At 40.7% G+C, this 117,172-nt stretch overlaps 1 protein-coding gene across 1 annotated transcript; it reads left to right on the top strand.

Moving 5' to 3' along the window:
- Positions 1 to 1,442: 1,442 nt before the first annotated feature.
- frem3 (Fras1 related extracellular matrix 3) lies at positions 1,443 to 112,241 on the top strand. Its single transcript, XM_052040816.1, has 24 exons — positions 1,443 to 6,490; positions 15,334 to 15,423; positions 51,060 to 51,206; positions 52,562 to 52,792; positions 54,427 to 54,552; positions 54,717 to 54,968; positions 81,775 to 81,924; positions 84,138 to 84,347; positions 84,463 to 84,660; positions 86,657 to 86,821; positions 86,901 to 87,083; positions 88,560 to 88,690; positions 90,359 to 90,517; positions 92,804 to 93,107; positions 94,547 to 94,678; positions 95,886 to 96,217; positions 97,102 to 97,294; positions 100,989 to 101,093; positions 101,583 to 101,710; positions 102,832 to 102,966; positions 103,160 to 103,286; positions 106,777 to 106,964; positions 107,062 to 107,208; positions 111,705 to 112,241. The coding sequence occupies exons 1-24, from the start codon at positions 1,468 to 1,470 to the stop codon at positions 112,239 to 112,241; spliced, it is 9,393 nt and encodes a 3,130-aa protein (XP_051896776.1). The 5' UTR covers positions 1,443 to 1,467.
- The last annotated feature ends 4,931 nt before the right edge of the window (positions 112,242 to 117,172 follow it).

Raw genomic sequence — 117,172 nt, 5'->3', positions numbered from 1 at the left:
AACAATGTCCAGTGATAAGGGAAGATAATAGTTATAGAGTCTCGTACTCCAAAATGACAGTCCAGTGTCACATGCTGTGAGCTAACTGATATCTCTGCCTCTCTTCCCTGCATACTTAGCTGTCTCAGTGCTCTCACCAGTGTTCAGTATGGCACATTGCAAATCTACGTAGTTGTTGCAAGCAAAATGACACCTGTAATTCTCCAAACAATGCACTATACAATCAAGTCTTGTATCTCCAATAATTATTGCTACCTGTCCAGGATTGACACTTTTGCCACATGAGTTAATTTAATAAGCATGTTTAAAACATAAAGACTTCAAAATGGATATAATGTCAACCACCAACTTCTTCATAATACTGCAGTTTTTTTTACCTCTGGTCACCTGGCTCAGGTCATTTTGTTGGCATTTTTCTGCTGCATTTGTTTTTTTTGTTCGTCACTTATTGTCACATTGATTACACATAGGGTTTTCCATTCACCGCTGCCAATTCTAATTTTCTCATTCCTTCGTCGTTCTGCCCCAATGATCATCTGAAGCTCAAATTCGATCTTTCCATACTTTCTTTCTTTTTGTCCTGGCTGTGAATTCCTTCCCTGCCCAGTCTAGGGCGCTGTTGGAATCAATGCTTCACCGAATCCACTACGTCCCTTTCCCTCTCTCTGAAGACCTTAAAGATGCACTACCTCTCGGACTAAAAACGACAGCTCGGCCAATTTAGTATATCTTACAACCGGAAACGGTAGACCACTTGGTTTGATACAGTTGTTGTGAATTGACATGATACAAGGTGACTACAATCACGGGAAATGCACGAAAATGGGACTCTGAGATGCAAACAATATACAATGAAGAATGATGCAGGGATGTTTGCGGAAGTCTGACAGGGATGTCCACTATTGTGAAATTGAAATGTAAATATGAACTCCACACACGTTAAGAATGACGCAGCAACGGAAACACGCGTGCTCTGGTTAGCACGAAATCCTCATTTTCCACTAGTTATTTCAATTTGAATGAACAACAGCAAGCATCGACCGCACTCGCCGCCAGTCAGCTCTGCATCAGGTGCATAGGCTGGTGCCTGCCGTCCAATTGCATTTCTCCTACAATCTGATTGGTTGCATGGACATCTCCGACGAACCAATCACTTGTAAAATCTGGAGGCGGCGCCTTTACCTGGACATGAGGACGGGACGGGTCAGGGGGCTGAGGGAGAGGGTTCGGAGTTCCCGAGGGCGGGGTCAGTGTTTCCCGGGTGCTCCCCGGGGGCGGGGTCAGTGTTTCTCCCGGGGGGCGGGGTCTCTGTTTCCCGGAGGCGGGCCGGGGGTGGGCTCCGTCTGGGCTGCATTACCTGGAGCGGGCGCTGCGAGAAGGAGCAGTTCTGCCCATGTGTTCCTGACAGCTGCAGCCACATCCGCACCGCAGAGGCAGCAGCTCTCCCAGGCTCGGAACAAACTGCAGATGGCCGGCTCCCGGTACACAGCAGACCCACGGGCAGTTGCGGGCAGCCGCGGGCTGAGCCCCCGCTCAGTACTGTGCGCTCTCTACCTGTGCTTCCTGGCTCCTCCGAGCGCCGAGGAGCAGTTGGAGCCCGCTCCGATCGGTGCCCCTGACGCGGTGCTGATCGCCAACAACTTGGTGAGAGTGCCCTTCGGCAGATCCGTGCACATCAACCCGGTCAGCGACCTGGTGATCCAAGTGCGCCCGGGAGACAGGTGCCTGGTCACGGTGCTGGAGAACGACCCCTTGTCCCAGAGACCCGGCATGTTGTCCCCTAAGAAGTTCCCCTGCGAATTCGGGCCGGAGGACGTCAAGTACACCCACTTCGGCTCCAGAAGCCCGAGCAGAGACCGGGTGAGGCTGCAGCTCCGCTACGACACCCAGACGGACACCATCATCCTCCCCTTCCTGATGGAGGTACAAGTGGTCTTCCAGCAGCTGCAGGTCCTCACCCGCAACATCCCCCTGGTCGTGGAGAGGCTGAACGGCGCAAGCAACCCCATCGACAGCAAGGTGCTGGGTTTCACCTTCGACAGCGGCTTGGAGACCTGTCAGGTCACTGCGCTGCTGGGCACTGGCGGGCTGCCCCGCTACGGCAGGCTGTTGAACTTCACCGGCGGCGGACAACTGGTGGACTGCGCCGCCTTCGTGAACGCGGGCGTCCGCTACCAGCACACGGCGAGCACCAGCTCCCCCAACAGGGATTACATCCCCATGCTGGTGGAGCTGCTGGACGGCCACGGGACCCCGATGAGACAGGAGCATTTCCAGGTGATGGTGAGGATCCGCCAGGGCACCGAGAACACGCCGCCCAGACCCAGCTTCGTGGCCATGATGATGATGGAGGTGGACCAGTTCGTGATGACGGCCGTCACCAGCGACATGCTGGCTGCCGAGGACCTGGAGACCGACCCCGACCTGCTGATTTTCAACGTCACCTCGCCCCTCGGCCCGCGGGAAGGCCACCTGATCAGCACCGACGACCAGAACCTGCCCATCACCTCCTTCTATCAGAGGGACGTCGGCGAGCTGAAAATCGCCTACAAGCCGCCGGCGGCGGACTCGGACACGGAGCGGATCTTCCAGCTGGAGTTGCAGGTGGTGGACGCCGAAGGCGCCGCCTCCGAGCCCTTCGCCTTCATGATCGTGGTGAAGCCCATGAACACGCTGGCGCCGGTGGCCACCAGGAACAGCGGGCAGCTGCTGTTCGAGGGTCAGTCGCGGCCGCTGTCCAGTGCCCACAACCTGCGCATCAGCGACGAGGATGACCTGCAGCGAGTGCGGATCAGCGTGCTGCACGGCCTCAGACACGGCCAGCTGAGCGTGCTGGGGGCCCCCAGGACTTGGTTCACCCCGGCCGAGCTCGACGCCGGCCTCGTCGTCTACCAGCACGACGGCAGCGACACCCACAGCGACAACATCGTCTTCCGCATGAGCGACGGCCGCCACCACGTGGAGTTCCTCTTCCCCATCACCATCGCGCCCACCGACGACCAGCCGCCCGTGCTCAACGCCAACACCGGCCTGGTGCTACTGGAGCACCACATGCACCAGATCTCGCCCTTCGTTCTGAGCGCCAGCGACGTCGACTCCGACGACTCGACCATCGGCTTCGTGCTAGAGCCGCCGTATTCCCCGGTCGGCATCCTGCTTCTGAGGCAAGGCGAGCCGCCCGACCAGCCCTCCGGCTGGCGGTACGTGGAGGACCAGCAGGTGTACGAGAAGGTGGTGACCCAGTGGACCCAGCAGGACGTCCTGGACGGCAAGCTGTACTACCGGCACGTCGGTCCCCACAGCACCGGCACGGTGATGGACTCCCTGGCCTTCCGGGTGCAGGATGACAACGACCCTCCCAACCAGTCCGGGGAGCACACCCTGGTCGTCAAGGTGCAGCCGCTCGATGATCTGCCCCCCGAGCTCTTCCCCGGCACCAGCCTCCAGATGGTGGTCAGGGAGTACGAGCTCAGCCACCTCCGCAAGAAGTTCCTGCGCTACACCGACCTGGACTCGGATGACCAGCTCCTCAGGTACACCGTCCTGTCCCCACCCATCGACACGGACGAGAACAACCCAGTGAGGGCGGGAGACCTGGTGCTGACCGACAAGCCCGAGGCGGTCATCAGCGAGTTCACCCAGGCTCAAGTGAACCACCACAAGGTCTCGTACTGGCCTCCGGATCAGGAGCTGGGCATCACCCCTAGGGTGGTGCAGTTCACCTACTCGGTGCGGGACCCGGCGGGAAATGGCGCCACGGGCACCTTCACCATCTTCCTGCAGCCGGTGGACAACAAACCCCCTCAGATCACCAACACCGGCTTCACCGTCACCGAGGGCGGGGAGTTTGTGTTGACCAACGCCCAGCTGGACGCCAGCGACCCGGACACCGATAAGGACAGACTTACCTTCACCCTGACCCAGACACCGGAGCACGGCCGCCTTCAGTACGTGGGAGTCGCCATTTCCGCAGGCGAATCGTTTATCTTGGACGATATTACAAACGGGCGGGTTGTGTACTGGCACAGCGGCGACGAATCCACCACAGACTTCTTCAAACTCGACGTCGCCGACGGGGTGCACGAAGTGCCGCTGACCGTCAGAGTTACAGTGCGCCCCGTGGATGACGAGACGCCAACCATTACCCTTCCCGAAGGCCAACTTGGATCGCACATCGACGTCCTCGAAAACGGGGCGACTGAAATCACCACCAATGTCATTCAGGGCACCGACGAAGATACTGACGACTTAATGCTAACGTTCATTGTGGAAAATCCCCCCAAACTGGGGGAGATATTAGTAAATGGGTTGCCTGTCGAGAGATTTACTCAGGAGGACATAATCAGCGGGTCAGTGGTCTACGCTCATACCAATGGCGAAATTGGCACTCAGAGGAAACAGGATTCCTTCAACTTGACTATATCTGATATGTCAAATGAATGGGTTGTTGGTGGAAATAAAGTACAAGGCGTCAGAGTTCAAGTCACCATCTTGCCTGTAGACAGTGTGGCACCTGAAGTCATTGTTGGTGAGCAGTATACAGTGGCGGAGGGGGAAAAGAATGTCATTACAATGGCAAACATAAATGCTGAAGATATGGACACTCCTAATGATGATATCCTGTGCACAATAATTGTTCAATCAACATCTGGTTATGTTGAAAACATTTCCCCGGCTCCAGGGTCTGAGAAGTCAAGGAGTGGCACACCCATTAGTGCTTTTACAGTTAAAGACATTCGCGATGGCCACATTTACTATGTGCAAAGTATTCACAAGGGCATTGAAAAGGTTGAGGACAGGTTCACCTTCCACTGCTCCGATGGCATTAACTTCTCTCAGCGCCAATTCTTCCCAATTGTCATCCTTCCAACCAATGACGAAAAGCCAGAGATTTTTGTCCGCGAGTTTGTTGTGATGGAAGGGATGAGTCTTGTTGTTGACACCCCAATTTTGAATGCAGCTGATGCAGATATCCCTCCTGACAAACTTCATTTTATCATAACAAAACCACCAAAGCACGGTCAGTTTGTGCAGCAGTTCGCACATGGTACTGTGCCAATTAAAAATTTTACTCTGGAGGATATTTCAATTGGTTCTTCTGTTGTCTATGAACACGATGATTCTGAAACCAAAGAAGACAGCTTTGATATCAGACTTACAGATGGCAAATATACTATAGATAAGACAGTCCCCATCATGATAATTCTTGTTGATGATGAAACACCGCGTATGACCATAAATGATGGTCTGGAAGTTGAAATAGGTGAATCAAAGATAATAACCAACAAAGTCCTAAAAGCAACGGACTTGGATTCTGATGACAAAACATTGACTTATATAATTCGTCACAGCCAAAGCCAAGGCTTATTGCAACATTTGATGAAAGATGGTGATGTGGTTCAGAACCTCACAGTTGGCATGAATTTTACTCAGGATGAAATTGACAAAGGATTGATTCAGTATGTGCACACAGGCCAAGAAGGTGTGCGTGATCTCATTAAGTTTGATGTAACAGATGGCATCAACCCACTGATTGATCGTTATTTTTACATTAGCATTGGCAGCATTGATACAGTGTTCCCAGAAGTAATTAACAAAGGTGTCACACTGAAGGAAGGTGGGAAGGTTACACTGACTACTGATTTACTGAGCACCAGTGACATTAACAGCCCTGATGAAAACTTAAGGTTCAGTATCACTCGTGCCCCAAGACGTGGGCATCTAGAAAAAACTGATAGCCCTGGTCTCCCAATCACTTCCTTCACTCAACTCGAGTTAGCAGGAAACAAAATCTATTACATCCATACATCAGATGATGAAGTGAAAATGGACAGCTTTGAGTTTGAAGTTACTGATGGTTACAATCCAGTCTTTCGTACATTTCGAGTTTCAATAACAGATGTAGATAATAAGAAACCAATACTCACAGTCCATGATTTGGTAGTGAGTGAAGGGGAAATGAAGCTGATCACTCCATTTGAACTCACAGTAGAGGACCATGACACTCCAGACTACTTACTGTGTTTTACTATTACTCAGGTTCCTGTTCATGGTCAGCTGTTACTTAACAGAAGCCAACCAGTCACCAGCTTCACCAAGCAGGACCTCAATGATAATCTTATAAGTTACAAACATGATGGCACAGAGACAAATGAAGATAGCTTCTCTTTCACAGTAACTGATGGCACACATACTGAATATTTTGTTTTCCCAGACACTGTGTTTGAAACCCGCAAGCCTCAGACAATGAAGATCCAAATAGCAGCTGTTGACAATGGTGTCCCACAAATTGTTGTCAACAAAGGGGCTCCAACGCTTCGAAAAATGCACACTGGTCACCTTGGATTTATGATCACCAGCAAGGCACTGAAGGCTGAGGATCGTGACAGTCCACACAAACTCCTAAAGTACAAGATCTTTGAGGGTCCAGCGCATGGCTACATTATTAACACTGAACTGGGAAATGACAGTATTGCTACATTCAGTCAAGGTTGGTGGGAATTTTTAGAGCCAAGTTTTCATTATAAAAGCTTTTTTCACCTGATTTTCCAGTATTTAATCTCTATATCAAATGATAGCAATTAGTGGCACAAAAAATTAAAATTAATCTGTGACTTACTTTTCACAATGCCTTCAAATATGTTAGGCTTATAGATAAGACAGCAGCCTGAACAAGTAATGTCTGTCCCAAGAACAATGACATCTTTCACATGTGCTCTATTATAGATGCATTTTTGCCCATATGCCTGAATTCAATCATTTGCTCTTCTTGTGTGATTGGTGTTGAACAACATGACATTTCCTTTGGCTTAAGTTCCTTAAGCATAGGTTGTACTGAAGTGGTATCAAATATGCAATGATATATATTTGACTATTTTTATCTATGCAGTATAGTTTTTTGTCCTTGCATGATTGTGTTTGTTATAAGTAGTTGATCAAAGATCAACCCGCTCTAATCAGTGAAGTTTGGTCAGAAGTTACTCAGTGCATAAAAGAAGTTTCAAAAATTAAGTAAAAAGTGAGTTTCAAAATGATTTGATGGCATTACCAGTCCAAAGACATCATTTGATTTTGAAAACTATTTTAATTTAAGAATGCTTTGAAGTTAGAAACAATTAAACAATGTGGTTCCTTTGTAATACTTTCCCTCCCAGACCACTGTATATAGAAAAAGTGAATGAATTGGTGTCTAGTGTGAAAAGCGGATCATAGCATAATTCAGTACAGTTTTCAATAGAGACAGTCCACATGGCAGTATTAGTTAACCTCATTTAAAAAGCTAGTCAACTCTTTGAGGCATTACCGCAGTGCACAATATACATCAATTAGCTGAACAATTACTGATCTTGTATTGAAAATTATTCCTTTGAGCTTTTAAACAAAAGCATCTGAGAGCAACCAGAAGAATGGATGATCGTAAACTGACTTTAATTATGCAATCTTTGGTGTAATGATTTATGATCACCATGCCAAAAGTTAAAGCATGGTGAAACAGAAGCATGATTAATATGTATTGTGCCATAAAAATAATTAACATACGGGTTTTTAGTCTAATGGTGTTAATACTTTTAGCACATGACATTATTGTGAAGGAATGTGAGTATTGGATGTTAAAAAAAATTAGCAACTACAGTTTTATTTTATCTAAAATAACATGCTACCAACCTGACTCATACTTGTTGAAATAGAAAATATTTCATTTTTTTAATCATAAAACTATTCCTGAGACATAACTAAATATTACAGCAGAATACTTATTTGGATATTGTTACTCTTCATATCTTATATCCAATCTATAACTGCCATCTCTTTCTGGTATAACTATCGTTATCACTTTGTTATCTATTGTGAAGAATCTGTTGGATTTTGAATATATGACCCTGGTGATGTGAAATTAACACAGAGACTGGTAATTTCCACATATTACTGGATAGATCTTCAGTATTTCAGTGGCATGGCAGTCAGCCACAAGTGTGGCATGACCATGGGCCACAATGATGAAGTAAATTCCACATTCAATCCTCCGTTTGCTTTGAGTTTTAGTTCCTATTGTTTTCAAGCCTAATGGTTAGAACTTGAAAACGGGGAGCACAAAACTGGATTTTGATGAAAGTAATAAGATTTGGACCGGCATGTCAGCAGGGAAGGCAGAATACAAGGTTAATGGCAGGACTCTTAGCAGTGTGGAGGAACAGAGGGATCTTGGGGGTCCACGTCTATAGATCCCTCAAGGTTGCCACGCAGGTCGATAGGGTTGTTAAGTCGGATGGAGTGTTGGCCTTCATTAGTCGGGGTATTGAGTTCTAGAGCTGTGAGGTGATGTCGCAGCTCTATAGAACTCTGGTCAGACCACACTTGGAGTATTGTGTTCAGTTCTGGTCACCTCATTATAGGAAGGATGTGGAAGCTTTAGAGAGGGTACAAAGGAGATTTATGAGGATGTTGCCTAAATTGGAGAGCATGTCTTATGAGGATAGGTTGAGCAAGCTAGGGCTTTTCTCCTTGGAGAGAAGGAGGATGTGAGGTGACTCGATAGAGGTGTAAAAGATGATAAGAGGCATAGATCGAGTGGACAGTCAGAGACGTTTTCCTAGTGCGACAATGGCTAACACGAGGGGGTATAATTTTAAGGTGATTGGAGGAAGGTATAAGGGGCATGTCAGGGGCAAGTTTTTTTACACAGAGTGGTGGGTGTGTGGAACGCACTGCCTGCAGAGGTTTTGGGGGCAGATACATGAGCGACATTTAAGAGACTCTTAGACACGTGAATGACTGAAAAATAGGGGGCTATGTGGGAGGGTTAGATAGATCTTAGAGCAAGATAAAATGTCGGCATGACATTGTGGGCCAAAGGGCCTGTACTGTGCTGTAGTGTTCTATGTTATATCAGAAAGTAAAAATGTGAAGGCCTTCAGCCAAAAACCTAGACAAATTGGGGAGGTGGCCACTGCAATTTATTTTTAGTGAACGATTGTGAGAGGAATAGTAATGAGTGCAACAATATATGGGAGAAATGAAATTTAATTGATTGAAGGATATTTAGAAAGAAAACCTCAAACCAAATACTCAAATTCACCCATTTTCCACTGGTCCTTCTTTCTGAGGTCAGGTTTGGGGTGGTAGGATAGAGAGAATGATGGTTATTTGCCACAGGCCCAATTGGTTGTCGGGTGGGGAAATCAGACCAATGATTCATTTGAAGAGGTTGGGGACAGGAATTGGGTCAGACTGACAATTTGGAGAAGTGCTTGAGCATTAGGCAGAAAATGACAAAAAAACTGTAGAAGCTGGACAACTGAAGTGAAAACAGAAAATGCTGGAAACTCTCAGCATGTCAGGCACCACCTGTGGAAAGAGAAACAGTTAACATTTTAGGTCAAAGACCTTCATCAAAACTGGAAACCCAATGGGAGAATGTTGGAAATATCAACACATCAGGAAATGTCTGAGGAGAGACAAAAAAAGACACTATTACTGATGGATAACTTTACAGAATTGTCCAGCTTGATGGAAACAGAGAAAGCAAGTTACCTGAGATTATCGAATTCAGTATTGAGTCCTGAAGGCTGCAACATGTCCAGACAGAAGATCAGGTGCTGTTCAGGAGAAAATGAGTGGACTTGAAGTAGAATTTGTTCAGTGGGAGCACAGGTGCAGCCAGAAAATGAATGTGTTGACGGATGGAAACTAGTTGGGCCATTGTTCAACAAAGGAATGGAGGACCCTCAGACCATCCTGCTGAGGGTGGAGATGTAGAAGGATAGTATGTCCAAGGCAAGCTGGTTGGGACCAGGACATTCAAAACTTTTAAATTGTCAGAAGGCAGCAGAGGTATCACGGATAAAATTGGGCCAGTGGAGAAATCCATTTTCAATTGTATAGCTCTGAAGATAGATGCAATGGAATCTCTACATAGATAGGACAGTAGACCAACCACTTGAACCTGGTAAGCATATTTGTATAGGAAAATATACCAAGGTGCTTCTTAGGGGGAAATCACGTATTTGATACCAAGCCAGTGAGAAGAAATCAGAATTGATTATTATACTTTATTTTAATCACTGTCTTAAAGCAGAAAATGGAGGAGTTGAGAAATTTGGCACATGGGAGAGAATTACAAAACATAGGGTTCAGTCAGATATAGGAACAACCATCAAAGACAGAGGGAAAAGAATAGGGATGTACCACTTAGAGAACACAGCTAAAGGAATGAATACAATTCTGGCCACCGTGTAATAAATATATGTACCGTATGTCTCTAAGCAGAGTTTCAAGGGAAAGCAATTGTAAAATTATTTGGAAAGAAATTTCAGGCTATAGTATATAAAGAGGTGACTTAAAGATGCACTGTATTGAGGTGCATCATCAAAAGGGGGTTGATATACATGTACAAAAGAATAAGTTGCAGAACTACAAGGAAATAAGGAGAGGGAGGACGGGACTGACAGAATTGCTCTGCTTGAAGCCAGCATGATGCCAGTGAGCTAAATGGTCTCATTATTTGTTGTTGTAAGTAAGAAAGATGGAATCGTGAGTAAGGAGGATGGAAAGGGGCTTCAAAGGCACATAGAACAAGCTGAATGAGTGGGCAAGAACATGACAGATGCAATATAATGTGGAAAGATATACTGGCTTTGAACCTCTGGAATTCTCTGCTGTCGTTGAGTTTATTCAAAAATAGACTGAGGCTCAGTTATTGAGTTTATTCAAAATAGAAATCGATAGATTTCTGGCTATTAAGGGGTATGTCAATGAGTAGCAGGTCAGCCATGATCTTAATGAACGACAGACCAGGATTGAAGGACCAAGTGGCCTCTTCTTCTTCCTAGTTCTTAATGCAAAATCTTTTAATTGTAATTTAAGTATGATAAACATGAATGTACTGAATATTAAATTCAAAGCCATTACAAGTTCTGAATCCAACCTGGATCTTCTCATGCCGTTCAGCATTTAACACACATAGAAAATATTTAAACGTTCTCTTGACTGGGAATTCTGCCATTTCAATGATTGATTGTGTCTTTGTTTTTTCTATAATTGTGGTCTCCTGAAAGTTTATATTAAGTGATCCTATAATCTGAGGTTTTGTTAATAAGGTGAATGGTAGTTTTTAACCTGAAGCATTGTCCCACAGTTGCATCAGGAAAGCTTTCAGATGCCTGAATTTCTGACACACTTGATCATGGAAGCTTTTAGACTTTATTAATAACTCTTCAGCCTTCAATGAAGTTTATTTTGTTTTGAATCATGCCACTGAAATTTGACTGATGCGACTTCAAGTAAAATTTGCTAGTATATTTATATAGCTAGATACTCCTCACCTGTTTGTTTAATAGGTTATGACAGTTAGCCCAGAGAGGAGATATTCATCTTATAGGTAAAATAATGTAGATGGAGATAATCTACAGCCTTTTATGCAAGTAATTCTTAAATGTAGAGCTATAGACTCATAGAATTAGAGTCATACATAATGGAAACAAGTCGCTTGGCCCACTGGGTCCATACTGGTGATAAGCACCCATTTATATTAATCCTCCATTAATTCCATTTTTATTCTCCACTCATTCCCATTAGCTCCTTCCAGATTCTACCATTCAGCTACACAGTCTGGGCAATTTACAATGGCCAATTAACACACTGGCTCATATATCTTTGGGATGTGGATGGTAACTGAACACTTGGAGGATACTTGCGTGGTCACAGGAGAAAAAGTGCAAACTGCATATAGACAGCACTAAAAATCAGGATTAAACCTGCGTCAGTGGGGCTGTGAGGCAGCAGCTCTACCAGCTGCAGCAGTGGTCTTAGAAATTTCATGTTCTGTTCTGTATGGTGGCCATCAGAACTCACCTGTAATCTGACACCAAGCTCTATCTTTTCTAGCTCTTCCCGAAAAAAAAGTAACTCAAAAGACGAGGTTTTATACATTGGACAGATCCATTGACTTTGCGTTGGTAGACTGGTGATCTGGTCCAGAGTGAGCCACGTTTTCCATCAAGGGAAGACTGAAGCCACTAATTCTATCTTTCTGCTCATTGAAACCTTCACGCTGAACCACTCTGTAACCTCAACATCCTATTTTGTTAGGAGCTCAACTTCCGATTGCAAGACCTATTTATCGCAAAGAACATCTTCTTTTACTTCCATAACATCACTGATTTTTACCCCTGCTTTAGTTTATCTTCTGCTGAAATTCTGATGAGTATTTTTGTCATATTCAGATTCAGCTCTTCCTGTAGGCTCTTGATATCACTTTGCAATCACTGTCCAAAAACCTGAGCTTATCCAAAACCGTGCTCTTCTTCAATAAATCTTGCTCCCAAATATCCCTCTCCATGTCAGGCTGACATTGGTTCTCAATCACCCAAATTTAGACACAAGAGAATGCAGGTGCTGGGATCTGGAGCAAAAAAACGAGCTGCGAGAGGAATTCAGTAGTTCAAGCAGCATCTGTGGAGGAAAGGCATGGTCCTGATGCAGGGTTTTGTGTCGAGTCCACCATCCACAGATGCTGCTTGACTCACTGAGTTCCTTTAGCAGTTTGAGTTTTGCTTTAAATTTAAGATTCTCACCAACATGTTTAAATATTTTCATAGCCTTGCCCCTTTAGCCTCAAAATAGCTTTCCTCCCTCCTCAACCACACTCACTGTTTCTCTTGTGAATTCCTGCAGTCTTTGTCCAAGCATTGGTGGTTATGTTTTCAGCTGCCTAGGTCTTACGATGTCGGGCTCCTTCCCTAAATTTATCTTCCTCTATTTCTCTCTGCCCGGCATTAAGAGTACCCCCAGCCCCATTTCCCAACACCTCTATTTTGAAAGGCTAATCATTGTCTAAGCTTTTATTTGGTCCTGTTAACATCACTCTTTTTTTGGTTTAGCACAATTTAATTCTTCTTGATTATGAGTTTTACTTTGGATATTTTACTACATTACAGAGTTGTTTAAGTACACAGTTATTGTACTGTTCCTGAAAAGCTTTCAGAAAATATTTCATACAATGCATCACATTCCAATCAACAAATGTTGGTCAGTGCCTGTTTACCTAGGCTATCAAAGAGGTGAATGTCCATATGTATTTTGCCACATGCAAGATCCTTCAGTGGGAGGGTTATAGAAATTCCAGAAAAAAAAAACAAGTTTTAAGTGATTTTTTTTCCAGAGTTTCCTTGGTTCTTCCATTGAGGTTCCAAATAAATGCATCACAATTGTCTGGATGTTGTACAAACTTGAACTGTATAGCATTCTTTAGTCTTCATTTCTATCAACACCAATTTCACTTCTTGAAGTGCACTTGTGACAGGAAGCGTTATCAAGTTTGTTTAACTAGGTGTACTTTCAAAAAAAAAGAAAGTAATGCTTGCCGGTTTGAACTAGCATTGTTTGGAAGGTTTTAGAGTTTGGTTATAAGACTTGATGTTATTACTGAAAATAATGCACTGATTAAATGAAAGAGAAGAAAGGCTGTTTAAATAAAATGTTTGCTGCCACAGATAGATTGCAGAATGCAATGTGCAGAGTACTTATTAAATGGTTGAATTTTCTTTCCAATTTTCTGTCTTATTCTGCCTCCAGTATTCCAAGATTACACCTGATTCCACTCACTGGTGGAATGAGTATATGACATACTCATAGGATGGTCCTGTGATGCTGTGATAGTTCATTGTCCCCTTAACTCTCCTATCTTGCAAAGGTGTCACCAGTCACTTAGTTCCTCCTTGCATCATCAATGGGGATTTACTCTTGGAGACAACCTTGGGATCAAGCTTTCCTACTCCATGACACTACACATCCTTTTTTGTGCTTAGGTTGCCAACGAAGTAAAAGTTCTCTTTTTAAAAGGAATGCTTAAATTTCACAAGACAAGGGAGCAGAAGCAGGCCATTCAGCCCATCGAGTCTGCTCCAAGGAAAGGGAAATAGAAATGAGAAATGGGGAATGGGGGAAGAAGAAGAAGAAAAAAAAACTATTCTAATCCCAATTACCGGCCTTATCCCCATATCCCTTGATATCCTGACTATTTAGATATCTATCTATCTCCTCCTTGAACGCCCCCACTGATCTGGCCTCCACTGCTGTACGTGGCAAGGAGCTCCACAAATTCACCACCCTCTGGCTAAAGAAATTTTTCCTCGTCTCTGTTTTGAAACTGTACCCTCTAATTCTAAGATTGTGCCCTCTGGTCCTGGACTCACGCACCACGGGAAACAGCCTAGCCATATTTACTCTGTCCTTTCCTATCAATATTTTAAATGTCGCTATGAGGTCTCCTCTCATTCTTCTGTACTCCAGCGAGTACAGTCCAAGAGCTGACAAACGCTCCTCATACGTAAGCCCTTTCATTCCTGGAATCATCCTCGTAAATCTCCTCTGAACCCTCTCCAACGTCAACACATCCTTCCTAAGATGTGGGGCCCAAAACTGCGCACAATATTCCAAATGAGGCCTCACTAGTGCCCCGTAGAGCCTCATCAACACTTCCTTACTTTTATACACTATACCTCTCGAAATGAATGCCAACATAGCATTCGCTTTCTTTACCACCGATCCGACCTGGTGGTTAACCTTTAAGGTATCCTGCATGAGTACCCCCAAGTCCCTTTGTACTTCCGTGCTTTGGATTTTCTCTCCTCCTAGATAATAATCTGCCCGCTTATTTCTGCTTCCAAAGTGTACAACTGCACATTTCCCTACATTGAATCTCATCTGCCATTTCCTTGCCCATTCTCCTAAACTGTCTAGGTCCCTCTGCAACCTTCCTATCTGTTAAAGATTGCTTAGAAAAATATTACTGTTGAATTTTTTCCCAGTTCTGATGGAATTGCAGTTGACGTTTTTCTACATCAAAATATCTTGCTACAGACAGGGTACAGAAACAGGAATTATTAATTGGCACAGTCCCCCATTGTTATTTGATGTTGCTCTTCATCATACAAAAGCAAAATATGGATGTCAGATATCTGAAGTAAGAAGAGAAACTGCTGGAATACACATCTGTGATGAGAGAAAAGGGATCATTAGAAATGAATGAAAAGACGTAAAACCAAAACATTAATTCTGTTACTTCCCTCACAGATGCTTCCTGACTTGTTACATTTTGCACTTTCTGTCTTTATTTCCTATCCACCACAGTTATGCAAAGAACAGTAATTTGCATTTTTTCCTTAGCACTGGTTTTAAGCACGTATTAACTAGCTAACTTCATTACTAGAACTTCAACTTTCTTCACTTAGCTATAATTCATAAGCTTGATGTGCATTTAGAAGAATAAGAAGAGGATTTGCTTGATAATGTATCAAACCACTTATTCATTGCCTGCAAATTTTATTTTAACAGCTGACATCGATGACATGAAAATCTCCTATGTTCTACATGAAGGTGACAATGCCACAAGTGATATCTTCTATTTCTCAATTGAAGATGCTGGTAAGACTTCACTTGTTATGTGGGCTAATATACTGGCTGTATTATCCAAGAGTTTTAATTCAGGCATTGCTACTGATGAATTGAGGAAGCTGCATCTTTATTACTACATGTACCAATGTGTTTCCTGTCACCTGTTGTTGCTGTGTGAAAATGTTTAAGAATGGTTGGGTACACTGAAGTTCATTGTATGACGATGGTTAATTACATGTGAAGTTTGCTAATCTTGCTTGATATACTTTTTGCATTTACATACATGCATTGTAAACTTAAATAAGACCTGTTTGTACACTCCCTTAATCTAGTTCTGCCTGAAAACTTCCTATTTTTTGCTCTGATATTAATTTATGCCCCTAGTCTTTTTCCTCTTTTTTTCCCTTTTTAAGGCAACGTTCCTGAGCCCAAATCCTTGTTAGAGTTTTTCTGCTCAATCTCCTCGTCCCTTCAGTCAGCCTTACGAAAATGTAAAATGTTGATTCATAACTCAGCCTTCTCTGAATGTAATCAGGTTATAGTTACAATTAGAAAGCTAGTTCTTGTTGTTTAATTCTGGGTCATCAGCCATTATCAGATTTTGCTCTCTGGTTGGCCTGCTTCCATTTTGTTCCTTTCACACTTCAAAGGCCCTTCAGCTGCTTCTAATGGGTGCTCTGTTGTTTCCTTACTCTGTAGAAGCCATAGAACTGTACAGCACAGAAGCAGGCTCTGTGGCCTGCTGAGTCCACGCCAACTATCATTTACACTAATCCCACACCAATCTCATTTTTATTCTGCCCCCCAGATTCTACCGCGCACCTGCAATCTCACTCTACTCACTTACCTGGGTAACTTACAGTGGCTAAGTAATCTACCAACTCGGCAGTATGGTTAGTAAATTTTCAGATGACACTAAAGTTGTTGACAGTGAAGATGGTTATCAGGATGTACAAAAGGATCTTGATCAGTTGGGTAAGTGGGCCAAGGAATGGCAAATGGAGTTTCATTCAGATAAGTGTGAGGTGTTGCATTTTGGGAAGGCAAATGAGGGTAGGACTTTCACAGTGAATGGTCAGGCCCTGGGGAGTGTTGTAGAACAGAGAGACCTAGGAGTAGAAGTATGTGGTTCCCTGATAGTGGCTTTGCAGGTAGACAGGGCAGTGAAGAAGGCTTTTGGTATGCTGGCCTTCATCAGTCAGGGCATTGAGTATAGAAGTTGGAATGTTATGTTGCAGTTGTACAAGACATTAGTGAGGCTGCATTTGGAATATTGTGTTCAGTTTTGGTCACCCTGCTATATGAAAGCTATCATTAAGTTGAAAAAAGTGCAGAGGAGATTTCTGAGGATGTTGCCAGGACTCAAGGAATTGAGTTATGGAGAGAGGTTGAGCAGGTTGGCACTTTTTTCTTCGGTGCATTGGAGAATGAGGGGTGATCTTATAGAGGTGTATAAAATCATAAAGAGCATAGATAGGGTGAATGTGCACAGTCTTTTTCCCAGGGTTAGGTAATCAAGAACTACAGGACATACTTTTAAGGTGAGGGGGGAGAGATTTAGTAGGAACTTGAGGGGAAACTTTTGCACCCAGAGAATGGTCAGTATGTGGAATGATGTGCCAGAGGAAGTGGATGAGGCAAGTACACTAACATTTAAAAGGTATTTGGACAGGTACATGGATAGGAAAGGTTCAGGGGAATATGGGCCAAACGTGGTAAAATGGGACTAGCTTAGATCGGATCCTTGGTCAGTATGGATCAATTGTGCCAAAGGGCCTGTTTCTGTGCTGTATGACTACAATTGTATAACTTGACAAGGCAATTGTATTTAAATATAGCATTCCACTCAATACAGCTCTCTATTAAGTAATGCAATCCAAACAACAGGGAGTGTTGGAGTCATCCCTGTCCCTTGAGCTGTAGTTTTTTACTGATTGTTACAGAAAGTCACTAATCCAGATCAGACTGGTATTGTAGATTATAGTGACATTGTGTGAACTTGTAGGTTCTTCCTTACATCATTTGTGATTGAGCCATAAACACATTTATTATTTGGCAATGAGATTTGATTATTTTTTAGATTGAATCACTAACAAGAAAACATGTTTAGTTTTTTGAGTATCAGTGTTATAAATACTCTTAATAGCTTTGATCTGTATTTCCCCTGGTAACTAACCCACTAAATAGAAGCAAGAAACAAACAACAAAGATTTTTTTTAAAAGAAGTGAGAGACAATTTCATTTTTAAAAATGTTAAGGAGTTTGGTTCCATCTGTTAACAAATCCAGCATCACCATTATAACTTGTTCAATCAATTGATTTACGTACTTCAGAAATAAGTTAACGATTATGTTGCAGAGGAGACTTTTCCACTATAAGGAACATAAATCCCATTTTCGCCCTGTTGATTGTACTCTTGGCTCCTAGTTAGGAGGTTATTGATTTAATCTTAAATCCAAGGCTTTAGCACCAAGGACTGGAATTTACAGATTTCTGCAAACAAATGGTACCACTTGAACTTGCCCATTCACCGGATTTTAGTATGGAAGTTTCTGTCAGGTAGACCTTATATACGGCATCTTTCACCTGGATTATATTTGTGGGACCCTTTTATGGGCAAAAATTTGCTGAATTTACTATGTACTGTTATTATTACATTTCATAATAGTTCATTATACCAGGGTGTTTCATTGAGGTTTGATAACACTGTAGGAAAATTAGCTGGTGATGTTGAAAGGTAAAATGCAAAACTTAATATGGTGAAAGTCAGGGTGATCAATTACTTACTGGCTGGGAGAAGATGTTGCTGTCACTATATAGTGTTTCAACCATTCACGATTCAGTGTAGAACCAAGCAGTGCTTATTTTAAGTCAAATATAATTTTAGTGATATGCTATTTAAGCTTTTGTGCTAGGATTTCTCTACTAGCAAAAGCAATGCTAGAAGCAAAGAAAAATGCTTTATGATTGTTCCATGCTACTGTTTAGTTATCTGTACGGTAAGTCATCTACTGCAAACAGAAGACCAACATTTAGGAAATTCCTGTAGTTCATTTCATAGACACTTGCTGACTAGAATAATTATAAAAATGTAGAACTATTTCAGCAGTCTTTGAGATGGTAACATTGTTGGATTATTGTTGCTAATTCAGTCTGCTGTTTAACTGTTTCTGATAACAACCATTCGACAGATTGCATTGTAAAATGGATCAGCTGCTGTATGCCGTGCAGTAACCTAACATTGCTTTGCTTGGAATTAGAATCTTTCAGACAGAATCTATTGTTGGCAAATGTTAATCTATTCTAATGACATTCTTCCTTTCTATTTTCATGGAAGCTTAATTTATAGATATTGGAACTTTATATGTACAGTATCCATTAAGCTTTTGCTGATTCATAACTCTGTCTTTTGAAATGCCCCAACACCACTGCAGGTCAGCATTAGCTAAACTTAGCTCCTGAAACAACCTGCTTCAAAGTCCACATTGTCACATTGCCATATTTGCCTGCTGGGGCAAGTTTATAAACTCCTCAGGATAGACTTTGTGAATTCTCTGCAGTTGCTAACATCCTCTGGTGCTTCATATTCTTCTAACTTCTGGGGAATATGGGTCTGGTCTACAAAAGTACTAATAATGTAACATAAAATGCTACATTAAGTGATTGCAATGACACTATACTGGAGTTGTATGGTCTGCTACCATTCCATTAAATTTGTAAATCATACATCTCAAACCCAGTCAGACCACTGAAGGACTTCAAATACTAATTCAATGGCTGCTGTTCGGCAGAGTTCACAGTAAGGTGTCTGCAGCTTTCACTGTGTATGGCATCTTGTCAGCTCTCTGCCAGGTTGCCCTGACGACTCAGCCTGTTAACACTTGCAGCCAACGTTGACACGTTGACCTCTTGGCCAGTGTACCAGAGGATAAGTGCTGCCCTTGGAACCACATCTCAGCATGTGTTGTGCCTTCAGGAAAAGAGGGGAGCAAATTAGAAGGAGTGAAAAAGGCTAACAAAAACAGAGCAGCTGTGCCTCTGCCATTCTGTGTCTGCAAAAGGCTAAAATTTCAAAGGATTAAGCAATTACGGTGAAAGCAATCATGTCCCACTGTTGATTGGCTTCCAGTTGTGGTTGGCTGTTGACATGCAAAAGTAAAGCAGTAGAAAGTGACAGGCTGATATGTCTGAAGGGGAATACCAATGGGGGAAACGAGAAGTCGAGGATAAAAGCAAAACTCTGAGAAACCAAGAGGGAAAAGTTTTGTTAGCTTTTTTAACCTTTTTAAGGGGTCGGATAAAAAGAAAACATTTGTTGTTGGGGTGTAGGGATGGAGCTGCTGTCAGGACAAATAAAATGTAGCTAATTGAGTGGATGAAATATCACTGACCAAGTGGATGAATACAATTTGTTTGAGAGTTCTTAATTTCTCCTCAGAGCGAGTTCCTCCAGGAAGCATTGTCTCTTGCCGTGTGATTGACATCTGTCCATCAATTCAGCTCCACATTAAAGTATAGCTTTTGTCCTAAAGAAACCTGATCAAGTTTCACTTTTTAAGGACCTTACTGACTCTTTAGGTTATTTTTCATTGAACGTTCACTAAGCTGATTGAAGTTGTTTTAGGCACCAGAGTAACACAAGGACAGATGCCAACCCAGTCTTTTAAGAGCATGAAAGATTTTCAAAGCCAATTTTGTCCTTTTTTTTTTGCATGGTACTTAGCTGCTGTTATTGGAAATTTGACATCTAATCTTCATTTCCTCTCTTGATTAACATTCATTGAATCACGAAGAGGGCAATATCATTGCCTGAATTCTCTCACCATTCATATGCTTAAATGATACAAACAGTTAACTTTTTCCAGATATATCTCACAAGATCACAAGACAAAGGAGCAGAAGTAGGCCATTCGGCCCATCGAGTCTGCTCCATGAGCTAATCTAAAACTATTCCTATCTAGCCCCGATTTCCAGCCTTATCCCCATACCCCTTGATGCCTTGACTAATTAGATACCTATCAAATAAAAATGAGAAATTGGAACAAATCAACATTAGAAAAACCTCTTGGAGGATTTTGGAATGGAATGATATGTGATAGCTGAAGATCCTCCTGGAAGGTGTTAGTATTAACCACATACTTGGGTTTCTCTTTCATGCGCTACTGTCCAGTGGGTGAAAATGCCAACAAGCTTTATTTTTTCCATGCCCACACAAATTAAAAATTTTATTTCAATGGAGTTTTCAAAAACAAAACAAATCTAAATTGGTAGCCCTGGATATTTTTCAAAAGCAACATATTTTTGCCTGTTGAGTGAATGCATGGGTAATTGTTGCATGATGTGTACTGAAATGAAAAATGAAAATCATTCTTGTGGGGAAAATGCTGTAGATATAATTCTTGCAGAAGAATGAGAGGGGACCTCATAGAAACATTTCAGATGTTGAAAGGACTGGACAGAGTAGATGTAGCTAAGCTGTTTCCCTTGGTGGGTGAGTCCAGGACTAGAGGGCACAGTCTTAGAATTAGAGGGTACCAGTTTAAAACAGAAATGAGGAGAAATTTCTTTTGCTGGAGGGTAGTGAATTTATGGAATTCTTTGCCACATACAGCTGTGGAGGCCCAATCATTGGTGGCGTTTAAGGAGGTAGGTTGCTCATTAGGGATTTAGTGCCAACCAAAGATTTGAGAAAGCTGCTGCAACATTTTTCAACATGTACATGTAAAAGAGAAAAAGAGGAACAGTTGAGACACAAGCAAGTAATGGTGTTGCAAACACATAGACTGAAATTTTCAAAGTAATATGACAATGCAGCACCAAGAAAATGAGAAATTGTGGATTGAAAAAAAGCCTTTGGACACTCAGCACATTCCAAGCACAGAAAATTACATTCAGCTTCATAATAAACTTTGCTGCTTCATGTTGAATCTCCTTAAGGAAATTTGTGATTTAAAAACACCACAATGCAAGCAACAGTGACAAATTGAAAAATTTTGAAGACTAATCAGTCTTCATTTGAAATTTCATTATTTAACTATGACCTACATCCTTGGCACTGGTATCAATAGGTTTGTACAGAGGGATTACGTGAGTATATGCCGCATGAATATAATTAGGTCGTGCTTTTACTTCATTTTCTGTCAAAATCCTGACATAAAAATTAGTCAGTGATCAAAGAAAACCAGCTTTGTCTGAAGTAGCTAAGGGTCAGAAGGAATTCATCATTGTTAAACTGGCCGAATTTTATGGTAGGGGTGTGCATAATAAAACTGTCGTTTTAAAGGAAAACCAGGTAAGAATATATCTACATACCAGAGTGCCAGCAGCAGGTAACCTTGGCAACCCTAGAATTGGAAGAGGCTTGCACTTAACTCATTAGTGAGGCAGTCACCTATAGATTTTTGGTGAAAGCAAATCAAATCCCATTGTTGATTAGCTTCTAGTTACAGAATCGTAGAGTCATAGAGCCACACAGCACAGAAACCGGCCCTTCAGCCTAACTGGTCCATGCCAACCAAGATTCCCACCTAAACTAGTCTCATTTGCCCGTGCTTGGCCCATATCCCTGTAAACTTTTCCTATCCATGTACCTATCCAAGTACCTTTTAAATGTTGTTAATGTACCTGCCTTCCCCTGGCAGCTCATTCTATATACCCATCACCCTCTGAGTGAAAAAGTTGCCCCTCAGGTTCCTATTAAATCTTTCCCCCTCACCTTAAAGCTATGCCCTCTAGTTCTTGATTCCCCAACCTTAGAAAAAAGACTGTGCACGTTCACCCTATGCCCCAAAGAGTTCCTCCAGTGTTTTGTGTGTTGCTCTAGATTTCCAGCATCTGCAGTCTAAATGATCCGCATGGATGGCATGCAAAACAGAAGTTTTTCACTGTACCTTGGTACATGTGACAATAATAAACCAATTACAATTGGACGAGAGAGGTATTGGGAAGGAAAGGGGGAATGCAGTTATGAGCAGCAGTTCTCCACCCGGAGGATTGAAGGTGATGGATGGACTGCGGGGCAAATGATGCAGAGAATGGCGGCAGTGCAGGGCAGAAGTGGGGGGGGGAGAGTGCGGAGTGGGGGCTGAAGTGGGGACGGGGAAGCGGAAGTGCGCACCGTGGATAGTGGAGCAGCAGCTCAGGGCAGGGAGAAGATGGCGCTGTGGCTGCTGGTGGAGATGAACTGGGTCAGTTGTGAAACAATATTGAGCTTATGCCCGTGTTAGTCCTGTTTGACAACTTGACAGGAAGAGAGCAAGAAAGATTAATTGGAGCAATTTGTCTGCTCAAGCAGCTTTTTATGGTAGTTGCCAAGAGCTAGCATATTATGAAACTATATAGACTTGTCAGAGAGAAAGGTATAAATTATGATGAAAATATGCCCAAGGAATTTGAGTCAATCTAAGTTTCAAAGGTTGTATGGGTATAAATATATTAAATGTTATAAAGTTTGGTATGTAAAAGCCTAATTGTTGAAATTGTAGAATCTTTGACCTTCATTAAAGTACTAAATTATTCTGCTGCAAGTAAAACCTTGCCTAATCTGATTTGTCTGGATGTAACGCTTGGTTTCCCTCAAAGTTTCTTCACAAGGTTTTTAGTGATATGACCTGGTAACTGATGCTGAAATCTATATTCATTCTTTGCTAGTCGGAGCACTTGGAATAATTGGTTCAGGAAGCAATGTTAAGATAAAGTATGTTTAGGATCTCCCTCGTGATGTCTCATTCTTTCATTAGTCTGTAAGAGAACCATGATTCCTAAGCTCCGCATGTGTAAGCAAACTATGTTAAACTTTCACGTAAGCAAAATGACAGCAATAATGCAATGTCCAGGGAGACAAGCTACATATACTATGACTGATAAATTGTCAACTATTATGTGCTCAAGAGCAGACTTATTATTGATATAATTCAAAGTGGTCAGTTATCTTTATTTTCCTGCATTGAAATTACTGTTTCTTTTATTTCCTTATTGTAAAGAATAATCACATTCCTTGGTTTCCAGCCATGTGGAAGGGCATTTAGCCCCTAATTCATTGCAAATATTTTTGATAAATGAGGTAAAATTAACACAGATTAACCACTCAGTACCACTGCCAGTTGCCACTTTACTTGAAGGAGTTATATCAACAAGAAATATTCAGAGTGTACTTATTTGAATTCAGAGTTGTTTCCAACAATCTGAGCTCATTTAGAAATAGATTATTTGTGATATAAGAAGATGATTGGCAATGCTCATTCTGTAGCTACAGGTAGTTTATGGCTCTCAGTTTTGGATTTGTTCCAAGTGACTATCAATCCTTTGGTTAAGTATCGGAACTGAACTATACTGTGAATAGATCATAATTTCATTAATATTAGTTGCCAAGAAATTCACCTCCGGTCAATAGCAATAAATGCGCTATATGTTTGTGATAGCACATTGAAGGAGTCAAAGAATAAATTGCTGCTGCCAGCAGATAGTGTCTTTAGCACTACTGACGAGGTATGAATTTACAGCAACCTGATTAGATCATTTCTTACCTGTTATTTGCATATAAAACTCATCGAATATGCCCTTGGTAACCCAAATTCATAATCGACACTGGAGAATAAGGAAAACTGATGCACTGAATCTGACCAGTGGGCATTCCTTTCATTGTACCAGTCAACATTTAAATAGCATGAATACGCCAGCTAACACCATCCCTTCATACCACACCAATTTCAGTGAAATAAATGATTTGGGAGCGATGGGTAGAGAGGGGAGGTGTGGGGGGAATTGTGCGCAATGGCAGATGGCAGTTAAAATATGCGCGCCACTGATCCTAAAGAAATTCTGGCCAGTTTTTTGCATCTACCATTGGGATCAGTGCAGTATTATAAACAATGCTCTAAACAGCCAAAACCCAATAGATACATCTTTAAAGAAGATTTTTGCTTCAAGTTGTTTTTAACCCTCTTGAAGGTGGTGCCTCAAACTGCAGTCAGGGTCCCCGGACACAGTTTTTATCAGTAATTTATTCAAATGTCCAGTAATTATTGTGATTTTAAGTTTGATCTGCTAAATTTTCTCATTTTGAATTTTTTTATGCTGTAATAAGCTATCTGGATAGTCCAAGAGACAAAATCTACCATGCAGAGATGATATACATTACAAGTTTCTAAACGCGTGTCTAGTTTTTTGAATGGTTTGCTTTATGGATTGGGATTTTCTGGTCAGAGGTTAAGAAGCCACTACTCAATCTGTCTGCAGGACACATATATCACATCAGTGGATTAGTGAGCCAGTGTGTACCAGACAGCAACATATTTGTAAATAGAGTGAAGTGGTAACAGACCACTTCACACCACCGAGAAACTGAGTATGGGAAGCAGATCTGTTTCATACAGTTACTAATGTATTATTAAACACAACAGCTGGCAGCCCAACTCAGTTTCTTCTCAGACAGACAAAGGATTCCACAGGCATGTTAATGGACTGGCACAGCTGTTTATGTAAGGGTTACAGTCCTGCTTTATTTATATATGCTTGCCTCCTTCCATAATTCATACAGTGATTTATAATCTAGTCATGAAGCTATAATGCTTCTGACTCAGCTGCTGGAATGTAAATAAAAAATGTTGATTCGATCAATGCACAAAATTGAAATAAGTTAAACACTTAATCTTCCGTGTTGCTCTGCTTAATCTGAGGAATAGAGCATTTTACATAGTTTTATACACCCACCAACAATCTGTCACTTCAGAGATTAGTTATCTCAGAGATTTTATTATCAAAGTACACAAACCATATGGAGCTCTCTTGAAGACTTTAAAATTAGGATATAAAATCTAGGAGACCGTTTGGCCAATAAAGCTTCCAGTATCCATGTATGATTATTATAACATGGACTTGCCCCATGCACCAATCACTGAACACCTGCATAAGAGAATAACTAGTTACTTATCCAACAAGACAGACAAGAATAACCGTTGATAATAATTAGACTTAGAGGTATTTAACAACACTTAATTTTTTAGGGGATGTTGGGGGAGATTTTCATAATGATGATCATGCAGTACTTATGTTTTTGAGATCAATGCTGAAGTATTGACAATTGAGACACAGAAGTCTGTTGAGTAATTATTGGTGGATTTTGTTCAGTACATACATTTTAAAGAAAATCATTATCTAAATGAAAGGATTTTATAAAAATGAAAACTGCAGAAAAATGCATCATAACTGTTGATGCTGAAAAGACAATATCACCTTGTTATGTGCCAAGAATAATATTAAAATACTGAGAAAAATTATTTGCCATTGACATAGCATGAACTTTTTGTACGGTTAAAAAGTGACCATTCAGTGTCTGCAAACCAGTGTTCTCATGTTGTCCAGTGCATAAACTATATTCCAACTGAATAACAAAGACAAATCTTCAACCATATCTAAACTCAAAATTATTTTGAAATTGCCTTAGAGCCACCAGAAAAAAAACAGCAAGAGAAGATCCTGTAGATGCTGGAAATCTGAAATAAATGTAAGAAATGTTTAACAGATCAGGCAACGCCTGTGGAGAAGAAATTTGAGGAACTTTTCAGATCATTGACTTCATCAGGACTGTATTAAATCTTGCAGCAGAATAATAAAACAGGAAAGAGTTAGCCAGTTTATTAGCTAAAAGAAACAGCCACAATGTTCTCTGAAATATCTTTGCTTGTGTACATAAACTATTGTCTTGTAAAGACAATAATTATGGTACCCTAGAAATTTAAATTACAAATTATTGATGTGGGAATGATGATAGACGTTGGTGTAATTTGTCATTGAAGGCATTGAAGAGTGTGAGGCTGCTTTACCATGTGGCTAATGAACATCTACTGGAAAACAAGTATTCAGAGTTCCCACTAATTCCAGGCTACTGCAGGCTCAGGGCAAGGAAATGGGATAAAAAGTGGCACAGGGTTGGTGTGTGTATATTAGGCTGCAGCATCATGTCCATCTGTAACCAAGATGGATTTTATGGAGCTTGGAAGATCTTCCTGTTGCTGCAAAAATATATTAAAACTTGCCTTTCAAATTTCCAGCTGGACAATCAAATGAGGACACAAACAGGAACCTAAATTTGAGGACTTTTGGAAGGACGGCAAACACATCCTCATTATTATGGAATAAATGTACATGCATGCATCCATAAAATTATGTTATACATTTTTTGCCTATGATTATTGCAGGAGGGCTTGTGTCCTTGTTTGCAGTCCCTTCCACTCCTGCCAACTGAAACTGTTGAGGAGCACGCATAGTTCATAGTCTATTCAGCTGAATCCTAAAATAGGTATTTGGAATCCTTTGTACAACATAAAGCCCAATTTTCAGGCCTGATAGGTGAGTATACTAGTTTTAGGCCCTCAGAAACATAACATTAATCATGTCACCAAAAACAGGGTGGCAGGCCCCACTGACTTATGCTTTTCCTCCATGTGGGAGCCCTCAAAATTGCCTCTCATCACACCCCCCCCCCCCCCCACCTTCTCTGCATTTGTTCTGAAACATTCAAGGTGCATGGTAGTATTGTACATTGGATATGCATCATTTCACTGTTGGAACCATACCTGTATGCCGTGTGATGTTAACTTATTTCTCTGATGAGGTTCATGGGGAGGAGGTAATATAAATAGAATATTTTATAACATAAAATAACATCAGGTTCTCAGATTTATGATGACTAAGTCAGTTGAGGATGACTAAATAGGGGTCACCCTGCCCATTGTGGACAGACACAGCAAAGTTACTGACAGGAAGTGATCAATTGATTTACTATTAGCAGTATTATATGTTGGTTCATACTTACATCATGGGTGTCTGATTTTTATTAAATAATTGAGGAGGATAGAATAATTGGTGGTGAAGAAGGGTCAAATGTAAAGGACTATCTTTATTACAATGGTTACATAGAAGGATTGATTACATTAAGCAAGGCTGACTGTTTAAAAATATGTATTTTGTTCCTGGTGCCTAAGTAACTGGACACACCAAAATGCTGCTGGTCTCCCAGCCATTTCTTTCATCTTCAACTCTGCAAATGCCACAATGTATGCATGCCCAGAAGATCCACCAGAGACTGCACTCACTACAAAATGCAGCTCACCACAAACCTTCCATAGTTTGGTGCAACATTACTTAATCAGGAAATGCAGTTCTGGACCAGATAAAATGTTAGAAAAACACTGGGACCTTTGAGTAGAAATATTAATGCTGAAGGTACAAAATGCAACCCTGTTGTTAAAGTTAACCACGTTCTTGTGAAATATGAAAATTCACAATGTTATTTTAACATCCAACAATATGTTAGATGTCAAACATTTCACTTACTGAGGGGAAAAAAAAACTGTCTGGAAAAAAAACCCCTTCCAAAATGGTTGAGGTGGTACAAAGCTTTGGGGAAGTCTGCAGTGAGGAAGATACAGAGCCTGCAAAGGGTTACAGATAGGTTTATCAAGTGGGCAAGAAGATGGGCAATAGAGTATAAGTAAGATTGACAAATTGGATGCCAATGCACTGTTTCCTCTGGCTGGAGGGTGCAGAACTTGGGGAATAGTCTCAGGAAAAATCATCAGTGATTTAGGGCTGAGATGAGCAGAAATTTCTTTAGGCAGATACTTGTTTGTCTTTGGATGAGTGTAATTGCTCTGTTATTAAGTGAATACAAGGCTGAGCAATGGATTTATAGACACTAAGGGAATACCTAACAGAAAGGGAAGAGCGACAGAGCACTCCAGAGGGGCCATTTAGTTTACTCCTGCTTCTGTTTCTTATGTTCTTAATTCAATTGACTCAGCTGCTTCTTTCTTATATCAACATGATTAAACATTATTTTATTTTCACATTTTCTGCACTTTTGAATTGATAGTTGTATTTTTCTCATTTAAAACTGTGTTTTTCCTACTATACCGATTCTGATTTGCTGCTGCCTTACTTTGAGCTAATTAAATTCCATGGTTAACTGTGGCAAACGACAAGTATGTATTGGATCAAAAACATCCGCATAATGTTAATGAACTGTGAATGCAGAGAGTATGCGCAAATCCCACCGAGATAAATACATCTAGAGTAAATTGTTGGTGTCAGTTTAGGTGTAGGTGCCTGTGAAGCTGTCAGGTCTTTGAAATCCCAATATGTTCTCTCATCTGCTTACCTGGTGTGGTCCAAACATTAGTCCAGTTCCACAGCTGCTTCTTAATTGCCCTCTAAAGTGGCAGTGTGAGTGGAATTGGCAATGACCATTCAACTCATTAGGGCTCCAGAGTGCAATGCTCTACTGCTGGTACTTGACTTATCTGTGTTAGCTCATGGAATGGGGTGAAAAAAATCCTTTCCATAATGTTTTGAGATGGTACAAAGCTTTGAGGAAGTCTGCAGAGGGTGGTGGTGGGGGGTGGGGTTGGTGTTTGTTCAAGTGAATGCTGATTGTGAACAAAATTGCTCTTGGCTTCTGAGAATTGGTAGTCATCAACTGACTCAAAAGAGAAAAGGCCACCAAAGATGACAGGGTTCATAAAACATTTTACAAGTCAGTGCACCTGAGGGTCTGCTTTATAGTGCCATAAATCAAACTGATGGAAAGAGGCAGTTATCTCACTGAAAGAACTAATAGCAAGCAGAGACTGTAAGTACGTTCTTAAGTGGCATTTACTGGGTCCAGTGTTCAGTTTAAAATAATAAAGAGAATGCTGTATAACTTTTGAAACTTTTTGAAACATTTCTTGGTTTAATCTGATTTGCAGACCAACATTCATTTTCACAGCACAGAAAAAAGTTAATTTTTCTGCCAACAGAGGTGACAGATGGAATCATAGGCCTTCATATTTGCTGAACTATACACAGTAATTTAGCTTCCTTTTTAATCTGATTCAAAGCAAGATTTGTTGATTCCTAAGCAACAGACGACCTGCTAGAGGAACTCAGTGGGTCAAGCAGCATCTGTAGGAGGAAAGGAATTGTCGACATTTTGGGTCAAAATCCTGCATCAGGACTGTTGATTCCTAATACAGAGGGAATAGTCAACCAGCAGGCTGGTGGAGATGAAAACAATGTGTGATTAGTGGAGTCAGTGTGATTTGTAGGACATCTGAATCAGCCTGGGCAGGATGGAATAAATGGACTTCTGGATTTTTATAATTCTAAAATCTTGTAATCCAATACAAAGACCTGAAAACCTTGCCCAATCAGTTCTCTGCCTAATTACAGTGCCCGATCAAGTCTCTGCCCAACCCCAATGCTTGATAAGCTCTCCGACAACCCCAACACCACCTTAACTCTTTGCTCAACATCAACGTGATGGGTTCTCCACTCGATTCCTAATCACCTGTTTGATAAATCACCATAATCCCCAACCCCCATTCTCTTTATCCCATCCTTCTACTGAACCACAGCCCTTCCTCTAACTGACCCAGACTTCTGTCTGATCCTCTCTATCTCATAATCCAGAGTCTGCAGTCTAATTCATATCCAATGCACATTGTACATTGCCAGTGGATGACAGGTCATTGGGCACTCCAAGCTACGCAAACCTTATTCCTAGTGCACAATCCCACGGACCATGTATGCAATGAAATTTCATGGCCAGGTGGCTCACTCAAGGCTGGGCCCCTGTGCAGAGCCTCTTCACAGTGCCTTTTCAGGCATGATATAATTTCTTGCCCATCAGTGTAAAGATGTATTATAGCTAGCTCATAAACACTGATTGATGCATTGTGTTGATTGTGCTATGGTTTTTGTGTAAATTGGTGTGTAAATAATGGATGCAATCAGTCATATCAGCAAAGCTTGTCCCCAACCAATACTGTATTTTGCATGGTTAGTGCCCTTCCCTTAATTTTCCCTGGTTGTGTTCAACAGTCTTTGATGGAAGTTCCAGCCAACGTGCAGTTGTTTCAATGTTTGCCTAGTTTTATATTATATTTCCTGATGATATAAGAGACCATTCAGCTCATCAAGTCTATTGCAGGTCTCAGAGCAAACCCATTCTCCCATTCCCTGTAACTTATTCACTCGTAATTGGAAAAAACGCCGATACTTCCACCAGTCAGATACTTCTACACAGATAGCACCAGAGGTCGGGGTCAAGGCTGAGTCACCGGAGCTGTGATGCAGCTGCAATACATGCCCACTGTACCGCCCACAGGATCAGGCTATACTGGGGTGCAATGCAGTCCAGTAGGTTGTTGATGTTCACTGTCAGGGATCACACAGGTAGAAAATTGTGGGGGTAAAGTATCTGATGTATCTTTCATCGAGCTTGAATTCCTAGCTTGACAAATGTGCACAGGCTGTTTTCTTGGCTGTTTCTGAGCTGGTACCACAGAATTTTGAAATTTCCATCTGAACAGAAGCAGGCTGATAGGATCATAATTTAGCATTTCTTTTGAAGTATGCAGCTCTAATGATGCAGCATTGTTTCAGAACTGACTTGAGTATCAGCCTGCATATTCGGCTTAAACTTTAAATGGGGCTCCAACTACTTAATGACCCAGAGGTAAGAGTGTTACCAGTTTGAAGCTCACATAGCTTTTCTAATCCTCCTTTTACACTAGAGGGGTTTTTCCTTTTTGAGACTTGGGATAAATCTTCATTCTCTTTTCTGTACCGTTTCTGATACAAGTATCTTTTTAGCTTGGTGACTAAAGCTGAATTCCAAGTTCTAAGTGTAATCCATCCAATGCATTGTGGTCTAACTTTCATAGACATATATTTTACTGGTCTTGCTTTACATTCTAGCAAACTTTAAGTGATTGATCATATTTCAAGTTAAGAGTGTTGTACTTTGCTGCTATGGCCAGGTCTCTTTTTAAGCTTCACTACATCTGCTGTGTGCTATGAAAATACTTGTATCAGAAATGGTACGGAAAAGTGAATGAAGGTTTATCCCAAATCTCAAAAAAAAGACCAGCACAAAATGGGCCCTTCAGACCACCATGTCCATGCTGACTATTAAATATCTATCTATAGTAATCCCAGTTGTCAGCACTTTGTGTGTAGCCTACTACACCTTGGTAATTCAAGTGCTTATCCCAAATGCTTCTTAACTGTGGTGAGAGCACCTGCCTCCATCACCTTCTCAGGCTCTGTGTTCCAGAGTGCAACTACGTTCTGAGTGGGGAAGAAAGTTCTCCTCAGCTCCCCTCTAAACCTTTTATTCCTCATTTTAAACCTATGTCCTCTGATCTTAGACACCTTTGCCATGGGAAACATTTTCTTATTATCTATCCTTTCTAGGCCTCTCATAATTTTGTATACCTCTGTCAGATACCCCCTCAACCTCCTCTGCTCCAAGGAAAACAAATCCAGCCTGTGCAGTCTCTCCTCATAACTAATCAGCTGGGGTAATATCTTGGTGAATCTCCAGGAAGTGGATCAGGACTAATTTTCATTCCATGCTTAGTATCCCTGATAACATCTGCTAATACTGTATATCATACACTAATGACTGAAACTGTATCCACAAACGGTTCTATAACAGTAAAATATCAGTTGATGCATTTATATGCCATTGCAAATAAATGAAAAATGGAGTTTGAAAGTTCTATATTCTACTGAAAACTATTGTTTTTCAAAGCCTGGCCACTGCTTCAAGAGTGTAGAGGGTAAATTGTTTTAGCTAGATTACCAAGGAAATGTGAAACTAGAAATAGTTTCTCCAGCATTGCTGGTTATCCTTCCATACATCAATATAAGATATCTGTCTGGTTTTGCTAGATTATTAAAGATGCTGTAGAAAGGCTTATCAATTACAGCATTAACTCAAACCATCATATTATCTCTCTATTTTCTTCTGGGGAGTTTTCATTCCAGAGTTTGACAATGCAGTGTTTAATCCTGCAGATTTCCCCTCCTCAGCGCAGTTAAGAAAGGGGCATTTTGAGAATGTTAGGACAGAAAGTTAATGAAGTGTGGACAATTTTGAAATTTGCTTACTACCTCATCTTTCATGATCTGCCTGCATTTAATTGTATCTTTTTGTTAGGATTTGCTGAGTAAATCTTGAAGAAGCAAACCTTCCAACTGGAACTAGACCATCGGATTACAGAGAGTGTTTCTCTCAGGATTGGATCCTGATGGGATCATATTTTAAAGAGGCATAATTGGCTCAGTGAAACATTTTCAGGTACATTCAGTTCATGGAACAAAGTAAAGGTAGCTGCATGATGCTGTGTTAGATACTGACAGAAGCTAATACTGAGACTCTATGATTAGGGTCATTCTGTAGCAACAGTTTTGTTGTGGAACAGGACTTCTGACATCCTCTTGTTTTCTTGATTTGGGTTTTATCCGATACAGCTCAATTCCTATGAAAGTGATTAAGTGCTGGTAGTGCTACAGCAGTGCAGCCATTGGAACATTTCAATAAGTGAGTGATTAGTCACTGATAGGAAAATTAGCCAATTTGGAGGCCTTTGTGGAAAGAAAGAGAGCCCTTCTCCCTGCCCAGAAAGACCCTGTGTGTGTTACTACCACCCTTCCAATGGAGATCCAAGAAGTAGTGGTATTTGGCTTGGATAGGAGAGGAGCTTGCCCAAGGTCTTGGGCCTTTCTTTCCCTGTCCTATTTGCATGTGATGTCATGGGGGCAATTTGGGGGTGCTGTGAGGGAGGAGCGGTCAGCTTCATGGCTGAAGGAGGATGTGTGCTGAGAAAGAAGTCAGTTCAATGTGGAAACCAATGTCTCTTCATCTGCATTTTCCATGACTCCAATATTTAATTGAGGATTGCAGAGGAGAATGCTAACCTACAGATGCAGTTTTAAATTTCCAGCAGTTAGCAAATTTTTGAGTTAAGCTATACTAAAAGCGATGCCCTTGTGCTGTTTCTGTTTCTATTCCTGTTCTGATGCTTGAACTTTTACAACATGGGTCCTTAAGCATGATTCAGTAAACTAGAGAGTTTTAATCTACATTATTAAGCAAAATGTCTCTCATTTGAACAGTTTGCTTTCATACTTCAAAATGTGATGACTCATGTAGCAGCTTGGTCCAAAACCATTGTGTGTAATACTTTTTGACTAGCACAGCTCCAGGTATTAACAATTTTGGATCTTCTTTTCCAGTCAACTGGCTAGCTGAAATATCACTACTGTTGGATTAAAACTAAATCTTTTTTAATGATTTTTTGAAAAAAAGTTTTCTCCTTGACCCCTGAAGTTACTGATTATCTCAAATATCAATGAAGAGATTCAAGAGAAACAATCTCTGAACAAAATATTAGTTTGTTCAAGTAGGAGTCCTGATGCAGGGTTTCGACCCAAAATGTTGACAATTCCTTTCCTCCCACAGATGCTGCTTGACCCACTGAATTCCTCCAGCAGATTGTTTGTTGCAATCTGTTTATTCACATATTCTTAAACACGTTTGTAAATACAGACAGAAAAGTTATATGTTTGATATTGAGAGAATATATTGTGCCAATGGTTCTTTTTGTTTCTGTTAGACATCTTACTTTAGTTCATAAAATCAACTATATACGTTGTTTGGCCATTTTAAAAAGCCCTCGGCTTATAAAGCAGCAAATGTATCTATTGTGCACTGGCAAGTCACAGAAATATTCAGTAATTTCCAAATCTAATTTAGTTAATCTGAATATTCCGAAAAACATTTTTTTCACTATAAAGGACTTAAAGTATTTGAAAGAGAGGGATACTCTTCCTTTGGTATGAATGGCATGATTAGAGTTAATTCTGTAATTTGTTAAAAAGCTGAAATCTTTTAATAACACACTTCATAAAGTCTTTGAAATAGTCATCATTTAGGTAAATTCAAGTGAACATTGCTCCATTATTTTTAGTTGATCTGTTTCCACACCATTGATAAAAATTCACTCATTCCCAGTTACTTATAATAAATGGCTATGTATATGTATTAGTTTCTTTCTATCAATATTCCTTGGATTTGTTTTCAGAAGGTGCCACTTTGACTGTTTTGATTGATGTCGCCTAACAACAGCTACTTAAGATGTGATTTATTTTGACTTCTGTCAGCCTTGAAATGAATGAAAGATGCAAATGTTGCAAGGCTTTACAAGCTGTGCCACTCTTACTGCTCAGAAATGTCATTTCTAACATGTTCCCATGTGATAGGGTTCATTAACAAAACAAGCAAAATACAAGTGCATGTGGAGAAGGTTACTATGTAACAAAGCAGAGTTCTCGCATGATTAATTAAAAAAAACTTTTCACAGAGACCTTTATTCTTACATCTCTTAATGATCCTTTTTTACATTGCCTGTTCTGGTCTCAGCTCAATTCTTTTCCTAACAACCATAGCCAAAATATTGAAATTGCATAGAAATTTGAATTGCATCCTGTAGAGGTTGGTTTGATCTTAGTTCATCCTGGGTTTTGATATTTCTCTGCTTTCTGTTCAGCCTTGCATAAGAGCAGAAAACTTGAAGCAACTACTTCTCTAATCATGTCTTTTGCTCGTTTATCCTTAAGGAACAGTTGTTAACTGTAGGAATTTCTTGCACTATTTTCCACGAGGAAGTGCAATTGTATTCAGTTACAAGACTGAAATCAAATCTGATTGAGATTGATCATATACTGGATCTTTTGAACGACTTTGACAGCTGGTTGAATGGTGATTGCCATTGCAATAGCTTGAGCATAACATCACCTGCAACAGCTGCAAGCCAGCTGGTCAGGCTCCCAGCATTTAATGGCCAACCCTTCTTCCACCACCTCCTCACAAATTTTAGTAAGTACATAATTTCCCAGCAAGCTGCCAAACAAAACAGACAACTAAGTGTCAATCTCCATTTGCTGAGTTGACCAGGGTGGTAGTCAGAGCACTGTGACTGGTTTGACACAGTTGAAAAAGACAAGAAATGTTGGTCAAAGCCCACACTCCCAATCATAGTCGAGTGGCTCTGCTGCAAATGATGCATTTATGGATGTCAGACCCAGACAGGATTAGGTTTGGCTACTGTTAATAGTCTGCTGACACTTGCATATGAAGAATGCTCCTTGGGTGAGATGTCAGAAGGCTGTTAGGATCCTTGAAATTATCAGTAACATCAGGAGAAGAAGAATGAACTTAAATCAAAATCAAGATACAAGACTAAATTTTAAACCAACAGCTTGCTATTTCAACTGGTCAGTTGATTGAAAAAGAAGATCCACACATGAGGGCCCCCAAATTGCTAGGTTCAGCATTTTAACAGCACAACTAGAAAAGTATACCTCTACAGGATTTGTATTGGGATTTCATGTGGTGCTCAAATTGCATAGAGAGATACAGAGGTTAAAGAAGGCTTCAGTACCTCACACAAATAGAACAGTCATAACATAATCTCTCATCTTTTTAATCTTGTCATTACTTGATCACTTTTTTTTAAGCAAATAATCACATTCTTTTATCTTACCTTTTCAGATCTTCACATTCTTTCATATTTTGTAATATTTTTCAAGTTTTTAATATTGACAGTTTATGATTTACTGTCTTAGTTTTTGCAGACCCACCAGAGTCAGAACGTTTTGGGTTCAACTTCGACTCCATGGATATCTACATAAAAATCTAGGCTAGCAGCACTATGTAACGCAGGGAGTGTTGCACAGTTGGAGGCCCTGACTTTAGGATGTTATGTTTAATCAGAGCCCTTTCTGCTTTTTCAAGTGGGTATAAAAGATTCTGAAACACTATTTCAAAGAAGGGATTGATCCCTACATAATATTGATCCCATGCCAATATTTCTAAAATAGATTATGCTATCAATAGTACATTATTATTTGGAGAAGCTTGCTGTGAGCAAATCAGCGACTGAACTTATTGCATTTTAACAATGCCTGCACTTCAAAATTACTTTATTGCCTGTAAAAACACTATCAGTGACTCCTTCCAATGAAATCAGTTTGTCCCCAGCAACTCTATCCCTTATATTTTTAGTGTAACATTGTTAAATCTCCTGTTTACTTTTTTTCTTGGAGGAGAATAATTCCAGGTTCTCTAGCCTCCCCAATTAAGTGAAGTAAAATGGTAATTCCTTGTGTCTTTTCTGAAGCACTCATTTATACTTTAAGTATAAGCTAATGATTTTACAGTTTATGTGATAAGAGATCAACTATTGGCCACAATCTCATAAATATCTGCAGTATGATGTTGGGTCAGTTCATCAGTTCATGATCCAGGGTTAACAGCCTGGCCTGTGAGGCAAAGAGACAGTGATTGAATGGGGTCTGAAGATATTGAACGTCACTGCTCTACTTCCCACTGGTGTCAGTGTCATTGCTACATTATTCACAACGTGATACATTGTTGGTGAAATTAACCTTTATTGCTTCCCAATTCCTGTTGCAAACAACCTCCACCAGAAGATGGTTAGCTTTTCAAGGAGTTAACAAAATTAGTAAAATTTAAACACAGAAATCATATCTTAAATTCAATGGCTTGACTTTGAACCCCATCAAATTTTAAATGTTTTCTGGCATTCCAATTCTGTTCTTTGTTTGGAGTATTGACTAAGATATTTCTCTTGAACCCAAACAGAAAAGGCAAGGAGAATATAATATTCATCACCCCAACCTGAAACAAATGATCACAGTCTGGATCTTGCAGCTTGTGCTCTCCCATTTCTTGCTGGAAACTTGTTACTACACATTTGTTGTAGCCGTGCAGAATCTTTGGCTGTTGGAAGGTCAAAAAGATATGTTTCAGAACTACAGTTAATTCTCTGCACTGTAGTGGCAGAAAAACTCATTTCTAGGGCAAGAAGTGTAAATTCCTGTATAAATGTTGTGAAATAGACTAATGGAACCATGCAGCATGGAATGAGGTAATTTGTCTCACTGTATATGTGCCAACTCTATAAAAGACTGGGAGGAAGGGATTGAATTAACTGGTAAGAAAATCGACAAGTGGGCTATTAAAACAAATACTGCATTTTTAGTTTAATTCACCTATTTTTAAGGTGACATTATTTGTTTTGTTTAAAATGGACTAATGCAATTGGCCTTAATATTCTTTTTTGTGATTTTTTTAAAATGTATTTGTACATGGAATGTATATTTACTGTCCATCCTGAATTGGCCCAAACTGATGATGTAGTTACTAGTGAACCACATCGGTGAGTCAGGAGGGAGCCATGCAAAGGCTGACTGGGTATGGACAGTGGATTTCTTCCACGAAGGACACCAATGAACCAGAGTGGATTTTAAGACAATTTGCTACTTTCAAGGTTACTATTAATGAGATGATTTTTTTTTAAGATTTAAACTACATATTTATTTAACTACTTGAATTTAAATTCCTGAACTGCAGTGGTGGAATTCAAAATCATGTTTCTGGATCAATGGTCCAGAACTTTGGCTGCTAGTCCAGTAATTTAACCATTACACAACTCTACCCTTCCTGTGTTTGTCAAGAAATACCTTTTTATCCTAATATGCCTAGTTGGTTTAACAGTCCTCTGACTTTGGAAAGAAGAGTCTTGGAAAGGCGATTGTCTTCTGGCTGCTGAAGAGAAATTGTGCTTGTTTATACAACTCAGGCAGGTACTTCACTCTGCAAGTTGTGGCCTGCAAACAAATTGAGCCCTGCTGATCATGCAAATGGCATAGAGTGAGAATTCACAGCAGTTTCAGTCAGGGTAACAATTTTGATATACGCATAGTATTCAAAGTGATCATCACTTGTACAAAGCTTGGCGTCATTAGACTAAAATATTGAGAACCGTTACTTCAAGTAATGGGCCTAAATCAGATGGTTTTTCAGTAGGAGGGTTGGGACACCATGTTGTAGAGAGATACAGCATGGAAACACGCCCTTCAGCCCACCAAGTCCACACCAATCATCACCCACCTGAACAACACTAATTCTACATTAATTCCATGTTTTATTCTCTTCACGTTCTCATCACCTCCTCCCAGATTCCACCACTAATTCATATCACAGCATCTGGCTGCCAGAAAAGATTCTAGGGTTGTGTTCATTGCTGTGTCTCCAGTGGTAACTCAGGACTGTAGCCCTAAATCTTACATGTGAACCCCTATATCCTTCTCTTAAGGCCTGCTTTTCTAGTTAAGGCTGGCACTGTTTCTTCAGTGTGTGTTCATATTCCTATGTTGCAGCAGTGATGCCAAATATGTATTGCATGCTGCTTGCTGCGTAGGCATGCATACTACATATTAGTGATTTAAATATATGAAAGATTGAATTTCACATTGTGTGCTATGTGAACAAGGAAGTATTAATCAAATTTAGTGATCAATTTTGCATTGCAATTCAGTTACATAGTGTTTAAAATACAAGTGCAATTTAATTTCTTGGCTTGTGAATCTGGAGAAGGCAAGTAGGGAAGGAAGACAGAAACATATATGCTCCCTCAAGTATCTATAAGAGTGTGTGTCTGATGATGTGGGCAGTTTTAAGTCCTGAGCAAGAATTTCAGTTAATTATAGGGAGGGGGGCTTGTTGACAGACTCTGAGCCAGGAGACCATATGTTCCAGCTCCACTCTAGACTTCATCATGTAAATCAAGCAGTCATCTGACTCTACAATGGAGGGTGTGTTGCGCTGTAGAGGTACCACATTTCTGATGAGGAGTGATCTCACATGGATATGAAAAATCCTGTGGCACTATTCTTTGAAAAGTGAAGTATTTTTCTGCTGTCACAGCATCATTTATACCCTACTGAAGACCAGGAACAGAGTATCTAGCCATATATCTCATTGATTATGGGATCCTGGTATGTATAAAGTGGTTACTATGTTTCTTACTTAACATATTAGAGTTCATTATCAACGAGAAGCACATCATTACCTTTGATCCTCTTAGAGAAATTCTGAGGTTGTGCAAAGTATTATTTCAATTCTTTCTTCCCATATTTATTTTTCTGGAGTGCTGCCTTACATTTCTAAGCAGATAGATAAAGTCTCTGCAGTGGTTCCCCTAACAGTAACTATCAATGCTGTTTTGTCATTAGTTTGAAGGAAGTATAACTCTGTGATTTCTCTCCTTTCCATGTTTGGGGACTTTTCTGCTAACAGCACAAAAAAAAACGATGAACATTAATTGAGGTAGGATTCAGGTACAAATGCCTGTTACTAAACCCGGACAACCACATAGTGACCATTCTTACCAGGAATGTATCTGAGGATCATAAAGCCTTAATGTCCAAACTATTCTCCAGTGTTTTTATTTTTAGAAGGATATGTTTGAAGTCACTTAGCAACACCCTGTGATATGTCGGTAACTGGTTTATAGACTGAGAGTTAACCAGTAAAGCAGAATTATATAGCATTACTAAGAATTTTATGTTACTTTTTATATATTTTAGAGAGATTAATCTGACATCATTTAAGGTAGAATTATTATTAACAGTGCAATTTTAGAAAAAACAGGTTATTTTAAAAAATCATAATAATTTCATTTATAGTTAGTCTTCACAACCTCATTGATGGTGTCATTAAATGCAAATAGGCATAAAATTTTAGTTTACACGAGCACGTTCTTATCCAATCTACTGTGATCGTGTTTCCCAGACAACCCAGAGTTAGTTGACAGATGTGATTAGTTGATAATAGTATCTGCTATACTCAGAAAGGGTGAAAGGTGATGGGACCCTTCTTAAACGCTTCCACATATCTTGGTGATACTAAATGGATTAAAAGAGTTAATACCGTTTCTAGATTAAGCTTTGATAGCGAGACATGGAAACACTGGTAAGTGTTAAATTCAGGACTAACATCAGGAAGGGCTTCCACACACAAGGGGGTGAAAATAAGAATGTGTTTTGCCTACCCTTGCATAGAATGGGATGCAACATACACCTGCTTCTGTCCATGAGTCCCAAGTTTAATATACAGCAGCCGCAGCATAATTATCACTTTATTGTTCCATGTAACTGGTTGTCCATAAAATTAATCTGGCTTGATATAAATATCCAAAGAAGATCCCTGCATCTGTTCCAGGGATCTTCCATGCATTGCAGAGAATAATCATTGGAACCTCATGTGCAATCTGGCATCAGATCAGCAAAACTAAAATATCATGGCCCAGAATATTTTCAGCATGTAAAACTGCACATAAAAGTTGTGAAACATGGGGAACATATACTGATTGTGTAACTTTTCCAGCCCTTCAATGTTAGGTTCTTGCACAGTCGAATAGACTTTATACACCCTCAAATACCTTTCCTCTGAGATCTCCCATTATTGCAGAGAATAGAGATCCCAGAGGATTTGTGTTGCATTGGGGATGGAGTGCTGAGGCTAGGGTTGTGGTGCTGGGGAAAGACTGGGGTGAGGTGTGGGTTCTTGGAAAGGAGATGATCGGGGTGAAGTGGTACAAGAATTGCAAAGTTAATTGAAATGGGAAAGGATCAGGGGAATGATCAGAGGTGGGAGCTCAGGCAGACTCTTTGGTGGGTCATGGAGATGATCTGGGAGGTATTTGGGGGGCAGGTGTGAAGTAGTGCCATGGAAACAATAGTGGGGCAAGGAGTTATAGAGAAGATCAAATGAGTCATGGAAACAACCAGGGTTGTGGTGTAGATGGGGAGATGCTTGTCTCGGGATTGTAGAGACCAGTAGGGGTTCAGGGAGATGCTTTGGATTAGGCCATGTCTTGGAAACACTCAGGCTGTAGGGAAAGATGAAACAGGTTTAAGCAGATGATGGGAAGATCAGGGAGATAATCTAGTGGGGTGAAGGTGGGGAGATGATCAGTGAGTTGAAAGCATCAATCTCTGGAGTTAGTGGTTGGGAGAATCACAATGAAAAATTAACATATCTGGTAAAAGATTAGGCTTCCAGGTAGGGTCAGATCCTTTAACAGTGCCAGATCAGGCCTCAATCCTCCAGTTAAGGCCTGTTTCTGTGTTTAAGGTTGTGCTGTTTTCAGGCATCATGTATATTGCAGAATTCCACACTACGTTAATTATCTGACATGGCAGCTCTATGCTTAACTCTGGAACACGTATGTAGGACCTTGATTAAAAATCTGGAAGGGCATAATCAGGGTTTAAAATATATTTAATTTTATCTACCCATGCTATAGAATTTCTAGGCCTGTGTTTACAAAGCATTTTTGCTATGTGAACTAATACAATGTTTGCAGCCAGCTCACTAAACCTACAGTATATCAACTTAATGTACAAGCCAGAGTCTGGTTAAAAAAAATAATGGAAATGGAGAGGTAAAGGTACTTGCAAAGAGTGAGTCATCAAAATAAGGCTCGATTTTTTTTTGTGTTCTTAAACCTGTAGGAGCAATAAAACAAAGGCAAAGGTAATTTTTTGAAACCTCCCTGAATACGTAGTATGCAGGCAAAAATTTTGGAATCTTTCAAGAGATACTTAGATGGGAAACAGAGTTTCACTGGAAGGATGAACTAAATCAGGTGACTAATTAACAATGTGAAATAAAGAGTTAGTCTTTCCATTCTTTGCCTTTCACTTCTGGGATTTGACTTCTAACTCAGATCTAACCCAGAGTGTTTCTTTCTCTTAACTGATAGCATCCTACATAAAATTAGTTTGAACAATTTTAACCCAGGTCTTGGGGATGAAGAGTCCACTACATGAATGCTGAATAGGATTATTCAAAAATAAATCAAATATTTCCAATAGTATTTGACCTTATGAGGCATTTATGGATATATTTAGAACAGACAAAAGCAAGCTGTGCTCTGCTTCTAATTTGTGTTCAGTGAGCCAGGAATGTTTGGTGGTGAAATTAGAATTTAAGTTATGGTAGTGCCTTTAGACATCTCTCACATTGAAGAAGACAATGTCCAAGTTAGACAGAGGAAAAGAATTGATTCAAAATTACAATACTGTGGCCTCATCAATGAGGACGCATACATTTACATTAACAAAGGAAAACACATATTTATAACAATGTTGGGTAGCTTAAGAATGTATATCAATTTTAAATTCAAAAACTATTGTTTCCAGACATACTGGGAAACCAGCACATTTTAAAAAGATTTGAGGAAGAGTTTGTGTAACAAAAACGATGTAAAAGTATAACTTCTTAAGTGAGTTCAGCAAGCCTTTGTCATGGTCACCATCATGCATTTTGTTTGAAAGGGCCACCCATGTAGTAATCATCCACACCCTCCCTTACAGAGCAGGGCACTGCCACAGTTTAACAAAAACAATTGAGAACGCCAGCCTTTGAAATAGTAAGGGTTTGCAGCTGTCATCCATTATTGGGACTGAGGAAAAATGTTTTCCTTTTTCTCAAGAGAGTTGCTAAACAATCATGGGGTAGCAGTATCTTAAATGGATGGTGGTTTACTCTCTAAAAATGATTTGATTGGCCATCAAGAGTGGCCTGAGCTTGCCAGCACTTGTCATTAACTGTTTTCAGGTCTACACAGTTTATGTTTATTTAACCTGTTTTCTATTTTATTTGTTCACTGTTAAAGTCTTGCATGAATCAAGTAAACTTTTAAAACATCTTCTAACAAATTAATACAAAACAAAAGCTTTTCTTTTACTGACTTGCATTGTTCAAATTTTCCTTTTTTTATCTTTGCTGTCATCCCTAGTACTTCCCAATTCATTCACTTGAACTGTGTAGAATAGTCTGGGGTTTAGAAAAGACCAGGCCCCACACAAAGGCGAGGCTAAAGGATCAATTTGTCACAGATGTCAGGTGAATTGAGGGAATGTGTTATTTTGGCCACAATTTATCCTCCTCACATACAGAACGGTTTTTACCATACCCCGCAAACAAATGCGTTTTTGTAGAGGAATTGTCTCCATGAGGAATGTGATCCACACCTGCTATATGGGAACCACTTACCTTTCTACACTTGTGTTCATTATGCTATGGATTGTTGCAGTCAGTGCTAAAGCTGTTAATCATGATACATACCTGGATGACACTATACCACATCTCTGGTCCTGCTGCCCAAGATTACACCAAATAGTGAATTATAACACACACATACACACACACATTTCCAGAATTATTATTTGTTGGGTGTAAATGGAACAAAGTTACTGAACTTGGAGAGTGAGTCAGAGAGAGAGAGAGACAGCGAGAAAGAGGTGGTTTTTATTCATATAATGAAACAGTAAATATTAACAGAACGGCAGAGTGTTGACATGGTCACATTGCATTGTGTAAGAAACTGGCCCAGTGGATGGCTCTGCACACTGATTCAGGTTTGATATAAACCTGCTGTGGAGATTTACCCTCAGCACAAAGGGGTGGAAATATTTTTGTCACATTGTGGTAGTAACATCTGTGTCTTGAATTTCAGAGGCAGACTTCCAACATGCATACATTATTAAATTGAGGACATACAACAGAGGACAGATTTCTACCCCACATCTTACAATACAGTTGGTAGAACAACAAAGGATAGATGTTTCTGTCCTTGTTCATAGCACGGTACATGGTCCTTGTGAGTATAGACTGAAAGCTATCCATCAATTGAAATCTCAATATTTCATTATTGGGTCAATGTTGAATGTGGAAATGGAAAACACCAAGTTCAGAGAAGACATTGTTGCTGTTGCCTCAATAGATATGTAGGAAAATTATAAATTAGAGTCAAAATTTCTGCGACTCCTTTCCCAGCACAAAGTATTGCTCAGTAGTTACTTAAGATAACAGATTGGGCGTAGAGGTCAGCTATCTCATTCAAAAAGCGTCAGGGATTTTTCAATCTTTGCATTGATGGTAATAGGATGAATTGCACAGAGCCTGATCCAAAATTCTAACTAGAGCTGCAAAATCACATTTAAACTTCTTGTCACAAATTAGTTAATGGCGATCTCATCTGATCTGACTGTGCAGACTAATCTTACATGTTGCTCTCAAAGGCCATCTTGTACAACATCAATTTGGCTTATCCTTGTGACCCATTTATTCTTTAAGTTGTCTTTGAGATGTCAAGTATCTTTGCAAATGCAGTGAAGCAAGGTTGACAGTCAAGAAAGTGCAAATTAGGTGAGGTAGACTTAAGGGAAGGGTGAAGGAAAGGATTCTGTTAGTTTGTTAGTGTCACATAGGAATAAAAGAACATTCAACCTCTCACATTTGTTTACTGATTCAGTCATCTTGTGGCTGATCTGTATCCTCATTTAACTTATGTTGCATATTTGTTAATAACCTTGGCTAGCAAAAATTGATTAATCATAGATTTAAAATAATCAATTAAACTGATTAAAATTATGGCCAGCTCAGGACAGAACTTTTGGCATTAACCAGCACTCTGAGATTCTATTGAAGTTCATGTGGTAACTGCCGACTCTTCCACAGTTAGGGCAGGAAGTTACTGAACCTACCCAGGAATGGGCTACTTTGGTTGTATTTAATGAGGCAGGATTAATAAGAGCTCTAGTGGTTGGGGATCTCCTAGCAAGTAGTGACCACAACATGATAGAATTTCAATGGCAGAGATATTTAAAATGCTAGTTCATTGTATTCTGAAGCAATTTATCCCAGTTATAAGGAGGGATTCCATGAGAAGAATAAACTATCCACGGTTAACTGTAGAGTTTAAAGATAATTTTAAATCAGAAACTAGAAAATGCAAAATGACAAGGGCTTAGGCTAGTGCTAGACCAGAGGTCTGGGAATTTTTCAGAAACCATCAGTGAAAGAATAGGGAGGGAGAAAATTGATTATGAGAGAAAACTTGCAAGTAATATCAAAGTAAACAATAAGAGTTTTGATAGAAACATAAGAAGGAAAAGGATAGCTGAGGTAAGTGTGAGACCCCCCCCCCCCCCAAGAGGATGAGACTGGAGATTTAATAACACAAAAAAATGAAAATAGTGGATACATTAATCCAATACTTTGCATTAATCTTCATGGTGGGGAGACACTGCAAATATTCCAGCGATAACGGATAGGTTAGCGTCAAATAACATGGAAGAAGTTATAGCGATCCTGATCACGACAGACAAGGTATTGGAAAAACTAAAGGCAGACCCAATGGCCTGCACCTAAGGGTTTTAAAGTAAGTCAATGCAGAGGTAGTAGAGTAATAGGTTGAAGTTTCTCAAAGCTTACTGAGTTCCAGGAGTTTACCAAGGATTTGAAAACAGCAAATGTGGGCTCCCTTATTTAAGATGGGAGAAGACAAAAAGCAGGAAACTATAGATCATTTAGCTATACCATTGGCAAGATGCTAGAGTCAATAATCAAAGAAGAAATAGCAAATCATGTAGAAAAACTTAGCATAATAGAAGCCAAATCAACATGGTTTTATGAAGGACAAATCATATTTGACCAATTCGCTTGAGTTATTTGAGGATGTAACAAGCAGAGTTAATGTTGGGGAACCTGTAGATGTAGTGTATTTGGATTTCCAGGGTCTGCTCTGGTGTTTACTAGGGACTATTGACAAATCTACAGTCAGGTCAAGGAGCCACATGGGACAGAAGCAGGTTCTGCAAAGATGACCTGCAGGGGAGACAGACCACCACACGGATTGTGGTAAAAGATGTTTGTTTGAACTATGTGGTAAATTCCAAGAATGCTGATCCATTTTGCTGAAGAATCACCCGAGTGTCTTGAAATCATTCCTTGTGAGACTATGAACAAAAACATAGAGTTTATTTCTGTCTAATTTTATTAACATTAACTTGTTTGCAGTAAAGAAAAAAGATAAAATCAAGAACAATAAAATAGCAGGTAGCAACTGTTTTGAAATGTGATGATTTTTAAAAAAATTTCCAGTGACAGAATTTGTCTTTGAAAACCAAAATCTGCTCTTGACAAAAAGATAATCTTGGTCACATTTTCTTTATTCTCATGGATGCTTTTGATCAACGGCAATCAGGCAGAGTGGAAGTAATATTTCTATAACAAGTCCTTAAATGTCATAATTAAATTCTGACATCCTTAACACCATGTGACCTTCCCAAAGGCCAGCTTGAACCAGACTCACCATCAAAGACTCCGAGGTTCACCCCAATGGCCAGGGAGGCAAAGGCCAGAATTGGCAATGACCTGACCTCGTGAGGAATCTGTTAAAGGAACTGAAGTGTGAGAAACAAAAACAGCCCATTCCACTGCTGGTCTGATTTCACTGTTCTTGTGTGGTTTCACTACACTCACTGAAGCACTGCATAAACAGTCATCATTTTCATTAGACATATGCCACACTGCTAAATCATCCTAAGCCTCTGTTACAAATGTTTCTAATGCATTGACTGCATTATTCCCTGCATGGTGACGCTGAATGTTAGGTATTAGATAGGAACAATACCTTTGAAATCTTATCCATTTGTTTTGAGATTCAGTCACTTCATTTTATAGCTTTAGTTCAATTCACTGCCTTTCACTCCTAAAAATAAATGCAACTTAATTTCTTTAAGGATGTTTGTAGTTTTTCTCAGATTTAACAAGGATTTGAATTGATAGTGGAAATTTCGAAGTCTCAAAGTTCTCAGTTGTTTTAAAGCTAATAACTATTTTTAGGCTCATGTGGCTTTCAATTTGAAACAGTCCACAACAATCTGATAACGACCAGATGATTTGATTTTCGGTGCTGATTAAGAGATAAATAATGAACACTTTTTAAAAAAAGAAATTATTCAATTTATGGGATCTGGGCATTGCAGTCAAGACCAGCATGTACTGTCCACCTCTAAGTGGCCTTGAGAAGGTGGTGCTGAACCACCTGCAACAGAGTGGTTTGCCAGGCGATTTAACAGTCAAATGTATGGGGTGGGTCTGGAGTTATATATAGGCCATAACAGGTAAGAACAGCAGAAAATAGGAGCAGGAGTAGGACACTTAACCTCTCACCCTGCCCTGCCAATTAAAGTAATTCTCATTTCCCCATCTTTCAAAAATGTATCTACCTCCACTGTAATTATCTTGTATGATCTAGCCTCACAACCCCCCAGGGTAGAGTATTTCAGAGATTCACTTCCCTCTGCATGAAACTATTTCCACGCACCTCATTTTTAAATTTCCTTTATCCCATAACAATGTCTCCTCATTTAGGACTCCCACTGGCCGAAACATCTCAATGTCTACCCTGCCATGCCACCTTAGGATATTATGTTTACATAAGATCACTTCTCATTCTGCAATTTCTTAAGCCTCTCGTGATAGGACAATCTTCTCATCCCAGGAATTAGCCTGGTGAGTCTCGTTTGGACTGCCACCAATGCCAGTATATCCTTTCTTAAATAAGAGGATCAAAACTGTGCACAGTAATCTTTGTGTGGCCTCACCAATTATCTGTAGAATTGTAACAGTACTTCTCTATTTCTGAACGCCAACCTCCTTGCAATAAAGACAAATTTGCTGCTTGCCTTCTTACCTAATGCCGACTAACTTTCTGTGATTCCTACACCAGAAAACTTAGACCTGTACTTCACTTATTTGCAATCTCTCTCCATTAAGATAATAGTCTGCTTTACGATTTCTCTCACCGAAATTCATGACCTCACAACTCGGATACTAATCCAGTTCTCTTCTAAATGCCAAGATTGAATCTGCCTCCACTGCTCCCCTGACAGTGTATTACAGATCCTAAGCATTTACTTCACTCTGTGTCATCTGTTTTTTTTTATCTTCTGTAAGTCTCTCCAGCTATTTTGTCTTTTCGCTTCAGGATTTTAACTACATCTAAGAGATTCCCTTTTCAGCTCTTCTGTTTCAATAAGTCTAATCATTAATCTTTTTTCTCTAACTCCTTAAAATTTGCCTGCTAAACTCATCACTTTTTTAACTTGGCACTGGTCCATATACTGCAATCTCTAAGTCACTCCCTTTACTCCCCTGCAAAATGCCCTACACTTTCTCAGTGATCTTTACACTGGCACTGCAGAGGCAACACACCTTATGGGACTCACGTTGATAGTTGCAGAGATGTCATTCTTGACCCCAAGTATGGAATTCCCATTGGCTAATTAATTTTTTGGTTTGCTGTTCCCCCCCCCCCCCCCCCCCCCCCCCCCCCCCCAGCAGTTCCTTGTCACCATGGTGCCACCTTCTGGACTGCACACCTTCCATCTGTTGTTACCCCTACTGATCTCTAATACTGATTAATGGGTTAAGAATGGTACACATCTTGAAGATTCCTGTACTTCCTGCTTCTTCCTGCCCGCTTGGATATCCACCCACCTGCTATCCAAAATCTCTCTGGCTGCAGGGTAATCACATCCAGAAAACTCTCAGCCTCCCTAATGTTCCACAGTGACTCCAGCTACCCCTGAAGCACAGAAATGCTAAGCTTGAGCTTGATTGCTTCCTGTGCATAAGGTTCCCTGGACATATGAAATGACCTGAAGTTCTCACTTGATGCAGGAATTGTAGACAATAGGCCTGGGTTGCTAAGAAAAATTTTATTCTCTTTCCTTTTCAGATATGCTCATTATTAGTTTGTTACTTTGATTGAACTAACTCACCCTTAACTTTTTTTTTAGTTTTAGTCTCACAGTTCAAGCTATTATCTTAGTTTGTGATTAAATACTTTTTATTAATTTAAAATTTTATTTTTAAGACATACCACAACCTTTTCTCCTGTGTCACTGAATTCCCTCAGTCACCAAATTACAGTTCTTTACATTCAATAAATATTGCACTCCATTGAAATTGCAAAGAATAATTTCTTCAATCGTTTTTCACTTGAACCAATGTTATTTCAAGAGTACGGAGGAGAAAATAAAATATAAAAGGTGGAAAACAGAGAAGGGGAACATGACATAAAAGCATTTTGGACCCATGTTGTTCAGCATCAGAATCAGAAAGACTTGTTCATAATTTGAGTAGGACACTTCTAAAGGGCCCTTTTAAAGGGTGGATAAAGCTCCTTTAGATCTGATTTAAAGACATACCCAATAGCACATTCTTGATATTGCCATGAATCCAAGATCAACAGACAAAACTCTTTCCATTTAACTAACTGGGATCCCTAATTTTGCAAATATAATTATTGGATGTGTGTTAGCCTCAAATCTTTCATTATCTTAAATACTCCTATTATTTTATAAGTATTTTCCATGCCTTTATCATCTCCAGACCCCTACCCTGTCATCACCTGGAATTTTGCAGTTTCCTTCCTCTGGTTTCAAATTTTCATCATGTGTCACCACCTTTCGCAAACCTTACTGCTTTGACAGCTATTTGATTAGTTAATCAATTAACTTTATTTTTGTTTACCCTTCACCACTGTGAGGATGCTCCAAGCATCCCCAGGTCTGGTCCCTGAGGATTGGGAAATTGCAAATGATAAATTTGTTCAAAAAATTGTGCAGGGATAAACACAGTAACTGCACATAAGTCAGTTTAATGTCAGTTGGTGGGGAAATTTCTAAAAATAATAATCAGGGACGAAATTAGCATCACTTGACAAGTGTGGATTAGTGAAAGAAAGCACATTTTTGATTGTTAATCAAGGAAATGGGGTTGATATGGTATTTATTGGCCCATCAAGATTGAAGGCTGTGGTAGGAAAGACAGGAAATTGACTAAATAACAGGAAGCAAAATAGTAATGAAAGGCTGTGCTTTGGACTGAAGGGAAATACACAGCAGATTCCCCTGGAGTTGGTACTAGGACCACTGGTTTTCTTAATATAAATTCATCATTTAGACTTAGGTTATCAGGACACAGATTACAAATTTTCAGATGGCACAAACTTTGAGATGTAGTGAATTGTGAGATGACAGAAATCAATGTCAAGAAGATGTTGACAATCAGGTGGAATGGACATTTGGGTGCTGAAAATGCAAAATGTTACATTTCAGTAGGAAGACTCAGAGGAAGCAATATAAACTAGAGAGGGCAATTCTAAAAGGGTAAAAGAGCACAGATCTGGGAGTCTGTGTGCAGAGCTATTGGAAAGTGCAGGGCAGATTGAGAAAATCATCATTTGGGATCCTGGGCTTTATAAGTAGATGTATAAGCACAAGAATAAGGAAACCCCGATGAATCTTCATAAAAAGCTGGCTTAGGAAGCTGGCCGCATCAGGAATATCATGTTGAGTTCTGGCACCACACTTGAGGAAAGATGCAAAGGGTGCAGAATGATTGCGGCCTGAGGGACTTTGGTTATGTGGATGGGAAACTGGGTTTCCTGTAAGATTTTTAGCAACCATAAGATGGTTGCTAAAAAAAAAGTGACATAAGAGTTTTTTTTAATGCCATGAGTGGTTGTAGTCTAGAATGCACTATCAGGGTTAGTAATGGCAGTGGATTCAGTCTTGGCATTCAAGAAGGAGCTGAATAAGTATCTGAAAAGGAAGAATTTGCAGGCTTCTGGGGAGGATGTGCAGGTGAGTGGATTAGCTGGATTGTTCTTACATAGAATCAGTACAAATACAATGGGGCAAATAGCGTCCTTCCATGCTGTAGCCCTTCTGTGAGTCTGCTAAGATGCTTTATCTGCACTGACAGTGCTTGATAAAAGCTAGCTGTTGTATTTCAATACAAATTTGCACCTTTGAAATCCCAGTGAAATATTTTGGCATTGTTATCAATGCATGAAGAAAAGAAATTGTAAACTGTTTATAAAGTAAATGCCAATATGTAAGATTTCTGCCAATCTAAAATAATTATACAGCACGAAATCTAAGAGGAGCAGCCCTGTATCTGGTTGATCCTGTTTCTGTGCTGCAGTGTAGTGTGTACTTGATTTACTGATGCACCAGGAGTTGTAGTTTGCATGGATTTATTTATGCAATTTGATTGGCTAAGATGCCCTTTCCCTTCTCTTTCAACATATGCCATGAAGGAGGGAACAAGTTGAAGAGTCAGCCATTCCGTCTGAACTGGGCTTGGATTTCCTTGGAGAGGGACTATTACCTTGTGGATGAGGATTCCCGTTTCCTGGAAGTAACTTTGAAGCGAAGAGGATACTTGGGAGAAACATCCTTTGTTGGTAAGCATTCTTCATGACCTCATAGGAAATAGAACCTTCCATTTATGATGGTATCACTGGTGTTTCAGGGAAGAAACCTTACAGATTTTTGCCACTCCACAATGAATATGTGAAAGTATAGTTTAATAATACAATCCAAGAGAAGGTGCAAACTATTGTATGTAAATCTCCTCCATACCATTTCTCCCACCTTTAGGGCCCTTGAGTCATCCTAAATCACCCTCGTGAAAAAATAAATTAATTCACAAATGGACTCCAAAGAAAAACAATTGGTTCTTCTGGATGGGCCCACTCTATGTTATAACGTGTCTGCTGTTGGAAAGTGAATATAGAATTACAACATGGTTGAAGCTTCATGATTTAATGCAGGGAACTTCATTGAATTCCATTACAAGCACAACATTTGGATATATTAGAAAATATATTTTCAAGAAGATTCCTATTTCTTTTTGTAAATAAAGGTCATGCAGTAGTGCTTAATTTAAGAGCCAATTATTTTAAGTTCTGATTTACTTAACACCCTTTCACTGAACCACAAACATGACAGGGATCAGTGGATTCATGAAAGAAACAACTGAGCTTTAGTGAGGCAGTTCCCTAAATTATTCTGACAAGGGTCAAAGATTATGTCTAGGAATTGTCTTAAAACACCGTCTTCTTTTGCTTTAATCATTTTGGCTAAACTTGGAACAAAATACTGACCTTTTAATTAAGACCATGGCACAACTGTGCAAGAGAGAATGGTGTAATATTTGTCTTCATCAAATGGACTTTAATCTTGTAGATTGAATCTTCTGGCCAATCTACTGTAGATCCAATCTGATTTTCATTCCATTTAACACCCTAAAACCACCACTCCTTAGCCCAAAGGGAGTGTCCACTTGGGTCTGAGTGGTATTTATCAACAAAGCCATCAATAAGTACATACTGTATGTCTGTTTGAGGCACTTCAGGTATTTTGTGAGTGCTTTCCAGTATATCTTTCCTCAGCTAACTGCTCTCAGGTCATTGCTTCTTCTTCTACTGCAGGCTCTTTTGCTGGCATGGGGTGTGTAAATCCAATCAAACAAGCATGTTCAAATATTAGTCATAACCTGCTTCCCAAAGCATCCCAAACAGCCACAATACTGTACTATCCAAAGCATCATCATAAAAAAAGAAAGACTTGCATTTCTCAGTCATCTTTCACAACCCCAGTGTGTTCCAGAGTGGATGGTCAGAAGTTAGGAATAAATAATAGTGCAGTGGCTCAACTGCCCATTTACTTCATGGACTTTTTACAAAGCTTAAGTTGCAATAAAAATGGAATCACATAATCAAGGATGATGTCAGTTTTTGTTTCCATTATTCCACAGGTATTGCCACCAAGGATGGCACTGCTGAAAGAGATAAAGATTTCAGAGGAAAGTCCCAAAAACAGGTCCAGTTCAACCCCGGCCAGTCTACTGCTACTTGGAAAGTGAAGGTACTGGCCGATCATGAATACGAGACTTCGGAAATTTTCCAGATTGTTCTGTCTGACCCTGTCATGGCTGCACTGGAGTTCCCAGAAACAGCTACCGTTGAGATTGTTGATCCGGGTGATGGTGAGTACACTCCATCCCTAGGAATGCCAACTTTGGTTAAACGTTATTGATTTTTAATGGTACTCATTGTTTAGCTCAAAGGATATGTCCACTTGGAGATGGAATTTTGAGTGGTACTCATTAACACAATCATTAATAAATAAATATGAAGCATATTTCTGAATGGAATTTCAAAAGTGTCCAAGTACTGAACTGTCGGCTCAGAGATAGATTTGCAGACATCAAGATTAACATTCTTGAATAGCCTCCCTAAAGGAAATGTGATGTCCAGTCACAGACGAAACCTCCAGAGGAGAAGAGGGCAGACTAGCGGACAGTGGATATGAACTATTGTTTTTCCAGAGAAGTCAATAAAAAAATAACAAGTACATCATCTGCAACAAACACGATAGTGATTCTGATGAATACAGAGAGAGAGAGAGAGAGAGAGAGAGATAGTAAAATGAAGCTTAAGAGCAGAAAAAAGGGGAAAAATTCAACCATTTGTAAAAGCTGCATTAGAGATCATGGGTTTGGGAGATGCTGTCAGTGTAGCCTCAGCAAGTAACAGCAGTGTATTTTGTGGGTGGTATACACTACAGCCATGGAGCATCTGTAGTGAAGGGAATGAATGTTTAAGATGAGCATTTATAGTGCATCCATAGTTGACTTGAGAAAGTGGTGGTCTGCCACCCTCATAAACCAAATGCATTCCTTCTGGTGAAGGTACTCCTTCAGTTCCTACAGTGCTGCTGAGTAAAGCATTCCAGTATTTAGACCCCGTAGCAATGAAGGAGCAGTGATACAATTCCAAATCAGTGTGGTGTGTGATCAGACATTGCAGTTTTCCCTTGCAACTGCTACCCTTCTTCATAAGGTTTTCACAGGGTAACCAAGGTGAGTAACTGCAGTGCATTTTGCAGATGGTACACACAGCAGCCACTTTGCACCTGTGGTAGGGGAATAAGTGTTTACGGTGGAGATGGAATACCATTTAAATAGGCTGCTTTGTCCTGGAAAAGCTGTGGGTGTTAGAAGATGAGTCACTCACCATGAAGTATCTAGCCTCTAGCCTGCTTTTGTAGGCTAGTCAAGTTCAGTCATTCTCCCCACATTCTCATCAGCTCCTCCCAGATTCTATCACTCACCTATCTATTTGGGATAGTTTACAGTGGCCAATCAACCTACCAACTCACACATCTCTTTGGATGTGGAAGGAAACTCACACAGTCACAGGAAGAACATGCAAACATCACAGAGAAGATGTCAGGATTGAACCCGGGTCTCTGGCACTGTGAGGCAGCAGCTCTTCACAGCAGCACCACTGTGTCAGCCTGCACGAGTGACACCGCTCTCCCAATGTAGATACTAGTCTCTGTGTGTTTGTGAGAAGGACTTTGAATGGTACACTGGGCTAGAAGCTGCTTTGCTGAGTCAGAATTCAGTACTTCACTCTTTGCTGCAGTCTCATTGTGTCATGTTTGATATAGTCTCAATGTGAGTCAAAAATATGGTCTTAATGTGTCAGTGTTCAGTGAAGTCTCAGCATGAGAATTGTATGTAGCCTCTGTGTCGATGTATTCGAGTATGGGCAAAGCATTTGATCCAGTTTTGCACCGATGTCCAAAGGCACTCTTATTTTTTCTTTCCAACAGAGTCGACAGTTTACATTCCACAGTCAGAGTACAAGATCGAGGAGGATACTGGTGAAGTGTTGATTCCTGTGAAGCGGTCTGGTGACTTTAGCCAGGAACTCATGGTCATCTGCTTCACACAGCAAGGTAAGCTCACAAATTTTTGCATTTCTCTAAACCAATAACATAACCAAATGCTTCACACAAGGATTGCCCTGAAAAGTGCTATGTAAATGTAGGTCGTCTTCTGTGTAGGAGGGGACTCAGATTTGGCTTGGAGAATGTTTAATGAGTGCATGCCTTACCTCCAGGTACCGCCACAGGAACTATTCCAAGTACCATCTTGTCATATTCTGACTTTATCACCCGGCCAGAGGATCACACCAGTGTGATTCGATTTGACAAGGAAGAGACAGAAAAATTCTGTCGTATCGTCATCATTGATGATTCCCTTTATGAAGAAGAGGAGAGCTTCAACGTCACACTCAGCATGCCCATGGGTGGTCAGGTTGGCAAGCAGTATCCCACAACTCGCATCATCATTCTTCCAGATATGGCGGATGGTATGTGCGTTGGTATCTTTGTCATTTCGTTTAAATTGCACAAGTGATCTGGCAGATCTCATGTTTATTGCAAAAAGAAGTAACATATCTGTAATCATGGTGTTTTTTAATGAGGAGAGGTGATGCTATGAACTAATTGGTGCTACTTGTATCTACTTCACTACTTCCTGTATATAAGCAGTTCATCTATTTGGTGGTGGGAGGCAGATCAAACTACTTAGTATTAGGACATAAAAGGAAAGGGGAACACAAACGTTACACAGCCCATTGACGTCTTCTGTTTTGATTCAAGCTTAACTCCCATGGCCCATTTTATTAGAGAAATGCCAAGTTGGTACTTAAGACAATTGTACCCTTTCATTTTAAAAATAAATCAGCGCCACATTTAAACTGTAATGTTAGGGACATGTATATCCTTTTTAAGGAAAGAAGGCCAAAATTCTGCACAATATCTCATGTGCATCAAGATCACGTAATACAAAACATACATACTCCTGTATTATAATCCTCTTGTAACAAAGGCCAATGTAAATTTGCCTCCCTAATTGCTTGCAGGCAGCTGTATATTAGCTTTCAGTGATTTGTGTAAGAATACCTAGGTCCTTTTGAATTTCAAAATTTCCCAGTCTGTCACCATTTAAAAAATGTTCTGCTCTCTTGGTTTGAGCATCAATGAGGATCATTTCACATATTTCTGCATTACGTCTTATCTGCCATGCACAATATTTTATATTGGGTAGGCATCTTAAACCTGAAATATACTACGCTCACCAGAAATCATGTATCATTAACTTTCTGCAAGAAGAGCCAATTAATTTAAAGCAAAAAGACTTCATCAATTGCTTTGGTACAGTGACATAGAGGCATTATGTATTTCACTCTTCTATGGACATAAACTGCATGGGCGTCACACTGTATGACAGTACTCACAGTGGAAACACATTGCAAGTAATGTTCAATAAAGCGACGCATTTAATAGGAATTGTGCTCAAAGGGATTTTCTTACCAGGAGGGTTAAAATTGAGCAAAGTTCAGTTGCAACATTGAACAGGTGGAGCTTACGTCAGATTAAAGTTCATCAGTGATGTTATTACAGCAACATGAATAATCATTCCCTACAACCCCATCAGTGCTAATAAGATATTTCATACGTTTTGCAAAATGAATAAAGGAAATCCAATAAGTCACAGGTTTGTGTCACAGTAGATATGGGGACAAGAGTTTGCACAACCATCAGGTGGGGATGGTGGGGAGAGATTGATATCTGAAGCATCAAGAAAGCTCATCAGGGAGGGGTCAGGGGTTGCAATGACCTACTGGAGGTTGGACATGTGTTCAGTGGCTGAACAGTGGTGGGGGGTTGTCCGGTGATAGATCATGGAAAGTGTTGGGCAGATTGGTGATGTGGCATTGGGTCCAGGTCACTAGACATTGTATGCATTGGTTGACAGAAGAGTGGCCAAGTATGTGACTGGCAGATCAGTGAGTTGGGGTTGGTCAGCTGGCAGATTAGTGGGAGATTGATAGGTGATCGATCATGAGGGAGATTTTGTGACAGTTCTGGGGCTGGGGGTGTCAGGCACCAGAGTGGTGGCCTTGAGGGTGGGGATATGTCAAGCAATAGTTTAGTGGTTAGTTGGGGATAAGATTGGAGGGCAGCAACACAGTCCAATATCTGGGCATTTGACTTTGTCTATCTTATCCTTTTCTCATGCCAATAGTGTGAAGGTTTTAGAATCCTTTTATCTAATTTAAAGTTCTTGCACTCAAAAATTCACTACTTAGCATAATGCTTAGAACAGTCAATAACTTAAATTGAGACAGTTTCACAGACGTTGGCCCCATTAAAGGATTAAAGGAGGATTCTGGTTTTACAGAGAAAACAGTCATGGGCTACAGATTATGGTAATCCATTTCTTTAGATTTGGGATGATCTCTCTCTCCCACCCAAGGAGTGTGTTTTGGGATGTTAATTTTGTTGTAACACTGCCTCTGTTTCTGCTGTAGTGGTCTCTCTAATCAGAGTGTCCAGTTTGAGTTCAGTTTAAAGGAACTACAGCTTCCACATTACCAGCAGCACCAGTGCTGGGGCACTATTTGCCTAGCTTCCAATTAACATACAAAACAGACCGTGCTCTTTACCCACACTCCAACTACTGTTTGCATCAAATTAGCTGACAAGGGATAAATTCAGTTATCATGACTTGTTCTGCAATCTGCATTATCATATTTAGTAAAAAGTTTTCTACTGTTTTGCCTAATCAATTATTCCCAGTGTGTGGTAATAGTGACTGGCAATTAATCATATTGACACTGCACAAATCCCATGCTTAGAAATACAGGTCGAAACTTTCTAGACTGGCATTCTGTGGTCTGGCAACTCCCCTGGTCCAGTATGTTTTGAATCTGTGGTACAGTACTATACTAATTAACCAATTCTAACTAAGATCTAACTGAGATCTAAAATTCACTGTGATCAATACTAATCTGTAGGTAATTAACCTACCAGTGCAACTTCTGCAACCTCAGCTGACAGCATTTCTGACTTACAGAAACTTCAGGTTACAGACAGTTCTCAGAACCCTTACATTATCCGGGGAGTGTCGATACTTAAAGAGAACAGTTCTCCTGCTCAGAGGAAGATGATCTTGGGGCAATTTCTGTGGTCTGACACCAGTCAGGCCCCAAGGGTGCTGGACTAGAGAATTTCAACCTGTACTGTTGTTCTGATTGAATTTATGAGTGATGCCAAAGAATAAATTGTTGTGCAAATTATTAGGGCTGTCAATCACAATCACATATGACAGTAGATTTATCCTTCAAAAATACTATGTCTTTGCCATCCAGTATACATAGGCTTTCCATTTTTTTTGATTATTTATACCAGCCGTATCAAAAAGCTAAAAATCTGGAAAATGATGGATGAAACATAAATCATAATCTTTTGCAGTTTAGCATTTAATAGCCACATGATAGTAAATATAGTGTTGGAATAAAATAAAGATGAACCCTAAAAATAGAATCCCAAAGAGGGGGAATGTTCATAATTCCACAGGTTTAACAGTACTTTCGCATGACTCTATGGAGCTTTGTAATTCACCAACAGTGAGTCTAAAAGACTGCTAATTCCATTAAAAGGCTATAAAACTAATGGAACTTCAATTAGCAGTAGGAAGGCCTGGCCATTGATTTCAAACTGAGGTATCTGCCTTTCATGAAACCTTGCTTAAAAACAGGAAGGGAGAATAAAAGGGGAATTAACCCATTGTTTGAAATGAAAGACTCACTGCAGATTTTCAATTGAAGAACAATCCATTTAGCAATTCGGAAAGCAGCAGCAGAGATTACAGTTGCATTTTAGCATGTGTCAAACTGGAGGAAGTACTGCAACTAAAACACTTTGTGATTTTGTTTCTCCTTTTCTCTTCTTCCTTGCTTCATTTTGCTTAAATTTTGAGACATTTATTGAGCAGCCTTATTTGTTTAGCCCTGCGTAAAACTGGCTGCTGAAAGACTTTGACCAATAGCTTTACAATGAACATGGAGGTTAATACTATAGCATCAGCTCCAAAATTAATGATATAATCAGACAAAAGTTTAATGCAATCATGTGACACTTATCTGTCCGTCCATGTAATGGAGACATTACCCATTTAAAAAAGTTATTGCTTTCTTTAAAACTGAAGGCAGTCATACAGGCCCATACCACAAGACAGAAACAGTAATTTCCATCTCAGTAGATCACTGGCCTTTAGTAGCCTGCCTATTATTTGTGTCTTTAATGAAATCAATGTAATTGAAATGGCAATGATATAAAGAAAATTAAACAAAAAGCTGAGCTAAATTGACCTTTTTATTAAGGTAGAGTCATACAGCATGGAAACAGGCTTTTAGGACCAACTGGTCCATGCCAACCAAGATGCCCATCTAAGCTAGTCCCATTTGCCCACATTTGGCTCATATCTCTCTAAACGTTTCCTATCCATGTACCTGTCCAAGTGTCTTAAATATTGTTAATGTACCTGTCTCAACCACTCCTTCTGACAGCTCATTCCATATCCAGACCACCCTCTGGGTGAAAAAGTTACCCCTCAGGTTCCTATTAAATCTCTCCCCTCTCACCTTGAACCTCTGCCCTCTATTCTTGACTCCCCAACCATCAGAAAAAGACTGTGTGCATTCACCATATCTATGCTCCTCATGATTTTATACACCTCTATAAGATCACCCCTCACTCTCCTACACTCCAATGAATAAAGTTCTAGCCTGTTCAACCTCTCTCTATAATTCAGTCCCTCGAGTCCTGGCAACATCGTCGTAAATCTTTTCTGCACGCATTCCAGCTATACGACATCTTTCCTATTCAAAGAAATGTGTCTGCTCTTGATACGTTGATGCTAAGGGGTCAGTATGAAATGTATCAGGCCCTTTGGCTCAGTAAGGTACAGGACACTCTGTGCTCAATGCTCAGCCCAGGGGCAGAGCAAGAGGTCAGATGAGTAGGTATCTGCCCTCCAGCTCTTCCAGTGATTTTACATTGCAGAGTACACCTGCAGAAGTCCAGAATGTGCTGATGTTTACAGAACCCAGCTGGCCACCAGCTTGATCTGGCCCATGACATCCACTTGTACCTTAGTACCACTTCCCTTGTTCCATCGGCTGTGTCTGATTTATCATATTCCCTTTGTGACCCAATACTGGACGAGCAGACCTTTCACTTAATTGACGGTTTCTCTTTCCATGGATGCTGCCTGATCTGCTGCACTTTCCAGCTTTTTCTGTTTTTGTTTCAGTTTTCCATCATCGGAGGTCTTTTGTTTGATTTCCATGTAACTTCGTATTTTGAAGACTGATTTTTGCCACAAACTCTGGTCCTTAGCCACCAATCCAGACTGCTCTCAGGTGGTGTTCTAAGGTTGAATCAGACTGTTTATAACCTTGGTATTACATTTGGCCTTAAGAAGAGTTTCACACCAAATGTATTCACCATTCTAATATCAGCAAGTCCAGCACCATCAAAGTCCTGAGCATGCTGGATTTACAGAGTTTTACTGTAGTTTCTGAAGCCGACTCATTTTAGTTGACTTGATTAGTTCTTCTCTCCACAATGATTTTTGCCCACAGTATGACAGTACTCTCTCTGATGGTGGTTCTATAATACAGCTAAAATCGCATTATGGAACCTAAGGTTCAAAGATGTACAGGGAGTGTTGTTTACCAAGATTTCTTGACAAACCTTCCCAGTACATCTTCAGTCTCGGTTCCAAATCTAATAAGTATCAGGTGCCTTGCTGTTAGGATTTCCCTTGTCCTGCTGTTCAACTGTTCGATTTCAACTTCATGTGCTTCCAGTTGACATGGCTGCAAACAAACACAACCTATCCCGACTTTGCTGGATAATACAAAAAAATGTATTTGCGTTTGTTGGTATTCATGGACATTTCTGGAATGAAACTTAGGAGTTTACAGAATAGCATGCGGGCCATTCATAACACTTCCTAGCTGTAGACTGTTGGAGAAGATGATTGTTACAGAATATATCAGAAATCTGCCACAGTGCTGCATTCCCTCCACGTCTGAACTATCCAATAGGAATTGTTCAAGAGATCCCACCTGGGAGTTTACCTTGTCTTCTGGTTTTCCTTCCTTCTCTATGAAAAGGAAGAAATCATGTCCTATGGCATAATGACATTGTCACACATGAATACTAAATGATAGAGCTGTAGCAAAATGCACATTTTCAATGCATGGTAACCTAATGCCAGAAGTAACCTCTCTGCCACAGAGTAATTTAGTTGGATAAAACTTGTTACAAAAGTACCCACTGAGGAGCAAAGAAACAATTGTCAGCTGACAAACATCACCTGAGGCAACAGGTAAAGGTGAGTAGGTGAAATACCAATAGGAGTAAAATCAATGCTTCCAACATCCTCACACAAGTAAACAAAGCACGTATATGTATCCCTGTTAAACAATGAAGATACAAATCCCTGTTAAACAATGAAGATACAAATAGTCTGAAAAGCAAGGATCTCTGTATACTGAGCTGTGTTGCAAAGCCACAGGATGTTGTTTTTTCACAAGTGTACTTAAACATTAATTTAAAATAAATGCAAATTCTTGGAATGTTTTTGTTGATTGAAAATTGTGCATGCTTCAGTGATAGAAGAAGAAGCTTGCTATTGGAAGGAGCCTTTTTTACAATCAGCAGTTTGCTTTGAGCTCATTAAAAGTCTTGCAGTGTTTATCTGTTTGGGCATCATGCACACGTGCAAAGGGGTCATTTCATGGCTCAGTTGTTTGTGGAAGCAAAGAGGCTTTGATGTTCTTTTCTGAAGTGTACTTCACTTTGCACATTCAGCTGAAGTAACTAAGAGATGGGATGGACTTGGAGAAGCTTTTACTGACTGAGGACCTGCAGCCTACAGTGTCAGTTGGTTCTGTTGCATAAGCAAATAGGCAGAAGTACTTTTTGAAATCCATGTCATATGTGACATGCCTACTGCTGGCCATCATAACGGCTCAGAGAAACACATCATCTCTGTTCCTCATAAGGGATCACTATCCTGCTCTTTCCTTGAGCAGTAAGTGCCAACTGTAATATCTGGGGTATTTTTTGTGTTGCTAAAATGTCAATAAATAGTTAGAGTGAGAGCTATGCAAAACCAAGTGCATTCTTAGAAAAGTGTGTTGTTCACAGTTTAATCTCAACCAGCAAATACTTCCTACTCCCCTAATAGAGACACAAGAGAGACTGAAAATGCTGGAAGTCTGGAGCAATGAACACGGAATGCTGGAGGAACTCAGCAGGTCAAGCAGCATCTATGGAGGGAAATGAACGGTCGACATTTCGGGCATCCTCCAACATTTTATATTCATTGCTCCTACTCCACAAGTCAGGAAGCTGGACACACTTCCTCTCTGTCAATAACCACGGACTTTCACATCATCACCTTTACTGGGAATCCCTCAAGTTAACACACAAGCTCCTGAGTCTAACAAGAGTAACATCAGGGAGGGAAACTGTGGCAGGGATGGTAATTCAAAAAATCTTACAGTTCATTGTGTCTATAAAAGATCTGTAAAGGGGCTGTTTGAAATTACAGTTAGTGTTAGTGAGAGACTTGGGCTAGGCTGTCTTTGGTGCATAGGCCCATGTTGGTCTGTGGTGCCTGGATCTTGTATCAGGTGAATCTAGCATTTGATGGGGCCTGATGACCAAGCAGACAGTGGAGAGCATAAAGTTCTTATCTGGTCTTTCTGGTGCTCTTCCTAGTCATCAGGGTAAACTGTTGATCACTTCACCTGTCACTTCTGTCTTGGGATTCCTGGCCCTTCCCCCTTGGCTTCTGTCAGATTTGTGGGAATATTGGTTCCCCAATTCAATGTGACACAGGGCAAACAATCTTCCTTTAAGAGAGAAGAAATCCCAGATAATACAGAACACTTGGCAATCATAGTCCAGTACCCTGCAGTACATGCTAAGCAGATTAAGAGACTTCGGTAATGTTTGCTGCAAAACCAAGGACAATACCAATAACCAAGGCAGAGCAGCAAGGAAGCCCCAGAGCCAGTTAGCAATAAGGCAAAGCCTTAAGAGTATCAGGAGCAAGAGGACAGAAAAATGTCCCTGCTCAGCATGCGCAGCAGAACATGCAAAATAGTCCCCTGCAAGACAAGTAACCCTCTTCACTCTCCAATGGTTTGCAAGAACAGAGTACATAAATAATTAGGCAGGGGAACAATACATAAAAATCTCTCACATCTTGTGTTCAGATCCATTTGCACTGAATATAACACATCGATGAATGAATCCCTGCACCAATTACTTAAATGGTTTGCTGTGTTCCCGATAGGTGGTAACTCACTTAAAGAACTCAGGCCCTCACATAAAATACACTTTTCCATGAGGATCTCCATCCTACAGATGTAAACAGAGGTGTGTGGGTTACCCTGTGAGATTTTGTGAGGATATGAAATTTCTCTCCACATTGCTGTCTCCTCCATGATTCCCACTCATGAAGAAAACTTGTTCAGTTACCTCCTGTCAGTCTCTTCTTATGTCTCCTGGTCTACCCGGCACACAGGACCTCCTTGCTCGTGCATGTTTGGTTAACCAGGGCATGCATGTCTCCAAGTGAATGTGGGAATTCCCTCCCTCTCTCCTGCAGCTTCTGTCTTCTCCATGGCACCCAAAGTGTGTATTGCTGGCATCTGGCTGACATGAGTGGTGGGTCTTTAGGGCCGACACCTCTTCTCTCAATGCTGTGCAGCAAAATGCCAGGAGTTGTACTAACTAACCGTTCCCCCTTGAGAACTGTGAAGGTCCCCTTTTTACTATTTTGTTGGGTTGTAAACCACGCTAATACTGTTCACACTGGATTTCGGCCAACTTTTTGATTTTGTGTAGGAGGCAGAAAACAATGTCAAAACTAAATGCAGTAGTGTTCCAGCACACCAAAAACAGATGCGTTCCAATGTGGTCTGAGCCTGCAGTGTGAACAGGTGTAATTTTAGAGGAGCTATACTGAGTCAATAAGCATCAAAGGGAAAACACTCGAATGATTGGAGTCATATCTCACACAAAGAAAGATGGTTGTGATTGTCATATGTCAATCATCCCAACCCAAGAACATCACTGCAGGAGATCTTCAGGGTGGTATTCTTGACCCAACCACCTTTGCTGATGATTGCATAATGTTCGATGCTGTTTATAACTTGTCTACAAATGAAGCAGCCCATGCCTGCATGCAGCAAGACCTAGGCAACATTCAGGAACGTACTGATATTTGTCAAGTAACATTCACACCACAAAAGTCCCAGGCAATAATGATCTCCAACAAGGGAGAATGCAACCACCTACCCCAGCCATTCAAAGGTGTTAGCATCACCAAGTAACCCACCGTCAATATCCTGAGGGTAATCATTGATCAGAAACTCAACTGGAACCTAAGAGCAGATCAAAGGGTTGGTATCATGTGGCAAGTGACTAACCTGAAGCCCCAAGACATTTCCACCATCTACAAGGTGCAAGTTAGGAGCAGGACAGAATGCTCTTCACATACTTGGATGAGAACAGCGCCAACAACACTCACGAAGTTCAACACCATCCAGACAAGGCTTGATTAGATGCTGTTCACCACTCTAAACATTCATTCACTCCATCACTAGTGCACAGTGGCTGCAGTGTGTACCATCTACTGGCTTTCCATCATCACACTTCATCCCCTTCAAGTTAGGGGATGTGGGGGGGTTGCAGGCAAAGGTCAATAAGCAGCTTCGTGGAGGTTGCTGCCTAAGGCAGGTTATACAGGTAGCTCAAAGGAGAGCCAGATCATAGAGTCATACCACAATGAATTGAATTCATTCTGTATTGAATGATACAGAATGAAAATAGTCCCTTCGGCCCACCAAGTCCATGCTGACCATCAACCACCCATTTGAACTAATCTTGTATTAATCCCATAAATAACCAGTTTAAAGGATCTACCTAAATCAGGGTCTCAGCACCAGCCTGGGATCTGCTCTGCCAGCTCCCCTTTAAATCACGCTGAAGCTGGATCAGCCTCCTTCGCATGAGTGGCCCAAAACAGCATGACTAAAGCAGTGTCCATTTGTGCATTGCATATCATGGTGCTGTGCACCTCTTGGGTCCTTCCTGCAGGAGCATATATGGAGGACTCAGAATGAAAATCAAAAACTTTTTGCATCTCACATCAAGTCCTAATTGCCAGTGGTGTTTTATATTTCATAAATGTTTGATTGCATAGCTCACAACGACATGGTGCTATGTGAACTTATTTCAAGACACGTGAATTCACTTTCCGTTACACATTAAAATAAAATGTGGCCTAATCAGTAGCCTTTATTTGTATATAACTGCAGCTGGTAAGCTTTTTTAAATTTTATTTTTATTCTTGAGAGGCATCTGTACCAGTGGTTCTATGCATATGTTTGCTATTGGGCAGTTTGAGAAATTTTCTTGGCTTTCCCTGTCCAGAGAAGAGTTGAAGAGTTCTCAATATGTTTCATATCTGGTATTGTGCAAAACTTCAGTGGTGTCTGACTGATACACAAAGTTTGACTAAACCTTAAAGTAAACAAGGGAATCAGATTGACCCTCAGTAGGACAGGTGGACATTCCAAATACATCCAACTGGCAAATGAAACAACAATAAATATGGATTCTTGCAGCTTTAATGAGCTGGTGATTTTGGTTGGTGACCGGCTCTTTACAAGGAACCAGGCATATATTCCTCCTCCCTTCCTAAACATGGGAAAATGTACTGACAGACGCCGAGACTAATTTGCCTTATGTGGTCATTTCATGTTTTATGATTGGATCCTCATCTCAAACAGACTTTTAAATCTTGGATACATGGATTGAGCAAAGTGAAATGCCAATTACTTTGAAGGAATAGAAACCATGGAAGTGTGTGTTACTGAATGAATGAAAAAGATTCATGGTATGAATTAATTTTATCTGTGCTTCTGGTGAGTTTTCCTGCACTTCGTGCATAATGCAACTTCTGTCACCCTACCTCCACTTTCAGTCGATAGGATTGATTACACCCTCCATCCCAACACTCCCACCTCCACCCCTGCACTCCACCCCTACCCCCACCTGAAACTCCATCTCTGTTTGTGATCTTTGGCCACAGGGCTGGGGCCTTAGTTGTTGTAAGTGTGGATTCTTGACATCTGACTGAACCTGATAAAATATTTGTTCACCTGAATCGCTTCTAACAATGTTTGTAGAAGTTTAGTTATGAGTTCATTAGATTAGAGCCATTTGCCTATTTTTCACGTTAGAAATTGGTAAAAACACAGTGACACAATTAAATAGAAATTTTGATATTCATTTTATCTCTCTCATTTTTTATGAGCTACTACCTTGCCAGGTTCTTAACAGTAGTCACTTTAGAGAAATGACAGACAAACTCCTCAATCTGTCTGCATTTTCACTACAGCCTGGTACCTGGACACAACCATATTCATCTACTTTTATCACTTTGTTCTCTGGAGATCTCGCGGGATGAATTCAAAGCCAAATTTCCTTTTAATTAATTATTAACAAAGAAGTAAAGAAGTAGGATCAACGTCAAAAAAGATCAACATAAAAGCAGGCACTTTATTGGGAATCATTTTAACCTATTTGACAATAGGAAAATGCACTTTAACGTAATAATGGATGGTATTAATTTACTTAATATCTCAGCATCTAGCCTGCAATATAAATTCTCACACAGGGCTGGAATGTTTGCTAAAATACAGTTGTCAGTGTTGCTCTTTTAAATAAAAATTAAGTTCCTTTTGAACAATGATTAATATTAATGTTGTTTGAACTGTAATTAATGGAATGGAATGCCAAAGCTCACTAGTGCTCATAAAGACCAGTTATTCAGAGTGTAATTGAAGCTTTGCTTAAACTAAGAGGCATTTAAAGACAAAGAGAAAAGTAAAGAAAGATCAAATACCACTAGGAAATTTTAGTGGCGATTAGAGTAGAATAATTGAATGCAAAGGTTGATAAGTGCCAATCATCTGAAGTTTGCCATACATGACTGAAAGCAAAGAACACTCTGTGCTTATGTAACAAAGAATGATTTTATGTGCACACTCAACTACAATACTAATAATGCTGATAATACCAACTGCAAGTAGGGTTCAGAAAGCATAGCTATCTCTAAGCACAGACTCTGAGGCAACAAAGCAACACGTTATATTTGATGTCAAGCTGAACTAAACAGTCATCTCCTTGTTGTGCATTGAGCTGGTTGATAAACACATTACCCTGTTGTACTGAAGTTTCATCTGACAGTTTTACTGTTTTGCTAGGGGATATTTGCCTGTCACAATCTCTTATTTTAGCCACATCGAATCTTCACGGATACAGCCAGACAATTAGATCTCCAGAACAACTACTTGCTGTCAATTTCTGAACTGAGAATTTTCACTGGACTTAATGAAAGGGAACAGCCGACCCACTTGAGTTGCAACCGACGATGCTTTGAGCTGGCTCTTTCTGATAATCTTCAATGTAAAGCTCATTGCATGGTCTTCCTATGCCTTAACAATGTGTTTCAATGGATGATAAAATATTGTTATGCATCAAAAAATTTGGACTGGACTTAAACATGAAGGAAAGAAGGCAAACTTTCCTGTCTGCAGCTTTCAACACGAGGTACAGCCCTGAAAAGACCAAAAGACAATCATGTCATAAATACCACCGAAATTCCCCCCTTCAACAAAGTGAAAAGTCCTAAGAAGTGGCAAACTGGCCCTTCACAAGGGGGATTCAGAAGAAGGGGTATGGGAGCTAATGAAAGGCATGACCGAAGAGAGATTTTGGGAAGATTTTTCAAATTAAAGAAACTTCCTTACACAAGTGAAGCTCGTGGTGTTTGGGAAGCTTTATTGCCAGTGGCAAAGTTGAAGGAGAATAAGAAGTTATACTGATCAATCAGAACTGGAAACTGCCTGGTAAGTGGGGTCGGAGGAAGCTGAAGATGAGTAGACATTCACCATATGTAGAATTTGATTCTGTTCTAGAGAAAAACCCAGTATTGAGGTTTTTGCAGAGCATTTTACATCAGTTTGGAAATTCAGCTGGACACTTTTGGCAACAGAGGCTCATCCAAGGATTCTTAATGCCTTTATTTTCCCCAGCATTTCTGAACTGTTTCAGTTAATGGCCGCTCTAAATACAACTATGGTTCATTGTGGGACTTGGTAAACATCACTACCGTTTAAAGGAATGCAGTCACTTTCAGAAACAACATCAGCATTCTGCTGCACAACAAACTGAAGACTGATTCTACAATTTGAAACCTTCTTCTGTTGACCACACAGCCTTCTAATGAGCTGTACTGCCATTTAAGTACCTCAGACATCTTCTGGATGATTTGCAGCTAGAGGACAGTTACCATTGGCACTGAAGGCAAGATCAGAGACTCCAAAGTTGGAGGCATATTGAAGGGATCACATACACAGACCATATCCACAAAGAGTCTGCATGAACTCATATTTCCAGGTCAACCTTTCCAAGGAAAAAATATCTTTGCTGTTTACAAAAGCAGTCATCACCAGCGTATGTGGCCTCTTGTGGCGGGATCTACAGCCCATAACTGTGCTTGCTGCTTTACCTGTTGAAGTCAAGGCTGCTGTCCATAAGACAATAAGATAAAGGCCCATCAAGTCTGCTCTGCCATTCAACCCCATTCTCCCATCTTCTCCATAAACCCCTTTACCAGTCAACCTATCAGTCTCTGCCTTAAATACACCCAATGACTTGGTCTCCACAGCCCTCTGAGGCAACAAATTCCACAGATTCAGTACTCTCTGGTTGAATAAATTCATCTCAGTTTTAAAGGGACATCCCTTTATTCTGAGGCTGTGCCCTCAGATCCTAGACTCTCCTACTAATGGAAACATCCTCTCCATGTCCAATCTATCCAGGCCTTCCAGGATTCAATATGTTTCAATGAGACCCTCCCGCCCCCCCCCCCCATCCTTTTGAACACTTTTGAGTACAGGCTGAGTGACATCAAACGCTCCTCATATGTAAAGCCTTTCATTCCCCGGATCATTCTTGTGAACCTCTTGTGGAATCTCTCCAGGGCCAGTACATCTTTCCCTAGATACAGGGCTCAGAATATCCCAAATGTGGTCAGACCAATGCCTTATAAATCCTGTCAATGTCCTAGCTTCTGCCATGGCTGATCTGAGCCATAGCTCATTGCTTGCTGCTCACTGCAAGATTAGGGAGCTCACCGAGTCTCACACTCAGGGGAAAGGGACCTTACCTTAAGCATACCTAGTTGAGGCTTAGCGGGTGTGAGGATTTCCCAGCATTGCTGGTTTCCCCAAACTTAAGGTAGTTTTAGGCTGCATTCACATAATTTTTGGGCTTTCCTCCATAACCCAGATTCCTTTATGAATTGCATGGGTTCAATGTTCAAGTCATGCTTAACCATGGAGGAGCTTCCTCATGGCCAATACCAAGTATTCAAGGAGCTCACATGACTCTTGTTCTTGAACAATCCACTTTACCTACATACAGTATATCAGCTGCCTACCTGCCTCAATCAATGCATCTGGGAAGATAAGGACTCTCTCCTCTTTAGTTGGTTCCAGCCTGTGCAGGCATCAGAAGGAACTTAGTCAAGATTGCCTTGGCCCCCAAGATGAAATCCTGTCATCTGGATCAGAAAGCTGCCCTCCAGTTCTCACCAAGCAGAGTATCAACTTCCATCATCATCAGCTATAACCAATGTAGCATTAACAGCTCAGTAATTGTCAGGTCAAAGCCCCTACTCAATGGTACTCTAGCAAGAGGAGGAACCAGAGGAGCTAGAGAAGTGAGGGAAAAAGATTGAGGAGGGAAGAGGAGGAGGAGGAGAAAGAAGAACTGGAGGAGGAAGAGAAGGAGAGCGAGGAACAGGATCAATCTCATTTCAAGCCAATGTAATCACAGGTAGCTGAGAACATACCTCCCATTTAAAAGTTGCTTTTGATATGGCAATAGTTATGACCCTAATACAGAGCCACTGCAAGGGAAAGACATTCATTGCATTACAGAGAGAATGTGATAATCCTCATGGAAGCAACAAGCACAAAGAATCCACTTTAGTTGTTGAACGATGTAGAGTATATAAGTTGCTCATGCAGAATCTCAAACTTTTCTAATGTTAAAGGCAGGCAGAGGACAGGGTTGGTAAAAGAGCATTACAGTCAAAAAACAGTATTGGGTTTCAGGAATCATCCTTTCTCTCCCCATTGAACCTTATCTTCAATGAAACAGACTGTGCGGCTGAGCTTTTAGAGACCTTACTAGTTTCAGAACCAGCTCCACGTTCCATTCCTTGGAAGACTACCTGTGGGATCGTAAGGTCATGGTTTTCTGTATGCTCACCTGTTAATGGGCACCCTGTATAGGGCAGCCATGTTGCTTTCTACAGAGATGGCATTTCCTTTGATGTCAGTGTATGGAAGTGCATCACCATCTGTTCTTGATTTCTGAGCTCCCTTGATCTTATCAACATTGATAGAATGGTAGAGGTTCCAATGAGGCAAAGCAGTGTGCAAAGCATTGGTCAATTTCTTATGAACCTTTATAATAATTACATTAGACTCATAGAGAAATACAGAAGGGAAACAGGCCCTCCTGCCCACCAAGCCTGTGCCAATGATCAAGCACCCATTGAAGGAGGAAACTATAGCACCCAGAGAAAACCCATGAGGTCATAGAACATTGAACAGCACAGCACGGGAACAGGCTCACCATATCTGCGCCGAACAAGAAAGACTGTGCAAACTCCATGCAGACAACACCAGTGGTCAGAATTGAACCTAGGCCACCGGAGCTGTGAGGCAGCAGCTCTACTGGGTACATGCGCCTAGGCTTGGCTGCCTCTCTCCCTACCACCTCCTCAGTTCAGCAGTATGTGGTGTATTTTTGTATTAACTATCCCTTTAAGGGCTGGAGCCTTGCATGTTAGCTGCACGGTAAAGTGCTGGCAGTTCTATAAACCAATGTGGTTCTGAGTGTTGCTCCCTTTATCAGGAATCATGAAACAAACCACAATCCTAATGCTGCAGCCTGAGCAGAGTGTGTAAACTGTGCTGGGAGGTCATGGAGCTAATTTATTTTTGGGCATGACTATCCTTAAATACAATGCCTTGAAGATTTTTAAAAACTTAATATAAATTCCAGTTTAGTCGCTATCTGCAAGTCAATGAAATAGTTCTGGCACAAATCAGAACAACTCATGCAAAACATTCAAAGCAGTTGGGATAGTTAAATTAGGAAAACAGTGTGGGACTAAAAGTGATTACAATCACTTAGGTTTGACCACTGGGAAGTAAAAGGGAGGTAAGGTTTCATTCAACTTGCAAAAGATTAGCATAAATAACCCTGGAAGTGGAAGGGGAGCCAGATTGAGAATGTCAGCCCCTGGGGATTTTATTTGAAGGCCATGCACATACAATGATGATGGCACAGAAAAGATTGAATAGATTCTTTCTATTTCACGTGTCTCAATCTGCTAGCAATTGATTAATCAAAGTTGTTGACATACTGAGAAAACTCCAAGAGGTACTGTAAAAAGATTATTGACGTACATGAAAATAATTGAATGAGTTGGATAATCAATTTAAAAACTGCAAGCTGTTAACTGTTTTTCTGTTTCCTCTGGTATTTTAATGCAGGCAAAGGCTTTGGTTTTAAATGTGATGAAAGATGATATTTGAGTCTGAGATCTTGAAATTTGTCTAAGCTTTCAGATGAAATTAGTTTTGTTCTTCCTTTTTAGTAAGTGAGATGCTTCAGGTAATAGATTAGCACCTTTCTTTAAGAAAGACCAAATAAGGTATAGTATTTCTGAGGAATGATTTAATAACTGTCAGCAGGTTCTTCACCATTGTTCCAGTTGTGGAGTCGGCTCAGTGTCAATATGAAGCCGAGATGGGGTGTAAAGCCAATGCTGAATTCACCAGCTGCCTGTAAATCATAGCCTCACACCAATGATAACATTTCTCTCAGCTGATTCCTAAGCAATGTGGCTATGAAGAGCGAAACGTTCCAAGCAAGACAAAGGTTCTGTAATCCTCGGAGGGAGAATAGGTGAGAGGCATAGCGCTAATTCTTGAATGAAGGAAGTTAAGTTATAAGGAAAGACTGGCTGCTGCAGTGTCTGTTTTGAATGAGGACAAGGGAGAGGCATGATTGTGGTCTTTATATGATTTTTTTCACAATCCTGGATTCAGGAGAGATCAAGATTCAGAGATACTGTAACTGTAAACTCGTAGAATTGTGGAGCACAGTACCAGCAGGTGGTGGTAAAGACAAAGAGATCCTGTAAATAAACAGGATACAGGGCTGTTACTTCTAAAATAACAGTAAGAAAACTGATGAGAGGTTTGAAATGATACGTCTGTAGATCAGCGGCCAGTTCCTGTCCACATTGCTGTGTTTTCATGATACCCAGCTTACCAATTAGGCAGTGAAATGTAGGGTAAGAAAATAATAACTGGTGTATCAGGAAATGAAGGGTTGTCCAGGGCTTCCATGTATACAAAGAGTCTATTGTTTTACTCATATTGGTACAAAGGAATGCCACAATTGAGAAAAGACTATTGTGCTCAGCAGGAACAGTGCAACTATTCTGTGGAAGCAGATGAAAGAAAATGACTATCTACTTCTCCTTAGTGCTGGTGTTTGTTCACTTCCTTTACTGATTTGTTATGAAATCTAAATCACTCTCCTATTTTGGAATGGTTGTGGTTAATAGGTGCCAGAGATAAACATTCCCTCAACAGCTTGTGATTTACTCTTGACTGGAGTATGAACATTACCACAAGCCTGAATATTCTGTTTGCATGCTGTTAATTCCATGCAACAAATGGTCAGTCAAAACTCTGCTCAAGAACAACAGCATTGGAAGGGCACACCCTATGGCAAGGTTTATATTAAATAAGTTGGGAAAAGATTTTGTCTGGCTGCAGACCTGCAAATTAAGGAGGAGTGCATCTGACAGCTACATAAAACCTCTAACTGCATACCAGTCTGTGCTGAGCACTTAACCCAGCCACAGCCTGCTCCAAACTGATGGGCAATAGGAGGCACAAGCTGACTGTGTCACCTGATGATATCACTGCACTGGCTGTGGTGGCATAGTGGGATGCAAAGCCCCTCCTGATCCACTTCCATCACAGGACTACTGCAGCACTGGAACCACATAGCAAAACAAACCAATCTGCACACATCACCTGAGACAAAATTAAATATTTCAGGAAAGATTAATTGTAAGACTTGCTAAGAATTGATGGGAGTTTAGCTGCTTCTTAGAAGCCAGTAGAGTAAAAGGTAATATTTAGGCTAATAATGCATCTTTTCAAATGTCATGGATTTGATAACCGCAAACCTGTTTGAGAAGAAAAATAACAGGTGTTCCATGTCTGGAGGCGGCTCCTCAGCTGTGTAGTTCCTATAATTGACCCTTAACAAGCACAGAACATCTATGTTCATATCTTTTTCATGAGTTTCATTAATCCATTCTTTTGGAAGTTGCGAATCATCAAAGAAGACATAAATATCGACAAAAGCCTTTCTCCACATGTAATTCCATTAGTTACAAGTGTTAGCTTTTTTACTTAGAATCATCGGACAATATTTAGGCAGCCTTAACTTTATGGTAATCCTTTCACTATTTGTTTAGATTTATTTGAAATAGAAATTTTTAAGGCACAATGACCTTCGATTTGTGCTTCTGGGCCAAGAACACTAAATCATAAGATTTAAGTAGTTTATTGCCTGGAAGTTGTTATTTTTCAGTGTTATGCAGCTGAAATTGATTTCTTTCTAGTTGAAGCATGATACTGACCACTTCCAGGTAATTTCATAGAACTGCAGAAAGTTGATTGGGTACGCCCAAACATGAGTGACCTGTACACCCCTAATGCAATTTTTGCGTTGGGCTCCACAGAATGATGTCATCTCATGGGCATCCCCTGGAACATTGCAGGGGATCTTGGATCATGTTGTCCCTGGAGAGACCATCATTTAGCATTCCTGGGGCAACCTGGTCTTCCCACAGCAGGTCAGAACGGGAATCTTGCCAGCTAAGGCAGTTACTTACTTTTGTTCTTTCCCCATCATACTTCACCAATACTGTCCTCAATTTTGTTCCCAATGTTGCCTCTTTAAAGCTCCAAACCCCAATCTGTTGCCTCCCTCAGCTCTGCAATCCTCAAGGTCCAAGGCCTGATCTGGCATGTTCCCCAATCCCACAATCAGCACCATTGAACTTGTCACCTCTGATTCCTCATCACCATTGGAACAGCTGGCTCCCAATCCCCCATCATCATTCGAACAGTGGTCCCAATCCCACTATCATTGGAACAGATGGTTCCTAATCTCCCATAAAATATTGGAACAGTGGTCCCAATCCCATCACCATTGGGACTGCAGACCCCTAAACCCCCATCAGTATTAGAACAGCTGGTCCTGATCCCCCATCAATATTGGAACAACCGGTCCCCAATCCACCATTACCGTTGAAACAGCTGGTCCTGATCCCCCACCGCCATTGGAACAGATAGTTCTGTTCACCCATCACTATTGGAGCAGCTGGTCCCAATCCCACTACTATTCCTCCCATCATCCAACTGATATTTTTCCTCTGATCTTAGCCACAACACTGACCCAGGTGGGCTGTTCAAAATGTTTATCACCTAGTCAGTTGTGCACAAGGCCTTTGCATGTTGTTGCTGCATCCGTTGAGTACACTCTGCAAGTACATTGGCACAGATGAGGAAGAGGAATGTTGAGAGCAATTTATAGTTCTCAGCACCTTTGTGAAAGCATCATGCAGCATTTTCTTTTACAGTTAAATAATTTGTCTGACAGTGGGAGAAAACATCAAACATAGATGTGCAATTATTTAGAAATTTGCAAATGTAGCTGAAACCTAACACATGTAATTTAAAGCCAAAACATACAAAGTCTGGTGCAGGAATTTGTCCACTAAATTTAATTAGGGATGAGGGTTAGTAAGTGCACTGCATAATAACTTGTGCACCAGTCTGTCTAACTCACAGTGTAATGCAATATCAGGTGCCGGAGTGCATTAATAATGTTTGAAATCAATTACTACAGGTTAAGAGCAGAAAGGAGTTTGTTGTTTATGTGTGATCTTCTTTTTGACAAGCTGACCAGTATATACTATGTGTATACAAAGTTTCAAAAGATACTCAGTGAATTTAGGCTGTAAAGATCAAATGGACCAGACCAATTAGAGGTCTGTTATTCTAACCTTTTAGAAGATTTGCCAAGTACTGGTTATTCATGTGTAAATAGTAAATAAATCGGGAGCTGTTGACAGGTAAGGTTATAGAAATACTTAGGTTAGTCATGTGGAAACCAAGTTTTGTGAAACCTTCATTATTTTGTTACAAGATTAGAAAATGGAAAGTTTTCTAATAATCAAAGTATGTTTCTTTCTTCTGTCCTCAGGCTGAATAAGCAGCTGGATTTCTTTCATTCTGTTCCTATATAAGTTGTCAGTATACGTCTCCAGCTCACCTGGTCCCAGCCCCGTCTGTCAATACATCAGCTGCACTACACTGGTCAGTGGCTGTGGTCTCACACCACTGGTTATGATAGAGGTCTTCCATGTCTGCTGTAATTTTGGAAAGCTATGGAAACCTGAAAGAATGGTGAAAATGGCCTTTACCCCATTGTTCTAAGGTTGATACTTTTTTTTTCTGCCATAGTTATGGGAGATGAGTAGAAACCCTAGCCAAACTATTCACTTCGCATGAGCCTGACTGTCATTTGAAAAAACCGTTGTTTCAAGGGTGGCACTTTGATTCACTTTGGAACCTAAACATTCATGTGAATTTAATAACATCAAACCAGTGTCCCATAATGAGCAGAGCAGCATTAAGTGTGGTGAAGACATCACGCAGTGCATGTACCACTTGTTCCGAAGTGGTAGATGTGGGTTCAATCGTAATATTTAAGAGAGGTTTGGATAGTTACATGGATGGGAGAGGTTTGGAAGGATATAGCCCGGGTGCAGGTAGATGGGACTAGGCAGAAGGTCAGGTCGGCATGGACGAGATAGGCCAAAGGTCCTGTTTCTGTGCTGTAGTATTCTATGACTCTATAAGTGATTAAGAGCTCAAAGTTTGAAGTTTGGTAAGTATCCACGAGAAGAGCATAAGAATAGATAAATTAAGAAAGAATGTTTTGTCCATCATGCTGTTCCTTCTACAGATTATATTTTTTTTAAATTTTATTTACAGCGTGGTAACAGGCCCTTCCGGCCCAACGAGTCCATGTCGCCGATTTTAAACCCCAAATTAACCTACCCATACGTCTTTAGAATGTGGGAGGAATCTGGAGCACCCGGCGGAAACCCACGCAGACACGGGAGAACATACAAACTCCTTACAGACAGTGACGGGAATCGAACCCTGATCGCTGGCACTGTAATAGCGTCGCACTAACCGCTATGCTACCGTGCTGTGGCTTTCTCTATCGGAATAGGCCCAAAACATTTTGTTCTGGAGTTATTATCACAGCAACCAAACTATATCCAATAAAACTCCAGAACACAATTTTGTCTGAGAACTCTGTTAGTCAAAGTTCAGATTGATGCATTGCACAAAGAGGAGAAAATTTTTCTTTCTGAAGTATTAGAATGCTTGGGTGGTTAACCCATGATGGCTTATGGTGGCATTGATCTCCCTTTGGTGGTGTAGCTAACTCACAAAACCCATTTTTGAATGGTAGAGTTGACTTACTACTCATCATGGTCATAAGAAATGTAACTTTCCCCCAACCCCTGGGAACCTTTGGCCATGACCACTCAAAGTGGAGAAAGAGCCTTGCGATAATGCACCAGCGGCAAAAGAAGCAAACCACTTCACAAACTACACCTACCTGTGCAATCAGTCACCTCTTCCCCCATCTGTGGAAGGGTCTGCAATTCCCAAAGATCTCATTAGCCACTTCAGAATCCACAAAACTGGAGTGGCAGCAAGTCATCTTCAATCCTGAAGGACTGCCTAAGAAAAGAAGAACCATGGTGACAGCATCACTACAGATCACAAAGCTGTCTTCCCCCATTATCTTCATACATGAACCTCCAGGACCATTAATTATTAAAAAAGCTTCTCCCCAGTCATGATAACTAAATCACAACCACAGCAATATCCCATTGAGTCCAGTCACTTCAGCATGGATTGAGGATTGAACCTGGCCTGCATAGAAGACCAATTTAGTGTGTAACCTCAGTTGACTTAGGAAGCAGCCCCTAACTACTCAATTTTAATTACCTTGAGGGTATGTTAATATATGGAGAGAGCATACACTGGATATACAGATTAAAAATATTTGGGTTCAGCATGGGGTGTGTGGTTTATACATTGTTAGTTCAGCATCTTTTAAGCTACAATGCAATAAAGCAATTCATTATGGTGAATTAAAAGCCTTATTATAGCCACAGGTTTAAGGATTAAATTACATTTATTTTCATTTGCTTTATTTTGATTTTCTTTGGTTTGAATATGTTGGTGTTAACTGCATATGCTTTAATGGGCAATTAAACCATCACATAAGAAGCTCTTATTCTTTATTGCATCCGGGGAAAAAAAAATTTCAATTGGAGAGGTATTTTGTGGGACTAACATGATATCCTCTTTGACATCCAGAACAGTGAACCCTTTGTTAACGGGAATGGATATACCGCCATCTAACGTGATCTCACGGTAATACAGCAATTGTTAGCATCAAGCACTTTCTGGACACAGGAGCAAAAAACAAGCTGCTGGAGGAACTCACTGGGTCAGGTAGCATCTGTGGAGACAAAGGGATAGTCGACGTTTCAGGTCGAGAACCTGGACAGAGGGGTTTGCCAAGATGGATGATGATTATATTGCAGGCTGTGAGGAGATTAAAATTGACGTTATAGCATGATCAATGAGAAAACAACAGGAAGTGACAAGGAGTACCTTATTAAAAGAAAAAAAAAATTACACATGACAAAATAGTACCAGAAATTGATCTGAGCACATTATATTAGTGTTAGGTGTGGATTTGCTTGGAGCAATAAATTGCTTTTAAGAAACATTGTCAGTAAAGGAGGGTATTGGTATTGGTTTATTATTGTCACTTGTAATGAGGTGCAGTGAAAAACTTGTCTTGCATACCATTCATACAGATCAATTCATTACACAATGCATTGAGGTAATACAGGCTGAAAACAATAACAGAATACAGAGTAGAGTGTCACAGCTATAGGGAAGTGCATTGCAAGTAGACAATGAGGTGCAAGGTCATAACAAGGTCAAGAGTCCATTTCATTGTATAAGGGAACCGTTCAATAATCTTATCACAGTGGGATAGAAGCTGTCCTCGAGCCTGGTAGTGGTGGATGGGTATATGATGAGGCTTGAGAAAGATAGATTTTGGATTCATCTGCTGGAGTGATATGCCAAGGCTGATGTGACCAGATTCTAGAGAGGCATAACCTCATTAAAATAGCACATGGTAGGCATGCAGCCAAGAGATTGGATAACTCAGATGTATATATCCTCCTATAGAGAATACACAGTTTGCCTGTGTGTTGGAGGATGGAGAAGATAAACCACCTCGGTAGATATAACTTGACTAATGAATTGAAGCAATGGGTGGAGTAATTTGCTTTCTATCTTTAATTGGTCACTATGACAGAGATGTCCACTAATCGATCCAGGCCAACCAATGAGATACCGGAGAAGGTTTTCAAAGCCTGGTAGAGTTATCGCAACCTTCCATACAATGCAACATTGGACAGATTCAAATTTTTCAGGAGATGTCAGATGACTGGGGAGATATTTCAATATGTACTTGACTGAAGTTGCTGATTGCAGTGTGTAACTTTGAAGGTCTGAGGGTCTGGTTGATCTGAATCTGAGATTCAGGACTATCTGCTGAGAAATAAAGACATATGTACACCTGGAAGAGTGTGTCAAGTTCTGTCGGGCCTTGGAATTGTCCAAAGTATTGGATTAAAATAGAAAATATTGGGACTCCTCTTTAAAGGGGAACTGTTTTTGATACCTTATAGCTTTACACTGGAGATGGTAGGTATACATGTTCAATGGAAAATATGTTGAAATTTTAAAATAAAAGCACAACAGTTTTGTTAAGTAGTAGTTTAAATTGTGTGGATCCTAATGCATGTAAACTTATTTTGGAGTCTCCATTATATTGAATAGTGAAATCAGAACATTGTTAAACAAATATAAAAGGATGGAAGGTATGCAGCATCATCTCATGGAAATGCAACAATTTTAAGCATCAAGACTTTCCAGATCAAATGGTGTTGCCAAAACAGAGGGAGATCACATTGAAGGTTTGAGAGTAGCTCAGAAATGGTCTTATAACATGAATCACCATGAAACCACAGAAAGTGATCAGGAGTACTACATTAAAAGAAAGAATGGGCCACAGGTGACAGCCTTGAACAATGTTAACTACAGTATGGGCGTTGCCATTTTGTGAAACTTCACTTTGCTGAGACTCAGGAGAAAAGTGATTTCACAGCTTGCAAGTGCCCTCTATCAGAGTGCAGGAGTCTGTCTTCTAGAGAAATTGCGACTGAAAAAGGAAGAATAATTTGCAGTTTATAAAGTGAATTTCAAACTGCAGGATATCTCTAAATACTTTACAACCAATGAAATACTTCGGAAATGGAGTCAGAATCAGATTTATTATCACTGCCTTATGCCGCGAAATTTGTTGTTTTGCAGCAGCTGTACAGTACAAAGACATAAAATTACTATAAATTACAAAATAAATAAATAGTACAAAAAAGAAGAGGAATAATGAGGTAGTATTTATGGGTTCATGGACAGTTCATAAATCTGATGGTGGAGGGAAAGAAGCTGTTTCTGAATCATGGAGTATGGGTCTTCAGATTCCTGTACCTCCTCCCTGATGGTAGTAACAAGAAGAGGGCATGTCCCGGATGGTGAGCATCCTTAGTGATGGATGCCACCTTCTTGAGGCACCACTTCTTGAAGATGTCCTTGATGGTGGGGAGGGTTGTGCCCGTGATGGAGCTGGCTGAGTCTACAACCCTCTGCAGCCTCTTACAATCTTGTGCATTGGAGCCTCCATACCAGGCTGTGATGCAACCAGTCAGAATGATCTCCACCATACATCCATAGAAATTTGCAAGATATTTATGACATACCAAATCTCTCAAACTCCTAATGAAGTAGAGGTGCTGGTGTGCCTTCTACATGATTGCATCAATGTGTTGGGCCAAGGACAGATCCTCTGAGATGTTGACGCCCAGGAACTTGAAGCTGCTCACCCTTTCCACCACTGACACCTCAATGAGGACTGGTGTGTGTTCTCCTGACTTCCTGAAGTCCACAAGCAATTCCTTGGTCTTGCTGACATTGAGTGTGAATACTGGTCATTGTTGTAATACAGAAAATGTTTTAAAACACTGTAGATAGCGCTGTGATAATTACAGGATAATTTGCTTTTTAGTAAGGATTGTCGAGGGACAAACATTGGTAAGAGTACCGGGGGAATTTTCTTGCTGTTCTTCATATAATCTTTTGAATCCATCAAACTGGATAGAAAACATAAACATAGAAAAGTACAGCACAAGAGCAGGCCCTTCAGCCCATCATGTCTGCGCTGACCATTATAACAAACTAATCCCACCTGCCTGTAGATGGTCCATATCCCTCTATCCCCCTATGGCTTTTTAGATCAGCTTGTGGTCGAGTGCTGACAGCTTGTGTGTGTGACTGAAGAGTATTAGCCTGGACACAGTTAAATTTTAACTCAAGAATGCTGATGGAAGTGCAGAACAGCGAGAAGTTCCTATTGAAAATCAGAAACATTTAATAACCTGGTGTAGTGTAACTCCAGCTGCAATGACATCGGCGTGGCTGGAGCAGTTACCAGCTTTTTCTCACATGAAGGTAGGCCACTCTCATACATCATATTTAATGTCAACGGGAAAGAACAGGTTTAATGCAGGTGAATGCTGCCAGGCTTTGACTATTGGCTGCATGAAAAAGAAAAGGCTGATTAATAAAAATATTTAATGTAAGTACATGTTAAATTGTAGCTAACAGCAAATCATATAGTAGTTTACATGATGAATGGTACCTGCCCCTCTGACCACAATCACTACCCACTGTCCAACCCTTGCTACACTTTGGCTCTCTGCATCTGGCTCAGCTATCTCACTTGTACCCTGCATCTTACAGTCCATTGTGTGTTCTGGAGAGCAACAGCATCTCAGGTAATGTAATGCAGCCTTTGGCCCCAAAATGATCCTGATGGCCTTTGACAACTGGCAAAAATAGGGCATGGTTTTACCAGCTGTAAAACTTGCAATTGTTTTCAGTAGATTTTTAATGTCTCTGACATTCAAAGGTATTTTAAAAAACTAAAAGTGCAAACAAATAATTAATTTAAAAAACTAAAGTTTTTTTTAAATTTATAACTTACTTGCCCATTTGTCTCTTAAATGATTCCCTTTAATACCCATTGAAATCAGATTTCAAACAAATTTGGTGCAAAGTCCAAGAGTGGATTTTCACTAAGTCATGTAGATTTCCAGCTAGGCTGGACCCTGCTGTTGGGATGGAATAAATATCCTTCCAGCAAAAGTCAGCACTATCCAACCCATTAAATCAGGCAAAGGTACCACAGCTATTAAAAGATGCACTTCTAAAATTATCGATCACTGTACAACTGAAGGATGGAGCTGTTGTTGGATCACTAGTTCCAAGTCTGCTGCTGTGATAATCAGTTTGACTACTGATAAGGAAGCTATTCTGATCAAGTAAACTGACTTATCTGATGTCCCATCCCAAAGTTGACAGGAGATTTAATTTTTTTTTACTTTGCTTTTAGGCAAAAAGATTGTTCCTGTCCACTTAATACCCTTGTTAAGCTTGTTTATATTAATGGTCAAGTTGATTGGCAGCCCAATTCAATGAAGCTAATTACAGCATTAGTGGGGGTAGGTAAAGGAAACTGCTTATGGCAACAGGATACTCTGCTTTTTGCAGGCTATGCTGTAGCCACATGGATATGTGATAAAAAGCTTCGAAGTCATCACCTTTTGCAATGTTATCTGAGTTTTCTTCTGGATCAAAGATTACATTCCAGCTTAGTAAAGATACAGTTATAGCATGAATTATTGTGTGAAGGTCTCAGAGCCATTCTTTTCTCAGAATCAGTTTTCACCCCCTCTTGTTCCTTTTCAATTCCTATGTGCAGAACCTGCATTCTATTTCGGAGACAAGGATTATCAGATTGATGAGAGTGCTGGCTATGTGGAGGTACGTGTCTGGAGAACAGGAACTGACCTGTCAAAGACTGCAACAGTCACCGTGCGTTCCCGCAAAACAGAACCAACATCGGCTGAAGGTACATAAATATTCAAATCTGAAACAATACTTTCCCATGTTGCTTAATTCATTTTGCAGGTTGAATTTGTATGTGATGTTGGAATTTTATTATTTAGGAAGTTTTTCTCCCAAAACCTCATTGTTGTCTCACTCAAGTGGTTATTCATCACACAGAAGGTTGGATAGATCACTTAACCATTCTCCTCACACCAACTTTTGCTCTTTCCAACAGAGGTCACCGGATGGGAGAGGCAGGCAGAGGCTCATGTGGCGGAGAAACACTAGCCAGGAACTGTTGGGCCAAATGGTCTCTTTGTTGTCCTGTAAACAATTTGTAATGTTTTACTCTTGTTGATTTTTCTTTGTTTTTTTGGCAACTCACAGCCCAAGGCCACTGAGATCAATTGGAAGTTAACTGTGGAGATGAATGTCACTGACAGATATGTAAACTTATCTCACCTGTTAATCTTTTCATTGTTACTCCAGCATCACGCAGAACATCACAGAGACCAGAATAATGGTCTTTCACCAAAGTGAAATCATGCACTATTCAAACCAGAATCCAGTCTGATGTTTGACTGCTTTCTCCTCTGCTTCTAACTGGAAATTATTAAAGACTGGAATGGTAGTCCCAGGGCCTAGTTCTATATTTTAAGTTTTCAGTAAATGAGCAAATTAGACACAAAGTTAAACATTTCTGGGGGAAATCAGTAATTAATAAACATACAGAATGCTCATGTACGTGAGAAATGAATTTTAAGATAACTGCAAGTTGGTGCATTCTGAAAGGAGAGAAGGACCGAGGCCATGTATTCCTTGTAAAGTAAGAATCCATGTGGATAGAAGAGCTAAGAGATGTAAGGCTACAGCTTCAAGAATTGTTAAAATTATTAGTGCAGATTAACAAGCCAATAAAACTAGAAACAAAGTACTGAATTTAATTTCTAAGGACAAAGAATTTTAAAAACAAAGAAGCTTTGTTATAGAGAACGTTTAGTTTGATCACAGTCTTCTGATCTCCTTATTTACAAAAAAGATATAAAAGCACAGAGATGGTACAAAAGTATTTACTGAAACTGGGTGTTCAGAACTACAATAATGATTGAATAGTCTGGGATTCTTTTCATGAGAAAAAAAGAAACCTGTGGGCAGACCTGATGGGGATCTTTAAATTCTGAAGAAGTCCAATAAGGTAAATGTAGACAAAATGGGGTGAATCTTGCTGATCCACCAGCATTCAGCCATTGTATTGCAGTAGGTCCAATCCTGAATTTGGAATTCAGAGATTCAGTGAATGGCAGGCACTGATGCTTCTGTAGCAATGGTCTGATGCAAAATTGGAATCCCCATGCATTTGAATGGGCATTTCCCGACCAAAAGGAAAAGGCAAGTTTTATTTTGTGATTTTAATGTTTTTTAATTATTTCTTGGTTTTAATGCTTTAATTTATATTTTTTAAATAATATCTTTTAATCATTTACATCCACTGAACATCAGAGACAGAATTTCTAAATTGCCACCCTGACTTTGACAGGAAGCTGGCTTTTTCACCCAGCTTTTCCTCCTGTTTAGCCTTTCAGGGCATTTGAGCCAGGACCTGAGTACTTATCACCTGAGCCTACTTGCAGTTGAGCCCTCACTACAGCTCACTGCCTGACTATCATGTGTGAAGGGTGTACAAGGTTAGCCCTCCACATGCAGACAGGTTAGTGGGGATGGGTGAGGACAGTGGCTGGTCATTTTGGACTTGGTGCAGCAAGATCTAGCCTTATCTTTCTACTTGTGGAGGTGTCTAAATCTGGAGACTGTAAATACATTAGCAGCAATAAATTCAAGGAAATTCCAGAGTTTAGTCTAGGCAACTGTGGATAAACATTAGGATTATGAAAAACTGGAGATGTGCAAGAGGCAAGAATTAGAGGAGCTTAGAGAACTTGGAATCAAGATCAGGAGGGGTACGGCAGTGCTCAAATTATATATTGGTCAATTTAATCTTGCACACTTTTTCTCAATTGTGTGAACCATGAAAGTAAATCATAAGAAAGATATAGTCCCAGAGAGGGGCTTGACCCCTCAACTTGCCTCTTTAGAACTGAGTGTCACCAACTTTGCCAGGTGATGTTTAGCAACCTACCACTCTTCTATAAGACTTTGTAAGCACCTTCTGAGTTTCACTGCATGAGAATCCTGTGTTCCATTACACAAATTGTTTGATTTCATTTTCTTCACAAGCTGGAGTCGATTACGTTGGCATCAGCCGAAATTTGGACTTCGCCCCTGGTGTTACAATGCAGACGTTCCGTGTCACCATTCTGGATGATCTAGGACAGCCTGTCCTCGAGGGACCAGAGACTTTCGAACTTGTGCTTCGTATGCCAATGAATGCTATGCTTGGTGAGCCCAGCAAGACATTGGTCACCATTAATGATTCTACATCTGACTGTAAGTACCAAGCCACTGAAACGGAAACCAACCCTCTTGCTGATCTTCTCAGTTGAATAATCCAATTCTTTGCACTTTAAAGGAATTGCCTACTTCTCTTTTCATATGTCTTCAGTGCCCAAGATGCAGTTCAAAGAACCTCAGTATGTACGAAAGGAAAAGGCTGGTCGTGTCACAGCTGTGGTGTACCGTAGTGGTGACATTAGTTATAAGTCCACAGTGCGTTGTTACACTCGCCAGGGAACAGCTGAAGTTATGACTGATTACGAAGAAAGGCCAAACACAGATGACTCCATTATTACTTTCCTACCTGGTAAGCAATCAGCATAAACAGTATAAGTTTATGAGAGTTGCTCAACATACTTTGTACACCATGATTGGTGTTCCAATGCATATTTTGCACTGTGTGTCATATGATGGGTGCTTGATAGCGGCCCTGTGCTCTCACTCAGGTGAAGAGGAGAAATATTAGTGGATCAACCTACCATCCTCCCCATCCTCAGCCATTTTTTTTAGTGATAGACTCCATCATGACTTCACCTTCAATGTGGTAGTGTCACATGTGGTGGGGTGGTAGGAGAGAGAGATGAGAGGAATTGAGTACAAAAGCAAATTTCACCTGAGAAAAAAGATGCATTCATATTCCTGAAACGTCACAAGGGGGAGACAGTTCTCCTGATTTCTAATCATAATTTTACCAAGAAACTGTAAGCAGCCACAATATAATGGAGATTTCAGTGGTTTAACTCATTTCTTTGGCATTCCAGATGCTTCACTGCTGAACTTACAGCAGGAAACTAACAACAGTCCAAATAACGTTCCCTGGCCCATCTTTTTAAGATTTATGATCGAAGTGTGCCTTGAAATTAAGATTGTCATAGCACTGTCTATGAAAATCCTTTTGCAGTATTTCAACAGAAACATTGTTTCAAATGAGAGGAAAAGAAATGGGACCAATGGCCAAAGAGCAAATCCGACTTGAAAATAGAATGGGGTTTGGTCAAGGCGTGTCAGTAGGGCAGTGTGGGGCAGGCCAACAAAGGTTAGCTTGAGGGTCTGCTAATGCAAAATTCAGTAGTGCACAAAGCTCAAGGCTTTATTCAGAAAAAGACCTTTTCTTCCACTGCACCAAAAGTGCAGAGTGCATAGAGGAAATAGTGTAGGTCCAGCTCCATTTTTCATAGGAGTGACACAGAGCTGAGAGGGTGAGAAGGGTGTCAGGGTTCACAGGTTACAAGGGAAAGGGGCCTGGAGTTGGGAAGGGGGGAGTATGGTGGTGAGAGAAATCAGTGGCCGTGGATTGGAAGAGTGGGCTCTGAAGGGGAGACCCTGGGGATGTTGGGCGAGGGTCAGCCTGGGGTTCAGAAAGGTGTTTGGGATGAGAGATTGGTAGTTGGGAGTTTCCCCTAAACATCTGTATTTTGGGTGATTGCTTTTCAGTGGGAGATGGGATCTTGGGTCACAAACCAGGGGTGAGGTGAAAGTTGCGACCATGGGTTGGTGGCTGAGAGAGTGCCATTGCTTTGAGTGGTGTATTACTTAAAGGTAAACTACCTGGTGGTGGTTACCTTTCAGAAATGCAGAAATGGGTTTCCTTCTATGTGAGTGCCACATGTAAATGATCTAAAATTCATGAGTAGGGGTCCAGAAATGTATTGCATGCCACCACACAGGTCAGGTTCACATATGTCAGTAATCCAATTTTCAGCATATTTGCTTTGCTGAAGAGTTTCACTCAGCTTAAAAGGTTTCCAGTTGTCACCTGCACCCTATCTTGAAACTGTGCACTTCTAACACATTGGGCCAAATTGAGTTGGCAGTGGCCAGTGGTTCCAAATCCTTGTATCACATAAGAAATAGAAGCAGTGGTAGGCCTTTCCTGGTGGCAGCACCTGTCCAGCATGATGCAACCCATCCTCTTTCATTTCCTTCATGGCCTGTTAGTTCATTTATGGGTCTGCATTTGTGCCCTGTCAAAATATGTCCATACTTTCACTATCCTCCTGATCCATGATAATCCTCACAAGAATGCATTTGTAACTTTGAATTTGCAAATAACTGCTATTTTGTACTGTAGTCATGCAACATTTAGCTCATTCTCTGCTGAGATGTATTTTATCATTTTATATTTAACTTCTAACACATCATTTATTTCAGTTTTCTGCCTTGTTTAACTTGCTCTCATTTGACTGCACTCTTTGCCCATATACAAGTCTGAAAATACCAAGGCTGTGGTTTTGACCAGTGGTTTGCTAAGTGATGGCCAAAATTATTTCCTCGGATTTCAACTAGTGATGTTTGCTACCTAGGAGAAACTGAGAAACCCTGCACCGTGGTTCTAGTAGATGATACTGTCTATGAAGAGGAGGAGGAGTTCAGGTTGGTACTCGGTACAGCCCACAGTGAATCACCATTTGGAGCATCGGTGGGAGAACAGAATGAAACTCTGATCAAGATCAAAGATGAAGGAGACAGTAAGTTTCTGATGCATCAAATCAGAGTTCTATTTTTGAAAGAAATTTGGTAACCAATACATATCTTTATTTTCAATAGAACCAATTATAAAGTTTTCTGAAACAAAGTACAGCATTCAGGAGCCTCAAAAACCTGGGGAATTGGCAATTGTGACAATCCCTGTGCTGCGACTGGGTGATACATCAAAGGTTTCCATTGTACGAGTTCACACCAAAGATGGATCAGCTACTTCTGGTGAAGACTACAATCCATTATCGGAAGGTCAGAGACATGAATTACCTACTCACCTTGCAATCTGCATTGAGAATCCATTTGTAACATAGTGCAGACTTTTAAATTCCAAACTTGGCGCAACTAATTTACTAGACTGGATTAGAAACAGATAAGGATGGAAAAACAGAAGCAGTAATAGGCCATTTTGCCCTGTGAGCCTGCTTCATTACTCAATATGATCATGATTGATCAGTCTAATTCTGAACCATGTTCCAGCTTTCTACCCATATCCCTTGATCCTTCCAGTCCTAAGAACAATATCTAACTCTTTCTTGAATATATTTAATGATTTGGCTTCAACTGCTTTCTGTGGCAGAGAATCCTACAGGTTCACCACTTTCTGGGTGAAGAAATTTCTCCTCACATCAGTTTTAAATGGGTTGCAAGACTCCCATTCTGTTTTCTACCTTCCGCCCTGATTATCATGGACCCAACAGCCTACTTCTGCAACTTGCTGCCCATAGTCCCTGCCCACTTGCACTTTATCCAGATATGGAGGGCCAGCTGAGGTGAACCCATCCACACCACCTCACCCACAGACATACAGCCACACACAAAAGCCACAAAGCTTCCAGTGAGGCAGAACAGGCAGCACATATCCTGTAGCCTTCCTCAACTTTAAGCTCACTACCTGTCAAAGATTGCAAAAGGGATTCAACAGTTTTTCTGTGTCCACGTGGGGGACATTTAAGAATGATTAAAATAGATTTAAATAATAAAAATGTTTTTAAGATTTATTGTTTCCACAAAAAAAGTAATTAAAACACACTAAAACATTAACAAATAACTTTTAAAAGTTGTACAATAAGTAAAGCACCTATTGACACTTCCCTTTTACCAAAGATTCAGTGACCCCTTTCAAATATTTGGGGTTGCCATTCCTGCATCAACCCTCCTAGGTATAAGGCTTCCCTGTCACTGGACTTAATGATAAGTTCAGCAGTGAAATGGACAGTTAGATGCACCTCTGTCTGACCCTCAGAAGGTCTCAGCCTTCTGCATTTATCCATGTGCACACAAACTTCCTGAGCTGTAAACAGTTGATATTTTCTTTCAGAACTGCCAGTCCTCAAACAGCACAATTCAGCCCAATGAGGATGTTCTCAGTTTGAATATGTTACACTCATTTCCATTAATAAAAAATAATCTTCAGCAGCTCCAGCATTTTGTGTTTGTTTAAATATCACCAACACCTTTTGTGTAAAAATCCAAATTAGTTACAGTTTTATAGACACCAATTGAATTCTTTGACTGTAAGTGAGGCCAGAATAAAATTATTAGCATTAGAAGAACTTAAACTATGTTCCTATTCATTGAAACACTCATGAACAATGGGACTAGGGTCAGCCAGACCTGACAGGAGCAACATTACATAGGCTAGTGTGGACCAATACCAGACAGAAGAATGAATGGTATCCCCAATCCAATGTGAGGGAGCTGATTTTTCTGGGACATTTATTTCAGATCTTGAGTTTAAAGAAGGAGAAACTGAACATGTTGTAGAGATAGAAGTTGTGTATGACGGAGAGCGGGAGATGAGAGAAGCTTTTACTGTTCATTTGAAGCCGGATGAGAACATGGTGGCTGAAATACAGGTAATGCTTTGGCTCACGGTTACTGTATACATGTCTCCTCTGATGTATCAGTCTGCCACTCCATGATCAATGACTTATTTTATTTATGTTATTAAAGAGGAGGGCTGTAATTTGTGACCAAGTCCTTTTAATCTCTCTGCAGTACTTTGTGATGTTTCCTTACATTAATATTGTTGGAAAGTATTGATATCCTGCTATTGGCAATTGTAATTTTAACCCTTTGACTTTGCCCATGCATTTATCATTATATAGTCCTTCACTTCCAGGTCAATACCTTTTGTAGATCTATAATTAACATTGACCTAAAAACTTGATTGAGTGTTGCAACATTTATGTGTTCTACACAATTGAATTTCTATGTAAAAGGTTTGGCAAAAAACTTTGGGAACTTACTGCATGGATCACTGGGTCTGAATTTTTCCACCCAGGTGCTCTGTGCAGCTAAAGCTCCCAGATATGTGCATTCTCATCCAATGGGGTAAAACATGCCCAGACTCCACAGCTGTCACATTCCATCATGTGTGATGCATGGTGTACTCATACAAAGCAGATCTTCACAACACAGAAGGTCAGCTTCAATGAAGCCTAAAGGGGGATCTGCTGAGCGGAGGCCAGGCCATGATACCCATGGCAATGAAACCACTGTAGCTTGGTCCTCTAAACATTCACCTTCCTCTTTATCTTCCTCAGTCTGCACTACCCACCTCACTCAAATGCAAACCTAACTCTCATCACCCTTCATAGCCAGAGCAACCCCTGCCATTCCACTACCCACACTTATCAATAGTCCAATGATGTGGACTATCATTACCCCTCCATGATCACCAGCTCAACCCTTGACTCCCTTGATCACCATCCTTTGTCACCACGGCCAAACCTTAGCCCAACCCTCTGCTGTAATCATGGCCCAAATATTGCACCATATTGATTGTGAGCCCAACCGTTGTCATCTGCAAATCACTAGCCCCTTAGCCTTTTGATCTCAACTTTAACCCCTATCTGATTGATAGCCTGACCCTTGCATCCCTCATGAGCCCAGTCTTCATTCCACCCCCCCCCCCCCCCCCCCATCAAATTGCTCATCCTCGATGAGTATGAACCCTACCCTTGCTCTTACCTCCTGGGACTGAGACCAGCCCTTGTATTTACCTCCCCACCCTGCCCCCCCCCCCCCCCCCAGAGTCTTCAGCCCCCAAGTGTGAGGCCAACCCTTAGTCCCAGCAGCCAATCACAGCAGCCACTACCTTTGTTCCAATCTGTCCCTCTTTTTATTTGTTCCCCAACTCCTTTCTAACCCCAAGTACTTTTCACCCATGACTTCCTCCCACTCTCTACCATGACCTAGACTTCTTTCCAGAACTTGCATGTTTCCTTCACATTGGCAGAGGAAAGGTCTTTCAGTGTACAGCACCCAATCTATCATGTATGACTCCTTGCACCTGTTTATTTTGTTTGATTTCCGTATCCATTTTATTTTGATTTTTTTTTTGTTCTTGTTATTCTGACCAAATGCTCCAATGGATTGCAAAAATAAACAATGACAAATATGAGGAAAGGATTCCATTGCACGAGTTTTGCTAACAGATAGAATATTTAATTCAGAGTCTGATGTTTTTCATTACTTCTGCATAACTGTATTTTATTTTGTTTTTGTCTCCTTTCCTTTAGATGAACAAAGCTATTGTATATATCGAAGAAATGGACAGCGTAGCTGATGTCACTTTCCCAGCTGTTCCTCAGGTCGTCTCGCTCCTAATGTACGATGACACCACAAAAGCAAAAGAATCTCCCAATCCACCTACAGGCTACCCTGTTATCTGTGTTACGGTAAAAGTTGTTTAAAATCCATTGCTGCAAAATAACCCCTTAACACAGATCTTGTGGTGCAATAGGAGGCAATTTGATTTCAATTACAATCACGGGTTACAGGCTCATATTTTTAACGTGACTTGAACTACAAGACATGTTGGGCAATGCAAGCCTTTTACATTCACACCTGTAGTATACAGAGTAAACCATTGGTGACTCCAGGCCTAAGATTTTTTGCCTTCTCCATCAAAATTGTCTACACTGATCCATCTAAAACCATCCTGGAGCAGCAGTTAAAATCCCACATCTGTAATATTTAAAGTAATCCTTGATGACTCATAGGTTTGTTGGGAATTGTACAGGAGGAAGACTGCTTTGATGGAAAACTACTGACGGCACCTTTGAAGATGTTAAAACACATTTCATTATCTATGTTGAATCAAAATGATAGCTATAAAATTGTTGACTCATCACCCTTGTGCATATCTTTATTGCCTGTCTTCTATGTAGCTTTGCCTGCCCAAGTGCTCCTGTGCAGTACTTGGAAAACTCCTCCTCCTCAACTACTCCTGCCCTGGTTGCAGGCCATTCTTGTTCAAAATCAAATCAAATTTTGGAGTGTAGCCTTTCTTACTGGTCCACAACCAATGCGTGGCCATTTTTGACTGTCTCAGAGTAAAAAAGCACAAGGGGTAAGTCATGGTGAAGGGAAGGGGCAAGTTAAAGGTATATGTTTGGAAACATAAGAGATTGTAGATGCTAGAATCCAGAGCAAAACACAAACTCCTGGAGGAACTCCCTGGGTCGAGAAGCATCTGTGGAGGCAAAGCAACGGTCAACATTTCAGAGTGAGCCCTGCCTCAGGATCATGTTTAGGCCTGGAGTATGCAGCATGTAAATCAGAAAATATAGTTAAATATGTGGGGTAAGTAGGATGAGAGAAGGTGAATACATTCTCAATTGCAAAGGGGCAACACCATGGTGCAGCCAGTAGAGCTGTTGCCTCATGGCTCCAGTGACTTAGGGTCAATCCTGACTGCTTATGTGAAGTTTGCACATTCTCCCTGTGACAGCATGGCTTTCCTCTGGATGCTGCAGTTTCCTCCCACATCTCAAAGGCACGTGGATTGGTGGAATTCTGTCCATCTTTCCTGGTACAATTAAATTTCTTTCTCCATCAATTTTAAATTTGTAGGTAATCATTATTTTTGTAAATAATATAAATTAATTACATTATAAAAAGTAGGACCAATGTAAATTGCCCTAGTGGGTGGGTGAGCGATAGAATCTGGGGGGAGTTGATGGGAATATGGCGATTAATGTTGGATGAGTACAAATGGATGATTGATGACTGGCACAGACTCAGTGGGCCAAAGGGCCTATTCCCGTGCTGACTGATTCAATTATTCTGTGATTATGTATAAGCATTATCATCAATGCACATACTACCAGCTTCATTGGTCACTACACTGCTAAATACAGCATAGCATCTTCACCAGTAATAGCTGCAACCTCTTCTTCAGGCCACTTAGCTGGAGGCCACATACTTGTGCCCCACCAATTTGTAATTATTAGCAGCAATTGTGGACCACCTCCTCCTGCAGGAAAGAGGGAAATACATTAACGAGTGTCTTGTGTGTTTGCCATTGTCAAATAGCTAGCTTGGTTTTAAAGCTTGGCAATGCAGGTGTTAAGCTTGGAGTAAGCAGTAAGTTTCTGAGGGTTTAATTGGCCCATGAATATTAGATAGAATTCCATACTTATGGAGATTGCTGTTAGGATGATAATGAAAGTTAAATTGTATGGAGCAGTGTGAAAGATTGGTGTTGTCTTTGCTGGGATTTGGTAATGTCTTTATTTTCATTGCATGTGTCGTCATTGAACATGTTATTGGACTGGGTCAAATAGACACAAGTTAATCGTGCATTGGAATTCCGTCCACCTTTCCTGGTGCTATTCAATTTCTTTCTCCATCAATTTTAAATTTTTAGGCAATCATTATTTATGTAAATAATATAAATTAATTATATTATAACAAGTAGGTTTTCTGCGAGCAACAAAACATCTTGCAGGAGTCAGATTTCATCAACTCACAAACAAATTTTTTCTAGACTAATTGCATCCAGCCCTCTTGGTCCACAATAGACAGGTGGCCCACAAATGTGCATTCTGGCAAAGCACCATTGCAGTTGGCCACTAGAAAGCACCAGTGACTCTGCTCCATATCACGAGATGTGGCTGCTCCATAACAATAGTTTTTTGGTGTTACTGAATCATGGTGCCAACTCTTCTTTTCTTTCTCAGGCCTGCAATCCAAAGTACTCTGACTATGATAAGACTGGTTCGATTTGTTCAGCTGAGAATATCAATGACACTTTGACCCAGTACCGCTGGCTTGTCAGTGCTCCCAGTGGCCTCGATGGAGTCACCAGCCCCCTGCGTGAAGTGGATTCAAACACGTTCTTCACCAGCACCAAGATTATCACCTTGGATTCCATCTACTTCCAGGCAGGCTCTCGGGTGCAATGTGCAGCCCGGGCATTCACTGCTGGTGGGGACACAGGGCTGGAGCTGCTCAGTTCCATCATTACAATCAGCAGGGAAGATGGTAAGTGGCCAAGGCTTAAGGCATTCAGCTTGAACATGATTTTGCCAACTTACTCTTGTTTTCCTCTTCTAAAATAACATTTCACTAATTTTATACAATTTCTCTCCCTTTTTCCTGAGTGCATTCATTCACTGTTTCCTTCTGTCCCCCACTCGGAAATGTGCATTCTTTGTGTGTCAGCGAATTATTTGCCAATTGGTAAAGATATGGCATCACAGTAAAATGTAACCTTATCCTCATCCACTCGCCACACTTTCCACCAGGTGGGTTCTCCCTAGTGGCTTTGGCAATATCCAACCCTTAACTAGTAACAAAATTAAGCACAATCAGCATATTATCACATGGGATTTGCTGTATGGAAATTCATGCCACATTACCACAGCCACTCCACATACAGTGGCTGTAAAATATTTTTGGCCACCCATGAAAAAAGCAACATAAATGCAAGTCTTCATTTTTCACTGGTCTCTGAAGGTAATTGAAAGCCTGCAGGAAGGAGTGTCATTACCTGTCCAGTGTTCGCTGCTAGTCCCAAGTCCCCCAACTGCTGACTTTAACTGAATTGAAGGAGAATGTGAAAGGCAGTCAAATGCTGTAGTGAAGTTAGGCTAGGTGGTCAGCAGCCCAAGGAAATTTCCAAAATACCATGGCCTTCAATTTTTCACCATGTTGTCCCAAAACTTTGGTTGGAGATTGGTAGAAAAAATCATGACAGGGATTATTTTCTATTGATTCCCTATGGGAGAATACCTGCAAAAATATCAGGCACATATTTTTTGTAACTCCACACTCTCCCAGTCACTGTTTAATGAGTATAGAGAATTTGTATATTTCAGAATGCAAAGTTGTACTTTCCATTGGGTAAGATATAATTTGGCAAGAAAAATTATGTTTATCCTTCCTCTTTGAAATTGACAAATAATGTATCACAGGTTTGGCATTATATGAATGTAACTAAGATTATGTCAAACAAATGTTAGGGAGAAGAACTTCAGTTAAATATTTATACACCAGCATGTCTCAGTGTAATTACAATGCTTGGATTCATACCAATCACACAATCAACTTGTCACAACACTTAGCTCTTGCTTTATTGTTTAATTAGTCTTGGTGACATCAGTATTCTGATTACCATTATAATGAAACAAGAACTCTCAAGTTAATTTCAAATCATAATATTCTGGATAAAAAAGGACTCAAATTCATTTGCATGATAAAGTTATTAATTATTATTTTGTAACATAGGGCCAAAACTATTGCCACATTGCACACCTGTACCTACAATTAAACCTCTATAGTGAATAAATAGTTAATTTGATCACCATGTATTACTCTTTAAGATTAATCTCAACATAGTGATGCTATTCATGAGGAAAGGAATTTCTTCACGTGCTTATGTAATTGCAACCTGAAAACTCTGGTGGTTAATGTATTTCCAGGTCTTTGCCAGTCACGTGTGCCAGGAGCAGTGGGTGCCGAACCATTCTCTGCAAAGTTGCGTTACACTGGCTCAGATGATCCTGACCAGCCAAACCTTATCAAGTTAACAGTAACAATGCCTCACATAGATGGTAAGTACATCTGAACATCTGTTTGTCTAAAGTCCTGGTCCTTAAACTTCTGTACTTCCAGCAGCTGTGTTCCTGCTTGTTGCCTTTCACGTCATCCCTGCCAACTCCAATATAGCTGGTACATGTTGAGCGGAACAAAACGTCAATAGTGAAGACATTGGCTTTTTTTTATTAGTTTCAAATTTATTGAGAAGGTGGCAAAGCATCAAAGCCTTCAGCAGAAAAAGGGCAAGACTAAAGCAGCAGCATGGAAGGTGAGGTAATTGAAGAGGTGGTGAGTCCGTGTTAGCACTTTCAAAAGAGAAAAGATTCGGCATTGAGGCTTTCTATACCTTTAGGACCTGAGAAGGAAGGACTTTAATATATATATATTAAAGATGAAAGGAGTATGTTTTTTTATATGGGATAAATCTTTTATGTGGCATAGATATTATTTTGTTCTAAATTGCTTTTTAAAATAATGTCTTATTTCATTGGTTAATGAAAGATTTTCCACACTGTGGCATGGTAGCTTGAGAGGAGAAAACCCTTCTCAAACCATAAGCAGTGTAGGGTGAGGCTTGCAGTGTATTATCAACTGCTCCCAAAGTGAAGGTGTACCCCAATGTGTTTGTTTCCATAGGGTTTGCTTTTCCATTTTTTTTTAAGCTTGGCTAGAACAGCCAATGTAGTGGAAATCTTCAAAAGAAATAATAAAATATTGTTTATTCTAGAGAAATACTGCCAGATAGTAACATGAATTGGAGCTCAAGGAGACAATGTGCATTGTAATAACTCACCAATTATTGAATCACCAAAGGGAGGGAAAACTGTCACCAAATAAAGACCAAAGATGTTGCTAGCCTCAACTGGCACACTGTTCTCCTGACCATTAAAATGAACCTAGTCACAAGTGGAAAATGCCAGCGTAAAAAAAATTCCATTTACAAAGTAAAATGCTGGCATTCCAACTCTTTTGAAATGTAAACTCTTGAATTATAATTGATTAATTGCTCATGAAGCTCAAGGGCTTTAGGAAATTACAGTCAAATCAAAACATCTAGCTGTTTAACGGCTGAGTTCCACTGTCATTGGCTCCTATTATGTGTGCAGATTTTGCCAACATATTTAAATACATGTTGTTGCAAAACCATACATAATGTGATATTGTGCATCTGAAATGATCTCTTCTAAACTACATGGTAATTGGTTTCCTTCTAATTTATAGGCATGCTCCCAGTCATCTCAACTAGGCCACTGTCCAACTTTGAGTTGACCCTAAGTCCAGATGGCACCCGAGTTGGTAACCATAAATGCTCCAATCTTTTGGATCATCATGAAGTGTCAACCCGTTATGGCTTCATAAATGATGCAACAAAGAATCCTGAAGTGATTGGAGAAACATCTCCATATCAGTACAGCACCACATTGCGTTCTGCCGGTACTCTTCGATTCTACCGTAACCTCAATCTTGAAGCATGTCTATGGGAGTTCACAAACTATTATGATATGTCTGAACTTCTGACCGACTGTGGGGGTACTATTGGTACTGATGGGCAGGTAAGTTAGATGATTATCTTATAAGTGATGTGGTTTTACGAAAATAGGTACTGTTATTTTTGTCTGACCTTACCTTTTCCTGCTTACTCATCTGTGTTCCTGGACTCCAATTTCATATGTTCTCCAAATGGGTTAAAGATTTTGGATCTGCATTAAGAAAGAAGGCACAATAATCCACTTGTGCGAGACTGGTGACTTTCCAACTGCATTACTGTGAAAAGATGCTGAGGAAAGCTTAATATGGGAAGATGAGAGAAACCATTATTTCCCTTCCTTGTTATGCAGCTTCTGTAACCAATAAGTAGTATTGAGCTAGGAGAAATCATAAACCTGCCTTCTTTGGTGATTGGATTACAGACTCTGGGAAGGAATAATAGAGAATGAGGGAAGGAACTGAAAAAGGAATTTGCACCCAAGTGTTCTTTTGATAGTATGCCCTTGAAGTTCTTTTGTATTTGTCCCTGAACAAAAGTATGGTTTGCACACAGATCAACTACCTGATATAAAACACAGCAGGATTTTGAGCGTAATTGGATGAAACTTTAACATTTTTGGTTAAAGGAGAGAAAGAACAAGATTTGAGATTTGCGTTATCCCATCATTTACATTAGTTTATGCCATTTTCTCACTTTTGTTCATATTTTAGGGAGGTTGGCAGGTAAATCAACAAATAGGACATAGGAATGAGCACATATTTGGGCCTAACAGATGGGAATAGATGGGCAACTTGTGTTTGTTCTCCACCTTCCTCTTGTAAATAGTAAATTTTGAATATTTCCAAGGAATTATCTTGAAATATCATTAAGATCTGGATCTCCATGAATTAAGTATCAATATTTCTTTTCCCTTCATGGATGTTAATTTTTTTGTTGTTGGAATTGTAGGTCCTGAACTTGGTCCAGTCATATGTCACACTCCGCGTCCCTCTTTTCGTCTCTTATGTCTTCCACTCCCCTGCAGCAGTTGGTGGCTGGCAACATTTTGATCTGCAGTCTGAACTGAAGCTCACTTTTGTGTATGACACTGCCATCCTATGGAAAGATGGTATCGGCAGCCCTCCAGAAGCAGAACTACAAGGTATTTTGAAAGGAAATTTGGCTCTAAAGTTGCTTGGAATGCCTAGTCTTGGGACAATTATAATTATTTTGGACAGTTTTCGTTCCAAGTACATCATGTCGAGGAATCTGTTCAAGCTTGCCAGGGCTGCTACTTGTGGTTCTAGCAGTGTACTGCCAAGCTTTCACTTCCTGCTAATTCTTGGCTGGAAACATTACATTCACTTGTATCGCCAGTATTGAAATAGGAGATACCTCTCATCAAATGAATTGAAAAAGAAACTTGAACAGGTCTCACCTGGAGCTTTTACTCTTCAACATACAGAAGTCCTGCCACACTTCAGGAGAGATTCCAATCTTGTATTTGAGTGCAATAAAATCTTCTTGTTTGGAGTCTAATTGAATTCCACCCAGCAGCCCACCCACCCAGCGTTGCCAGATGGCTTCGCATTGTCTCAAGTACTGCTTTTTATTCAAGTAAACTGATCACAGTCTGGACCTGATTTGCAGCAAGTGCCTATTTGAGGTGAAACCATGCCTACACTTGTCAGCGTGTCTTTATTAATGACCAGCACATTAGGCCACCTTATACTCTCCTGACCCCATGAAAAAACAATCAGTTCTTGTGGATGTTGATAAATGCAAATGACTATGATTAAAGGGCTGGGGTTTTCTAGCATTCAATTTACTTCTGATGTAAGATTAAATGTATGAGATCTGGGACAAAGTGCTAGAATTGTTGTTTTAGCACAGAGATTTGTGAGATCATGGACTGAATCTTCGGAGTCGAGCCTATTTCCTGTCACAATTTCTGTGTAAATTCAGTTTTGATGGTTCTTCCAGCCTTGTGCTGCAGGACTACCAGCTTGATCATTGTAATAAGATAGTTCTGCTCCAGACATCACTTCTGAAAGCACGGGACATTTTATGTTGTTACATTTTATTAAAACCATCAAATAAAATTGGTATGCTTATCTCAACGTCATTGTTAAAGATTTCACACCATTGGGTAAGAAGACCTTTATGAGATATATTACTGTGAAAAAACTAACTCTACGGATGCTCAGTGGGTTGAAGTTGTCCTTGACTGATAGCACGAAATGGACATGATTGAATTGGTAGACTTTTTACATCCTACCCAGTTTACCTTTCCACTCAAATTGGAGGAAAAGGAAATCAAACAGTATGCAAAGCAAGCTGCCAATTCACTGCTGCCTGTTCTGTAGTATTGCTGGAGATCCGTTTAATCGCCTGGTTTTTCATTTCTGACATTATGCTGAAGACGAATATTAACATGAGAAAAGGGAAGTATCAACATTATGGAAAAAGAAAATGAATCAATATACAACTTTGAAGGTTTGGGAAGGTAACATTGATATGATCCTGAGTAGGTTTATAGCAATATAAAGATATTCAGTTAGAAGCATAGAGTACTACAGCACAGGCCCTTTGGCCCATTCAGTCCATGCTGACCTGATCTTCTGCCTAGTCCTATGTACCTGCACCTGGATCATATCCCTCCAAACCCCTCCCATCTATGTACCTATCCAAACTTCTCTTCAATGTTACAACTGAACCCACATCCAGCACTTCTGCTGGCAGCTGATTCCACACTTGCACCGCCAAAGTTTCCCCTCAGATTCCTGTTATATATTTCACCTTTCACCCTAAACCTATGACTTATAGTTCTAGTCTTACCTGACCTTAGGGGAAAAAGCCTGCATGCATGCACCCTATCTGTACCCCTCATAATTTTGTATACCTCTCTAAGATCTCCCCTCATTCTCCTGCACTCCAGGGAATAAAGTCCTAACTTATTCAACCTTTCCCTATAGCTCAGGTCCTCATGTCCTGGCAACATCCTTGTAAATTTTCTCTGCACTCTTTCAAGCTTATTGATATCTTTCCTGTAGGTAGGTGACCAGAACTGCACACAATACTTTAAATTCAGCCTCACCAATGTCTTGTACAACTTCAACATAACATCCCAACTCCTGTACTCAATGCCCTGATTTATGAAAGCCAAAGTGCCAAAAGCTCTCTTTATGACCCTATCTACCTGTGACACCACTTTCAAGGAACTATGGATCTGTATTCCCAGGTCCCTTTGTTCTACCGCACACCTCAGAGCACTACCATTCACTGCACAAGTCTTATCCTGGTTTGTCCTCCCAAAGGGCAAAACCTCACACTTGCCTGCATTAAATTCCATCTGCCATTTTTCAGCCCATATACCTAACTGGTCAAGATCATGCTGGAAGCTTTGATAGCCTTCCTCGCTGTCTACTATGCCCCCAATCTTGGTGTCATACGCAAATTTGCTGATCCAGTTTACCACCTTATCATCTAAATCATTAATATAAATGATAAACAACAATGGACCCAGCACTGATCCCTGTGGCACACCACTAGTCACATGCTTCCAGTCAGAGAGACAACCATCTACTACCACTCTGGCTTCTCCCACTAAGCCAATGTTGAATCCAATTGGCTACTTCATCCTGAATGCCAAGCGACTTAACCTTCTGGACCAGCATCCCATATGGGACTTTGTCAAAGACCTTGCTGAAGTCCATGTAGACAACATCCACTGCCTTTCCCTCATCGACCTTCTTGGTAACCTCCTCTAAAAACGCTATAAGATTGGTTAGACATGACCTACCATGCACAGAGCCATGTTGACTATCCCTAATCAGACCCTGTCTATCCAAATACTTATATATCCTGACCCTTAGAATACCTTCCAATAATTTACCCATGACTGATGTCAGGCTCACCGGCCTATAATTTCCCAGCTTATTCTTAGAGCCTTTCTTGAATGACGGAACAACATTAGCTATCCTCCTGTCCTCATCTCCACCTCACATGTGGCTAAGAACATTTTAAATATCTCTGCCAGGGCCCCTGCAGTTTCTGCACTAGCCTTCCACAAGATCTGAGGGGTCACCTTGTCAGGCCCTGGGAATTTATCCACCTTAATTCACCTCAAGACAGCCAGCACCTCCTCTTCTGTAATCCGGATATGGTCCATGACCTCACTACACTTTTGCCTCAGTTCTATAGTCTCTGTGTCCGTCTCTAGAGTAAACACGGATGCAAAACATTCATATAGGATCTCCCCCATCTCTTTCGGCTCCATGCATAAATGAGCACACTGATCTTCAAGAGGACCAACTTTTTTGTCCCTTGCTATCCTTTTGATCTTAATATAGATATAGAAACCCTTGGGATTCTCTTTCACCTTGTCTGCCAGAGCAACCTCATGACCTCTTTTTGCCCTCCTGATTTCTCTCTTAAGTTTTCCCTTGCATTTCTTATACTCCTCAAGTGCCTCCTTTTTCTTTAGTAGGGCCTCAATCTCCCTTGCTAACCAAGGTTCCCTAAACTGTCAGCCTTGCCTTTTATTCTAAGAGGAACATACAGATTCTGTAGTCTCAATATTTCACTTTTGAAAGTCTCCCATTTACCAAGCATCTCTTTGCCAGAAAACAGCCTATCCCAATCCACACCTGCCAGATCCCTTCTGATGCCATCAAAATTGGCCTTACTCCAATTTAGAATCTCAACCCGAGGACCAGTCCCATCCTTCTCCAGAATTATGCCCAATGTTTTTATTCATTCATGGAATATGGGCATTGTTGTTACTGCAATGTGATTGTGTGCTGCAGTTTCCTAAATCTTGAAGCTGTGAATAAGATGTTTGACTATTCATGCAGGTGCCTTGTATCCAACTAGCATGAGGATCAATGAAGAAGGGAGGCTGGTGGTGAACTTCAAGACAGAGGTGCGGTTCAGAGGCCAGTTCGTCATGTCACATCCTGGTAAATAGCAGATTTTGTGGAATTTGTTGGTGATTATGCTACTCAGGAATAGTTAGCTGCAGGTGCCCCATGTGAGATCCCACATTTAGAAATAATCCCTTACTTTAATAATGCCAGTCACTCAAAGGAAAATATCTGCAATATTTTTAATATGGATAGAAATAAAGTGGTTATTAATGCTGATTTTGATGGAAAACAGATTTAAAAATGTAATATGGGTCTGGATAATGAGCACTTTGCTGTTACAAGTATGAAACAAATCCTCCATTTGACTTCCTGTGATAGCTGCAGAATAGCTGCCAGCATACAAATCTTATTTGTGCTGGTAGGTGTATCAATTACCTTTCTCAAAAAAAGACAAACAGTGGTGATTGTTGATTCTTCCATGACTTGTTAGGTTTCACCCTGCGGTGCACTTTTCTTTAGGCTTCATATTTCTGTTCTCCCCTACTGGAGCTGAAGCGATGTGTGTACTGCCTTGTATTCTAGGTACCTCACTGGCATCAATGGTAATGTCTGCTGATCACCCCGGACTCACCTTCACACTCAGCCTTGTTCGTAGTGAACCAACCTACAACCAGCCTATGCAGCAGTGGAGTTTCACTTCTGACTTTGCTGTAAGTTCACTCCCTAATAAGGGAAATTTTCACACATGCTGACTCACTTACGTTATCCTCACTACATATCTGTCAGCAAATTACAAGCATTGCACATGTCCAGTTCCTCATATTTACATAACCTGCACTTAAATCAGCCATTCCCAGCAACCTCTTTGTTTGCTGCTGCAGGGATCTTGTGCGTCTTCCCTCCCTTAATTCCAGATTGTGGCTGCAGTTGCTTAAACCCCACACCTTACCTCTCTGCTTAACACTCGTTTCTCAAATTTCTCTCAGTAAAAGTCATGAAGTTACAATTCCTGTCAAAAGAAAGAAATGGTGAAAATAAAAAAATACTGCAGATGCTGGAAATCTGAAATAAAAGCAGAAAATGCAAGAAACACTTAGCACATCAGGAAGAGAAGGAGGAACAGTTAACATTTAGGGTTGATAATCCTTCATCAGAGTTGGGAAAGAAAGAAGCAAGCTGGTTGGAAAGAGTAGGTGTTTATCCTGTACATCTTCAATCTTCAGGACATGCTGAAATATTTCACGGGCAATGAAATAGTGACTAGTTACAAACTAGTTAGAAAACATGGCAGCTGGTTTGTGCTCAGAAAAGTCCTGCAAATATCAATGAATTAAGTATTTAGATCAACACTTTTAGTGTTGCTGTTTGAAGAATAAAGTTTAGCAAGGACAAGGTCTTGATTTATCATATGTGTGAATATTGCAGAACATCCTCAGTGCTGAACTGGACTGTTAGCCTGGTATGTGCTGAAGTCTCAGGACTGAGGATGAACCCACTGCTTCTGACTCAGAGTGGGAGTCCTACGAGTTGAATGGAGGCTATAAATGCTGGGATTTTCAGTTTCACTATTACAGAAGGGGTTTGAGAAGGAAGATCATCCAGCTAGGCTTAATTTGTTTAGCAATCCTTTCGGTACCTTTTTTTTTCTTAAATGATTCTAAGGTATTTTCTTCTTCTATAATAAAACACAAGCGTGAGTTGTAGCTGTAGTAATCATTTAAACTTCTAAATAACCTTATGTATTTGGACCACTTCAAAAAACACTTGCCACCTTCAGAGATGCATTATTATTCTCATCCATCACAATTCTCTTTGTTGGGATTTCCTCCAGGTCCGGGATTATTCAGGTACATATACCGTGAAGCTTATCCCATGTAGTTCAGCACCCAACCAGGAGTACAATCTGCCAATTGTCTGCAATCCACGGGAACCTATTACATTCGATCTGGATATTCGATTCCAGCAGGTGTGGTCAAAGATTTATAGAGTTTGCTTGTGGCTCCTTTTGTATTTAATATTTGTATAATCATAATATAAATCATAAACCTCATCATTGTTGATATATTACACATCACATGATATAATTAAAGTAATTAAAATATACTATAACCATGACAGGACTTAATCACTTTGCTTTATTGCTCCATTCTTTGTAAAAGGTGAGTGACCCTGTGGCTGCTGAGTTTAGCCTGAATACTCAAATGGTCCTCCTGTCAAAGAGAGAGCTTTGGCTATCTGATGGCTCAATGGGATTTGGAGAAGGAACGGATGTTGCATTTTCTGAAGGTTTGCTGGCATTTGTAATGTATCTATAAGATTGCATAGTGAGTCACAGAATACATAGTGAGTACATTTAGCACTGCCAATGAAGGCATGCTTCTGTTTGTTTCTGATTAATCACAGAAATTTACAGTGTATAAGAAGACTATTTAAACCAACTGAGTCTCTTCACTTAATAAAGAACTATCCATCCTAATCCCACTTCCCAGATCCCGGTCAGAGCCATGTAGGTAATAGACCATCATGTACACACCCATACTTTTTAAAAAGTGATGGGGGGAATTGTCTCCACCAACCTCTCATACAGTGTTCTGCAAACCCCCACCACTTTCTTGGTGAAGTATTGTGGCCACTCTAATCCTTCTTGCCAATTACTTTAACCATTTACCCTGGTTATTAATCCCTAGTATGGGAAATGCATCTTTCCTCTCCACTCCGTATCAGTCCTGGATAACTTTAAACACTGCTCTTTCCTACCACACACAATTCCATTTTGGCATTGCCAGAAGTCCAAGAGTAGAACAGTTGCCTAATTTCTCGTGAAAGCTGGCAGAAGACAACAAAACAATTGAAAATTAACATATTTTAAATGAGATTTCAAAATGATTGTGTAAAGAATTAAGTGTATTTAAACCAGTTCAAAAAACAATTGCCACATTCAGTGATGCATTGTTATTTTCATCTACTACAATTCTCTTTGCTGGGATTATCTCTAGGTCCGAGATTATTCAGGTGCATATACCGTGAAGTTTATCCCATGGAGTTCAGCACCCAGGCAGGAGTACAATCTGCCAATTGCTTGCAATCCATGGGAACCCGTTATTACATTCCAACTTTCTGTCATATTGTCAAAGACAACAACTGCTGGAATCAAATATCTTCGCATCCATAGAATGCAAAATACGAGAGGACACAGATAAGTACGAGAGGACATGGCTTTAGGGTGAAAGGGGAAAGGGTTAGGGGGAGCTTCTTCACTCAGAGAGTGGTGGGAGTGTGGAATGGGCTGCCATCTGACGTGGTAAATGATAGATACATGGACGGGAGAGGTCTGGAGGGTTATGGACTGGGTGCATGTCAATGGGACTAGAGGAATAAAGTTTCGGCACAGACTAGAAGGGCCGAATGGCCTGTTTTCTGTGCTGTAGTGTTCCACGGTTCTAATGAGCTGTATGGTGTACCACTCACATTACCCATACTTTGATTCCCTGATAGTCCCAAATTCATAATGGCCCTGATCCCCAAGGCCAAGGCCTCAATCATCCAAGGGCATGAACCCCACCCCCACCAACAGTTCACCACCAAACCAAACCATCCTCTCCCATCTCTGTCACCCCTTTTTACTACCATACTAGCTCAGGCTTCTGACCCCGTTGACAGTCTGACAGCACCCCCCCCCCCCCCCATTGTTCCCAGCCACTAATTGGTACCCTGAGACTCAAGAGTCATCAGCCCTCTCTCTCTCCCAAATCCCAGGGAGGGCCTTGATCCCAGAAAGCACATTTCTAACACCAAGATTGTGCAATGCCCATTCCCCACTAAAATTTGCAACATGGGGCTAATGACTAAAGCAGTGTTAACACCCTCCTACAGCGACCACTCAGCTGGAATTGAACTTGGGCATTTGAGTGGCAAAGTTGTTTTCATGGAGGTGTTTAATAGTACAACAGAGGGGAAATTTGCTGTGCACTGGGCTCAGATGTCTATCTGACGGAAAGTTGGAATGTGGATTTGCATCATCATTCCCAAACGATGTCTTTCTACTACAGAAGATCAGTCAGTTCTTGATCTGCTGTTGGAAAAAGTAAATTAGACGGTGAATGATCTGCTAATGTTCCCAATCAGCCCCTAAGGGGACAGGGTTTGGAGAACAAATCTATTTATAATGTTGTCTAATGTCACAATGCTGATACCTCATTAACTCCATTTCCCTGGCCACTGAACCCATCCCTCTGCCTGACCAATGTGTGTAACTGAGTCGATTGCTCACATTCCTGCAATGACATTTGATACAGAGGTGAACTCAGCCCAATATATCTGTGCTCTCACTGCATTGTTTATCTCTACATTGCCCATATCTGCCTCTACTTCAGCTCATCTGTGGCTAAAATCTTCATCCCTGCCTTTGCTGCTTCTGGACTTGACTGTTCCAATAGACCTTGCTAAAATGCACATAAGACTGCATCAGTGAGCTTCCTTCCTCATTACTCCTTCAAAGAAAATTCAGTGAAATGAGTCAGACGTGCTCATGCTTTTCCTGATTGTCCTCAATTAATCTGTGTATTTCAAAATATTGATTTATTCTTTACCTTTAGCACTTTTACCGATAATTTGTCCATTCCTAATGCGAGGCTGACTGGCCTGTAGTTACGCAGTCTATTAACTTTCCTTTTTAAAAAATCATCATATTCATTAATATCCAGTCTTCAGACACCTGGAATGTAAACAAAGAATGCTGGAAAATGATGATCAGAGCCTCCGCTCTTTAATCCCTTGCTTCCCTTAGTAACCTGGGATGCACATTATCCGGGCCTAGAACTTCACCATTTTTGAAGATGCCAAATCCCTTGTACTTTATCTGACTCACTGTTTATCACAGTGATACTTCTTCCTTAGCTCCAGTGCACGCATTGTCTTCCTGTTTTGTGAAGATTGACAGAAGTTTTGATTTAGAACCCAACCCATTTCTTTTCGTCTCCACCCAATTGGTTTATTCTTTCCTTTGCTCTTTTGCTGTCCTTGAAAGAGTGAGACTAAGGAGAGATCAGAAGAATCATCTATAGATAAAGTCATTAGACATGGATGTGTTTCTAAATCAATACTTAGTGCCATTTCTTTTACATTGTAGCATTGTGTATTGCCAGTACATTGTAAAATATTAACCAGATTAGGATTTTTAAAGGGATCCCTTGAAACTGCAAAACAGGAAGACAATGCGTGCACTGGAGCTAAGGAAGAAGTATCACTGTGATAAACAGTGAGTCAGATAAAGTACAAGGGATTTGGCATCTTCAAAAATGGTGAAGTTCTAGGCCCGGATAATGTGCATCCCAGTCGGTCTGTACTGTCTGGAGTTCCACTTTTCCTGCTGTTGTATAAATGCTTTATAATAATAAAATTTCAGAGCAGTGATATTAGGATAAAATTATATATGATATTGGTTGGTCCACATTTAGAGGGCAGTGTGCAATTTTGGACTCCCATTATAAAAGCACATTGAAGCAATGGAGATAAACACAACTCAGCTCAGCTTCAGTTCCTTTTTCATCGTTTCCTATATAAAAGCCAATGATTTCTGTCTCATCTATTTTTGAAGCCAAAAAATATGGTATCAGGGATGAGATACATTACAATTGCAATGAAGTAGGGCAGTGTGATTAGCTCTAGATTGCAATGACCCTGTACAGGTGCATTGGGCTGAAAGACTTCCTTGTGTCAGCATTTACATATCTTCTGTTTTCACCCTAATATCTTTTATTTTGCCCTTTGTTTTCAGGGTCTGTCATCTACGGTCGTGTTATGGTCGACCCAGTGCAGAACCTGGGAGATTCTTTCACCTGCAACATTGAGAAGGTTTTCTTATGCACTGGTGCAGACGGATACGTTCCTAAATACAATCCAACAAATAATGAATTTGGTTGTCTGGCTGACTCTCCATCTTTACTGTACAGGTTCAAGGTTCTGGTATGTTAGCTGTTGGGGAAAAAGAATGCATGTGTAATTCACATTGTCTATTCACAGCCTGGTCACACATTAAGACAAAGTATCCTTTTTCCCTCAGGATAAAGCCCAGCCTGAGTCCCAAACCCTAGTTTTCGGTAACGTTCTCTTTGATGCCAGGCTGGCTGTTGATGTTCCAGATGCAATTCCACTTGTGAAGCAGCCAGGGTCTGATGGTTTCAGCCTTGCTTCAGCTCCACTCTTCCAGGTGAGTGAGCGACATCAAGGGGTCAAGTGAATCCCTGAAGGACTATAGGAGATGCAAGAGTATATTCAAGAAGGAAATCAGAAGGGCAAAAAGGGGGCATGAGATAGCTTTGGCAGAGATTAAGGGGATCCAAAGAGATTTTATAAGTAATGAAGGGAAAAAGAGTAACTAGAGAGAGAATAGGGCCCTTCAAAGACTAAAGTGGACATCTTTGCGTGGAGCTGCAGGAGATGGGGGAGTCTTCAATGAATATTTCTCCTCTGTTTTAACCGTGGAGAAGAACATGAAGACTTCGGAACTTGAGATAGTTAACGGCAATGTCTTAGGGATAATCCACATTACAACAGAGGAGGTACTTGATGTCTTAAAACTTATGAAGGTATATCCAGGAAGACTGTGGGAAGCTAGAGAAGAAATTGTGGGAACCCCGGCTGAGACATCATCGTCAGCGAGGGATGAAGAGCCAGAAGACTGGAGGGTGGTTAATGTTGTGCCTTTAAGAAGGGCTGCAAAGAAAAACCTGGGAACTATAAACTATAAGCCTAACATTTGTGGTAGGTAAGTTACTAGAGGGGATTCTGATGGATAAAATACGCATGCATTTGGAAAGACAGGGGTTAATTAGGGATAGTCAGTAGGGCTTTGTGCGTGGGAGATCATGTCTCAAATTTGAATCAGTTCTTTGAAGAAGTAACCAAGAAGGTCGATGAGGGCAGGGTAGTAGACGTAGTCTGTATGGATTTTAGTTAGGCCTTTGATAAGGTTCCGCAGGGTAGGCTGCTATAGAAAGTTAGATCGCATGGGATCCAAGGAGAGCTAGCAAATTGGATACACAATTGGCTTGATGGTAGGAAGCAAAGGGTGATGGTGGAAGGTTGTCTTTTGGACTGGAGGCCCATGACTAGTGGTGTTCCCCAGGGGCCGGTGCTTGGCCCATCACTATTTGTTATCAATATCAATGATTTGGATGAGAATGTACAAGGCATGGTTAGTAAGTTTGCAGATGACACTAAAATAGGTGGTGTCGTTAACAGGGAAGATGGTTATCAGGATTTACAGAGGAATCTTGATCAGCTAAGTAAGTGGGCTGAGGAATTGCAAATGAGTTTAATTCAGATAAGTGTAAGATGTTGCATTTTGGGAAGACAAATGAGGGTAGGATTTTCATAGTGAATGGTAGGGCTTGGGGAGTGTTGTAGAACAGAGCGACCTAGGAATATAAGTATATGGTTCCCTGAAAGTGGCGCCGCAGCTAGACAGGATGGTGAAGAAGGCTTTTGGGATGCTAGTTTTCATCAGTCAGGGTATCGAGTACAGAAGTTGGGATGTTGCAGTTGTACAAGACATCGGTGAGGCCACATTTGGAATACAGGAAGTCCCCGGATTATGAATGAGTTCCCGTTTTTGAGTCTGTTCGTAAGGTGAATTTGTATGTAAGTCAGAACAATTACATACAGTTCACATCTAGCGTCAATTAGTCCTAAATCACTACAAGCTTCAGTTATTTATTGCTATAAAGATCCAAATGGAATTTTGATTCCAGTTTCATTATAATTCCACACATAATGTGAAGCAATCTAAAATGCAGCATAACTTGTTATCGCTGGGACATGTGAAGACTGTCATCAGTCTTATGTGCGTTTGGTGTCATTCATTACAGTACAGTACTGTGGAGGTACAGTTACCACATTGAGTGAATTTTGTGTATTTTCCCACTGACGGACAAAATCAACTTAAGGACATCTGTAGAAACAGACCTTGGTCATTACCCGGGGGAGAGCAAGTGCTGGATAGATAGATAGATAGAGAGGGAGATAGAGAGAGAGAGAGAGGTAGATAGAGAGATAGATATGGTGGGTGGGGGCAGCGGGAGAGGGGGCTGGTGACCATTCATAGCGTCCCTCATCATTCGGAACTCCTCGAACATCCCTGCCCCGAAGTAGCGGTACAGACTGTAACACATGAAATCCACAATCCAGCCATTCGTCACCTCCATCACCTGGAAAAAGTCAACACTGACAGGCAAACTGTTCTGCGCCCATTTCCGCGCCTTCTTCCCGCCGTTAGTAAGTACGAGCATTCGTAAGTCGGGTGTTCGTAACCCGGGAACTTCCTGTATTGTGTTCCATTTTGGTCACCCTGCAATGGGAAAAGAGTCATTAAGCCGGAAAGAGTGCAGAGGAGATTTATGAGGATGTTGCCGGGTCTTGAGGGACTTAGTTATGGAGAGAGGTTGGGCAGGTTGAGACTTATTTTACTGGAGCATAGGAGACTGAGGGGTGGTCTCATAAAGATATAAAATCATGAGGAGCATAGATAGGGTGAATGTGCACAGTCTTTTTCCCAGGGTTGGGAAATCAAGAACTGGAGGGCCTAGGTTTAAGGTGAGAGGGGAGAGATTTACTGGGAACCTGAGCGGCATTCTTCACCCAGAGGGTGGTCCGTACATGGAATGAGCTGCCAGGGTAGGTACATTATCAACATTTAAAAGGTACTTGGACAGGTGCATGGATAGGAGAGGTTTAGAGGGATATTGGCAAAAGGGACTAGCTTAGATGGGAATCTTGGTCAGCATAGACCAGTCAGCATGGAACAGTCGGGCCAAGGGCCCTGTTTCAGTGCTGCATGTATGACATTAGCACCACCATTCCTCATGGGCTTTTCATTTGTTCTACTCAGCTCCACCTGTCAGGAATTTGTCAGGGTTGATATGGGCAAGTTCTTGTCTGCTGTTTTATACCATTCACTTTCCTTAAGAATATCTCATAAGGTCAATAATGGAAATAACTTTGCAGTGATGCAGTTTGTTGTGAGTAATGAGTTACTGTGCTATGAAATCGCATCTTGAAATTTTTCTCCTATTATCTGCACACACTTGTTACTGGAGAATGTCAAACAGTCAAGGCGTCATCAATGTTTTTGTCAAATAGTCAGCATCATCACAGAATTAGAGAGAGCTGAAAAATTACAAATGGGAGGAGGTAAATAATATTTACCTGCAAGTGCATTTGCATGATCTTTTCTTCAATGAAAATCTGTTCTTCTACAATGATGACCATTTCTAGTTTGTGTTGTGTAACTCAGGAATCTGACCAGGCATCTGCTATCATTGAATCACCCTAATACAATTTCATGCATATCGTGATGTCTTTCCCCCATTCGACAATGCAAGGACACTTGGACTATGTTCTCCTGTAGGCCCTGTCATTGATACTCTGGGATAATTAGGTTTTATTGTCATAGAACTAAGCTAGGAAGGCACAAATATGGATTGTCCATTCATAAGGAAGGTTAGAGGTTTGGACGTGGTCATTGACCATTCCTCAAACCATCCACCTAAGGCAGCTTAATATTCAATAAGCACTCTAAGTGAAGCAGTCTGCTTGTAACATTCTAATAACTTGAACATGGGAGTGGTATGACCAATAATCTGACCTCAGATAACCTATGGATTTTACAGTGGTTTTAGATTTAACCACTACTTTCAAAAGAACATTGATTGTTGAGGGAGTAATGGATGTAAAAATATAGAGAAACATTGGAGTAAAGAAGGTAGAGAAGGGATGTGTTCGAAATCTTCAAAAGTCTGAAACAGAGAAATCACGTTGGCAGAAAGGAGTTGAAACTAGAGAATGAAAAGTGTTTTATACCTGGTGACTACGTGAAATAGACAACCAGCACGCAAGCGTAGCGGTTAGCGCGACGCTATTACAGCGCCAGCAATCGGGGTTCGATTCCCGTCACTGTCTGTAAGGAGTTTGTACGTTCTCCCGTGTCTGTGTGGGTTTCCTCCGGGTGCTCCAGTTTCCTCCCACATTACAAAGATGCACAGGTAGGTCAATTTGGGTTTAAAATGGGCGGCGCGGACTCGTTGGGCCGGAAGGGCCCGTTACCACGCTGTAACTAAAAAAAAATTAATGCTGCCTCATCAGCTTCTGTAGGGAACAGTTCAGAAAGTGTCTGCATTGAAATATCCACAAAGATATCCACAAAGATATCCACAAAGATGATAAAATAATATCTGGACATGATAATTAACAAGCTGCTGAACATGAACATGAAATAATTATTCTGATTTAAGTTTAAATAACAACGCTGGGAGCTTCATTTAGCCAATTCTACAAGTGGGATGAAGAATCATTGCCAAAGTTCTCTGCAGGAGATGAAAAGAATAGATACCATCTACAGCAGAAAAATTTGGAGGACAGAGTGGGTTTGGGACAGGAGCAAAAAAATGGCATAAATTGGACCCCTACTACACAGTCTGTCTGGAGGACAAAACAAAAATCAGTCTGTTGTCATTTCACTCTACTGGTGAAAATGTCTTCTGCCAGGGTTGAGATTTAGAACGGCTATTTCCTGGTCAATACTTCCATTTCCTAAATGCTTAATGACATATTCTCTTAATAGTTACAGTATGTTTAACTTTACTCAGTTCACTATACAAACAAAGGAGTTTTACCCAACCAAGATGCACTGTCCTCATCCTTTTCCAGGTGACTGCAGGCCGAGAGTGGTACATCCATGTTATTTACACAGTTCGATCCAAGGAGAATTCCAATAGAGGAATTGGGAAGAGAAGCCTAGATTTTCTGCACCATTCACTGTCCTCCCCAGGAAACGTCACTAACAACCTGGGATTCAGCCGCAGCCGTCGATCAGCACCAAAGGTACCTGATGTTGCCCAGGATATAGGGGCAGAGAAGAGCAGAGGCACCAACATCCAGCACATAGCTCTAGACCGTACCAACAAAATCATCATCAGCCAGAAGGACTACCTGCCCAGTGGTGAACAGTACCACAAGCCAAGTCTGCTTGCTGTTGACAGGGAGTCTGAAGGCAGCATTCTTCCTGTGGTAGGGGGAGCCGGGGGTCTGCTGCTCTTAGCCTGCATAGCCACCATAATCTTCCTGCTACTGAAGCGCAAGAACCCTCCCGCCAGTAGGAAGCAGTCTTCAAACAGGAGATGTGCTGGCAGCAACGAGACAGTAACAACAGGGCAAAGCTGCAACAGCGACAGCTCGGAGGTCTAATGGTGCTGTGAGCAGTCGGAGCAACTGTGCCTTGTACATGTACTGGTATAAGAAGAGAAAATCTCAGTGCCTTATCCTACAGCGCCTTTCCTCGTCATATAAATACTTGGAGCAGCAAAAGGAAATAACTACCTAATTTTCTTACCTACTAATTGGGGCTAGAGGAGGGAAAACTGTTAAACGCTTGTCAAGGTACGTTTGGCAACTGCATGCAGCAAGGATTAAATGAACAAGCTTTAAAACTGAACAAGTTATTTATGTTTGAAAAGTAGCAACCTCTTAGAGTGTGTGGCACTGTGAGATTTGTACCCTCTGACTTTTTATACACATTGGTGTTGGTTTCTGTTGGTTGAAGCAAGTGGTGTCCATTTTGCTGGCCTCCCTTTTGTCACTGAATTGATGCCTTTATCTTCTTGCATCATTAGTTTATGCAGCTTGGTGCTCTTTTAAAGGGATTATAATGACTTCTGTTTCCTTTTAGTTCTTAATACAGCTGTATAATTGTTAAAATGCAACACTCATATTACTTGTACAGGTTTTAGCTTGTTTTGTCCTTAGCCTTTTTAGATTATTGTTACATCAATATCTTTAATTGGGTTAGTAGTAAATACTTGAGATTTTGTCTTGTAATAAAGTGGAGGAATAATGAGATGAGGGAGAACATTGGAAATACAGAATTTGCAGGAAGTTGAAAAGACGTTTTAATTGGCTTAGCTAGTCACAGTGTGAGACTCCTGTGAATGAACGTTATTAGAAATGTATTTTTGTACTACCATATACCTCCTGATGCAGTGCCTACAGAAAACAAAACAAAGGGAATCATGATATTATAACAATAAGTATCTCCCTTTTTAATAGACTACAACTTTACCTACCCACTTTCCACCTTGTTCCTCTGTCACTTTCCTTGCAGCCCCATTTGATCCATCCTCTTATAACCATCCATACACTTCCCCAATTTTTTATCTTTCTTTTATGAATTACTTCCACCAGACCTCTCAATCATTTTTCTCTTAATCTTATCTACCAATCTTCCCACCAAATCTCTCAACCTGCTTTTTCTTTCAAAGTACATCCTGGATGCATTAGGAACACCTACTGCATTGGCCTTCCCTGATTTTCTATCATCAAACCTATTGCTCTTTGTGAAGCAGTATACCTTTTAAGTTTAGTTCCAGACTCTCCAAAGATCCATAAGACCTCTTTTTGTGGATCCTTTAGGAACGCAAAGAATGTATCCTCTGGCCATTATGATCTTTCCACTCTTATTTTATCTTTATGATTTTTATGGCAACTTCAATTAAATGCAGTTGCCTTGTGCTGAAGACATTTTAATTGTGATTCTTTGTTTAATGCATGAACCTTATTCATGTTATATTCCTTTTCTAAATGGTGCTTTGATGAAACAGATTATTGAATTTCTCCACAGGAGATGGTGCTTTTAATTGGATCTTAAATCCCTGGTTTGAGTGTGAAACCCTGGATACAAACAATACTTGAATGATTTTTTATGAATTATTACATTTTTTGATGTGTACATTCAGTGAATGTATAGCACTTGTAACCCATATTATCTTAGAATCAAAAGGCAGCCTTGTACACCTTGTTTAATGTTATGACGTTATTACCTCAACATGGTTCATTATCATTGTACCAAAATAAGCTGTAGATTTTTGACTGAAAACCAGCAAAGGTAAATGATTTATGCTTTTCATGGAAAAATGTTAAATATAAATCACAATTACCACAACAAATGTGATTTATTTGATGACTTGAAACCTGCAAGCCTTCTTACAGAAACTTGACTGTGAAGGGTATGAACCCCAGAGCAGTGATAGGAATTCTGGAACCCTTTTCAAAATAAAAAGAAAGAACTTGATTTAATTCAATCACTGTAACCCAGTTGTCCTGGAACTGGTGACTGATTGTGAAGCCTTACCTTTAAATGCAGCTACATCATAACACAGGGACAGGCAAAATTTGTCAAAGCCTATCATTACAAGCTCAGTTACTGACGGGGAACATAGCTCTTCTCATCAGATATCATCTACTGAAACTCTTCTTCTTTTACTGACTTTAGCTGAGCTTTAGTCAGAATCAGCAGAAACATGACATTAGTGTAGAAACAAAATCTACTGATGATGGCAATCAGTAATAAAAACAGTAAAAACACTGGACATGCACAGAAGACTACCCAGTCTCTGAGATAGGATATATGTTTTAAGATCAGGAGCTCCTACTCTATGCATTTGATTAATTAAGTGGCTGTCTTTGCTGGATTCCTCTTTTTAAATTCAATACAGTTGCTTTCATGAATAAAAGTATGTCTCTTGACTCTGTTTATTTGGGAAAACTGACTCACATGACGAAGACTTGTAGTCTGCTCTGGGTCTTCTGCTCAAGATGATCAGTGGAGATACACCTTTGGTACCGCATTTACTGGGTAATATGTACAACCCCATCCATCATTTTGTTTCAAAGTCAAGTTTGTTGAATGTCAGGAGAGAAATGCAGTGGGCAGCTGATTTAGCAAAAGTGTCCAAAGATAAATGTCTACCCTGTGAACTCTGTGTCAACAGAGAATTAAAGAGCTGTAGTATCGGTGTTTCAGCTTAGACAATCACTGCTACAATTTTCAGTAATGTAAAAGGTTTCTTTTGTCATAAGTTTTTCATTGTAAAGAATTTTGGGAACAATTGATTGAGGCCCAGTTTCAGATGTTGAAGCTGCAGTTCCAGCAGGTAACCAAACCTGGAGGTCCAAAGACAATTCTTAACCTCCTCCTCGGATCATGTAATAATCAGAACAAGCTGCAGATACCCTTTACTGTTTCAGAAGCAGTTTACCTGTGGTGACCTGACCTAATTTGGATCACATGTCTATTGTTAGTGACCAGAGGCCGGCAATGGCATGTAGTTCTGGCAAGTTAAGTACATCAAGGTTGGCATGATAATTTTCTTGCGATGGCCTCCAGATAATTCTGAGCTGTCTACCTCATGCTACTCTGATGAATTTTGTTACTACATGCTTATCATCATTTCCAGGTCAACCAGCAATACTCAGGGAATTGGCCTGAGCACTTTTGCTTATTATCATGGTAGCCATTTGTCTGGCATCACATGATGTCGTAGGTTGCACAGCACACATTTCCTCGACTGACGGCAGAGCTCGAAGCTTTCAGAGAACAATTACAGCCTTCACCGTTTGCTCACAAAACAAACAGGTGTACATTGATGATGATTCAAGAATGAGATGGCAATTAAAGGATCTGGACTGTCACAGTGATGACTTGCACACAGCATCTCCCAACCTCATTCTTCAATAGCTAGTGTTGTGCTAAATAATTCATTGTAACTCCCTTGACTGATTACTGCCTTTTGAAAGTAGCAATTCCAAGCTATAAGCTGCAATTTCTATCCCCTACATCATCCCACACTTTGCAGTGACAAGGGGTATCTTGTAGCACAGGGGTCAGTTCATTATGTGGCAGGTGCCAAGGCACACAGGATCACTGTGTCTCTCTGTGGCTGACGTGAGGAAGGAACTTTACATGCTGGCTCACTTCCCAATGGTCAGCACTGCAAAAGTGCAGCGGCTGCAATCTCCACAGGCAGCTTCTATTCTTGTGGTGCTAGCAAGATACACAGCACATGTTTGGCTGACAAGAAGAGGGTAGACTCCAAGTTCTAAGTAATGGCCCTCTTGCATTGTGGGGAATAAGAAGACTCAGGAATGGGTATAGAGAAAGGCCTCAAGATCACTTCCCATTTTAAACCATCACAGTTACTTAAATAGGCTCAAGGAGCTGACCATGCATGCTGAGAAACCAGAGAAACAAAGGACTGCAGACGCTGGAATCTGGATGAAAAGCACTCCGATGCTGGGGGAACTCAGCAGGCCAGGTAGCATCTGTGGAGAAAAGCAGGCGGTCAACGTTTTGGGTCAGGACCCTTCTTTGGGACTGAAGATAGGAAAAGGGGAAGCCCAATATACGGGAGGGAAAAGCAGGGCAGTGATAGGTGGACAAAAGAGGGTAGGCAGGGTGGGGTGGGCACAGTGTGGTGATAGGTAGATGCAGGTAAGAGATAGTGATAGGCAGGTGTGGGGGAGGAGGGGAAAGCAGATCCATCGGGGGATGGGTTGAAGGTAAGAAGAGAGGGGAAAAAAGTTAGGATAAAAAAGAGGCTAGGAAAGGGAAGAAGAGAAGAGGCATGGTGGTGGTGGGGGGGGGGGGGGGGGCATTACCTAAAGTGGGAAAATTTAATATTCATACCATTAGACTGAAAGGTTCCAAGACAGAAAATGAGGTGCTGCTCCTCCAGTTTGCGCTTGGAATTCTCCTGGCAGTGGAGGAGGCTGAGGACTGTCATATCAGTGATAGTGTGGGAGGGGGAGTTGAAGTTACTGGCAACAGGGAGATGCAGATCATGGTTATGGACAGAGCACAGGTGTTCTGCGAACCAGTCGCCTAGTCTGCATTTGGTCTCACCAATGTAGAGAAAGCCACACTTGGAACAGCGAATGCAGTAGAAGGCAGGTGCAGGTGAATCTCTGTCTCACCTGAAAGGACTGTTTGGGTCCCTGGATGGAGGTGGTGTAGGGGCAGGTGCTGCACCTATGGCAGGGACAGTGGAAAGTTCCCAGGGTGGGAGCGGGATGGGTGGTGGTGGGGGATGTGTGAACTAGGGAGTCACAGAGAGAGCAGTCCCTGCGAAAGACGGAAAGGCATGGGGAGGGGAAGATATGCTTGGTGGTGGGGTCCCATTGGAGATGGCGGAAGTGGCGGAGAATGATGTGTTGGATACATAGGCTGAGAACTAGGGGGACCCTATCCCTGTTGGGTGTGGGAGGGGTGGGGGAAATGGCAGAGATACGGGTGCAAGCTCTCTCGACCACGGTCAGGGGGAAGCCCCACTTAGAAAAGAAGTTGG

The sequence above is a fragment of the Pristis pectinata genome, chromosome 2, assembly GCF_009764475.1.
Source record: "Pristis pectinata isolate sPriPec2 chromosome 2, sPriPec2.1.pri, whole genome shotgun sequence".
Classification (NCBI taxonomy): Eukaryota; Metazoa; Chordata; class Chondrichthyes; order Rhinopristiformes; family Pristidae; genus Pristis; species Pristis pectinata.
The sequence above is the reverse complement of the archived record's forward strand: the minus strand, read 5'-3'. Positions and strand labels throughout refer to the sequence as shown.

Bases quoted from the DNA above. Each gene is read 5' to 3' on its own strand.
- frem3 (XM_052040816.1), top strand. From the start codon at position 1,468: ATGGCCGGCTCCCGGTACACAGCAGACCCACGGGCAGTTGCGGGCAGC. The intron at 52,793-54,426 runs GTGAGTACACTC...TCTTTCCAACAG, and splicing joins GATTGTTGATCCGGGTGATG to AGTCGACAGTTTACATTCCA. The intron at 54,553-54,716 runs GTAAGCTCACAA...CCTTACCTCCAG, and splicing joins CATCTGCTTCACACAGCAAG to GTACCGCCACAGGAACTATT.